This window comes from Mya arenaria, chromosome 10 (genome assembly GCF_026914265.1).
Source record: "Mya arenaria isolate MELC-2E11 chromosome 10, ASM2691426v1".
In the NCBI taxonomy this organism is placed as follows: Eukaryota; Metazoa; Mollusca; class Bivalvia; order Myida; family Myidae; genus Mya; species Mya arenaria.
The window spans coordinates 71637324-71743097 of record NC_069131.1 but is presented as its reverse complement, the minus strand read 5'-3'; the positions used below and the strand labels follow the sequence as shown (position 1 = coordinate 71743097).

At 35.3% G+C, this 105774-nt stretch overlaps 3 protein-coding genes across 4 annotated transcripts; 2 read left to right on the top strand and 1 right to left on the bottom strand.

Annotated features, from left to right (window-relative positions):
- Positions 1–24943: 24943 nt before the first annotated feature.
- LOC128204999 (receptor-type tyrosine-protein phosphatase alpha-like) lies at positions 24944–40236 on the top strand. Its single transcript, XM_052906395.1, has 22 exons — positions 24944–25223; positions 25483–25553; positions 27028–28347; positions 28819–28918; positions 29306–29367; positions 29525–29686; positions 31538–31713; positions 32109–32196; positions 32358–32422; positions 32676–32712; positions 32999–33105; positions 33358–33483; positions 34307–34455; positions 34963–35098; positions 35411–35539; positions 36012–36114; positions 36339–36415; positions 37376–37510; positions 37618–37755; positions 38023–38171; positions 38360–38495; positions 38726–40236. Exons 2-22 carry the CDS (start codon positions 25502–25504, stop codon positions 38816–38818), a joined length of 3540 nt encoding a protein of 1179 aa, XP_052762355.1. The 5' UTR covers positions 24944–25223; positions 25483–25501; the 3' UTR covers positions 38819–40236.
- A 12715-nt stretch (positions 40237–52951) lies between these two features.
- Positions 52952–80722, bottom strand: LOC128205784 (phosphatidylinositol 4-kinase beta-like). Its single transcript, XM_052907739.1, has 16 exons — positions 80635–80722; positions 73987–75954; positions 68844–68961; positions 66801–66935; positions 64636–64781; positions 63906–64072; positions 63457–63547; positions 62770–62906; positions 62022–62249; positions 61432–61590; positions 60596–60778; positions 59712–59825; positions 59055–59206; positions 58433–58568; positions 57508–57628; positions 52952–56929 (listed from the first exon to the last, which is right to left on the bottom strand). Exons 2-16 carry the CDS (start codon positions 74798–74800, stop codon positions 56745–56747), a joined length of 2886 nt encoding a protein of 961 aa, XP_052763699.1. The 5' UTR covers positions 74801–75954; positions 80635–80722; the 3' UTR covers positions 52952–56744.
- Positions 80723–82791: 2069 nt separating this feature from the next.
- Positions 82792–96627, top strand: LOC128206551 (epidermal retinol dehydrogenase 2-like). 2 transcript variants are annotated; one of them, XM_052909108.1, is made up of 8 exons: positions 82792–83004; positions 84576–84729; positions 85795–85979; positions 87160–87291; positions 87822–87912; positions 88611–88764; positions 89035–89160; positions 91245–92994. In XM_052909108.1, exons 2-8 carry the CDS (start codon positions 84576–84578, stop codon positions 91339–91341), a joined length of 939 nt encoding a protein of 312 aa, XP_052765068.1. In that variant the 5' UTR covers positions 82792–83004; the 3' UTR covers positions 91342–92994. The 2 variants fall into 2 exon arrangements, with proteins under 2 accessions (XP_052765068.1, XP_052765069.1); XM_052909109.1 differs by lacking the exon at positions 91245–92994 and adding an exon at positions 96348–96627 and having other exon boundaries at positions 82797–83004.
- Positions 96628–105774: the final 9147 nt, after the last annotated feature.

Here is a 105774-nt window from a genome sequence, read left to right as displayed (position 1 = left end):
TGTGAACATTGATGACAATGGTAATATCTTAATCAAATAAGATAACAAATGTGTTGACGTAAGGACGCGTTAAACGAAATATTTTACCTGTATTGAAATTAACTGTGTTGAAAGAGATAGTAGACTACTTTTTAACAAAAGAAAACGTATTTAGAGTCAGATCCGTCAATATTAAAGTTTATTACATAACAAAAATATGCACATTTAATTCCGATACATTTCTATTGTTTACAACTTCCAATATCATTTGATATCGGTATGGACGTTTGTAGGACAGCTTTCATTGGTCCGTGGAACGTCTTTGACATTTCCATCGAACTTTATTCTAAACAAATGCCGCATTTTTCATGATGCAACGGAAGTGTCGACACGTCAGTGTCTATATACAATCGGTTCACGTGAATGACCTTACACGGACGTATCAACAGGATTTAATTTAAAAGTTTGAAATTTATGTTTATGTTCCATGTTTATTGCGAAAACCTTTTTTAAAATTCTAAAAACCGTCTACCTTTAATTATATATTGTATACCATTACGCAAAAAAGCACAGAGATTCATTGCGGAATTTCTTGATATGGTTCTATATAAACCCTTTTTCTGTTTTGTTTTGTTTTGAACAGGAAGTACCGGCATTTATGCCTTAATTATGTTTTTGATACAGAGTAAAACACATGTGAGAACCCTTCTGCACATTAAAGGCTGTGCTGTATTTTTGTTTATAAACTTGAAATCCTGAAATTCAAGCAAAATTGAGAATCAGATTTGTGGGGATAGAATACTAACTTTTTGCGCAAAATACCAAAAAAAGGTTAAGTCACTTATTTTTAAATGTCACTCTTTTGTGTCGACCATTAGGAACTTTTAGGTGAAATTTTGAGAGGTGAAACACCTTAGTTATTGAATAGTATCCACTTTGGTATACCTTGAATCTACTTTTTATTTGTCAAATCTTTGGCTTTAACAGTTAAAGACATTATATACATACAAGCTACTATAACACACATATTTCAGTTGCAACCCGTGTATTTGATTTAAAATTATTCAATATTGTTAATGACATCCAAAACACTATATATTACTCTTCATTGAATTAAAATGTATTACTGCCTTTTTTGAACGATGACAATTTGCAATTTAGTGATTGTATATATTATGTATGTGACATGAACTAAATGGAGCTATATTTTGAAATTGAGCTGCAGTGAATTTTAAGAAACAAATGAACAATTATGTATTGCGTACATCTTAGCAATTGGAGCACCTCGGTCTTTTTCCTTCTAAAACAACCTCTGATGTATATGGACAGTTTGAAATGTCGGAATTCTTTACATTTATCTGCAAGTAGATCGCGTAGTAATTTCAATTTAGCAGTTAAGCCTAAGGACTTTACTCTTAGGAATCTAAAGGATTTCTGCAATGTAACACTTTACTGGGAACCAATTTGAACTAAGTGATAACAATTACACTTTTAAACACTTCAATTAATTAATAATATTATTATCAATTTTACGATCTACTTTTACTACTTCACCGGGATGCATCCGAGGCTGGTCAAATGGCGGAGATGTCCGAAGTGTTCCGATATACATCTTAAATACAATGTTAAATTTAAACTTTTCTTTATAATATTTCTAACGACTTCCGCATCAAAGTGCATAAGGATTATTTTTATAGACATGCATGTTCACTTGTATTAGACAAAGATAATCGATTAAAGTGTTTAAAACCAAAATGAGTGTGTTTGCTTCGAAATAAAACATCAAATCGCAGATCATACGAGTGATCTTGCTTTCATACCATAGCAACAAAGTCTCGTGAAATTATTCGAAACTCTTTCGACCATGCATTGAATGGCATACTATATATCGTTCCTCCTCTCATACCATAGCACCAAGTCTGGTGCAATAATCCCAAACGTCACCATCAGCAGATAGTTTAGAATTATGTGGCCCAGTAAATGAATCATAAAAACGACTCGTTAGTCAATTCAGTTCAGTTCAATACTTTATTGCCTCCAATAATGAAGATATGTACATAGGCAAATACAGGGAATAAGGAAAACACATAAAAAGTAATTGTTCAATAAGCATCCATATATAGATACGGTTTATATAAACTATTGTAAAATGATTAAATGTGAAACAAAAATTAAATATGAAGCAAATATGCAAGGTAATTAATGTGATAAATACCTTAAAGAAACGGAAAGAATTTGGAATGAAAACAGGATGAATTATGTTTACAATAGAAAGAAAACACTATATAACAATTGTGCAATATGTACAGATTGCACGATTTCTGTGAATAGTCAATATACAGTATACATAATTGAGTCAAGTAATTATAGGTTGCTTAAACGACATGAACATATACAACAATGGTGTATCGAACAACAGCAACCAATGGTACATGTACCTAGACATTATTCATACTTCTACTAAGAGAAGTAAGCTTTCATGCAATTAACAATGGAATAGTAGGAAGCGATAATGAAAGCATTTTCATCAGAGCTATCAAGTGATGGCGGCAAAGAAGCGCCAAGACGACGGAGACAGAAACCAATGGAATCAAGGCTAACAAGTTCGACCACATTGTCATTTGAACAAATTGAAAATACAAGCACTAAAACTCATATAATATGTGTTCAGTGTTGGCGCATTCAGTAATTACATGCGACAATTATTATTGGTAAGTACAAATACATTTTACACAGTACATGCTCCTTAAGACTTGTCAACTTCACACCACGCCGATAAACAATAAGGCTACGCCTACAGTTTCACGTGACCCTTAGTAAGGGCCCTCCGACATGAGCACAGAAGCAGACGATAATTATACAGATTTTATACTTGACAATCAGATAAAAAAAATGCATGGAACATGGTAAAACATAGCAATAAAAGCAAGTATAACATTAAATTAGTTAATTATTATTATGAATTAAATTCAATATTTGATTCAGGTAGAAATAATTTTATGTCTAAACATTAAAATAATTAATTCTAAATAACATCTGAATTTTGTTACAATATAAAGGCAGTCTCTATTGTAAAACTCAACTTTAGGGAAACAAAACATGTGTTAATTTCTTTTACGAAAGTCAACAATAAACGACGTTTGTTTAGATCGAATGGAGTTCGCTGTTTTTCTTCCTTTTCCATTAAAAATACTATATATACATGTTTAGTGAATTATTATTATTGATATAACTACCGTAATGTTTCTCTCAAAGAATTAATATCTGTAATAAATAAAATGCAAAATTGTTCTAACAAGCAACAAACATGTAGGCGTTAGAAATGATCAAAGTCATTATAAATACACAGGTTTATACATTGATTTGCGTCATTTGCGAAATGATTTTGTTTTATCTACACTTTCTGTGACCTTAAGCTATATGTTTAATATATTGTATCTTGTATCTGAATTCAATAAAACAAATGTAACTCAAGTTAACTGAATTGTTTTTTTCACTTACAGTATCAACAAACAATCTTAAAAGCATGTACGGTCACATTAACAATTTGGAGGGTTGAAATATTCTACTGAAAGGTAACTTTGTTATCAAACAAATGCCAAAAGAGCATAATTTGAGCAGCAATAAGGGAAAATGTCAGTAGTATGCATTTCCTTAATTGTCTTTACTATCTCTCAGTTATAAGAAACATATTTTGTTTTAAATATATAGAAAACAGAGTAATTATACTACTGTTGATTAGTGCAGATTGTCGGAGGTCATGGCGGATAGCAACTCGCAACTGATAAGCACCGCTAATCTGGACGCTGTTTAATCAGTCGGGTATCGTCCGGCCAGTTTGACTGACAGTCCGCGTCATGTTAGTTAGGCAGCTGTTTACAAAGCGCTATGCTCCTCCCACTTATTTCTCTCATTAGCATATAGTGAGTGAGTGGTCGAGTTCGTGATTTCCTATACATTTCTGTTTAAAAACTCGGGGTTTTATCAAGTATAATCTGAGACTCTATCAAAAGGCATTTCTGTTGGAAATAAAAATGGTTTAATATTGGTTTCACGAAGTGTGTATTTGTTGTGATAGTTTCAAATAGAATGAAACATAGTTTTCTCGAGAAAAACATCAAGGCGGACTGCGATCCGACACATATGTTGAAACATAATATTTAAAGTTGGCAAACGACCATCTGTGGTATCATGGTTTTGAAGAGATTTAGAAATAATGGCTACATGCAGAAGTTCAATAATGGTGTTGAAGCTGTACAAAAATACATGCATTTGCTACTTCAAGCAAAACCTTTGTAATAGGTGTTTAAACCGCCCAAACCCTCAAAACCAAAACTGAAACTAGTTTGGTATCAACAAAAACGCCTCTAGTTATATACGTACTTTTTTCTCTCTATTTATTTAACTACAAAAGAAACAGGGCTTATATAATACCTAAACCCTTTTTATTCTTAATATTACTAGGAACTGATTTAGTTTGGCGTGCACTAGACTTTATAAATGACAATTATAACAATCTGGATTATTGCTAGCTCGCATATGGAATTTCTTACGGTAGATTTTATACAAAATTTGCTTCAATCTACGAAATGACTTAAACCTGTTACGCACTGCTTTTTATGTAGCAAAATCCTGGTTATTATTTGTGTACCTAAAACGACCTAACAGTGAAAACTTGTTGCGCTTCAATTCATCGCACCTATGATAGCAAACGTAAATTCTTGATTTGAGCGCATATTAAAAGCAGACGATTTATAAACATGACACATAAGCGCGACGCCTCGTTCTTGTTTTGGTCAATAGCAGTTCCAATGCATTCGATGCCTATAAAAATAAGATTTATGCCAAGTAAGTTAAACAGCTCAATTATCACATCTTGTCTCCATTTATAAATATCGTAGGTTATATTCGTTTGCTGTGCATGATTTATCTAAGCACAGTAGGGAACATCGCTTCGTGCATAGCGGTACCTTTTATGACAAAGTGATTGTATAGCAGCATAAAATAAGGACGAAGATATAAGTTGTCATTTAAACCTTTTCATGAAATAAAAACAAAATTAAACCAAAGCGAATAGTCGAAGATACAACCTTTAAATTCGATAGTCCTTAATAAGAATTATATTTTTATTCTTCAAACATAAAACATGTTTAATCGTAATAAGATCAATGCGCTTAATAATTGGCATAGGCATACATAGCAAAAAAATGTTATGAATGTCAATCATAACACTGCACTGATTGTGGGGATATGCTTATCAACGTGAATAAGTTAACTATACTTTTAACCATAAAGAAGAAGACTAAGTATAATATTATTTTTTTCTTTTGAATAATAAAAATCGCCACAATATTATGCTTGGTTAGCACTGAATGAATTAAAATCATGGCATTAATTAGATATAAATACGTTATGTACGATTATAAATGAAATATAAAGTAAAATTAAGCACAAGGCTTCAACACCTATTGCAGGTCCTGCTCGTTCCGAAGAGTTAGAACAAGATGAGCATCAATCCCACTACTTTTTCCACCACTTGGAAATGCAACGGTATTCGGGTGAGACTTACAAGAGAAACGGCCATTCTTGATCGAACTGGGATAGAACTGAGAGCAATGAATGTTTACTTCAGTGTCATAATAGAAGTGTTATGCAACAGGTTCGGCAAATAAAATATAATCATTCCGTTCAGTGTCTTTGAGAGCTAATCTTATCATAAAAGCAAATTGATTGGACAGCAGTAATGTCGGATAGATATTGACCAATCAATGAACCTTTGTATATACTTTTTATTTTCCACTTTTCAGTGATTCTACATACTCATATCAATACAGTTATATACAAATATGTAACACAAGCAAATACTGTTTAAATTAATGAAAAATAATGTTTTATCTTTTAATAAGCGTTACTAACAGTTTAAGTACAATGCATAAAACATCATTTTTTAAACCTAAATATATAAAAATCTGCGCTCTAATTTTTGTCAGCAGTCTTATATAACTGTTTTTCATGCATTTTTGCAAAGAAATGGCTCGTTCCAAGATAAAAATAAAATAAAAAGTTGTCAAAACGTTTAACCTGTGAGAGTGCAGCTTTAAATGTAAACTGTGATATAATAGAAGAAAACTGAATTGAGTTCAGTTAAGTTGTAAACTCGTGGTTACGTAAAACTGAGAAGTTGGAACATCTAATAAAAATACTTATTTGGAATTCATTTCAGCACAAGCAATTCATCAATTTGTAACTACTGTATAACGTGTTATGAATTGGCACTCTGAAGTAATCAAATAGTCGAGCTTAATTTACAATGTTCTATATTCTTATCAGTGTTAACAAGACCGATGCGTCATATCAATCATAACGAGAAAGGAAAACTATGATTTTCTGTTACAAGGATTGAAAGAAGTTTGATCAGCGTTAATATTTAATCGTATGTTAACATTTAAAATCAGTTCTCGATTTGTAGATTTACGCAAATAAGTGAGCGACAGGAATCTATTTTTACCTAGCGCTATACACTTTTTTTTAAATGCTGAAGTCATGCGGTTGTTATTGTTTTCCGTTGTCTTATTCATAAACTGGAAACGGCAGAAACGCTACGAAGGAAAATTCACATGTTTTCATCGAATTCGGAAAGTTAATGATTAAAATCACCAATAAAGTTAAACGTGCGATATAGTGGATACAAAATACTGACAGGAATACTAGTATACAGTAAACAAGAAAAAGAGAAATGACCAAAATACTACGAATGAATATAACAGATATGTCTCTACAAGCGCCTAACCAGGAAGTAAAGGCCGCAGTGGTTGTAGGGATAGACTTTGGGACCACAACCAGTGGCTATGCTTTCATGTTTACAAGTGATCCGACCTCCATCTTCACAGCAATGGGAGAAGAGAGGGAACCCACATGTGTGCTCCTTTACCCAGATAAGACATTCAATGCCTTTGGTAAAAAGGCTTTAGAGAAGTATGCAGAGTTAGAACCAGAGGAACATCAGTCACACTATTTTTTCCACCTCTTCAAGATGAAACTGTATGAGAGTAAGAAACTCACAAGGGAAACGTTCATCCTTGATCAGACCGGAAAAGATATGAAAGCTGTGGATGTTTACAGCATTGTTTTGCAATACTTCAATAGAGCAGTTATGCAACAAGTTGGGCAGGTGAAAAATGATCAACCCGTCCAGGGGTTTTCTTCAAAACACATTCTATGGATGCTATCAATGCCGGCCATTTGGACAGAATATGCTAGGAAGTTCATGCGAGAAGCTGCAACAAATGCCGGACTGGAAAATTTCACACTGGTGTTGGAACCGGAGGCTGGTGCTTTGTTTGCCATTGACAAACCACTTTACATGAGAGAGGTCAAGTCTGCAGAGAAGTTTCCAGTTGGACACAAGTACATCTTGGCTGACCTTGGTGGAGGAACAGTTGACATTTGTGTTCATGAAATTGTTAAAGGTAGAAATCTCTGCGAACTCTACAGAGCAACGGGAGACTATGCTGGGGGCTCCAGAGTCAATCTTGAATTTGAACAGTTCTTTGTGAGATTGTTTGGGGCTCCAGCACTTGAAAATTTCAGAAGGAATTGTACACATTCGTATCAGGAATTTATCCAGAATATAGAAAGAAAAAAATGCACGTTTACACAAAACACAGAAAAAGTTACTTTAATACTGGATTCTGACTATGTGGCATTAGTGGAAAATGATAATGGCGAAACAATAGAGGACATGATATCAGGCTCAAGGTATAGAGATCGTGTTCACTACAAGAAAGCAGGACGCCGTCTTATTGTATACCGTGATGTTGTGAAAGAGTTCTTTGACAGCTCTGTCGACGTTATTATTGCAAACCTGAAAGAGATTATGTCTGCTTGTCACGAGGACATTATGACCAGTCTACTGCTAGTTGGAGGCTACTCTGAGTCACCGTATGTGATAGAAAGAATACAACGTGAATTTTGTCAACTTCAAACTGTGATAGTAAAAGATGGGAGACTGGCCGTGATGAAAGGAGCTGTGATGATGGGACTGGAGTCAAGATGTATCATCCAGAGAAGGGCTAGATTCACATACGGGTTTAGGAAAACCGAGCTTTTTATAGAAGGGGAGCACCTGGAACAGTTTAAGTACAATCACGTTGGAAAGACCTGGTGTATCGGTATGTTTGACAAGGTGATAGGGAAGGGTCAACTCCTGCAACACAAGCAAGAGTTTTCAAGGAATTTTTGTAACGTTTTTAAACGACCAGATAGAAAACAGCAAGTACAGTTTACATCACTGTGGCGGTCTCCTAAGCGTGACCCCATGTATTGCTTACTTAAAGAGGACCAATGCGAGAGAGTGGGAGTGATCAACATGCCACCTCCTACTGGGGTCTGGCCTGAAGTAGTACATTGGGTAGAGAAATTGATTGTTGGGGAGACAGAGTTCACCATGAAAGTGCTTATTGAGGAGACTGGTGAGGAATTCGAAGCAAACATTGACATTTTGTGAATAATGATGTCAGCGATATCGTAAAATGGAAATTACATATTTCTGATTTATGATGATGTGTTTATGGTTTAATCTTAGCATATAATGTTGTTTTTTGTAGACAGTGTGGTGGGCCTTTATAGTTTAGACTGATAAGGAACTTTAGAGTTTTAACTTTCAGGCATACATACAATATGCAAATAATGGTAAATAAATGTAATACTAATTACAGATGTAGCACAACAAATATAAATTGTTTAACCAGGCTGAATGTGGGTTGTAAGTTTCTGAGAAATTAACATTTATTAACTTTGTTACACCATTCTCGCTAAAATAGATTTAAAACCGATATAATTTCTGATATTATAAGGAAATAAAATGTTTCTTTTGTTTCTAAAATGGGGACACCTTCAAAGTAATGCATTTACAATTTCGTTTAGATTACAAACGTTGCATTCACGATCGTTTTTTTTTTCATTAGTACATAAACCCTTTTCAAGAGGTTAAGGATTGCTGTATACATGAGTGTGGTCATATATACTACACATTAAGACGAAGTTCTGACCACACAAATAATGTTTACCATGACTGTCCTACATATGAGTACTGGCTGGCTCCTGTCGGCGCAGCTTCGGCGCAGGGACGAGCTTGTCTTTAACTATGACTGCCTTATTGTCACCTCTCCGGAACTGACCCATCACAGGATATTAAGTGTTATTAGTCTCCTTAATATTTAAAAATGAGAAATGGACATTAAATTTATTCATCTATTTTTGTCAATCATATACATGTATGTTTATTGTAGGAATATATGGAAATGCATTTATTTTCTACCCGAAATGCCAACGTTGAATACAAATTATTATTTTTCGTATTTCCCACATAACCATTAGTTTCTGAACTTCTGTATATCGCATACCGAAATATTCAAATCACGTTTTTGATTATTTTCAAAATCATAGTTTTTAAATGCAAGATATGAGCAAATGCCAACGTTTCTTGAAGGTTGCAAGGTGTTAATAAATTAATTTGCCGTATTTGAATAAAAAATGAGAGAAAAAAGATCTGAAAAACTAAAATTTTGTGTGAACGAGTCCCTTTAAAGAACATTTAAAGAGGGTTCAAACTTTGAGATCAGAAGTAGGATCATTGTGTGACATTCAATTTAATATTGTTTGTTTGTTTGTTTGTAACTTACATTTCTTATAAAAATGACCAAAAGCACCGGATTATACACTCTGTTATTAGCTCTTTATGTTCTTTTCTAACTAGTTGAGGTGTTTGCTTAAATAATAAAAAAAGTATCCGTCAATTCAACAACTATGGTTTTGAAATAATGTTCATTTTACTTCGCACAAATGATGAGAAGCCAATTGTATAAAAGTGGATAAGTTATCCTCATGTTATCTTTTGATTGGACAACAATAATGTCGGAGACATATTTACCAATCAATAAATATTTCTATAAACTCCTTAATAAATATTTGGACAAACAGTAAAGAAATGGTTATATACATATTAATTAAGAGATTTGTTATATTCTTTACAAGAATGATTGCTTTAAAGTCTTGCTGATTTTATGAATGCGATATATGATGCACTTGTCTATCACATTACAACCCCACGACATTTTGATCCTAACATATTTATTTGCTTGTGTAACTTATTTTTACCAACTGTATAGGATGACCGGAGGTTGAAATTGTCGTGGAGTTGTGATGTGGTCGAGTTCATGATTCCGTTGTTATTTCCCATACATTTCTGTTTAATAAAACATCATGTGAGCCTCAAAGTTCTATCAGACATTATCTGATACTCTATCATAGTGATATTCGCACTTTTATTTTCTTTCTCTAAATATTTAACCCTAGGAGAAACTGGTGTGTGTGTAATACCTTAACCACTTTTTATTCTCAATACATGTATTACCAGGAACTGATTTAGTTTGGCGTGACTTTAATATTGACAAAATAATTATTGCTAGCTCGTAGACTTTCTTATGGAAGATTGTAAACAAAATTTGCCTAAATCTGCAAAATGATTTAAACCTGCTACGCAGTTCTTTTTATGTAGCCAAATCCTGATCATTATTTGTGTATCTAAAGCGACCTAACAGTGAAGACATGTCGCGCTTCAATTCATCGCACCTGTTATAGTAGTCGTAAATTCTTGACTTGAGCACATATTATAAGTATACGATTTATATACATGAAATATAAGCGCGACCGCCTTTTTGTCTGGTCAATAGCAGTTCGAATACGTTCGATGCTTAAAAAATTCAAGATTTATGCCAAATAAGTTAAACAACTCAATCAACACATTTTGTCTCCATTCATAAGTATCGCAGAATATATTCTTTTGCTGTGCTTTATTTATCTGAGCACGGTAGGAAACCTCGCTTCGTGCATCGCGGTACCTTTTATGAGAAACGAGAGGGAAGTGATCTCTAATCATGACGTTAAAATAGTAAATATACGACAACAATATGATAGTCTACAAAGCTTTGTCCTTCATTAGCTATAAATGTTATTTCCCCTGAAATATCATCATATAACCTACTATTTAACAAATTTACATTATGAATACAACTTAGATCAATTAATGAACTACATATTCTTAACTCGACCAAGGTTTATCATTACGCGGTTGTTTAAACGTATCACCAAACATATTATCCAAGTTATTTCCATAAAAATAGTTCCGCAAATCATTAGTCATTGCGTCAAATTCGCACTCTAAATAAGTGATGATCAATTGATTATATCCTATTCTCCAGTATTAACGTGGCATTTTCTCAAAATATATATTTTAAATTGGTGCACTTTCTGGCTAATCATAAACACTGTAAAGAATTACGTTTTTCATTAAATCAAACGTGTTTGATTTTATACAGATAACTACACTGTTTTCAAAATCACTACATATTTGTCGATTTACAGACGATTTAACAAAAACACTAACAGTTTCACTAATCTGGAAAACGATTAAATTGATTGTTTAGCAGCATAAAATAGATAATTATACGTTGTCAATTAAATCTTATCATGAAAAAAACAAAACAAAATTAAACCAAAGCGAATAGTCGAAGATACAACCTTTAAATTTGATAGTCCTAAATTAGAATTATAGTTTTATTCATCAAATATAAAACATGTGCAATCATAATTATATCAGTGCGCTTAATAATTGGCATAGGCACACAAAGCAAAAGTGTTAAGAATGTCATTCATAACATTGCACTGATTGTGGGGATATGCTTATTAACGTGAATTAGTTAGCTATATTATTAATCACAAAGAGGAAGACTTAGTAAATATTGTTTGTTTCTTTCCTTGTGAATGATAAAAATCGCCACATTATTAACCGTTGTTACTTGTTAGCACTGAACGAATTTAAAAACATGACATTAACTATTATAAATATGTTTTGTATGTTTATAACTGATATATAAAGTAAAATTAACCACAAGGCTTCAACACATGTTGCAGGTATGTCTCGTTCCAAGCCTGTTTAGGAGGTACAGGCTGCAGTTATTGCTGAGATAGATTACGAGACCACATATACAGGATATGCCTTCATGTTCACAAGTGGCCTGCCCTCCATCTTCAAAGCCACATGTGTGCTCCTCATCCCAGACAGGCTTTTGAGAAGTATGAAGAATAAGAACCACTACTTTTCCCACCACTTCAAAATGAACTTGTATGAGACTGAGAGACTTACAAGAGAAACGGTCATTATTGATCAAACAGGGAAAGAATTGAAAGGAATTGAAAGAAATGGATGATTACGTCATTGTCATAATAGAGGAGTTATGCAACAGGTTCGGCAAGTCAAAAATAACCAAACCGTTGAGGGCTTTTGAGGGCTAATCTTCCCATAAAAGCAATTTGATTGGACAACAGTAATGTCGGATAAATATTGACTAATCAATAAAACTTTCTATAAACTCTTTATTTTCCACTTTTCAGTGATTACAACATACTCGTATCAATACACAATATACAAATATTTAACGCAAGCAAATACACATGTAAGGATGAAAATGTCCAGGAGTTATATACAGTGAGTAAGTAATGTGGTACACAAGTGCATCAAATATCAAATAAAAATCAGTAATAATTTAAAGCAATCGTTCTTATGTTTAAACTTTTGGCTACTTAGCTTGTTTCTGTAGTTTTTCATATAAATATTGATATTTACAGCAGTTTTGTGAGTGCCGTGTGGAAGCTGAAAAAAGTCGCCCCGCACTTACATTTAATGATGTCATAATTTCCAGTTTTACAGAGACTGAGAACGGTAGTCTTTAGTTTGGTCTAAGTCTTTGGCGTTTACCAAGTGGCATTAAACGGGGTTTATGTTTAAACTTTTGGCTTCTGAGCTTGTTTCTGTAGTTTTTCACATAAGTGTATATAACAAATAACTTAATTAAAATTTATATAACCATTTATTTACTGTTTGTCAACACAAAACATAAGCTATATTACAGGTATTTATAGAATAGGGATAATTTCCTCGCATCCTTACACTTAAGTAGTGTTTTATAAAATACTCAGAGACACTATTTAATATGGATTCGTTACAATATTCATTACATATAAACAGTCACAAAAAATAAATTTTAATGATCTATTCAGGAAAAAAACTGTTGTAGGTCTGTATCAAAATGGAATGGATACAGTGACTTTTCTTCAAAGAGAAAGAGAAAGAAGATTTCATGATTTACTGTTCCTACATAATTTGCAATATCCGGATATAATATAATGCCGGCTAAAACTGTTCTTTAAGGAAATTTTGTGGTATAACAATTAACAATCAAATGCCAGTTCAGAAACAGTGGCATTTCGGAGTTTGCACTTGTTCAGTTGAAATATTCTTGGCACTTTTTTACAGAGCTACTTTAATTGTTTAAGGGCATGATTCTGTCGTGAACAGCTAAAAATCTTGATTAATCCTCATTCGTTTGCGTTCGTAGAATTCATATATTTGTATAAAACTGTTTGAGTGAGAATTTATAATAATTCTCTTCCAACAATATTTGCCAAGAAATATTGATTTTCTGACATAAACTAATAAGTAGTTGAATAAGCCGTACTTTGTTAAGAGATGTAAACCAATTGGGCTGAATCCACCATGCTGCTTCTACCCTTTTAAACCATATAGGTAAAGTCTGTTGTTAAAAATCAGTCTTGGTAGATGTCCACTTGGAAGAGAGCATAACTTTGTCAAAACGTTTTCATTGATCTATTTCAAACTTCAGTGGAAACCAGCCTAGTAGGTTCAGGGCTAAGTGCATATCTGTTCTGGTTCTGGTCCATGTAAGGAGGTGGTATGCAAACCTTTTTGACAAGTAGGCAAAGTGTAAGTGGATTTACGTCGCCTGTAATCTTTTCCATGGACAACATATAATGATGCGCGTCCTCTTCGGATTCGTTGGACTAACGTTTAAGAACATTTACTTACACTTTCAAGTATGATCCCTACATGTTTTGATGATCCAGTGCTGATCGTTCGAATTCGTTGCCGAATTAAACCTTGATTGCAGAACTGTGTTTGTTTGAACTGAAAACCATGGCTTTACTTTTGTTAACATTTAATTTATGATCCCCATTGTGTTAGCAAGGTTTATCATACCTTCCCTCCCTTCCCTGCACCGCACCTAATCTCACCTCAACTCGCCTACCTCACCTCACCTCATCTCCATTCATCTCACCTCACCTCACCTCTACTCACCTCCACTCACCTCACCTCACCTCACCTCACCTCACCTCACCTCACCTACCTCACCTAACCTCACCTCAACTCCACTCACCTCACTTCACCTCCACTCACCTCACCTCACCTCCACGCACATCACATCACATCCACTCACCTCACATCACATCCACTCACCTCACCTCATCTCACCTACCTCACCTCACCTCACCTTACCTCACCTCCGCTCACCTCATCCCCAATCCACTCACCTCACCTACCTCACCTCACCTACCTCACCTCACCTACCTCACCTACCTCACCTCATCTCCACTCACCTCACCTCACCTCACCTCCACTCACCTCACCTCACCTCACCTACCTCACCTAACCTTACCTCAACTCCACTCACATTACCTCACCTCACCTCCACTCACCTCACTTCACCTCCACTCACCTCACCTCACCATACCTCACCTACCTCACTTCACCTCACCTACCTCACTTCACCTAACCTCACCTCACCTCACCCCACCTCACCTCGCCTCTCCTCACCTCACCTCACTTCACCTCAACTCACCTCACCTCGACCCACCTCACCTCACCAAACCTCACATACTTCACCTCACCTCGCCTCACCTCACCTCACCTCACCTACCTCACCTCATCTCACCTCCACTCGCCTTACCTCGCCTCACCTCACTTCACCTCCACTCACCTCACCTACCTCACCTACCTCACCTCACCTCACCTCACTATGCTCATGTTTAAACAATTGATGCACTTCTCTTCCAACAGAGTGGCGCATATCAGGACCTTTACTTCGCTCATTTTTAAACAAATTAATGCAAGATTAAAAATTAATGCAACGTCTGGCTTTACACCATTCAGTGCAGCAACTGATTGGCTTTTTACAGTGGGTCCTACTGCTCAGCCATTACCTTTTATGAGTTCATTATTCTGCCCATGTGCATGTTTAAGTGCAATAGCAGAGAAGAGACGTTGAGTTTAGTCTACAGCAAATTTACCTTGTGCAAAATGATGAGCAACGTCTGGGGTTCTCTGTTCTAGAGCAACCATATCATGAACATGTACAGGCACTTTACGAGCATAATTTTGATGGTAGGGAGCAAAAACTGACCGAGACAACAAACACAATGCTTACCCAGACAGCATGACAGTACTTTCAAACATCAGCGTCATCGACGGAATTGAACAAGAAACACTTTCTAATCTTTTTCATATTTCGGTATACTTTAAGAACTTGTTCGGTTTACTTTAGAGGGCGTCGGTGTATTGCCTTCAGTACTATGGTTAGGGGAATGCAATCTTTTTTCAATTAATTTTAGTTAACTAAATTTGTTTCTACATAATAAGTGTCATTTAGCTTTATGTTTTAGAAATGTTCCTTCTCTATCATCGGAACAATTTTATATCAAATGGCATATGTATGTTTCTTGCAAATGACATATTTATAACAAGGGTAGATTCATGATTTATTTCTACTTGCTTTGCCACAGACGATGACTGCAGTCAGAGATAAAATGAAGATTCGGATAATGCAAGCTTTACTGATGTAAGGGTTTGCTTGATGCAAGGAATGAAACTAATTGTCCAGGTTCAGAAAATTGCTAATATGTACTGAAGAAAATAGTTTGTATATTTGAAGCTATTTTGATAGCGAGCGTTGTCATATTCATTACATTTCTTCCGGTTCTTTAAAGGTTTGAACAAACATTTTATGTCAAATTTACGACAAATTAAAATCACCTTCTCCGATTCGTTTATATTACTTTTTTAAATTACAAATGCTAATATAAGTGTTATAGTTGCATGCTATATAAACATGTTATAACTTACATGTTGATATTTGTTAATGCAATGACAAAAATTGCTAGATTACTTATATTTATAATTTCCTATGTTGATTATATGAATTTATCTTATATTTTAAAAATGGTGAAAGTTGAGCCTAAGATTAACACAATGTATTTTCAGGGAGTTCAGTGATTCCCGTAAATTAATGTAACATGTATCTAATGAGCGAACATCTGTCATTGAGGATGTATTATAATGTATCTAATGAGAGCACGTCTATCACTGAGGATGCATTATCATGTATCTAATGAGCGAACATCTGTCACTGAGGATGTATTATCATGTATCTAATGAGCGAACATCTGTCACTGAGGATGTATTATCATGTATCTAATGAGCGAACATCTGTCACTGAGGATGCATTATCATGTATCTAATGAGCGAACATCTGTCACTGGGGATGATTTATCATCTATCTAATGAGCAAACGTCTGTCACTGGGGATAGATTATCATGTATCTAATGAGAGCACGTCTGTCACTGGGGATGCATTATCATGTATCTAATGAGCGAACGTCTGTCACTGGTGATACATTACCATGTATCTAATGAGAGCACGTCTGTCACGGGGGATACATTATCATGTATCTAATGAGCGAACATATGTCACTGAGGATGTATTATCATGTACCTAATGAGCGAACGTCTGTCACTGGTGATACATTACCATGTATCTAATGAGCGAACGTCTGTCACTGGTGATACATTACCATGTATCTAATGAGCGAACGTCTGTCACTGGGGATACATTATCATGTATCTAATGAGCGAACGTCTGTCACTGGGGATACATTATCATGTATCTAATGAGCGCACGTCTGTCACTGGGGATACATTATCATGTATCTAATGAGAGCACGTCTGTCACTGGTGATACATTACCATGTATCTAATGAGAGCACGTCTGTCACAGGGGATACATTATCATGTATCTAATGAGCGAACATATGTCACTGAGGATGTATTATCATGTACCTAATGAGCGAACATCTGTCACTGGGGATACATTATCATGTATCTAATGAGCGCACGTCTGTCACTGGGGATACATTATCATGTATCTAATGAGCGAACGTCTGTCACTGGTGATACATTACCATGTATCTAATGAGAGCACGTCTGTCACAGGGGATACATTATCATGTATCTAATGAGCGAACATATGTCACTGAGGATGTATTATCATGTACCTAATGAGCGAACGTCTGTCACTGGGGATACATTACCATGTATCTAATGAGCGCACGTCTGTCACTGGGGATACATTATCATGTATCTAATGAGCGAACATCTGTCACTGGTGATACATTACCATGTATCTAATGAGAGCACGTCTGTCACTGGTGATACATTACCATGTATCTAATGAGAGCACGTCTGTCACTGGTGATACATTACCATGTATCTAATGAGCGCACGTCTGTCACTGGGGATACATTATCATGTATCTAATGAGAGCACGTCTGTCACTGGTGATACATTACCATGTATCTAATGAGCGAACATCTGTCACTGGTGATACATTACCATGTATCTAATGAGAGCACGTCTGTCACTGGGGATACATTATCATGTACCTAATGAGCGAACATCTGTCACTGGTGATACATTACCATGTATCTAATGAGAGCACGTCTGTCACTGGGGATACATTATCATGTATCAAATGAGCGAACATATGTCACTGAGGATGTATTATCATGTACCTAATGAGCGAACGTCTGTCACTGGGGATACATTATCATGTATCTAATGAGCGCACGTCTGTCACTGGGGATACATTATCATGTATCTAATGAGCGAACGTCTGTCACTGGGGATAGATTATCATGTATCTAATGAGAGCACGTCTGTCACTGGGGATGCATTATCATGTATCTAATGAGCGAACGTCTGTCACTGGGGATGCATTATCATGTATCTAATGAGCGAACGTCTGTCACTGGGGATACATTATCATGTATCTAATGAGCGAACGTCTGTCACTGGTGATACATTACCATGTATCTAATGAGAGCACGTCTGTCACAGGGGATACATTATCATGTATCTAATGAGCGAACATATGTCACTGAGGATGTATTATCATGTACCTAATGAGCGAACGTCTGTCACTGGGGATACATTACCATGTATCTAATGAGCGCACGTCTGTCACTGGGGATACATTATCATGTATCTAATGAGCGAACATCTGTCACTGGTGATACATTACCATGTATCTAATGAGAGCACGTCTGTCACTGGTGATACATTACCATGTATCTAATGAGAGCACGTCTGTCACTGGTGATACATTACCATGTATCTAATGAGCGCACGTCTGTCACTGGGGATACATTATCATGTATCTAATGAGAGCACGTCTGTCACTGGTGATACATTACCATGTATCTAATGAGCGAACATCTGTCACTGGTGATACATTACCATGTATCTAATGAGAGCACGTCTGTCACTGGGGATACATTATCATGTATCTAATGAGCGAACGTCTGTCACTGGTGATACATTACCATGTATCTAATGAGAGCACGTCTGTCACTGGGGATACATTATCATGTATCAAATGAGCGAACATATGTCACTGAGGATGTATTATCATGTACCTAATGAGCGAACGTCTGTCACTGGGGATACATTATCATGTATCTAATGAGCGCACGTCTGTCACTGGGGATACATTATCATGTATCTAATGAGCGAACGTCTGTCACTGGGGATAGATTATCATGTATCTAATGAGAGCACGTCTGTCACTGGGGATGCATTATCATGTATCTAATGAGCGAACGTCTGTCACTGGTGATACATTACCATGTATCTAATGAGAGCACGTCTGTCACAGGGGATACATTATCATGTATCTAATGAGCGAACATATGTCACTGAGGATGTATTATCATGTACCTAATGAGCGAACGTCTGTCACTGGGGATACATTACCATGTATCTAATGAGCGCACGTCTGTCACTGGGGATACATTATCATGTATCTAATGAGCGAACGTCTGTCACTGGGGATAGATTAACATGTATCTAATGAGCGAACGTCTGTCACTGGGGATACATTATCATGTATCTAATGAGCACACGTCTGTCACTGAGGATGTATTATCATGTACCTAATGAGCGAACGTCTGTCACTGGGGATACATTATCATGTATCTAATGAGCGCACGTCTGTCACTGGGGATACATTATCATGTATCTAATGAGCTAACGTCTGTCACTGGTGATACATTACCATGCATCTAATGAGAGCACGTCTGTCACTGGGGATACATTATCATGTATCTAATGAGCGAACGTCTGTCACTGGGGATGATTTATCATGTATCTAATGAGCGAACGTCTGTCACTGGGGATGATTTATCATGTACCTAATGAGCGAACGTCTGTCACTGGGGATACATTATCATGTATCTAATGAGAGCACGTCTGTCACTGGTGATACATTATCATGTATCTAATGAGCGAACATATGTCACTGAGGATGTATTATCATGTACCTAATGAGCGAACGTCTGTCACTGGGGATACATTATCATGTATCTAATGAGAGCACGTCTGTCACTGGGGATACATTATCATGTATCTAATGAGCGAACGTCTGTCACTGGGGATACATTATCATGTATCTAATGAGAGCACGTCTGTCACTGGGGATGCATTATCATGTATCTAATGAGCGAACGTCTGTCACTGGGGATACATTATCATGTATCTAATGAGAGCACGTCTGTCACTGGGGATGATTTATCATGTATCTAATGAGCGAACGTCTGTCACTGGGGATACATTATCATGTATCTAATGAGCACACGTCTGTCACTGGGGATACATTATCATGTATCTAATGAGCGAACGTCTGTCACTGGGGATGATTTATCATGTATCTAATGAGCGAACGTCTGTCACTGGGGATGCATTATCATGTATCTAATGAGCGAACGTCTGTCACTGGGGATACATTATCATGTATCTAATGAGCGAACGTCTGTCACTGGGGATGATTTATCATGTATCTAATGAGCGAACGTCTGTCACTGGGGATACATTATCATGTATCTAATGGGAGCACGTCTGTCACTAAGGATGTATTATCATGTATCTAATGAGCGAACGTCTGTCACTGGGGATACATTATCATGTATCTAATGAGAGCACGTCTGTCACTGGGGATGATTTATCCTGTATCTTATGAGCGAACGTCTGTCACTGGGGATACATTATCATGTTTCTAATGAGCGAACATCTGTCACTGGGGATACATTATCATGTATCTAATGAGAGCACGTCTGTCACTGAGGATGTATTATCATGTATCTAATGAGCGAACGTCTGTCACTGGGGATACATTATCATGTATCTAATGAGAGCACGTCTGTCACGGGGGATACATTATCATGTATCTAATGAGAGCACGTCTGTCACTGAGGATGTATTATCATGTATCTAATGAGCGAACGTCTGTCACTGGGGATACATTATCATGTATCTAATGAGCGAACGTCTGTCACTGGGGATACATTATCATGTATCTAATGAGCGAACGTCTGTCACTGAGGCTGTATTATCATGTATCTAATGAGCGAACGTCTGTCACTGGGGATGTATTAGCATGTATCTAATGAGCGAACGTCTGTCACAGATGATGTATTATCATATATCTTATGAGCGAACATCTATCACTGAGGATGCATTATCATGTATCTAATGAGCGAACATCTGTCACTGAGGCTGTATTATCAAGTATCTAATGAGCGAACGTCTGTCACTGAGGCTGTATTATCATGTTTCTAATGAGCGAACGTCTGTCACTGGGGATAGATTATCATGTATCTAATGAGAGCACGTCTGTCACTGAGGCTGTATTATCATGTATCTAATGAGCGAACATCTGCCACTGACGCTGTATTATCATGTATCTAATGAGCGAACGTCTGTCACTGGGGATAGATTATCATGTATCTAATGAGAGCACGTCTGTCACTGGGGATACATTATCATGTATCTAATGAGCGAACGTCTGTCACTGGTGATACATTATTATGAATCTAATGAGAGCACGTCTGTCACTGAGGATACATTATCATGTATCTAATGAGCGAACATCTGTCACTGAGGCTGTATTATCATGTATCTAATGAGCGAACATCTGTCACAAAGGATGTATTATCATGTATCTAATGAGAGCACATCTGTCACTGAGGATGTATTATCATGTATCTAATGAGCGCACGTCTGTCACTGGGGATACATTATCACGTATCTAATGAGAGCACGTCTGTCACTGGGGATACATTATCATGTATCTAATGAGCGAACGTCTGTCACTGGGGATACATTATCATGTATCTAATGAGAGCACGTCTGTCACTGGGGATGATTTATCATGTATCTAATGAGCGAACGTCTGTCACTGGGGATACATTATCATGTATCTAATGGGAGCACGTCTGTCACTAAGGATGTATTATCATGTATCTAATGAGCGAACGTCTGTCACTGGGGATACATTATCATGTATCTAATGAGAGCACGTCTGTCACTGGGGATGATTTATCATGTATCTAATGAGCGAACGTCTGTCACTGGGGATACATTATCATGTATCTAATGAGCGAACGTCTGTCACTGGGGATACATTATCATGTATCTAATGAGAGCACGTCTGTCACTGAGGATGTATTATCATGTATCTAATGAGCGAACGTCTGTCACTGGGGATACATTATCATGTATCTAATGAGAGCACGTCTGTCACGGGGGATACATTATCATGTATCTAATGAGAGCACGTCTGTCACTGAGGATGTATTATCATGTATCTAATGAGCGAACGTCTGTCACTGGGGATACATTATCATGTATCTAATGAGCGAACGTCTGTCACTGAGGCTGTATTATCATGTATCTAATGAGCGAACGTCTGTCACTGGGGATGTATTAGCATGTATCTAATGAGCGAACGTCAGTCACAGATGATGTATTATCATATATCTTATGAGCGAACATCTATCACTGAGGATGCATTATCATGTATCTAATGAGCGATCATCTGTCACTGAGGCTGTATTATCAAGTATCTAATGAGCGAACGTCTGTCACTGAGGCTGTATTATCATGTATCTAATGAGCGAACGTCTGTCACAGGGGATAGATTATCATGTATCTAATGAGAGCACGTCTGTCACTGAGGCTGTATTATCATGTATCTAATGAGCGAACGTCTGTCACTGAGGCTGTATTATCATGTATCTAATGAGCGAACGTCTGTCACTGGGGATAGATTATCATGTATCTAATGAGAGCACGTCTGTTACTGGGGATACATTATCATGTATCTAATGAGCGAACGTCTGTCACTGGTGATACATTATTATGAATCTAATGAGAGCACGTCTGTCACTGAGGATACAGTATCATGTATCTAATGAGCGAACATCTGTCACTGAGGATGTATTATCATGTATCTAATGAGCGAACATCTGTCACAAAGGATGTATTATCATGTATCTAATGAGAGCACATCTGTCACTGAGGATGTATTATCATGTATCTAATGAGCGCACGTCTGTCACTGGGGATAAATTATCACGTATCTAATGAGAGCACGTCTGTCACTGGGGATACATTATCATGTATCTAATGAGCCATCTGTCACAGAGGTTGTATTATCATGTATCTAATGAGCGAATATTATCATGTATCGAATGAGCATGTTCCTAATAAGAGCACGTCTGTCGTTGAGAATGTTTATCCATTTCCGTCTGCAATGAATTGCGTCAAATTGACCTGTTCATAACAAATAGCATTAATATCGTTAAAAAGAGTTTTTGTTACTTATGAACATTAGTTCGTCGGAATAAATATCTTCTCAAAGATATATTTGCTGGCTGTATGACGTCGTTTTTTTATTTCTGCAGGGTTATAAAAAGAGGAAAGAGTACATCGCCACCCAAGCAAAATCTCTCAATTTCACGTTATGATTTCAGGGATGTTTAAGGATATTGTTAGATATGAAGCAAACTGTTGTCTATGTAGTTTCCATTGTATTATTAAGATGAGGAAATATTTGCCCACTTGAAGTCTGATTATCTGACTATACAGTTATAATAATCTAATCAAATCAAATTGGCTTCGCCCGTTCATGGACTAAATGTGTTTTTTATGAAATCAGGGTTCAAATTGTGTATATCGTCACCTTAGTGCAAGAACTCAATATCTGCTTCTATTTCTATATGCAGTTAATGAGTTATTGAACTGAGGTGACGATATGATAGTGCAAACTGATCGAAATAACAATTTGACATGCTATCTTTTAGGGCCAATGTCACAGCAAGTGAGAGACGAATTCAAACCCTTCTGGTGGATGTTGTGGCAGCAGAAGGTCGAGAAGATTGTCATGGCCACGAACCTGATTGAGAATGCAGTATTTAAGTGCATAACACGTTATCTAACTATAAACACTAAAGCCCTTATATCACCTTAAGTTACACACTTTTGAACTCAAAATAATTCACTGTCATGAGTAATATCGGGTCATGTTATATCCAAGGAGAGGAGATCGAACGCATACATTTGAAGTTTTTAAAACGAATGCTCGATGCAAAATTATCGTGTAGTAATGCCGCTATTTATGGAAATTGCAACGATATCCATTGTTTATAAATAGATTTTTAAGAATTAAAAAGTATTAGTTAAAGTGGTTGAGAGTTAAAAGATGTGTTATAAATGCAATGTATAATAGTTTGTTACGAGACTTTATCGATGGTAATTCTAATTGGGTATCAAAAGTAAAAGCATTGTTATGCAGATATGGCCTCGCATACGTGTGGTACAATCAACAATCTATTAATTTAAATTATTTATTTGTGCAATTTAAGCAAACAATGATCAACAATTTCATGCAGGAATGGCATAGGGGTTTAGAAAACAACATCGTACTAGCCTTATCATATAAATAACATATCAGTAAGAACAATATTTGGATGTTATTAGAAGTGCAGAAAAGAGAGATTTTGATGAGAAATTCTACATATCGGTTAAGAATAGATACCGAAAGATACGGACAAAACCGTATTCAAAGACATGAACGATTATGCCAAGTGTGACTCGAATGACATTGAAGATGAGTTCCTTTTTTTTTTAATGTGCACTTTTATATGTAGAACTTAGACAAAGACATATTAAAACGTTTTATTGGAGAAAACCAAGTGTTTTCAAGATGATTTAACTGCTTAATTCTAAAAAAGAAACGAGTTTAATAATTCTTGCCACCAATATAAGAGATGCATATAGAATAAAGAAAAACGTATTAAACATTTTTGTACGATTTTTCTCCTTGCGTAATATATCCGTGATGTGATGAGATATTAGTATTTGTTATGTTGTTTTTATATCGATGAACTCACGCATTGCTTAATATTGAAGTTTCATTTTGTTTATGTTTCATATAAAGCAGCTCATAATCGTGTATTGCTTATTGTTTAACAAGTGTATTTATCTAGTATGTATATCTTTATGATGAGAAACCGTAATGGTTCCAGTCGAATAAACTCTGATCTGTTCTGTTACTATTCAAGTTTATATTGGCTCTAAACCGATCGAAACTCGGCATAGTCTGTCTGAGCTGTATGTAATTATTTATAAAAATAGATCTACTTTTTTTAAAAGCGCACCTAGTACCATGATTAAATATATCCCATAATAACTCTCATACTCATTTAAAATCAAAGTGAATACGAAAATTCATAAATCTTGCATACATCTTCCAAATGTGAACATTGCGGTGTCATGTTTCAATGTTCTTTTCATATCATTGCAATCGGCTAAATACCGCTGGCTTAATTGTGCTACCTACAATGGTTGCGATATTTTGTTCCTGTTTGGGAATTATAAATATGATATGACTGTCGTGTCTGTGTGTAATTATGATTTAGACTGCGTTCCTCTTTACTGGGATTTACATTAATGCAAATATTAAGTTATTAGCCAAACGATGTTAAACCAGTAGTGTAATAAATGAATGAACACATTTAATTATCAGTTTTTAATTGACGTTTTAATCATAGATCGGTGTATAACATAGTTTAAACCTAAAACGTTTAACAGTCTTTGCACACACACCTTCTAATGCAATACCTGGAATATGGTGTTATATGGATTACATTCACTATTAAAGGTAAGAATTATAACTGTTCCTTATGATCACCTAAATATTTATACACAAAAAAACTACCATTTCATTTTTTATTTTTATTTTTTGAATTGAGTCTGAATAAAGTTAAATGGTTATCTTTCAGTATATTTTTCATTGCAATCTGGCGTAAATCATATTTATAGCTACTTAATCAAAATACAGACGTCGTTAATGATTATAATACATGCAGCAAAAGTCATTAAACGAAGTTTAACCAATTGAATATGTTTTTCCGTTACAGAAAACGCAGCCAAAACAGGATGATATTTCGAATATTCGCTCTTCTTTGCGTCGCTCAATCATGTTTAGCAGGTAGGTTATTCTCAATTATGACATGCAATGTAGTATTAACAAAACAAGTCATCAGACGGCTCGTTTAAATATCAATATTTGCATAACATATTAATTATAACTGCTTTTACATTAACCAGTACAAGCAGCTTGAAAGAGCCGCAGAAACGAGGCTAACTAAAAGATTTCAATTATGTGGTGATTATTTTGCTGTGCACGTGTTCACATATTAATTGATTTTGCATGTGTAATTACCACGTTTATCTCTTTAACTATGCTTAACGTTATATATATTTAAAATGATTTTTGAAATACATGTTTGTTCAAACCAACACAAATAATTGCCTATCTGACACAAGCGTAAATGAATTATTTCGGGAATAATTAAAACAAATGATATGAATTTATATTTTATTTTGGCCGAAAAAAAGGCTGCATAATTATGACACACATATGATACAGAACAATAGCAGCCAAATCACCCTTAAATCGGGGAAATATTAATTAAAACACAATACATTTAATTACAAATAAAAGATAAAATTACAATATAATACAGTGCATGAAGGGCGAGAGGGAGGGTAAAAATATTCGACGACCTTTCCCGCAACTTAAATTCTAACAATGAATGTGAGCGCCAAATTAAGGAAATCAAGCGAATAATTACCGAAAAGGAATTAAAGGTACTAGAGGTACAAGAGTTATCTCCCTTATAAGTAAGATTTTTGAAGCAAAAATTGCACATTTATTTTTAAAATGAATGACCTTACCTGGTCTTACATTATGTGCAATTCTGTTTAATATACATTATCAGCATTAAACCACATTTGATATGGGCACGAATTAGGCGTCAACAGTCACAAAAATAAATCAACGATAAATCAGAGGGGACTAAGTTACTGGCTGTTTGTCGTTTCATTCTTGATTCAAACTGAAAGTCACGAAGAAACCGTTCATTTCCACGCGCATTTTGTATGAATATGTTTATTTAGCAACGGGCCATTACGTCGTAATTAACTAACAGTATTGTTAATGACCGTATTTTCTGAGAACCTAAGAGCTTACATCGATGACATGAATGCAATGGTTGGTGCGCCGTCATTCTTCTTAATAACTTTCGGTGATTGTTTCTGTGAACTCATTAAGTCTTGATATTTTTTTAACCATTAGCACAAGTAACGCGTACTTAAAATTGCTATTTTGTGCCTATTAATGTCTTACCCCGTGTGATTTAGATGAACAGAACATAATGTATTTTCCAATACATGTATATCATTTCCTATTATAAAGCGGAGAAGCTTGGTATGAATTTTCTTTCATGTGCTTTACTCCGAAAACAATCGAACATTACAATAAACACATATTGTTCAGTTTGATACCATGTTGCAATACATTCTCGTCATTTATATATATATAATACAAAATAATAAATTATCATAATAACGAAGAAAAAAAGTTAAATAATATAACGATTTTAACAAACGAATATATTTAGTGACGGTGATAATCAACGAGATTGAGGTGGACTGCAGTGGACATTGTGCTTGCTGTGAAGGAGGAGAGGATGAATGTGAATATAGCAATGGACAAGCTGATTATTGTATTAAAGGCTGTGTGAACACAATATATGGACACAGATGCAAAAACTCATGTTCTGTCAACTGTTTTACTTGCGAAAGAAATTCAGGCAGGCCGTGTATCACTTGCAAGGACTCGTTTTACGATATAAATAGTGATTGTAGCAAGAGTTGTCCTCTTGGGTGTGATGGTCCTTGTAATAATGACGGAACATGTATTACATGTATATCCAACTTTGAAGGAGCTAGATGCGATGCATGCATACAAGGGAAATACGGTGAAGATTGTTCTATGAACTGCCATTATCAGAACTGCCATTGTACAGAATTGAATGGATGTGATTTATGTAAAACAGGATTTGATGGTGATTTTTGCATGAAATGTGTAGTTGGAAAATATGGAGAAAACTGCACCATTAGTTGTCCTAATGTATGCAAGGGTGGAAATTGTACGAGAGGCGGAGTATGCATTGAATGCAACACTGGATATTACGGCGAACAATGCAAGGATATGTGTTCTAAGGGTTGCAATAATGAAGATTGTAATAGAAATGGGACATGTGCATGTAATGATAATTTTACAGGTACAAAATGCAACGAATGTGTTGAAGATAAATATGGGGACAATTGCCAACATCAATGCAGTGTCGGTTGTTCTACATTGTCCTGTGGCAAAGAAGACGGATCATGCCTTCGTGGATGTAAAGATGGATTCTATGGCATGAATTGTTCTCAGAAATGTACCGATATTGAAAATGGGTGTTTGAAATGTAGCCAGCTTAATGGGACGTGTTTGATGTGTAACACAGGATTTTACTCGAATGAAAATGGAGATTGCACTACTTGCAATAGTAACTGTAATAGTGGACAGTGTAATCCAGAAACAGGCAGATGTATAAAAGGCTGTAGAGAAGGCTTCTGGGGAGACAAGTGTGACGTCAATTGTAGTTCTAATTGTGAAACATGTGAGCAAGGCTCAGGCTTCTGTGATTCATGTCGAGACCAAACAGTTCATGGACTTTATTGTAACGAATCATGCATCTCATCTTGCTACGAAAGAAAATGTGATCAAGGTAATGGTCATTGTTCGAATGGATGTAATGGGGATTTTTTCGGCAATATGTGTCAGTTTAATTGCCCTGTAAATTGTCAGCAACGTGGAGCCGACACGAGATGTACAGCTGATGGTATATGCAAATATAGCTGCGTCGATGGCTATGAAGGCGATGACTGCTCAAGTAAGAATATGATAAATGTCTTTCCAACTACTATTCGAATAAATAACCAAGTTAAATATACGTTAGCATTTTTTCACTGTTAATAATTCATACACATTTGATTTCATTTTCGGTTTATGTGGAGTTGTGGAGTTTTGTGCTGTTGTTCCATGTTTCTTGTTTGAGATTTTTTGGTGTTCTATGTCTTTGGCGTTTACCCTGTGACATTAAACGCATTTTATGTTTAAACTTTAGGCTACTAATCTTGTTTCTGTATTTTTTCGCATAAATATTATGTCCATAATTTATACCTATCATGATGATAAAAGTATGCCGTATGTTTTATATCAACCTGTCCATAAAATGATAACATACTGCATCAACAACACCATTTTAGCACGAGTGGTTGTTGATACATACATGTAAGCTGAACAATGTGTTATTCGTATGATGTAATCAGATGATCAAACGTATAATGTATTTGTTTAAAAGATGCTGTAAAATCACAAGGAGCAGCTATTGCTGGAGGAGTTAGTGGTGGTGTTGTAGTCATTATTGGCGTCCTCGTTGCGTTATTCTTCTTTCGACGAAGGTATAACGTATAAGTACTCCGTGTTTGTATTGAAAACTGTATTATATTATAGCGCAATTGTATTAGGTCATACTAAAGCAACAAAACAAGTAGTAAAATCGAAACATGTCATTTTATAAATATATGAAAATAAATCATTTTTCTCATCAAATATTACTCCAACTTATAGTTATTTTGTAAAATTAACGCCAAAATTGTGAGCAGTTTTCTTAAATTGTGGAAATACCCCAAAACCGAGTAGGTGCTTACCGATAGCGAACAACCTGAAAGATGATGGTATGATTTTCGTGCAGGCAGCTATAAAATATGCTAATGCTGTTTAAGAAAATTGAAATATGTAACCCAAAACGTTTGATTTATTTGATCCACGCGCCTTTCTGCTTCTAGCAAAAACAAGCCAAATGGTAATACAACGTTCCAGGCTTACACAACTGAAGAGAACAAAGAAGGTAAGTCTACCTTACCGATAAGTTATCCATTTTTGTTACTGGGTCTTTAAAAAGAATATTTAAGCCTGAACTTAAGACATGTCATATTCCCTTATCTTAAAAAAGATAACCGACGTTAATACAAAACAATTAATCTTCATTGTCTTGACGGTATTAGCGAACAAACGAACACACTATAATGAAGGACAGCTCAAGAGAGAATCTACAAATTCAAATCCAGCAGGTACTAGATCGCCAGCAAACAAACCCACTTCTCAAGAGCTACACACATCGGCGTATATGGTAACCGCATCTGAACACGAGATTGACTTAGAAATAGGTAAGTTGTGAGATACTTGGTCTGATCTTTAGCTTATTTTAGTGTATAATTTAGACCGTTGGCGCCGATTGTTAATGAATCAAAAAAACAATGAAGAATCGTACAATATTGTATACTCATTTAAATGACTTGAAGTGAACATTCAGAATTGTTACAAAGAATAGTTTGAAGCGTTAAAAGCTATTAATTCGGAAAGCGGGGAGCAATGGGTAATTGTTTTGTTTATATCTAAGTTCTGAAACAAGGACAAGACCTGAATTTTAAACTTACAATGTATATTGATTAACAATTGGGTGATAATACGTTTCTCGTTTGTTGTTTTTAAATAAGACAACTTTTGAAGCATAAAACGGATTTCCAAATGTTCATTATTTATGTTAGTACATATTTGATGAATGTTAAGTCTTGATTTTTTTTATAGTTATTGAATTCATTAAAATAATGTTACGTTAAACAGTTTGTTAGATCAGACAAGAACAATAAATAGGCTACATTTTAAGCTTAAGTGATCTTGCGACTCGATCAAATCTATTCTACGGAATCGTTGGGAGCCCAGGTGTAATGATTCTTTATGTCAGTAGTTCTGTATCACCGCTTCTGGGTAGACCAAGTGTATTTGGCACTTATGTTTACTCTAATAGTGGACATGCTAAGCGGTGATGGCTGAAAATCAAAAGCATACCCAATGGTTAAACATCATACTTTGTTTTGAATTAAGTATAAAAAAACTGGTTCGTTTTTGTCAATATCCTTCCACATCAAGGACAATTCAGAAAGCATGTTTCAGTCAAACAATTGTGTTGTTTTGGTGTTACTTGTCGATTCGATTCGAGTCATGAATTTTAGTTACATTGTACACCTCGTTTAGACGCTATGCAGAGTGCACTTTTTAATTTGATATAAGGTATAAGACAAATGTCAAATGGCTTTTCTTTCGCCTTATATGTATTCTTTAAATTAGCATTTTGATTGGTACAGTACTTCATATTTAGGTTGAAACTTACTTAAACTTTTAAAGCATATGCAAAGGTCATCGCCGTGTTGTTGAATATGAAGGAAACATATATGACAGCATGTAACTTGAAAGTTCCTTTTTATTGTATACATCTCAGTCTCACTACTTTCCATTTCTAGTAAATTTGAGAGCACACATTGTTGTGCAATACACATAAATGAGACATTGCAAAATTGGTTTATAAATGCCTGTACGGCAAACAAACATAATTATAGTGTTCAACAACCGAAAAGCAACCGAATCTCATCAACGAAGTCTACGATAGTCAGCTTGCACATCTTCGTCGCTAAGCCAAATAGCATCGTCATACAAAAAAACTAGAAATCTGTAACATAATGTCTGTTTAAGGAATGAATTGCGGGCTTGATGTCATTATTTGGGTATGAACGCAATTGGGCTGGTCAAAGAGTGTGAAGTCCGAACGCGGGAAAAGATCGACCATTTGAAATCACTGATAAACGTAAAACTGAAACACTTATGGCAACTAAACATTTAAAATTTAATAAATTAACGCTTTCTTAAATGTTGATTTATATTTTTCGGGACCTGCTGATACACTACAAACACTAACAAGATCAACATTTTTCATGTATATTGATATGCGACGAATTGCGGTCCGAACATATCCAAAGATGTTGCGTTCATCGGATGATAAACGCAATTGCCGGAAGGCAGTTCATTTAGGGAATGGAAATTGAGGTGTAAATATATGCTAAATGCCATTTTCCTTTTTTAAGTATTTAACTATGAAAGATACCAAGATCTCATCTAACAGCCGATGTATCCTTAGTTTTAACATAAGTTGCAAACATCTTGATGTGACATCTGCTCAATAGCTGTCTGTATCGGAAATGAATTTATGGTTATTTCAGATGCCAATCACGATGAAGAAAACACTACGGGTGTATATTGCAATAACTCGGTCGCTTTGCAAAACTCTAAAATTTCTGTTAACGTCCTTGTGCAATTTATTGATTCATTGACAGAAGATGATACAAGAGCTGTATTTGAGGTAAGTGTTTTGACACTATATGCATGCCACTAATATGCTTTAATAGCAGGCAGGAATAATCATAGATAAATATATCAAAGTATGACTGTCTATCACAGCATATCCATTTAATAAACTACCAAATGTTCCCAACAAACCGGAATAAAGAACTAAAATGGGGGTGGGGGTTAAAATCTAATAAACGAAGCATGTTCTAAATAATTTATTTTATCAAATCTTAATAGCATTCATAATTTCTATTTATCATGAATGAAATTGTTAATCTTGAAGCAAATTTGTTTACAGGTACTTTCAAACACACCAACAATAATTTCCCACTGTAAGAATGTAGGGGGTTTTCGGAAACATTTTGATACTTTGATTTACTTATATAATGCTCTAATTGTATTTACTAGAAATTTCCGCAAGGACTCATTAAGCCGTATGTTCACTCCCAAAGAAGTGAAAACATGCCAAGGAACAGATACAAGGGAATTTATCCATGTATGTACAATATGTATTTCCTCTGCATACAATCTTCATTTATAACGAAAACAAATCTATAACTTAAGGGTATGCAATTGTACGTTATGAATGTTCATTTTGTTTTTATTTGTTTGGAATGTGTTTTAACTAACTCATAGTAACATTGTGCTTTTCAACAGATGATGACAGCAGAGTTAAGTTTCAAGATGGACATTCCGACTACATCAATGCAAGCTATATTGATGTAAGGGCTTGCTTACGTACATACATACAACAAAATGGCACGTTTGTAAATGTATTAACATGTATCTAATGAGCCTACGTCTGTCGCTGGGGACGTTAATCCATTTCCGTCTGAACTGGAGTTTGTCAGATTAAACAATCACCATTATCATCGTTAGTAGAAGTTTTGGGAACAGTTGTGCATATCTCTGGTTGGAGTAAATCCCGAATCAAAGATGTATTTATAAATGCATTGTTTGTTTCTTTTTCTGCAGGGTTACAAAAGGAGGAAAGAGTACATCGCTACCTTAGGTAAAACTAGCACACTCTCATACTAAAAGATAACTAAAAAGTTTAATATACACGTGATTACCAAGGGTTATATCAGAGTAGGGTTTGTCTAAAAGTTTATGGTAAGAACATATGTCAACTTGTAGTTTATGAAATTTTCTGATAATACCGAATACTTACATTCTTATCAATTTAAGCAGCCGAAACGTTTTTGCTTCGTACGTTCTCGGTCTTAAAATACGGGCTCCAATTGTGTAGTTTACAGTGAAAACTGTTTAAGCATACAGTTTGATACGATGTCTTTTAGGGCCCATGTCGCAACAACTGGGAGATGAATTCGAACCTTTCTGGCGGATGGTGTGGCAACAGAAAGTCGAGAAGATTGTCATGGTCACGAACTTGATTGAAAATGCGGTATTATATTTGCTTTAATATAATTAGTATACTTTGTGTGAGTACATTATACTATTTCATGAACATGATATTGTTCAATGCAACGCGATGTAAATCAAATACGAAAACAATCATACAAATTAAAGACTTGCATTGAGTCACTTTGTAAAATAATAAACATTAATATACCCAGACCATTACACTTGTGAAATCCTTTAACTATGGCTGATTGTTTGAACTAGTTTTAAGCTATATGTGTTAATTGAATTTTAGTCGCCTAAATGCGAACAGTATTGGCCAAACGTTGGTACTAGCAAGATGTATGGAGAGTTCAAAATCACGTGTCATTCGGAGGACATGTATGCGGAGTTTACAAGAAGAGCTCTTACAGTTAAAAGGGTATTAATGTGCATTTTCATTGTTGTTTTTTGACATTCCTCTTATGATCTTAAATGATATGCAAATTGTTAAATTCAGCTGTTTTTCGTGATACATATAGAGGTCCATTGTTTGTTTCAGTGTAAGATCGTATTATACTTCACCTGGTGAACAAAAGCTATATTCACTGTTGATGTTCACGAGGTGAAATGTATTGCGAACTAATACTGAAAGTTATCTTTAATTACATGCCAAAAATTATAAAATGACAGTGTATTGTAGGTTTTTGAAGAAAAGCGCGCCAAATTATATGCGAATGCAACGTTATATCGGAAATGACGTCGTTTAAATTGTGTCACAGCCCTAAAATTTCAAAGCAGTCTCGAGAATACACTGATAAATCTCTATTTACCATCGAAAAGCATATTATAAACCGGAATCATGTTTGACATGAAACCACTTAAACAGTCAGTGTAACAAAGTTTACGGAAGTATATTACATATTTTCACAAATGCATTTGATTTCCTTGTAAAGGTGTTCGCCACTAATGCTCTTTTTACTCTAAAACGCAATAGGAACTGCTAAAGAAATTTTTAAATGTACAATTCAGTAATGTGAAATTGTATAATGCCGTTGCTGCATATTGCACGTACACAATGCGAACACTGGAAATTCAAAGACAATATTTAAGTCAATCATAGAAAATATTATTAATCATGTTTTCATGAATGTGTCGTAAACTAAACCGTCTTTAATCTTTCTCATTAAAAAATAAGAGTTCGTTACTATTAGACGTATAAGTGATATCTTGCTAAAAAACAACAAATATGTTTTCATTTAAAGTTCTCTGAAGAAAGAACCCTGTACCATCTGCATTTCACTTGTTGGCCGGACAAAGGCATTCCAGACGATGTCACAGCAATCATTGAGTTCAGACAAAGAGTACTAAATACTCCTATTTCATATAAAGGACCTACGGTAGTCCATTGCAGGTATAGTTTTGTGATGCTGTTGTGTCTACCAGTCTCAGTAAATTTGAAAATTGTCCGCATAAAAGCTATGTCTTCGATGCTTTTTTGCCATTTCAATTATTGTATTTTAACAGATGATTGCTTATTTGAAGGTCTTTACGGAAATTAATCTTTCAAACTTAGATTTGATCAAATATTTATCACACGCTATTATAATATATATAGATTTGTGACAAATAAGTTCGTGCTTTCAAAGTGGCGCGTAGCATTGATGCAAAATTTCTAATTTTAACTAAAACACCATATTTACAATAAATTTAGTGCATCCTGCATTCTATCAATAGAACCTTCATTACAGGATCTACTTGACACATTTTCTCCAATGAACAATGTTATTCATTTTAATCAGATCTTCAAAATGTATCGTTTACTGGCTAATTTAAGTGTCAGACCTTGTTTAAAGAAATAACCGTTTTAGTTTAGGATAAAGAGAGATATATCCATTTTATCTAATATAGTTCGTTGCAGTGCTGGTGTAGGACGAACGGGCACATACATTGCTCTGGACATCCTGACGAGGGAGGGTGAAGCTGAACAAGCGGTTGATATCCCTGGATGCGTGGTCAACATGCGGCAGAATAGGCCGAACATGATACAGACTTGTGTATAATACATTTGTTTCGCCGTAACTATGTTCAAGCACATATGCACATATAAATGATAGCTAGTATTCTTCTTGGCGTTTTAAAGCTGACAGAGATTATATTTCATATGGTGTGTTTAATTCATTTTCATTTTCTGTCCTGTCATTGTCATAGATTTTTATGAAATAAAATAGTGTCCTGCTGTGAATGTTTTCATGCATCAGCAATATAGAAAGGAAGTTTTAATCATTTAGTTGTTACGCCTTGTCATGGGTTATACTATCACATTCATGAATACATGTTTTAGTTTCTGTATTACCATATTTTTGTAGGAGCAGTATCAATATCTCCAAAAGGCCGTTGTGTATTCCCTGACTTTCAATTGTACACCGATCAAGGCCGAACACTTTCAGCAGTACATGAAGACAACAAAAAGAACTGACCTAAACAGGCAATTTCAGGTAAGTAGATATAAAATAGAAGCTTAACTTAATCCTTATAGGTCATCGTACAGGGACGGGCTAGAGGGGGCGTTACTTAGGGGTACAACCTTTTGACATGTGTACCGCTCTAAGAACCGACAATATATGTCGTAAACTATTTGGATGTGTGTTTGGTGTTACTTCCTCAAGACCAATTGTAACAATTTGTAGTCAAATATGGTGCATTTTGAGCATGTTATATTACTTATCTTCTGCCATATTGAAAAAAAAATGAAAATTTGGACGATTTGGTGCGCCCCACCCCCTCTAAAACCGCTAGTGTCGTATTTAATCAACGTTTGTAATTATATCATCCTACAATGGCTTTTTACATGTTAGACGATATAACATTTCACATTTTAACTACCGTTTATGAATCCAGATAGTATCATGTTTACCATGTCTTTAAATTTATGTTTGCTAAACAATGACGAGTTCAAATACTTTACAGCAACTTCAGCACACCGTTGAACAGCGATCGGAACAGGAAGCAAACGCAGTCGTAAGAAACAAACAGCACTTGGCTAAAAACCGGGCTAATGCAGATATACCGGGTGAATATTTCCTTCTTCCTTTTAGTTATCAATAGTATTTACCTAGATTATTTACATGATAGCAGCATAAATAACAAATATATGCATTGAAATCTGCGTCCGAATATCGTCACTATTATCTTTAAACGTAAATCTAGACAAACACTGTTGCACGTAATATAATAACACAAGACAAAGTACATTCAGTGGCCTACAATAAAGCTCATACATACTTTTGATTTAAGGTGATGAAAACCGACCAAGACTCCACTTAGGGTTGGCAACAGGATCTTCTGATTACATCAATGCTGTGTACATACATGTAGGTGAAGATTTGTTAATCCCCACGGAGTGGGGGAGGGGATTATAGGAATGCACTTCGTCCGTCTGTCGGTCTGTCCGTATGTCCATCTGTCTGTCTGTCTGTCCGTAACATTTCGCGTCCGGGGTATAACTTACTTTTGCATTGATGGATTACCATATTATTTGGTACAAATGTTGTCCTTATTGAAACGATATGCAGTGACCTTAACCCGGGTCCATACATCAAAGGTCAAGGTCACACGAGACATTTAAAGGTCAGAGTACACATGCTCATGTCCGCGCTATAACTTAATTATGCATTGATGGATTACCATATAACTTGGTACGAATGTTGTCCTCATAGAGATGATGTGCAGTGACCTTGACTCGGGTATCCAAGAATATTTAGGTTACCTATCAAACAACTTGTATTTCCTATATTCCTACTCTTGGTTGTGTACAATTTTAGTCAGATTGCCAGCAGGTTGCCAGAAAAACAAAATGTGACACTCGTGTGGCTTCGAATCAAATATATGTCAGAAAAAAGATGCGTTTAGCTTGGGGATCGAACCCGGAACACGCTCTACCAATATCTTAAAATCAAACGCTCTACATACAGAGCGAAAAACTCACGTAGTCTCGGACACATAAAAGTGAAGTGTTCACATATAATTGCAATTCAAATCAATTTCTTTGCTTGATATTTATATTTTTAAAATATTAGCTGATGAACAGTTTTCTGATGGTTTTAAGCAGCCATGACAATCATAGAAAATAACAAATATTGTTTACATTACAGTAAAAGAGATTCAAATAAGACCGACGAGATCCAGAATATTAATTATAATTATAACTCAATTTATGTCTTATTGTCTTATTTCAATGTAGTTATTGGGGTTTTCACTTTTTAAGTATTATGATATGCTTTTGTCTTAAATGCAAAGTAAGGAAAGTGATGTTTATGTTTTCCCTCCTTCAGAGTTTCAAAGAAAAACGCCGATTTCTGGTTGCACAGACCCCATTGCCAGAGACCGTTACTGACTTTCTGACATTGGTTGTCCAAGAAAACTGTTCCTGTATTGTCAGCTTGGAACCAGACATGGACAAACAACGGGTAAATGCTTCACACATTATGTGCTTGTGACTTAAAATTTTGAAACCAACCCAAGATGTTGACATTTGCCTTTAAAAGTAAATGATGGTATATGACTTTTTTTACAGAATGTTGGAATTTACTACCCAGCGGAAAATATGCAGGCGCTACAGAAGGGGTCATTTGAAGTCAGCTCCTCACGTGAAACGAGGAAACCACATTATGCAATGAGAAACCTTACGATACGACATAAGAGAGCGACAGGGGTAATATAAGTAACAAAGAAGTATTATTATCATCGTTATCTTTTCATCATTAAGTATTAATGTATATTAAATGTTGGAGAACATTTTTGCTTGCGACAAAAACACAAACATTAAATACTATTTAAAATATGTTGCGTAAGACAACAAACGAGCCGCTTTCCTTTGTTCAAAATTACAGTTTAGCGCATATTAAGAAACGCAATATATGCCTGAAATAACGAGGATTGAACAATAACTGTTTTCATAGAAACTTTAACTGTATTTCAGCGCCCTTCTGAGAAAACTCTGTCGCATATGCAGTTCACTGAGTGGGATGAAGTGAAGAATATCCCTCGTTCTATTGAACACTTCCTGACCTTTCTAAATGACGTGGAGGAAAAAGGAAACAAAGATGGACCGATACTTCTTCATTGTTTGTAAGGCTTTATTAGCTTTGTTTTACTTGTACACAAAACTTGAACTCTACGACGTATATATCAGCTTATCTTCTCAATCGGGCTAAAATGACATACAAGTGTATTATTTCAAATAAGCTCCATATTTATCAATCAAACATTTGTTTAACTAAATTGATTTTTTTATATGTAATAATTGTTGATAACAGTGATGGGGCAGGTAGAACGGGTCTGTTCTGTGTGGTGGCACTCCTGCTGCAGAAAATGGCAATAGAACACGAAGTTAGTGTTCTTAATGCTGTCAGGAAAGTCAAGGCCATGCGACGACTAGCCATTCCAAATTTGGTAACTGTCTTTCGTTATAAGATTTTATGTGAGACGCCCTCGCTTACACGCGTTGTTAAAATCGATATTCTTTATTTTCAATGTTGCGCCTTGCTCTTATTTTAAGCAATACACTCATTAAAATTTGTGTTTAAAATGTGTATAATTAAATATCATTTTAAACATTTACATATCATTTGCTGTATGCTTTAAATAAAGCCGTAAAACAACATGCATTTGTCTGTTTTCAGGACCAATTCATCTTCTGCCATGAGAGCGTCCTCGAATATTTGCGAGCCTTTGACAAGGATGTGTATTCTAACTTCGCTTGTTCGAACGTGTAGAGATCATGGCTTATAAATACATCGATAACAAAAACTGTTTATGAACGCTATTTTCATACAAGAAAATACGTATTTGCATTTGTTTTTTCGTCTTCTTACTTATATAGACTCGCTCATGTTTTTTATTTAAAGTGCATTTTTGTATGACGAAATGCTTTTCTAATGCTTATGCTTTTTCAGATTCTAAGATAAAGACAAGCTTTTACAACACTTTTACGCCACTTAGACTGTGATCATTTGTTATACATTCAGTGATGTATTTGACATTTTGTTGTAGATATATTATACTTTCATGTTCATATGCTTAAGCAATGTACAACTTTCTACGTTGTGTGTTTTGTTTGAGTAACAATCATAAGAACACTCAATACATAATTAAGGGAAATCAAACAGCTGACATATTTTTAAGAATGCCTGACTTCTAAAGAAAGCCTTTTTGAAAGATTACTAACAGAAGTGTCGAGAAAACTTTAAGGTTACAAGAGTGCCAGAGCTTTCCTTAGGGTATATGTGAACGTTTAAAGGAACCCTGAATGTTATTCAAGAGGTGTTTAACTATTTTGATCTTTATTTATTGTGTTGAGTATAATTTGCTTAAGGATCACCTAGTTTTCTTCTGACATTTTACCGAATGCCATATGGAAACTGACCATCATAATAAGCGTATTAAAACTGGTAGTTGACCGTTCGTGCGAGTAACGCAAACTTCTTGAAGATCCACATTTGACTGAAAATATAATTCATACTAACCTCGTGTATTCAGTGTTGGGAACTAAAACAAAAGAGGAGAAAGGTTTTATATACGCTAATGGTTTCATACACAACCATGAATTTAAATTTGTAAAACAGTATATTAACCAGATTCAATGTGAAGCTGTCGCATAGAAACAATGCAAATAACCCAGTAACAATACGTTTGTTTTGAAATGTGTTAAGATCATCTTTTTTCTACTGTGTAAAATTTATTTAAGATGACATCCGCATACTCCAAGATTGGCCTTATGAAGGATTGACAAATACCCTCCAGAGGCGCCTATAAAGTTGATAGCGTAGACGTTTCATGATGTTAACTCTAGACGAAGCTTTGTCTTTGATATAATTAGTTTAAACATATTTTATTGCATGACAATACATTTACACATTATATGATGATGATAACAACAACGAAACAGAAACAGTGCAATGTAACAAAGCTTGCGTTCATATAAAAAGGACATGCAAAGGGATTGGGCCACGAGTTTTTCCAACATCAGTTACGGTCCTTTCCCAAAATGGCATATGAAAATGATAACGTTGTCACATAAACTATGAAACCAAATGTAATATTTCATGCATTTATGTATTGTTCATATACATAGGAATTAGAATAATGTGTTAAATAACTACGATAAAAAAGATTTCTAATTGATAAATCGTGTAATGCAATAAATGATAATAGATAAAGTAGAAGTTTTGCTAAGTGTAAGAAATAAGATTGAAGAGAGAGAGAGAGCTAGAGATATCAAGAGAGAAAAAGTGAAAGATGGGAGAGGTGGAGTGCTCCTTGTGCTTACTGTGGAGTGTCTAAGAAGCGACTACTGTACTTTATATAGTGGTGCACTTCCGTAAATATTACAATATTATCATCATTAGAGGGGTTAGAAGATCCGAAAAGTAGTTTGTTAGTGCTCAGAGGATGAAATTGTCTAGTGTTAGGAAAACGTCTCTGCCTTTCGACTATAAATAGTGAGCAGTTAAAGAAGTAATGTTCGACATTTTCTTCGGTATTACAGTGACCACATAACGGAGAGTCTCTTAGGTGATTATTAAACAAGTCTGAATTGAGATCACTGCAGTTATTTCTTATGCGTGCATGATAAACCGACCAGCGGCGTTCTCCAAAGACAAATAAAGATGGAACATCAAGCCCTTTAAACCTTTGTTGTAAATTGCGCTTGAAAGACGAGTGTCTTGTGTCTACATCGAGTTTATTCCACAATGAAATGGTAGAAGGAATTGTTGAACGACTGTAGATTTCTAATCTCCTATTAAGTGTCGCTAAATTTTTACTGTTTCGTAGATGAACAAGGTTAGAATCGTTTACTGTCACTGGGAAGAGCTGCGATAGATAAGATGGTAGTTTTCCACTTTTATATTTATAGACTAGGATGAGTTTTTGCATTGTTCTTCTATCCGATAAGGAAATTCAACCAATTTCTTTAATCAAGTTTGCAATTGACACAGACCGTGTAAGACCTGTAACAATTCTAGCTGCCTCATATTGAAGATTCTCGAGTGTTTCTTTTTCATATTCAGTACAATTATCCCATACTACTGAAGCATATTCAAGGATTGGTCTTAAGTAGGAAAGATAAATTGATAGAATTAATAAGATTATGCCAATTGCCTTCATCAGAATGAAAAAATATCCAGGCCCCAATTTCTCGAAACTTCTTAAGTCCCTTATAACAGGATTAAGCTAATCTCACTATTTTTGTTGTTCTATAAAATGTGTTATATTGACTTTTTCAAGAATTTTTAGAAATTATGTAGGAATAATCTGTATTATTATCAGAATAAACCATTTTTCATGAATCAAAATCCATTTTCAGTATGTATTTTGGCTAATTGAAATAAGCGACTTAAGACTGTTAAGCTTAAGAAGTTTCGAGAAATTGGGGCCAGGTGTTTGTGAGATTCAATAAACGAGATAGCAGTGTCAAACAGGTACACTCGTGGATGAATGGGTTTGTTTTTTCGCTTTATGTCAAAAAAGGGATAAACTCCGAATAAGCACTCTCAGTACATGACTTCATTATATCATATTGCTTGAGCTATAAATAACTAATTTGTAAAAATAGATCATTTCTATCAAGATTCCAACATATTCAACAGATCAGATCTTACCGGATCCAGTAAAACGTTTTCTCTACTACGAGTCTTGTTTGACTTGTTGTAAATTATGGATATTACTTCTCCCTGATTTCAAATGTACGAGTGTCACGCATATTTCCTCATGAATAAGGAATTTTCTGCCATCATCCAGTATAACGTTTCCTACTAGTCCGAGCCATAGATTGGCATTATATAAATATTATATGGCAGCATGTGAAACATTGATATTGTCAACCCGACAGCAGAATGTCACCCAAGGCGTTAGCCGTTGTGACATTCTGTTTCGAGGGTAATGTACTGTAAACAAAAGCTCTGGGGATTCCCCCTCTCACACCCACCACCTTACGCCGCAACCAAAAACAGTTTCGTTCCTACGCGCTACCGGAATGATGGACAGACATAGGGTAAATATAAACAGCTTCGTGTTTTACTAGTTTGCGACCAAATATCTATGAAGATAATATCAATACTTTCACGGAAAACTTCCTTCATTTGTTGAGAAAATTTAGTTTGGGACAGGTTATCACGTATACAATTGTAAAATGAAAATATCAGATTTGCATTTTGATTTTTGTCCGTATTAGCTCCGGAGGTGCGCATTATAACCAATCACAGCCCGCAGTAAGACTCTGTGGGGCATACGAATCAATACTTATGTGAAAAGCTACAGAAACAAGCTCAGTAACCAAAAGTGTAAATATAAACGCCGTTTAATGGCACTGGGTAAACGCCATAGACATAGAACACCAAAACAAAAATTCACAAACAAGTAACATGGAACAACAGCACAAAACTTCACAAACAACAGTGCATATATACGATATAAAACAAACTAGGTATGTTTATCTAGGAGTGTAAGGTACCACCTTGGAACGGTCAGTGAAATGTAAATTTACTGGGGGTTTAAACCAATTTACGTGCACAAACCTCACTCTTAACGCAACAATCCTGAATAAGGTTAAAAAAGAGTAAAAGGTAAATCTTATCAAAGTATACATTAACTTGAGGAAACTTAATAATGAAATAGATAATGAAAAACTAATAGGTAAACCCAAAGTACTTCAATGATTAGAGATCCCAACTATATCTGCAGAAGGAGGAAAACAATTCAATGTATCAAGGGTACCTGATCAAACGTACGTAAAGCAGTTTAACGTCAATATCATTCACATCCAATTTCAACTACTGTCCTGTTGTTTGACATTTTAGTAACAAGACTAACACAAAAAATAGAGCTTTAATTCAGAGCTTTAAATATTGTTTTATCTTTTAAATGTTTAAATGATTAGGCCATTTTATAATAAATTGGTTAACGGATTTTTTTTAAAAACCGTTGGACGGGTGGTGCAAAGAAAAAAAGGAATCCAGACAAGTTACTCATTTTTTACAATACAGTCAAACCTGTATTAAATGGCCACCTTTGGTAAAAGGTAAAAGTGGCTGCTTACTACAGGTGGCCAGGTTGGACTTTCCTGACACTTTGGCTTTGTTCAAACAAAGGTCGATTATGTATCTTCAGTACCACCTCACACCACATTCAGTATCATCAGTACTATTAAAGAAAGTTGAATACTAAATATAAATGTTGAAAAAAACATTATTGCAAATTTACAAATAGAATGCAATAAATAAAAATTAATACATAGCATTTAAACAAAAACACCTAAAATGAGTCCACACAACTAAATTTAAAGTGCATTTCATTGAGCCGACATAATCATGCCAATCATGTCACTCTGTGAGTCAAAAACCATGAATACACAAGTTAATTGAGTCGTCGTTTCCTGTAATTTTCCTCTGTCTTTTAGAGTTTGGATTTTAATTGTTAGCATAAGCAAGAAATTGATTTGAGTCCATCCACCGTTCATCTCGCAGTTGGACCATTTTCTAATAATTTAATACACGCGACAGGTTCTTTTAGCGTCAAACACTTTGTTTTATTGTCAGCCATAATCAAAATTCAAAAGAAGATATCACGAACAATGCAATGTAAATATCCGTTCGTAGAAGTATAATGCCGTACACTTTAAAAGTAATACGGAAGTGAACACACATCGTAACTCGTTTCACACCATCAAATAACAGCGCAAACTGTAAATTCATAATTATTATAACCGGCGTTCTTTGTCGGTATTTGACAATAAACTTCGTAATTATTAACGCCAATTATTAAAATATCTTTACTCAGTGTGTCAATTCTGATCGAAACATTCGCCGACGTGTTATAAACATGGTTTCTCGATAAGTAAACAAGCATGGTAATCGTGTGATGTTATATGCATTTTCATTGGACGACGGAAATATCCGAGGTTGTCGTTCTTTTCCGTCAATTTCAGTATCAATTAAAGCTGTGGATTGGCAAAATTACTTCCGGAAGTGTCAGTGACAAGGGATTAGTGGCCGCTAATTAGTGTTTTTATGGCTTCACGGGGACAAATATTAGTGGCCGTGTATATGTATTTTTCATAGTATTTAGTGGCAACACTCAAATATCAAAATATGAACAAACAGAAAAGACATGTCCATAGACACATGAATGACATAAGAAAATAAAGAAAAGCTATGTTTTAATTTCTATGCAACACAATGTCTGCAATGTTCAAATGCTCACTGTGTCATACACATATGTTTGGCTTTACAGTCCAATGTTCTCTCCTACCATTTTTACATTTGAATTAATGTAATCATGATATAAGCATTTTATACACTTCACCTTAAAATAATGTCCCATAATGTCAATATTATTACAAACTCTCAGTTTTAGTGTCACTTTTTGCTGTTGGTTTTTGAAGCGCATCCTGACTGCAAGAGTTTTCCTATTTGCAACATTATTTCCACATATCGGCAATACAATAAAATATGCCTGTGTCTGACAAGCAATTGGTTACTTCTTCTTTTCAACAGAAAAAGCTCACTGTGGCAAATTTCACTGACACACCTGCAGTGTAAAAAATATCATGAATAAACTTTAAACATTACTCCAAGACTCAATTATTTTTTAAATGGAATAAGGAAATGTAAATAAAAAAAATGAATTTATATTCAGCAATGCATTTTTGATGTTAAGATATTTTTCTGCAGTTTAGCAAAATTTATGTTATCCAAGATTTTGATTACTTGAATAGTAGATGGTCTCCATATATGTTTACAATTAATGCCCCCTCGGACAAACACAGTGTTGTGGCGGGCTTGGGTCTGGGAATTGGGTAGCTCCACAGGATTAGGTTAATTTGTCTTCAACACCAACCAGAGTCTTGGGTGTTTCATGTCAAGATGATGCTGACAATAAACAACAGTCTTTTCATATAGTTTGAACAGAAAGTGAAGCTTTGAGCCTGGGCTACAAATTAAAGAACAGATTTATAAATAGAAAGTAGTAATAAAGTGCCACTTAATTGCCACAATACTTTAAAAAAACATTTAAAGTCATTTACAGTTGTTGCCAGTCTATACAGGGTCTACATTGGCTACACAACCAGCACATTCCTCGGCTTCAAACAGTGACTGTAGCCAGAAGACTACAAGTTAGAACCAGTGACCTTTGAATTGGTATACTAACATTTTACCAACTGTGCTTACCGGGCCAGCTTAGAACTGATAGAGTTAATATATATATATTCCGATTTTTTTTCTCTTTTTTTTTGGAGTTTTCGAAATAATTGGGCGGCGGATCCGTTAATTTTCGAAAATCTTCTTCATAGAGATAAATTGCCCACATTATATCTGAGCAGGGTAAGATACATCGCTATTGAAACCTACAAATGTATGTGCGGTATCTTTTGAAGGTCGATTCGCACCTGGACAGGTCCCCGTTGTAAATGCTCAATGTGCTAATAAACGTTTATAAATTAAAAAATAAGAATAAATTGAAAATTTTTAAGTGTTTCACCAAATATATTTTAGACTTTGTCTCAACCGAAAGAATAAGTTTTGTTTTCAGTGGGATGACCTCCACCCACTGAACAAGCAATGGCATTCAAACACAGGAAAACAATTCAGCGTGAATTTTGACTCTGAAGAAGAAACAATTAAATTAAATAACAAGAGCTTATATCTAATTATGATTGTTTCAAATCTATATAGCATCTGTTCGAAAAAAAAACTACTTGTGTGTGTTTTCGGCAAGTATTTGTTAAAGTGTTACGATTTGGCATTTTCATTTAACATTCTTACTCAGTGGAAGGTGCTGGTATTGTCAGGACGGTGGTCCGGCAGAGATTTGGATGGTTACCTGTCGGGATTGACCCAATAATTGAAACAACAATGCCTTTTGACGCTATTGTTTCTGATGATATCAGCAACATTTAGTAGTATTTAAACAAAATGATTAATTTGATACCTCACCTCCTCTTAGCAATACTTCCAAAGTTTTTTTTTCTAGCACGCTAGATTAATTATAACATTTTTACCAACTATAGATCACTGTACCATGCTGTAATACTCATGTATATAATGATACTTACAATTTTGTTGTTTAAAATGTATACGATTATTCTTTTTCACTCTTGAAAGAACCATTATACAGTGGAATGTCAGTTATTGGAACCGCGCGCTTGTGGACTGGCCTTAGAGCCGGGAAAGCTAGTTGATGTTATCACTGTCTTCTTTGAATTTTAAAGTTTCAAAATATTAAATATTTGGATCAACGTAAGTTCATGTATGCAATATTCACACTAAATGACATAAATGTAAACCTTAGTTCTTAAGATAATTCATACGAAGCTTTGATAACTTGCACACAAGCTAAAATCACCAAGAAATATCTAGGTTATCAGCTAGATTTATGATCAATGCTTTATGCTAGCAACTGAACAAGAGTTGATCTTTATATTACATGTATAAGGAGATTCACATATTACGCCAACTATATGCTTGTTTAGTTAAAATACTATCAATTATTATAGTTATAATGGGAACATGGCTTCAGGGGAGGTTGGGGTATTTCTTTTGGTCAGATCCAAAGAAAACGGAGGGACATGTATCTAGTAGCCAGGAAGCTGTAGGAATTGTAGGGATAGACTTTGGGACCACAAACAGTGGCTATGCCTTCACATTCACCAGTGATCCTACCTCCATCTATGCAGCTATGGGAGAGGAGAGGGAATCAACCTGCGTGCTCCTTAATCCAGGTAGAATAATCAGCGCCTTCGGCATGGAGGCAATTGAGAAGTATGCAGAGTTTGAACCAGAGGAACAAAAGTCCCACTACTTTTTCCACCACTTCAAGATGAAACTGTATGAGTGTAAGAAACTTACAAGAAAAACGTCCATCCTTGATCAAAAAGGGAAAAAATGAAAGCAATGGATGTTTACAGTAATGTTTTGCGGTATTTTAGAAGAAGATTTATGCAACATGTTGGCCAAGTGAAAAATGACCAACCAGGGAAGGATTATCTTCAAAACACATTCTTTGGATGAAATCAATACCTGCTATTTGGCCAGATTCTGCAAGACAGCTTGTGCGAGATGCTGCCAAAAATGCTGGACTGGAAAATGTCCGATTAGTTTTGGAACCGGAGGCTGGTGCTTTGTTTGCCATTGACAAACCGCTAAATCTGAGAGAGGACAAGTCAACAGAGAAGATTCCAATTGGACACAAGTACATCTTAGCCGACCTTGGCGGAGGAACAATTGACATTTGTGTTCATGAAATCCTTGAAGGTAGAAGACTCTGTGAACTCCATAGAACTACAGGGGCCTATGCCGGAGGCTCCAGAGTGAACCAGGAATTTGATACGTTCTTTGTGAGATTGTTCGGGGCTCATTCATTTGATGATTTCAGAAAGAAATTTACATACTCAGGAATTTAATCAGCATATTGAAAGAAGTGCAAGTTTTCACAAAACACAGACAAAGTTACTTTAATACTAGATTTCGATTATGTGTCATTAGTCGAAAATGATAATGGCGAAACTATAAAGGAAATGATATCAGGCTCAATGTATAAAGATCTTGTGCAGTACCACAAGGTATGCCACCGTCTAACTCTGAGCAATGCTGTTGTGAAAGAGTTTTTTGACAGCTCTGTGGATGTTCTCATTGCAAAAATCAAAGAAATTCAATCTGCCTGTCGTTATGACAATATAGCCAGTCTACTTTAGTTGGAGGTTATTCTGGGTCACCTTATGTGAGGGAAAGAATTCAGCAAGAATTTCCTCAACTTACAACTGTGATAGTAGAAAATGGGAGACTGGCAGTGATGAAAGGGGCTGTCATGATGGGACTGAAGCCCAGGAACATCATTCAGAGAAGGGCAAGATTCACATATGGGTTTAGAAAAACGATTCCCTTTATAGAAGGTGAGCACCTGGAACAGTTTAAGTATACTCGAGATGGAAAGACCTGTTGTGACGGTATGTTTGACAAGCTGATAGAGCGTGGTCAGCTCCTGCAACACGAGCAAGAGTACTCAAGGAGATTCTCTTTGATCTGCAAAGAACCAGATTCAAAACATAAGACTGCGTGTACAGTCCTACCCAGTTACTCCAATTCTCAGAATTTCCCCTCAGATCTGAGCCTAATGGGCTAACGGTTAAGAGATGTTATCAGGTCAGTGTGAAGAAATGTTCACCCTTGGAGGCCATAAATCTAAGGGTTTAGTTGGCCTCTCTGAGATAAGAAATGCTGATACATGAATGCATGTCCACTTTACATTTTAGAGTTTCACATCTAAAATTAGAAAGGCAAACTGAATCTACAAAAATCACATAACTATTTGATATTTTTAATAAGTGTAAATGTTAAAATGTATGAACACAATTTACAGCAATAAACTGATCAACTGCCCATGTATTAGTTTCTGTGAACAGCAAAATATAATTGAAAATACATGGTAAAAAAACACCTTAATCAGTTCAGCAGACACATTTTTATTAAATTTTGTAAATCGTATTGCAAAACAGTTTGTTAAATTGTTTTACTGTATATATTTTAACTCACTAAGCTGAAATATATAAGTTAAAGTATATAAGTTTCATCAAATTGACAGCAATTTTATGGTCAGGAGCAAACAGAATCTTGTGAGATGTATCTTTTGTGCTGTCAGTTTTACTCAAAACATCATCCAAAATCTCTTTCAGTTTTTGTATGTCATCGTCACGACCAATGGCAGGTGTTGGATGCCTTGACAAAAGAGGCGGCGGTTTGTAATGCTGAAAGTCCAGTTTGAGCAACATCTTGTTTTCTTTTCGAATTTGGTCTTCTTGGCGACTGACAGTGGTTTCAGTAACCATTGTGCTTTTATCTTCGTTTGCAAGACATCTCGTATCTGTATCATCTTCATTGTCACTATGTACTCTCAGAATGAGTGAATCATCAATAGTAGAATTTACTGCATCATTGTCGTCCTGATTATCACACATACTTCGCTCAAGTGGTATGGTGTCCAATCCTTCAATTTCCCTTGCTATATATGGTTCATCGGTTGCAGCCACATACATTTTAGAGATACCCTGTAAGTCCTCATCCACCTGTGGTAAGGAAGTACTTAATCAATCAAACAGGTATAATGAAAAGGAAATGTAATCATATTAAAAACACAAATAAAAGTGTTTAAACTGAGTCAAGTTTTAGAAACTTACATCTTTATCTTCAAGCTGCAATGATGCAAAAGACACATCCAACTTGTCAACATTTTGTCTGTTCGGGGAAAGGTTGTGAATATTCTCTGAAAATAGATTGAGAGGATCCTGTTATAAAATTAAAGTCTGCTTGTTTTACGAGTACTTATACCACTACCACTACCACCACTACTAATGCTACTTACTTAATCATTATATATCAGACACAGATATATTACAGCCTAGAGATCAAATCTTGAGAACATAAGACGACATTTGCATCAGAATTGCCATTTATGATTATCAATGTGTTAAACCTTCAAATACAGCGTTCCAAATGGTATTATATCCAAATGTCATCAATTTTTGGAAGTTGTCAAAATGAAGATGCTTGCTCTGTTGTCAAATGAATAAGAAGGTGGTCAATATCTTTGCTATTCAACACTTTGTCCTGCTTACATGCGCAAGTTACATCTACTGTGCCTGCACAGTCACCATCATGCCACTTTTCACATTCCAGTGCATTCTTAGGCACTCCTTTAATGGTAATTGGAAGGCTGCAAATTTGCATCGATCGGCATTCTCCTGGATCATGATCTGAGCTCTTTTTGAGTCTGACCAAATTGTCCATCATTAATATTAAGGCACAGTCTCTTATACAAACGTGATCAGTTATTTCACCAGCGCTTGTATTGCACGTCATTGAATACTTCTTTAAATATGTATTTAAATATGTCTTTTCGGTGCCCGCCATATCCTTAAGTTTTTGTTCCGCTGTTGCCAAGCTTTGGGTAAGCCCACCTTCTGATGTCACATTAAAAACTGCTGATAGAGAATGATAATTCATTGACATTTCTTGAGTGTTAAGACTTTGCAAAATTCCAACATACCTTTTGTTCAAAATGTTGAGGAAAACATCTCCACATACACATGCATCGCTTTCCCATGTGTACACGATTGCGTACAATCAGAAAACACAACACCATTCAGAAGAGATTGATCAGGTATGGCAGTGACAACTTGTGCTTCCATAAAGGACGGGCAATGCGTGTTATTCCCACTGATATATATTCTTTCATCCATATCAGAGAGTTCCTGTCGTTTCATTCGAAGCAGAATTTCATTTTTTGATTGTTGAAATATTGTGTTGAAAATGTGTTCAGCTTTTTGCATCTCTTGAGAATAAATTGACTTTTTCATGATCATTGACTGATATGTTTCAGTTCCTAAATCAAAACTTGCTTTCCTCATACAATGGGCTTCGGACAAGCAAATCTTTGCCCACTTTTCAGTTGAGAAGTCGTCCTTGTAGGATGAATTCAAGGTTGTAATTTCTCCTTCGTTTAACGGGACAGATGAGAGAATTGTGCTTGTTCAAAAAGTTAGCATTGGCTGCACGCTCATATATGTCTTTCGTGGATGTCAAGGAATCATTTCCATTCGAATTCGAAGGTGACTCAGTTATTTTTCTTTTTATATACTTGGCCACTTGTCGACATACGTCGTAGGTTTCATTGTGTGTAAAGAAGTACTGCAGGACACTTTCAAGACGAAACGCAATTTTACCAGTTATTTCTTTAGCAGAATGGTCTTTTCCTTTTAGATATCTGAAAAGGTTGCTCTTTTTAATGAGTGGTTCACTTTCACGCCTGTTGCTTTTCATGACAGTATGAAATGCTTCAAAATAAATAAATTCCGTCCCATTTTCATCAACGACAATGGAGAGATCTTTTAAAATAGGGCTATTGAATATCATCTTGACATATGTTGTTTTTGGACCTGAAAGAACAATAAACATTATATAAATATAGACCACTATTCTATTTGATGATGATGATGACATGATGATGATGATGATGATGATGATGATTATGATGATGATGATGATTCCTTAAATTAAATTCTATAAAGACACATTTACAATTTTATTTAAAGGCCAAATGTGCTCTTAAAGTACTAGATAATATTACATGTATTGTAATAAGGTATTACATGTATTGTAATATATATAAATAAAACAATGATTACATACCTTTTTATCCTGTTTCCAAAATGAAAATAAAATCACATTTGCTTACACACTTAATTTGACTGTTCACTTTCTAGAATTCTGAATAAATTGCCATTTATTGTTGAGGTGCTTCAATTTGTACAAGAGATCTGGGAGAGAGATAACAAGCTGCTATGTTTACTTTGAGCTGTGGTCAGCCTAGCAGGGGAGGGTGATTTATGACCACAGTACTGTTAACTATGATTAGCCACGCTGATAAGCACCAGCTCATTCTGAGCACATTTTGGAGTAACTGAGGTACACTGTGTATATCACTTTGGCGATCCCCCATACTTGACCCCATTGCTTGCTTAAAGAGCACCAGTGTGAGAGAGTGGGAGTGATCAACATGCCACCTCCTACTGGGGGCTGGCCTGAAGTAATGCATTGGGTAGAAAAATTGATTGTTGGGTAGGCTGAGTTCACCATGAAAATGGTTATAGCGGAGACTGGTGAGGAATTTGAAGCAAACTTTGACATTCTATGAAAAGGGATGACATCGAGAAGAATCGAAATTAGATGTGATTTTGAAATGTTGAAAATGAAGCTGCTGACTCATCGAACACCGTTTCGATGCTGTTTCTTATAATTTCATTTCATCAAAAAACATTCTTTCGAAAATCAACGTTTTTGACGTTTAAAAAATGATAACTACCTTTTTCATAACCATTGTACTAGCTGAAATGGACTCCTAGATATCTGTTTTAAGTACTCTTTACTAATTAAAATGTAAGCTACTAGTATGCATCTACAGGTTAATAATGATATATATTATATCGTTATGTTTATAACTTTATCGTTATGTTTATAACTTTATATACATTTATCTGACTTATCTTAAATATATATTGCATCATTATCAAATAATATAGTTTTATAATAATAATTGTTTCGCTATCGAAATTGGACTTCCGTATTTTACATGAAATACTTTGAAACTTCTGATAAAATGTTAAGAGGCACTTGTCTTAGCATATATATATATTAAATATAACCCAAGCTCTTTGTGGCGAATATAGGAATATGCCTTCCGTCTGCCTTTCCTAAACTGCTCTACTCCGCTCCATGTATCCTATGTTCATGGGCGTATCTTTATAAAACTTGGGTCACATGTTTTTTCCCATCCAGGAAAAGTGTAAAACTCATGTTAGAGCTGCGTTGTTTCTATGTCACTGCACACGGTCAAGGATTTGAGCCTTTCATTTCAGACTTATTCTTCATTAAAGCTGCACTGTCAAGATTGTACGTTTTGACAATTTTTTTATGTTTTGTCTTGGAGCGAGCCGACTTTTGAGAAAATGCATGGAAACCAGTAATATAAGACTGCTGACAAAAAATTAGATCGCAGTTTTTTATATTCAAGTTCAAAAATTGATGTTTTATGCATTTTTCTTAAACCATTAGTAATTTTTCGAACGGAAATATGAAAATCTACGATCTGATCTTTTGTCAGCAGTCTTTTATCATTGGTTTGCAGACATTTAGGCAAAACCTTACGATGAAGTGTAAGTTCAAGTCACATTCCTTCTTGATCAATGTCAAGATTATATCAATAATATCACAGAAATCTTTCGTTATTATATTTAGTTTGGAACAGTTGATAATGTTTACAATTGGGATGGAATTAGCAAAACATGTGTAGATTTGTATTTTAATTTTTCACAGATTCTGCTCAATACATAAAATAATAGTGACTTTATCCACAGAGATGTTTAAAATTTAACACAGAAAGGCAAGTGATCACTAAAACAATGAGAGAGCATGATTCTATACACAGTGATCATGCGCTTACAAACAATTTGACGGTGATATAATGGGGTGGGAAACTAGTCTAGTGTCAACCACCGAAATGAGGGTTTTCTTCAACAACTCGGAATATATTTTAATTTTCTGTGTTCTATCGGTTCCATCAAGTGCTTCCCTATGAGATCTCCAAAATAAAGATACTGAATGAAATGATTTTGTTTTTTGTTATTTTCTACAAGAGGTTATATGATAGAATGGTATTCAGGGAAACTGTATGTTCCGTGTTAAAAAATATAACCAAACACAAATTTAAAACCTGGCGTTCAAGGGTTTCGATAAGGAAGGTGAAGTGTGACTCGTGTCAATATTGGTAAATCTGACAGAAAAATGCAGAGACAGTCATAATAAAGCGAACTAGGCAACTGTTGATTACAAATCATTTGAATTAAGGGGATATTTTTCATTAAGCTTTTCTAATTTGACACTATTGTAATGTTAAGTAGTAGATATAATTTTCAGTAATATACAGTATGTGCATTTATGATAGTGTCACCCGTCTGAATTAAGGGCCAGCCGGTCAGAACAATGATCAATGAACATCTTTACTCCTAAAAACTATCTGTCAGTAAGGCTATCGGCACCCATTATTTAATGATCTGCTAGGTCTGCAACCAGCCATATCAGAACAGGCACCTAATGTGACTCAAACGTTTGACCTGCTGCTCTGTAGGTGGACGCAAACGAGAGCACAGAGGTGTTATATGTGTACAGAACAATGAGCGATATTGGTGTATGGATTTTGTTATGCATTATACTTGGGAAAAGCACCATCAAATACCCAGATTGACCCATTCTGTAACATCTGAATGATGGTGGGTAACAGAAGATGGGGAAATAGTTTCAAAACATGAACAAAAAGCAACACAAAAGTTTGTTCAGACATCTAGCAAATATTTTACTTACATATATATATTTTAGAATACATTTGAATAAAACAGCAGTTGCATTGATTAAATTGCAATATGACATAATGTATATAAAAGATGAATACTGAATGTTTGATAAAATGCCTCTATGAATTATGATTTACAATCAATAAATTAAACCGCTAAGTGCCATTCATACTTATCAACATACAACACATTTCATTTCATACCTAATTTTTGTATGAGTTTCTTTTGGACTTCAGGGATTCAATTTTCAACAGAGGCGCTGTTCTATTGATTATTCTCCAAGGTAGGTAGGAGATGTGCCAGGCAGGCCATTGCTACTCAGTGCTTCCATCTAAGGAAATTCAGAAGTATATTATTTCCCTAAAAGAATGCTAAAACATCCAAAATAGAGTCCTTGTAAGTACAAAAAAATCCATAATGTTTAAGAAAACTTTCAAAGGTGAAGGCTTGGAATCCTTAAATATCAAACCTGGTGTCAATGTTACTTTTATGGTCACATATTTTATCAGCCTTGAAGTAAAATGAATAAGTATATACTTGTGGCGTTGCTAAATACTTAATATCTTTGTATTTTTATCTATTAATATCTTAACACTTTTCGAGTTATGGCCAAGGTTGAAGTTTTTGAGCAAAACAGTTGCTGCCATCAACATGCCACAGCTAGCATAATCTCACATCTATTATAAAATGAAACACAGAGGAGCTAATAAAAACATCCACTCAAACAAATTTAATTTCACATTTGCTCTAAAGAGGAAAATCTTTCAGATTGCGATAACCGTACAGGCTACCATACAGCTGTTCATCAGTTTTTCAAGCCAGGTGCCAGTTCATTCTTGTTAAAACATACACACAATGAAAAATGGCTGATAATAATCAAAAATGGACAAAAACAGTTATTTGACACACAAAATATATTATATATAAACAAAAATCATCAATGCATTGAGTTTGCTTATAGCACTGGTTGGTTTTTCACCAACAACTTCCTGAAACACGATTCTGACTTTGTTAGTATAAATAAGGTAAAACAATTTTGTTTAAAACAAAAACAGCCCAACAGCAATCTCATTAAAATCCAATTGTGAATTGTGAATTGCTTTATTTCATTCGAGTGTGTACACTAGTTTAGCTTTATAAATATGATTTTAATGATACTGAAAAACAGCAATGATTTGGTTTAAATAAACGCCTGAAACACTATGAATATAAACAATGACTTATCCAAGATAATGACTTATGTCCCCTTGACATTTTCCGCTTTACAACTGTTAGCAAATAGACTTGGAAAAGTTTACTTGTCAATAGATCACAATAGCATTTTGTGACAAAGAGGCAGTCATTGTAATTACCCAAACAAAGCTCGAACAGTAAGTTTTCGACACTTCAAAGAGTTTAGGTTGTGATCATGCTATTTTTAAAAGCTATTCATCAAACAGCTTGAAATGCTAAGTTCATATGAAACCAGTAGCGTTTATGCTATGGCAAAAAGGATAAAATCTTTTAAATTCTCATGCGAAATTGTGACAGTTTTAAAAGACAGGTGGGTTGATTTTGTTAATTTATGTCCTTTAATTAAAATTTATGGGAAGTTTAAAGTCTGGCACTGTTTTTCCAAATTTTGAACTGGTGACCAAGGTAAAAATATAATTAAAATTGAATAAAAAGCTTGTTATAGGAGGCTTTTATAATTGATTTGGTATGATAATGAGAATAAAATACTAAATAAAATTGCATGGAAAACTTGCTTCATTTCATTCATTAACAGCTCAAGTAAAACAACCCAGGCTGGGTACAAAACGTTGCATTGATGTGCCATTTTAAAAATTGATATACGGTACAACAATTAATTACAATGCAAATAAACACCATCAAGCATGGTAAATCCACTTGTCCAACATGCTAATATATTTTGGGAACCTCTTATAAATAACGTATCATACTGTATGATCACTTTTCTGAATTGGTAATCTAAACAAGTAATATGATTTATTTCGTAACATATTATTTCATTGGTAATTTAATTGTGACCAGCAATCTTAACTACATCTTGATCTTATGACAATTTGTGGTATGCTAGCTGATAAGCCAGCCCCATTGTGGATATCACTGTAAGTGATTGCAACTTGGGTCCCTTTTAATCAATAATTCAACATGATGATCAGCAGTATTCATTCTTTCTTTTCAAAAAGACGTCCCTTTTCTTCTCATCATGCATCACAACAAATTATGAGTCGAAGTCATGGGTTTCACATCCTGTGTATACAAGTTTCAGAAGGTGACACATCATCTCTTTCCACCATCACTGCCAATTCCCCAATATAGGTCTACAGTTAATCTCATCCAGCACGATAATGTTTGTTCCATACCATGTTTACATTGAAAAATTATCCATCCAGTAGTATCTATGCCAGTCTTTACACAATGTATCCATGATTAGGTTCAAATTCACTCAATTCAGTCATATACTCTTCTCAATGCTGTTCAGAGGTTACAGTCCACTAAAATCTAGCACTCCACCATGTAAGGATTTGTATCTCGCTTGTTTACCATCACATGATCAATTCCCATACAACATATGACCAATATCAACAACACTGGGTCTACAGTCCACCACATTTCCAATACTGAGGCTACATTCCACTAAATCTCAATCAAACCCATTCACTGCTTGAATCTGACTTCTAAACCATCACAAGATAAAATGGTTATTTCGTCATACTACTACTTAACCTAAGCACTGATCATAAAATACCATTGGTCAAGTATTGGAATCCATCATAAAGTTTGGTGGTTAAAGAGTTAAGGCTAGATTCCACCATATTGTCCACTAGAAGCTGTAGTTGTTCCTCGGTAAGATTAAGGTGGAATCTTTCCTTCAGGGCTCGTATCGTGCTAACACCCTTGCTGAAACACTGCAGCTGTGAACCTGCAATAAAACAAGGAGAGTCAAGTTATACTTATGTCAATCAAATAAACAGGTAAGGTTTAATTATCAGCTAAGCAAATTTGGTAAAATTAACTAACAGCTCACACATTTGGAAAAATTTCACTACAGTTCAACACATTTGGTAAAGTTTAACTTACAGTTCAACAAATTTGGTAAAGTTTAACTAACAGCTCAACAAATTTGGTAAAGTTTAACTAACAGCTCAGCAAATTTGGTAAAGTTTAACTAACAGCTCAGCAAATTTGGTAAAGTTTAACTAACAGCTCAGCAAATTTGGTAAAGCTTAATTAACAGCTCAACAAATTTGGTAAAGTTTAACTAACAGCTCAGCAAATTTGGTAAAGTTTAACGGACAGCTCAACAAAATTGGATATCCTTAACACAGTCAAGAAATGTCTGCAAACAGCATATATATGGCGCTGTTTGGAGTGCCAATTGTTTCAAATGAGAATTTGGTAAAAGTTAGACACTTCAATGTCCATATCTCTGAAGTTAAAAATGCAAACTGGCTGTAGATCAAACTCATTGTACAACAATGTAACCAAGCTAGAACAAACCTGTCTGCATGATCTCCACCAGGGGGATGATCTTGTCCATGTGTTTACGCGAGGCTACAAGGCCTTGGAGAATGAGTATCTTGAAGTATTCAAACATGTCACTACCTTCTCCTCCCATCACCTGCAGAAATGTGTAATATCACAGTGAATAATTTATCACATACAGTAACAGGTACGGTGTCAGATACGGTGTCAGATACAGTATCAGATACAGTAGCATACACAATAGCACATACAGTATCAGATACAGAACCCAATACAATATCACATACAGTAGCATACACAATAGCACATACAGTATCAGATACAGAACCCAATACAATATCACATACAGAACCAGTTACAATATCACATACAGTATCAGATACAATATCACCTACAGTACCAGATACAATATCACATACAGTACCCGATACAATATCACATACAGTATCAGATACAATATCACATACAGTATCAGATACAATATCACATACAGTAGCATACACAATAGCACATACAGTAGCATACACAATAGCACATACAGTATCAGATACAGAACCCAATACAATATCACATACAGAACCAGTTACAATATCACATACAGTATCAGATACAATATCACCTACAGTACCAGATACAATATCACATACAGTACCAGATACAATATCACCTACAGTACCCGATACAATATCACATACAGTATCAGATACAATATCACATACAGTATCAGATACAATATCACATAAAAAATGTACTTGTCTACAGCTATTGGTAGTTCTACGGACTGCAGTGTGTTAAGACTTTTGCAACATAGGTTGAAATCAACAAGCCTTTGATTATTAATTAACTTACAAAAATCATTAAAACGAAACATTATTTCGGTCAATTATCCCATGGAACTTGTGATGTGTACAGTGGTTGATGACAAAGCTTATATTCTTACCTCAGCAAACTCATGTGTAAGTTTGAAGGCTGAGTTTTCAAATCCAAGGTTTTTGCCGGGTGAGGTGGAGAGGATGAAGCCAAAGTCAATATGGATGATATGGCCCTCAGAATCCAGCAGGATATTACCATTGTGTCTGAAAAGGACGTGAAGAAATGGTGATATCACTGTTCACGGTTGAACAGTTTACTTGATATTGAAAACAGTCTGTTGGCTCAATATCCAAGGGACCTGCCAATACTCTTCGAGCCTCGTGAATATCGAGCAAAGCGGGAATGCTTACATAAAGACTTAGAGTAAAAAGGATAAGTTTTATACATCCAGCTCAAGCCAACAGGAATCGAGACAAGCGATATCAAGCCAACAGTTTTCCACTGTATCTCTCTATCTCTAATGCCTTCAAGCCAATATTATCTAACAGATATTTAAATTTCAACAGGGAGCATTTTTTCAAAATAGTTAACTCTTAATCCGCACATAAAGCCTATAATTGAGATGTGGTTTCCAATATCATTCTCATACTGCTATTCATGGTTCAAGTAGTATCTGAGCCTTCTAGGTACTGACCTTAATGTCAAAAATTACCTATTTGTTAAAGTTTGTAAGTGAGAAAATACCTTACCTGTCTTTAACCTGCATGAGGTAGCAGACAAGGCAATAGCCCGCGCAGCTCTGGACAAAGTTCTTCTGAGCGGTGAGAAATTCCTCACTGTTTTGTGGCCCAAATTCATGTTCAAAGTACTGCAGCAGTGTCATCTTACTGTGCTTCTTGATCTAGAGGTTACATTAAACCAATAGTAAACATTCCATGGACATACAGTATTTTTCATGAAAGAAGGTAAAACTAAATCTTGTAGACTCGTTAACTTTACTGTATACACAGTCATACTTTATTTATTAAAGGATTTATCACATTTTTTCTTTCATTTATGCTACATAAATGCAAAAGTGCATGCCAGGAAATTCCATGAAGCGCACTAATGCTTCTTGGTAATTCACTTGCTTGATGATGATGATGATGATGATGATGATGACAATGATGATGATTATGATGGTGAAAAGGACAACATCTAAATGATTAGAATGATGAGGATGAGGAATACAGTGATACTGAAATCATGATACCAGGACAATTATAATAATGATAACAACAATGAAAATGAGAATGATGATGATGATGAGGAGGAAGAGGATAATGAAAAAATGCTGATGAATACAATGCCAATGATGGTGATGATAATGATGGCAATGATTGTGATGATAATGATGAAATATTTACCTGATGAAGGGAGACAGCGTTGAGGACAGGTTCTATCATGCCGCTGTTGTTGGACGTGACAACGATGTTGTATGGCCTGATCCACAGTGGGACATGCTCCTGGTTCCAGAATGCCTGAAGAATTGAACATGAATTTATTTTATAAACCTTATTCAAGATGATTTCTTGAAAAAAAAGCCTTTTAAGAGTGTGGCCATTTTGCTTATCAATGAGTGTTTCATGAAATTGTTTATTAAAATCCTTCTTTTTAGTTGAAACGAGATCATTTCAAACAAATAGTTATGCTAAAAGGTGATATCTGAACAATGACCAACCATTTGGTTTCAGCAGATTCCATGAAGTCCATGAGCTCTTGAAACATTATTTTTTTCCCTTCCTTTTCCATTTATGTTATTACCTCCCTTTTCTACAACCATTCTCCCTTATTCACCCCCAAAATAAAAAGACCTTGAGCTACTGCTATATTATTTTCTCTTCATTCCTCTTAATTATCTCCCTTCCTTACATACATTCCGCTTTATCAGACATAAATCCATCACCCCTTCTCCCAGAAAGACCTTGACCTCCTACCCTATTGGTTTTTCTCTTCCTTTTTCTATTTATTCTCTCCCTTCCCTACACATGTTTCCCTATTACACCCCTAAATCCACCTCACCTGCTCCCAGAAAGACCATGAGCTCATGCCCTATTGTTTTTTCCATTTCTTATTCTTTCTTTTATCTCTCTTTCACATTCCCCTTTCTGGCCCCTAAATCCATCTCCCCCTCTCCTAGAAAGACAATGAGCTGCTGCCATGTTGTTTTCTTTCCCTTCCTTATCCATATCCCATATCCAAATTTCTTAAAACACATTACCCACCCCCATTTATCCACCTCAGCCCTCACCTGCAGCTGTTTGAGAACCTGGTAGACCATCAGTTCCTGTCGGAGATCGTCCCCGCACTTGACAATGACAGACATGAGTCTCCAGTTCGGCAGGTGCCCATATGGTGATGATTCTCGTATACGTCGCACCTTTTCCTCCCAGGGTTCCTTCATAGCAGCTGCTGACGGGTCCTCTGGGTCACGCTAGGAATCAAAATGTGACATGAGAATTACAGCATTTCCAAAATTTATAGATAGATAGCATGCAGTTATTCTCCAAGTATTAAACGTTTTTACCCAATTTGTCTCACTAGTTTTTCTTACATATTATCTACAGTAAAATTCAGTCATCAAAATAAGTAAAAATACTTTTGGATGAACCAGCCCAAATTCTTGTACTACTGCTTGGCATCAAGTTTTTTAACAAGCCCTGCTATATAAAAATCAGAATTTGAGCAAGCCCGGAAGACATTTTACCAGTGCAGGACTTAATAGTGCTAATTTCATCCACTGGTATCAGGATGATAAATATGCGACAAAGATATATGTGATTAATCATGTTTTTAAGTTATCAGCTAAATTAATTTCCTCAGTATACCACAAATTTCCCCTTAAGAACACACAATTCTTCCTCATAGATGTATACATATGTGCCCAAAGTACCTTACATTTCTCTTGGAGAAACTATATTAAAATCCTGCTTTGGAAGCAAAGATATTGTCAGAGAGGCTGGTGCAGTCCCAAGTCATAATACCAAATGACTTGATGTATACAAATTTAACCTTTATGTATATCTAGATATATACCCGGTACATATATAAATATAAAATTATTCCCAGCCCTAGGTATATAATTACCTCAAATTTCCCCTTCGGAGCGCTGATGTTCTCAGAGAGCCTCCTGCGAATGTCTCCAGCGGCGATGTAGACCGGGTCCTTGCTGTCACCACTGGTGGAACTCTCTATCGAGAACTGGGAGATTGTGTCACTTGACTTGCTTCTCATCGACATCTGAATCTGTAGGAACGATAGGGAAATGAACACTCTATGACATGGGACAGAATATTTGTAGACATGACAAGTTGCCATACTTCATTTATATTTATAGGGCTGAAGCCATATCGGTGGTGTTTCTGTTGTTTAAGAAACACCAAACTTAAATAAGTCTGCTATGCTATTCTGATAATAAAATCTAAAGAAAATTCACTTCAACTAGTTTTTTATTTTTTATTTTTGCAAGCAGACATTAATTTACACATTTATGCAAAATATACCCGCTATGAATAGCAAGAAACAGAATAACTGCATTTTCAATTACATGCTGAGATTGCTTTATTTCTTAAGTTAGAAAATGGTTTTGACAGAATTTCTTTTTCAAGTGTGATATATAGTTCCACTATTGAAAACAGAAAAATTAAAGTGTGAACATGATTTTTTTGAAAAAGTACCTGCAGAATTTCATCATCTTCCTGTGACCAGCAATCCGCATCATCGAAGTCGTTCAGGTTGCCATAGACACTGAAATCCCTCGGTGACGTGTTCCCATGGTGATAGAAGGTGACCAAATCCTCCTCTGATCTTGTGTATCGAAGAGTATTTTCGAGTATCTTGTTTGGCACTTGGCTCGTCAACGTGTTTTCACATTCCAATACTTCTACGTAGACCAAGTATGGTGCCTGGAAACCAACAATGATATACAAATAGGAGCCGCTTGTCACAGTTTATTTAGAATTTAGAAGAGTTTTGCATGGCCCAATCATGGCAAACAGAAAATCTTAGGCATCGGGATCGAACACTTGCACGACATTAGATAAACCTGTAAATAAGGCCAGACAGACAGCTTGATGGGTGGACAGACAAGATGAACAAGTTTGTGGCACATAGATGAATTAAGTATCTCTAGTCTACGTAAAATATATTTCCGAAACAACAATTTTCTTCATTCATTAAAATTAGACTATCAAATGAGAAAGCCTAAATTCTTACACTAGTGTTTGGCATCAACAATGTTTATCAAGCTCTGCTTTCTATAAAACTCAGATTTTGACGAAGTCCAGAAAGTCCAAAGTCTTTAACCAGTGCAGAACGTCGAAGGACAACATGATATTTCTGCCATTCTACACAGGCAACATAAAAAAATCAAGGATTGATAAACCAAAATTCTAATTTTCTCAGTAATACGGCAAAATGACTTACCTTCTCTTTTGAGTTGAGGACAACACTCTGTGTGTGCGGTATACGGACAACGTGATGGTCAAACTGTATGGTGGGTAGCCACACACGAGCCGGTAGGTTGAGGTTCATCATGGCTAGCTCAGCCATCAGTCGGGAACCTGCAGTATATTCAATGTATTATTTAATATGATAAGAAAGTTTTTCTTTTGAGCTGGCAAATTTACAGCTGTAATACATAGCTATCATGCTTTACATTACTAAGAGACTGATCCATGCAATTAAAAAAATAAAATTAACACTGGGTTCTCACTTTAACTTCCAAGAAAGATAGCATGAATACAGTCTTTTATGTACATTTTTCCAAAAAAGATGAATTTAGCCTCCTAGGTTTATGATAAAATTCTCAAAAAGTGTGAGTCCCAAAGCAAAAGTGCGAGACCAAAAACAAAAATGTATGTCCCAAAGGAAAGGTGTGTTTTCCATGACTGCAAATAATGAGAACAGAATGTGAATATTTTTAAAATGCTGAAAGACTATGTAATGAATACTAATAACTGTTATTTAAACCAATGGAGATATTTACTAGTCACATGAACAACCTGGGCAAACAAATAGATGGGGACTTGAATTCCACAAGAAAGTTACTTAAAGTAATTTTAGAGGGCTGTTATAATGAGAAATAGGATCCTATCAAATGTGGTCATATACCTCGGAGTTCTTTGGTGGGTAGCTGCTGTAGTCTGGAGCCTATACTCATCAACACCTTCACAAACTCCACCTGTGGGGCCAGTCTGGCTGCCTGAAATGTGCACGATATATTTCATAGTCATAGACAAGTGCACCGCAGAGTAAACACTAATGAACATCTCTTTTTTCAGTAAAAAAAGGGGCATTTCTTCCCAAGTCAAGAGTTATGGGCCGTGCTTTCCATATATATATATATATGCATATCATCACTAGCAACATGGTTTCCAAGTTAAGGCCAAGGATAAAACATGTGAATAATGTCAAGAATGACACACAAAGGCTATGAAAATAATTCATTATTTCAAGAAACTTTAAAATAGGTCTTGAAAAACTGTGTAAAGGCAGAGAAATACTAGCAGATGGAGGAAATGAGCATCTATTAGTTTATTTCTGTTCTCGTTTATACTCACCCCACAATTGCAGATGACCTTTTTCCCTGTGAGGTCATTTCTCACGCCCTCTGTACTTTGGTGACAAATGCAACCATTATCGAACGCTCGGCCCGTCGCCAGGTCCCCGCACGCCATTGTATGTAAAGTGTTCGTCGACTGGCTGTTGCTCTGCTTTACATAAATACCTGAATAATGGGAACAAAATGTTAATGGACAATAACGAAAAAAAGGAAAATTTGAATGCAAATTAATTATATGCTGTTTAGCTTTAACTATAAGGAGATGACAAAGTAAAAATGATTACTAGATTTTCAAGCAGTTTATTTTTACCAGTGTAAGTAACCAGACCTCTTTATAAGGTCTTAACACACTTTCAGGTTTTATTGTGTCAAAAATGAAAGAATAAATTTAATGTGAACGATTGTCTTTGTTCATTAAACTTTACCATAAAATTTTAGAAGCTGTTTTTTTATCATTTTATTTTGCTGAGAGCAACAAATTTACATAAAACGTTAGGTTTGAATTTCAATTCAAATAATAATCTATCAGTTACTGCTGGTTTTTGTTCATAATTATACATGAAATACCTAAATTTGAACAGACATTGAATCCTAAGAAAGTCCCTTAATAACTTCTTGAATGTTCAATAGGTTATGTGTAAGTGGAAGGGGAAAAAGTGTTTTATCTGGCTTATTATTTAATGTCACTTAGAGCCTTATTGATCTTACCACTAGCATTTTAGTGTTACCTGTAGCATCAGATCTAGAACGGGTGTGGGTCTTCTTGCCAGGAGTTGGTGGGTGGTGAGATCCTGCTGGGGAGTGTTTAGGTGTGGCAGGGGGTGGGGCATGGAGCAACATATTTCTATGGTGACCATGCTTGTGAATATGGTGGCTGAAAAAGACGAAACCATTGTTAGTATTTACACTTTGTTATAAGTTATAGGTAGAGTATATAATTTTGTTCATGCACATGCATGCATTTGCAGCCCTCCATCAATGCCCGCAAGGGCCCTGCTTATCAGAAAACAGCGATGTGATTTACCTGGCAGCTACAGGGCTGAAATCATTTTAGCGAAAAATGTGGAGGCAAAGAAAGTTCAATAAGATCAATCAGAATATCCATTTTTAAGGCCCTAGAACCTCTCAGTATTTCCAGGAATTGACTTTGTGTGTGGCTATACGTAAGACAAGCGCTTAAGGCTGCACTCTCACAGATTGAACGTTTTGGCAACTTGTTTATTTTTTGTCTTGGAACGAGCCAATTTATGCGAAAATGCATGTGAACCAGTCATATAATACTGCTGACAAAAATTAGATCGCAGATTTTTATATTTAAGTTAAAAAATTGATGTTTTATGCATTTTTCTTAAACAGTTAAGTAAAGCTTTTAGCCATAAAAATTAATTTTCTAACGGAAATATGAAAATCTGCGATCTGATCTTTTGTCAGCAGTCTTTTATTACTGGTTTGCAGATATTTACACAAAAATTTGCTCATTCGAAGACAAAAAATAAAAAAGTTGTAAAAACGGTAAATCTGTAAAATACAGAATTTCAGGTGCACATATCTCTTAATCTCTTAAACAACACAATGTTTAACAAAGATCCGATACATCAAGTGGTGTGTTGAAATGCATTCTTACACCTGTGCATGTTAATATACCAGATACAACCAGATGAGAGAATGTGCAGCAATAAAACTACAGCATTAATCTAGTAGCAACAAAAAACAACACTTTTGAGAACAAAGTCTGCAAGAATATATATATTTCAATGGCATTGTTAAAGTTTAAATCTTGCTGAGGTTGTTTTTTTTTGGTGAAAATATTGAGAAGGGGAGCAGGGACTTTCTGTTCGAAAAAAAAGAGTCTAAAAAATTTTAAAATTCCAGTTTTGTCTAGAAATGATCAAGAATGCTTGAAAAAAGATTTCAAAAGGTGATAAAGTTTATTTCTTTAAAAATTATTTTATTTTAACATGCATTTTGGTCCCATATTGGTCAGAAAATAACAACTATGTCTTCTTCATCAATTAGAGATGAGAAGAAAACTACACTGCACCCAAAAAAATCAATTTAATTAATTGCTATGAAATAGTTGGTTTAATTTTTTTGCCTTCTTGGCAATTAAATCAGCAGGCTGGATGCAAACTTGATTGCTTCGAATACAAAAACCAAATGTTAATTTTCTTTTGTGTAATGATCGCAAAATACCTCTAAACTAGCCAGCGGGCATGTGTGGGCTGCGTAATAACCCACTTAGCGCTTGTAATCTGGATTTTTAAATGTCAGAGCTATTCTGAATTACTAAATGTGAATCTGGCTGGCGCACATATTGTCAAAGGCCTGAATCTAAAGTCCATATCTTTAGCAATTCAGAGATTTCAGAAAAACAACCGACTGTACCAGCATGTCAGCAGATAGCTACAGATTTCATTTACATAATTAGAAATACAGTCAAAACTTGCAATGTTGAAGTTGGGACCTCATGAAATACTTCCCAGATAACAAACATTAATTAATACAAAAAGTATTATAACTAGACCCAACACATTAAAAAAATGTTTGACATAAACAGAACTCTGAAATATACTCTAAATATAATTTTGACTGTTCTGCAATGCTGAGTCTACAAACAGCAGACAAGAGCACAGCATTTAGTTGCCAACACTCGTCTCTCGTTTTATTTTCTTAAGTATTAAAGACAGAGTTATGGTCCTTGTTGAACAAGTGTATTGAAGGTGGTGCAAGATTTGTATTTAGTTTTGTGTGAATATTTTAAACAAATGGTGACAAAGGTCTATCACAATACCTCTTATTTTACTTATAAACAAAAGAAAGACAAGCTAGAAATACTATACACAAGTTGGAGATGCAGAATTTGAATGCAGTATTTGTGTCCATTAAGACATACCTGAGTTCTTCATTAACTATGAGGTTTCGGAGCTTGATCCCCTGTGAGGTCCGCCACGTTGGTTTGAGAACATCTGCCGAGAACGCTCCCAACAGCCAAACACATTTCATACTGAATTCTACACTTTTACGACACCTGCAGAAAAAATTCATTTGATAATTTCACTTACAAGAGCGTCGCAGAGCAACTGCTAACAGTTGTACAAGAACTCTGTCAAGCAAATGCCAACACTTGTCTGTTTTCTTTTCTTCTCTACCATGTTTGATAGAACAATGCTACATTGAAGGTCTCTACCATGTTTGATAGATCAATGCTTCATTGAAGGTCTCTACCAAATTTTATAGATCAATGCTACATTGAAGGTCTCTACCATGTTTGATAGATCAATGCTTCATTGAAGCTCTCTACCAAGATTGATAGATCAATGCTACATTGAAGCTCTCTACCATGTTTGATAGATCAATGCTACATTGAAGGTCTCTACCATGTTTGATAGATCAATGCTTCATTGAAGGTCTCTACCAAGTTTGATAGATCAATGCTACATTGAAGGTCTCTACCAAGATTGATAGAACAATGCTACATTGAAGGTCTCTACCATGTTTGATAGAACAATGCTACATTGAAGGTCTCTACCAAGATTGATAGAACAATGCTACATTGAAGGTCTCTACCAAGATTGATAGAACAATGCTACATTGAAGGTCTCTACCAAGATTGATAGATCAATGCTACATTGAAGCTCTCTACCAAGATTGATAGAACAATGCTACACTGAAGCTCTCTACCATGTTTGATAGATCAATGCTACACTGAAGGTCTCTACCATGTTTGATAGATCAATGCTTCATTGAAGCTCTCTACCAAGTTTGATAGATCAATGCTACATTGAAGGTCTCTACCAAGATTGATAGAACAATGCTACATTGAAGGTCTCTACCATGTTTGATAGATCAATGCTTCATTGAAGGTCTCTACCAAGTTTGATAGATCAATGCTACATTGAAGGTCTCTACCAAGATTGATAGAACAATGCTTCATTGAAGCTCTCTACCAAGATTGATAGAACAATGCTTCATTGAAGCTCTCTACCATGTTTGATAGATCAATGCTTCATTGAAGCTCTCTACCATGTTTGATAGATCAATGCTACATTGAAGCTCTCTACCATGTTTGATAGATCAATGCTTCATTGAAGCTCTCTACCATGTTTGATAGATCAATGCTTCATTGAAGCTCTCTACCATGTTTGATAGATCAATGCTTCATTGAAGCTCTCTACCAAGTTTGATAGATTAATGCTACATTGAAGGTCTCTACCATGTTTGATAGATCAATGCTTCATTGAAGCTCTCTACCAAGTTTGATAGATCAATGCTACATTGAAGGTCTCTACCAAGATTGATAGATCAATGCTTCATTGAAGCTCTCTACCAAATACAAGGGGCATAACTTAAGTTATAAGTATTTATTAAAGTCTGAGTTAAGTGCCTTGTTTTACATGCGCATTTATATGGTCCCTGGCAACATCAGTTCATTACAACCTCTTGAATGGTTTTTGAGCTATGGCCTTGGATAAGTTTTTTGCACAATCTTATCACATGCCCAGACTTATTTGCTTTGAAAAACGAAAAAGCTAAAAATTCATAATTAAAACCGGTCATTTATATAAAAAAAAATTATTACCAATTTTAATATCCTTTCATCCGTTAAGAGTAATGGCTTTGACACAACCACACAAAACATTGCTATCGGACCTTTTTATACCGCAGCAATCCCTAAATGTGGATTTTGCATCAAACTTTTTATCAAAAAATGAAATAAACCTTTCATTTGCAGATATGAATCTGTCATATGATAGAAAGAATCTTACATTCATTTCCATTCAAATTCAAATTGCCATTTTATACAAACATATCTGAAACTCAAAATGGTATGAAAAGGCTTGCTTTATAACCTTTTTTAAACTTGTTTCATTTTTTTTTTTTTTTATCAAATTGAAACTGAAGTCTCCTATAGATCAAAGATAGAGGTTAGACGAACCTGTGAATAAGGTACGGGTGAACGGCCTCCGCGACATCGTGCATGTGGATGTACATGTTAAGAAGCTGCGGCAGGTAGAAATCCACATCTCGGTCCACAAAACTGAACATCTTGTTGGCTGAAATAGTTATAATTATGTTTATGGTACACTAAACAAGGTCGAAATCCACATCTCGGTCCACAAAACTGAACATCTTGTTGGCTGAAATAGTTATAATTATGTTTATGGTACACTAAACAAGGTCGAAATCCACATCTCGGTCCACAAAACTGAACATCTTGTTGGCTGAAATAGTTATAATTATGTTTATGGTACACTAAACAAGGTCGAAATCCACATCTCGGTCCACAAAACTGAACATCTTGTTGGCTGAAATAGCTATAATTATGTTTATGGTACACTAAACAAGGTCGAAATCCACATCTCGGTCCACAAAACTGAACATCTTGTTGGCTGAAATAGTTATAATTATGTTTATGGTACACTAAACAAGGTCGAAATCCACATCTCGGTCCACAAAACTGAACATCTTGTTGGCTGAAATAGTTATAATTATGTTTATGGTACACTAAACAAGAGGTCGAAATCCACATCTCGGTCCACAAAACTGAACATCTTGTTGGCTGAAATAGTTATAATTATGTTTATGGTACACTAAACAAGGTCGAAATCCACATCTCGGTCCACAAAACTGAACATCTTGTTGGCTGAAATAGTTATAATTATGTTTATGGTACACTAAACAAGGTCGAAATCCACATCTCGGTCCACAAAACTGAACATCTTGTTGGCTGAAATAGTTATAATTATGTTTATGGTACACTAAACAAGGTCGAAATCCACATCTCGGTCCACAAAACTGAACATCTTGTTGGCTGAAATAGTTATAATTATGTTTATGGTACACTAAACAAGGTCGAAATCCACATCTCGGTCCACAAAACTGAACATCTTGTTGGCTGAAATAGTTATAATTATGTTTATGGTACGCTAAACAAGAGGTAGAAATCTACATCTCGGTCCACAAAACTGAACATTTTGTTGGTTGAAATAGTAATAATTATGTTTACGGTATGCTAAACAAGTTTGATTAGAGGTAATTTCAATAATTAAAGGGCGATAACTTTCAATTGACTAAAAAAGCGAATGGCTGGTTATCAAACTTGTCTGATATCTTATACCCGTCATTCTGACCAAATTATGTGACGATTTGGTATTTATATATAAGCTGTACATCAGAGTCAGAATTCAATTAACAGTCTGCTTTGTCTACCATACAGTAGTTTTTATGAAGAAAAATGCAGGACAACATTTTTTAACTGTTTTTGCAGTTAAATAATCACAAGTTTCCTATTGAATAGTTTGTACTTATGTGTCAGAGAATCATGTCAAATAAATTGTTACATCGATACTTTTAAAATTGACAGTTTTTAAAATGAATGCACCATGACACTCCTCATCTTTATTTAAATGCTCAAAATGTAACTGTATCCTTGCCTGCTAATTAGTAAGGACATTTTAAGGACAGTTGACATGTAAGTATGGCCATTTAGCCCCGAGCCAGCATATCTGTCTATTCTAAGGTATGTAGGTGTTTGTTAATGACTCACATCCAAATGTTTAAACCCCCACTCGTTATTTTGTGTGGCAATGGGGAATATCTACATACTACGATGTTAAGGCATGTGCTTCAAGTCACAAGACAATGACTACCGAGGTTAAACTTCACAAATTTCCCTGTGTGTCAAAACGTAAAGACCCAACATAGTCTTGTGATGGAAATAATAAAATACAGTTAATTAAACTACATAGTATACATGAAAAATATTTAATATATTATCCACTGATTTTTTTCTGACCAATCTTCTTTAAGATTTTTTTAATTCATAAATCAATTTAGACCCCAAATAGTTTTATATATATATGGAAGAGTTGGTGTATTCCTGAAGTGATACTCATATCTATAATCAATATAACAACCATAAATTTCGAGTGATAAAACTTTACCTACTTTCTAAAGAATGCATTTACAGAAAATATTAATAACTGATAACAAGATTGTAGCTTTGTATCTGATAGCTGAAATTGCACAAATATTAAATGACCACTAAAAGATTTACAGTGATCAACAATCATCTCATAAGGTAGAAATACCATGTTTTCATAACATTTTTTTCAAATTAAACACCGTATCCTTCACAAGAACCATTGTTTTCAATATCTATTCATCCTTTTTGGTAAATTAAAACAATTGCATTTATTGTGGTATTGCTTATTTGGGAGTAAGTCAGGCATCTCTAAAGAAAAACCTTACCACATTCTTTAACCTTTTCTGTCTCCATGTTTATTTCTACGCAAAATTGGAATCCCCTTTTTCTAAATGAGAAGGCTGGGCCCTACCCAAAATGGTGTGAAAGAACACTGGGTATTCAGTAATGATTTGAGACTGAGGAAAGCAATATTGCAATTTTGTTGTAAAAATGCTATTACAGGAGCAGAAATTGCTCAATCTGTAACAAACAGTTGATTCTACAATCAGGGAGACATCAGATGTCAAAATAACTTCTATTATAGAAAGAATTAGATATATTGAAATGTATTTAAGATTTCAGTTTTCTGAGCCTGAGTCCAAATCTGAGACCCAAGGAGTTAGTGGGTTAGGGTTAGGGTTAGGGTGAATACCTCGATCACTTAGGAGATTTCTTATCAAAGAGCATATTGATTTTTTTGAAACTTTTAATATTGGGTTTTACATGATATATATACATACATAAAAACAAATATGTTAAAGGAAAAGATTGAAATATATTAGGTTTATTTGAATGTGAAAATTTATTCAACTTCTGATACTTAGACAAGTATTTCGAATAATCTTGGTTTTGGTCATACATGTACGTCTGTTTTCATGATGTAAATATTTCACTGCTAAATAAATGTGAGATCGAAGCTTTTTTTAACCACTTACAACGCTTTGTTTTGAACCACTTACAACGCTTTGTTTTGAACCACTTAATACGTCATTCTCACCACTATAGCACACTTGAGTCGGGCAAAATGTTACAAACTCTTGAGAGACAATGGTTAATAGGATAATTGCTGTCAAATCTAAATACACTAAAGTAAACAATGTTTTTTTCTCCTTATTTTGGCCTTTACGGTTGAAAAAAATGGGGGATTTTGACTTATATTGGAAATTTCAATTTTTACCTAGAATTATTAGCAAGAATACTACAAAAACAGACAAAAAAAAATAGATTGTGATAAAGTTTGTTTCCTGTTTAGCATTGGAAACATTAAGCAGAATTTGTGGAGAAAAAAACTACTGAATTTCATAGACGGTTTCTTGTTTTGTTTCAAAGTTTTCAAACAGCCTTGAATGAATATGGTAGCAAAGATATGAAGAAAGTCAGTTGAAATTTACTTTTCAACAGTTTAGGTAAAAAATCACCTAAAGAATCACATTTTAAGCATGTCAGCATCGTTTGTCACCATTGTTATCAATCTACTTGTATAATTAGGAGCAGGGCTTCCTGAATTTGAAACTGGAAGTATGAACTTCCTTAACATCAACACTGGGAGTTATCACCTGAAATACATTGTATGGAAGTTTATGCCTCTATTGTCAAACTAGATACTTAATATATTTAATAATACTACAGAATTTGTAACTATAACTTCACAATATTGTATAAAAATAATTCATTTTACTTCCAGACTGATTGAAAATATGGCCATAAGGTGACATTGACACCACATTAACTGTTTTGATATTCTGAACATCCAAGCCTTCACTTTTGGAAGTTTTCTTAGTCTTTGTGTAGTTAATGGACATTTTGGCATTATTTAAGGGAGAAATATATACTTCCAAACTTCCATGAGGCCTAAAAAAATGGTTTGGTTAGGGTTACATCCTTTTCAAAAATAGGTAGGGTAGGTAGGCTTTTTTTTATTTTTTTTTATTAGGCTTTTATATAAGAATGTCATTTTCATCATTGGAGAATGGTGTTAAAGTTATCTTCTATATAAGCAATTCAGATTTTAAACTACATATTGAAAAGCAAAAAGAAACTTTTTTTTTTTTTTTCAAACTGACTATAAAAACGGTAGGGTTGGCGCCTATTCCGTAGGTAGGGTCGGGTAACCCGCACCAAATGTTGTTGTTTTTTAGGCCTGAGCCCTGTATGAGGTCATCTAACAACACTTGGAACTTTGAAATATCATCTGACCCTTGTGACCCATGCTATAGGTCCAACACTAGCCCTCAGCAATTTGTATGAAGTAATATATATATCCATTACATTAACTGATAATGATCTGTTACCTAGGGATAACAACACTATCATCAGTAGAGCTGTAAAAATAGACCTGATATACATCAAGATACAAATGTACAGGTCAATATAAAGCTAATATCACCTTGTTATCTGATAATTAATACATCAATGTTGTTAGTCACCACCATGCTCATTTATCTGATGAAAGTTCATCTCTTTTTTCCACAGTGTTATTTAAAAGTAAGGTAATGGTGTTACTTAGGATGTCAACATTTATATCTACGAGAGTACAGTATGAACACTGGAAAAAATCAGTCATCAAACTTAGTCTTTTGGATGAACAAGCCCGAATTCATTTACCACGTACTACATGGCATTACTTTTTTTACCAAACCATGCTGTATAAAACCCAGAACTTCAGCAAGCCCAAAAAGCATTTTACCAGTGCAGTGCTTGCGGGCTTGTGTTAATTTTGACCACTGAAAAATGTGATAAATTCGTCAATTGTTACACTTATATTTTCAATTATTATTCACCACAATAAAAAATCAGAAAAAAACCTTCGGCATCTGTAAATTTATTGTTTAAGAAAAGTTATTGAAGCATGTTTGTATTTATTTATAAGCAAAAAACAGTAGTTGTAACGTTGTCTACCATTGGGAAAATGATCCAATCCGGGGTCGTTATTGAAAAAAATATTCAAGTCACAGACCCTTGCTTGTTTTATATATGAATCACATTTTTTCCTACACTTGGGTGCATATAAATTTTTATACAAATATTATTACTGTTGAAAATAGAATTAAGACTTAGTTAAATCAAGAAATATACCATTTATGAATACAGTTTACCACATAGATTTACTTACCTAAGTAAGATTGCACGCCAGGTTCTTTCGAGTTGAAAAGGTAGGAGATTGCTATGGACATGTCAAACATCTTCGACTCGAACAACCTCAGAAGCCATGACTGTTTCCCTGACGGCCGGTGCTTGGATTTCCCGTTGGGTAATGGAGGTTTTCCTGTGGGGACTAGTTTAGGCGGGGATATCGATGGACTTGATCTACTATGAGAGATGGAGCACCTTTGTTGAAAGAGTTCGTCACATTTGTCACTACAGTGTTCACTACCACAATTGGAACAGTCATTGCTCAGAGGTATTTCTGTCAAAATGTCCCCCTCGTGTTCATTCTCAAAGTGTTCCGCAACCTCTTGTATCGGGCTTGTTGACAAACGACTATCAAGAGAGCCAAGAGAATAAGTATCGTAACCACGGGAACTGTAAACAATATCCGGGCTAAACAAATCCTGGGTATTGTCACTGAGGTCATTAGTCCGCTCGATGGCTGAGTATGACAAACTACGACCCAAATTCACTGTTAAAATAGAAGGTTCGTGGTTAAGCTCAGTTTCACTACACGTTTTTATCATGTTGCCTTGGTCGTCAAAATCGGCAAAGCTCACTCGAGACCCTGTTTTTAAAGAGCTTGACTTTAGGTTATACATGTCAGATCCTGAACACCCTACTTTACCACTGTCATGGTAACCCTCTCCAATTCCTGCCCCCGCGACTTCACGTCCCTTTCCCATATCTCCTGTAGAAAGGGAGAAAATAACGCTGCCCTTTAAAGAACTTGGTTGCTTGGTAACGAGGTCTCCCTCACTGCCGTAATTTTTGGCCATTTCTCACATTTTTAGATCTACTAGTAATAATCCATAGAAGCAAACGTTCATATTGTTATTCATAAATTTGATTATTATTTCAATATGTCTATATCTCAAAAAGTTTACACAATGACAACTTAAATCTCCTCATTTATAAATATATATTAGCACCTGTGTATCATATACTAACTTCAAACACACTGTTAGTGACAATATATTTTTTACCCACCAGATTAAGCATCAACTCAGCAATTTCTTAATCCTTTAATGCACATCCCACACTTAACAATAATGCCAACATGAATCTGCACTCAAAAACCCACTTAAAACTGTGTTTCATTTGACACTGGGCACTTTCAACATGATTTAACGATGTGATATGCAATCAATGTATTTGCCTACACTATATAACTCGGTCATACATACATGAACAACATTATTACACACCATTACACTGACATGTATTCCGTCCCTAGTTTCAATCTGACAAGCTTAACTTTCACCAGTTCAAAAATGTCATTATTATGTCATAACCACACCTGAGATATTATCTATCCATATAAATATGATGATGCATTCACTTTTATCTTTCTCAGTATAATAAACAGCCTAGAGAGTCTGGCTTTCTGGTTTTCACATCAATAAGTTACAAGCTCCAATTTTTTACCAGGCATCAGTTGATCGCCTTACAACAAATGATGTAGATCATACACATCGTATGTATTGATGCAGGTAATGTTATTCTAATTTTCCTTTCCACTACATGAATTTTATAACTTAAATTTCATTCATAAACTAGGAGATTTATTTAATATCCCTCTATTTATATTTCATTTTTTCATTGTATTTTCTTTCTTTCATCTAGCTAAATACCTTCTCATCTTAAAAACCATCAATGAATAATGAACGACTTATACACTGTCCTGATACATCATCCCTTAACAGGCTTTTTTTACATTGCTTTTCTCAGGTTAAGTTATTTCTTCAACACAATTATTTAAACAACTAACACCTCCTTTCTCTATTAGAAAAAGATATTAAACAATTTAATCCTCTTCTGTGTCCATTTTCCCACCGAGCTATTAGGTTTTCTGCTATCTTGTGTGATGTCAGTCCGCTAAACAATGGCTGGTGAAAGTCCTGATATCTTACGACTGCTGATGGTGTTGACCCTGGAGAGATAAAATATAAACGCTCGGTGATTTGCCTCTTTATAAACATGGTTGGAATTCTCAGACTAGTTATTCATTCAAGCAACACTTCAATATTCATGTCTCTAAGAAAAATCTTACATATCAAAACAGTTCATAGAAACCTAATTTTTTAACAGTTTTTGCCAAAAGACCAGGAAAAAGAAAAATAGCCAAAAGGCAAGTTAACAATTCAGTCACCTTGCCTAAATGCTTAAAAATAATTTAAATATTTAATAGATTTGTTGTGACTATAACTTGCAAACTTCACATTTTTTTATACTTTTTTTATTTACTTCAACACTGAAAATATGGCCATAAAGTAACATTGACACCAGGTTTTGATATTCTGAACAGCCTCCACTTTAGGAAGTTTTCTCAAAAATAGTGTAAAAAGTTTTTGTACCGTCCAATTTCAGAAGTTTTTAGGGAGTAATATACTTCCAAACAGAGGCCCTGAATTGCGTCTTAATTATGTTCACACAATAAAGCATCAGTTTGATCTGGATACATTCAAGAGACTCGCTACTTATTTGGAACCTATTTTTCTTCCCATATAAATATGCATCTGAACACACTTATATTATATACCTTTTTACTCTTCAATACCAAAACACCAGAAAAAATACACTTAAAATATAAGTCAATGAAAAAATTGACAACAAAACCACACGCCCACAAGGACTCATACACAAACATAAGGATAACTTAACCTTTAAGCCTTTAGTTGAACCAAGATACTAACACTTTTCAAATTCGTGGAGTTCAGAGACAATATTTGAGTAAATATCAACATTCGAAACAAGAAAACGATAACATCACGGAATCACACGGAGCCTTAATCCCTGCTGAGAAAGTTCAGACTTCTTTATAAGATAGTTTATGACAGTAATTATTTGAGAAAATGGCAGTGACTGGTCTGATAAAGATCCGTCTATTAAGACTTAAAGCAGACTCACACAAATCAAGGGCTCATAGGATGACTGACTTAACTCCGTCTATTTGTATTTGGTGTTTCATCCATCTTGCTTTGTAATGTCACCACCACAAAACAGGGCAAGTCAATATTCAACAAGAATGCAGTCATAGAAAATAAGAGATTCTAAAACTGGTTTTGTCCTCCTAATTTTAAAAGAGAAAAAATATGTTTTCTCAGAAGTAACATCTGGTAATATACTGGTAAGGCCAAAAAAAAAAATTGTTTGTTTAGGATAACCTTCCCAAAATTTCTAGGTAGGGTAGGTAGGGATTTAAAAAAAAAAAATAAAATCAAAATCTGTAGCAAGTTCAGAGTGTTTTCTTGCACATGGCAGTCTTTCCTACATAACTCTTATTGCCTGACTTTGTTTTATCATATAAACAATAATTCTGATTAAAATCTCAGTTATCCGCCCTTCTTAACTCTCTATTCGCAAACGAATATTTTTTTTGCTCAGAAACGGAAAAAAATAGTTAGGGTCGGCGCATTTTTATAGGTAGGGTCGGGTTACCCGAAACGGACATTTTTTTTTTAGGCCTTAAAACTGGCATTGCTTTTACAAACATTTTCAAAAGAGTTTGATTTACTATCCGTCTTTTAAAACATTTTCAAAGATCACAACCTGGGTAAAACAATTTTGTCCTCTTTAACCGAATTATATGATTTTCCAGTATAACACTGCTTAGTTTTATTTGATACCCAGTAACTCTCATGCTGGGTTCTCAGTAAGAACTGCTACTGGCCAAAACCAAAGTTCAAATGATTTTAAGGTTGGTTCATGTTTTCCAAATATTTTTTTTTCTCAAACAGACGGTTTCCCCTAGATGGTCGGATATACATGTATCTATCTATGGGACAGTTCAACCAAACAATGATCTTTATTGAGAATGCACATACGCTCATGTCATTTTGTGCTTAGTTATAAATGTTGTGATGTGATATCAACAATGCATTATAGGTTGATTTTGTTGTTGTTCTTATTTCATCCCGAATATTTCATCTATTTGTAATCCTGAAAATAATGATAATAACACATTTACGGTACTATTCAGCATGTGACCAGTCAAACTATACAATGTATGCAAACGTGACCTTAATCTAACCTTGTCAGATAAAACTATGCAGCTGAAACCACTTAATAATTGTGAATGGTAAACCCCTCACATTGTAATAAACATTGCCTATTAAATCATTGAATCTGACATTTACTGTGCACAATGTATAATGTGCACCATTTATCAGAAAGAACCTGTCTATGGCCATTTGGTAAATTTCGGGCAAGCTCTTTACTGGCTAAATTCCTCCCAGCCTGGCTCAAATTCTAATATTTACATGGCAGGCCTAATTAAAAATGTTGATGCTAAGAACTTTGTGTGAGAATTCAGGCTTAATAATTTTAAATTCTAATAAATTTGCTTATTAAAATAAGAATCTGAATCAAACAAGAGCCACGCAGAGCAAAGGCTGATGCTCACCTGTTGTTGTTGTTTTTTAAAACGGAACATAACTTTACAATCAGTAAAGCCAGAGTTATGGGGATTGCCATACATCTGTGCCTAACAATTACATGTGTACCAAGTTTAATTTGAATATCTTGAATGTGTTTTGAACAATGGCAAATTTAAATAAATGCATGCCAAAACCAGCCAGTGCTTTTTCCACCTTTTTGTGATTGGGGCAGGACAGAGACCTTAGAATAATAATGTGGGAACTTTAATTGTATATATATATAAAATTTATACCAAATACAAAAATAATGTGATTATTTTGATCCTATCATAAGTGACTTTTGGCCCTAAAAAGACATACAGAAACTCCTTATACAACTGTAAGAGGTTAAGGGCACCATACTCTGACATGGAGCTGTGCTAAGATTTTCAGATGAAGGGCTTTCACCTGATATCCTTTCTAGGTAATGCTAATATAAACTCAAATATTTGGAGAGCTCTTCAATTAATTCGAAAACTCTTCAAATAATTAGACTTCTTCTAATAAGCTAGCAACAATTCAATTGTTGCTCTCACTAATTGAAAAATCAATTGGAAAGAGCTATACTTGTATTAATTACCTCTTTAATTTAAAATTTGAGTGCAATAATTTGGCTAAATTTGAAACAGCACTATATTTAACAATGATTTGGAGATATCTCCGATTGAATAAGAGAGGTCTCTAATTGATTTGGAGATAACTCTATTTTGGGGGGAACTCCCTCATTAAAATTTTAGCAATTTCTTGTCCCAAATGGTGCACTTTAAGCGTACATTATTACTTTTTCTGTCCTGTATTGAGAGGCCGTGTGCCCAATGCAACCCCCTGGATCTGCTAGTGGCGGCTGTCAAATGTAGTAGTTTGGCCTACATACAACCTGTTTTCGACCATGACCTTTAACTTTACTTCACCATTAAAGGTTTGTGCACATTTGTTGTTGTTGTTAATTTGTATTTATAACTTGTTTAAGCAGTTTAAAGTAACTTTTCGTTAAAACGTATTTACATATTGCCATGCAGTTGCGTTATAGCTACTGATCACTAAAAAAGGGGCACAGAATGAATCACCCCTTCTAATGGTTTTAATGCCCCCATTATGAACACTGGTAGCAATTGCCCCCCCGCTCTATGATCCTCTTTTGATCTGCCTTGGCTGGGATATGTATTACATAATGATAATTGAGAGTCCAATTTAATTGCAATTAAGTAGTCTTAGCTTAATTTTATGAACATTAGTATAAGCAATATATACCCTATTTTGAGGTGCTTTTTGTGTTGTGCAGAATACTAATAAAACAGCAGGGCATATGTTTTTGGCACTGGTAGATATATGTAAATACTAACAGACGAAAACAAAACAATTTTTGACAAGTATTTTTCATGTGGAATCATTTTAAATCAGTGGGATAATTTGGTATTAATTAAAAATGCAAAAATAAAAATGACTGTTTGGTGTTGTTTCAGGAAAAAAAAATCCATTTTCTAAACATGAACTTTCTTGACAGTTCTGCTGTTATGGTAAACAATCTGAGTGTGTTTAACCGGGTTTACCGCACAATCAAGAGTTTTTTTTACATATTTTCCAGGTACATTCGAAAACAGGTTGTGTAGTGATAGATTTGGCATTCCATGCCTTTCTGTGGAAAGCACATTCGATAAGCTTTGTGGTATCGGCCGATGGAAATCGGGAAGTTTTGTTTGCTAAAACATGTGACAGGTGAAAGGGTAGTTTTTTGCCTGACCTTGCTCCTGCCAGACGACTTCAAGCAACACAGCAGGACAGATGTGTGTTATCTGAGTACACTACTGGCGTGGACTAGGACCTGTAAAGACTTAGATAGATATTCCCCAAGCCCCCAATTTGCAAAAAGAGCTAGTCTAATTAAACTTTAATTTAAAGCCCAGAGATACCACACTCCACAGCTTAAAACTGTAAAAAAATGACATTACATTCTCTTTCAGAACATAGATTCAATGCACCAAACAATGCTATTGCTTGGAAAACTGTCGATGCTCAAAATGTCTAATCATGTTGTTACAAATTCCTTCTATTTCTGACTAAGTGACATATTTCAACTGATCAACATCAACCAGAAGTTCGTGAATGCGGCGCATATGTGGTAAATCACGTTTTATTTTAAACAAGAAGGAATGTCTTCTGATGAAACAGTCAGTCTTTTGTTAAGGAACACTTACCTGTGGACAAATTAAGCCAATTTTCGATGCTCATTCATCAGCGACATGATAAAACTCCATTTTTTGACAGCCTCGTCTTGACATAAACTACTGCCGCATTGTATAGCCAGTCAAAACGGCAAAAGTCCTTAGATGTGATGGGTACTTGACAAAATAACTCATACCACATTCACGTATTGCAGTATTAATTTTAGGCACTTCAAATACGCCACAGGGATATTATGTGTATGAATTTGAGCAAAATATGTATTTAATTATCACATTATAGTATGAATATCACAGTATGTACTACTAATAAAATGCGAGCTTAAGTTAAAATAATTCCTATTCTGAAATTCTTTGAATAACTAAATGCAAAAAAATAAGATAATATATATGATCAATTCTTACATAAAAACACCGACAATTCTTTATTTAAACCCTAACCTTTCAATACAATAAATAATTATTCTAAATTGCCTCAAAAAATGATTATTTACTAGCGATTTAAAAACAGGTAATGTCTCACGTCTGTGCTATGTTAGAAGGCAAATTGGTTCATAGGGAAATACAAGAAATGAAAAAGGACTCAAAACCTTTCAAATTCGGAACAGCAAAAGCCCCTTACTGACTTAACCTTGTACTATGTGTGTGTACAGTGTCTTGGGGGATGAAATTTTCTCCCATGTAGTCCGGGGCTATGCCATTTTAATTATATTAAAGACATGAAGTATATACCTAGACAAATCTGGTATACACGTGCGTTTGTTGACAGGTAACCAGTTGAGTGATTTAAATTATTTTGGCCCAATGTGCGACCTTGCATTAAGATCCAAACCAAACCTCATTAATTTATTTTGTGTGATTTGGAGCTTGGTTTAAGTAACTTGGTCAGACCATATTACCACATAGAATAGGCATAATCGAAATGGCTTTGAATTAAGGCCATGAGAAGGAGTTTCTTGGTGTGTTTTGTAAGGTAACCTTTCTTCAGATATAGATATTTTATTATTTGCGTTAGCCTTTTTTAATATGGAACGAGCCATAGAATCAAAAGGTAGTGTCTGACCAAAAGTTGCGTCAAGATATTCAATAGCATAAGTAGTTTTAAAGTTGTTAATAATTATGACGTGAGCTTATCTATACGTTGATCTAATTGGCTTTAAAACTCCAAAAGTAATTGTAGAACATCGTGAAGTCATTAAGAAATTACCATGAATTAAAGCTGCACTCTCACAGATTTACCATTTTTACAACTTTTTTTGTCTTGGAAAGAGCAATTTTTAGCGTAAATATCTTCAAACCAGTGATAAAAGATTGCTGTCAAAAAATCAGATCGTAGATTTTCATATTTCCATTCGAAAAATAATGTTTTATGGCCTAAATCGTTACTAACGATCACCAAGCCGAGCCCCCCCCCCCCCCCCTCCCCGGGTGTTCCCGTCATCCCAACTACTCAACATATACTCTATAGTAACATCGTGCCAACAAGAGTAATACATATATGTAATGTTGTAATAACTTGTTCCAAAATTGCTGTGTAATTAAATAATGAAACTAAATTAAACTAAACGTAGATGATCTCTTTGAGGAAAATTAATGCTTGTTAAGACATAGGATACACAGTATCGTTGAACAAGAGCATGGATATCTGAAGGAGAATACGTTAATGTTTGTGAACATATTACCTAGACTTGCAAATAAATAAATACTGACTTTCAAGGTGGAAAAAAATCCAATGCTTTATCAAAGAATGATTGTATTAGATAAGGAACGAACAGCAACATTTACAATCTTTGACTCGAATTTCATATCAACGTTTGCAATGTGAATACAATTTTTTTATAAACTCATAGGATATAGCTCATTATACAAGATCACTTTTTTATTACAGTGACAGTAAGGTAATAGTACCTTAGTCTTTTTCATAATGATGCTCAATAAATAATGGTATGCCCTTCAAATGTGTTAATTAAAATGTTAAGAATATTGAATACCGGTTGATGGAAAGACGTTTTGACTAAATACTAATTAAAACAACTCTCATTCGGAGTTTCTCGGCCATTTTACTTGTTTTCGAGAAAAATAGCCGAGATATTCCAAATCAATAACTCTAGACTGGTACCCTTGTTCTCTTTTCGCCAACACAAAAATATTTTTACCAAAAAGTAACGTAGGGTACTAGTCTAAAGAATTCGGCCATCTCCGGCAAGCTTCGAGATCTATGGAGAATTCTGTTTGATACTGGCCGAGGTGTTCCGATTGCCCACAACAGCAACAGTCCTAAGTTGTCTGGTTCCCTAATTACCCGATAACAATACAGTACAGTAGTGTAAAGGGGAAGGCACTCCAGACTACAGACTACAGTCCTCAGCAGTTCACAACAAAAAGGTAAGAATTTATCATTTATTTTGTTTATTTTCTAAGTAAAAGGTTGTCAAGCATTTTGAAGTTTTTATGTGCATTAATTATTTACTTTATTTACTTGATGCACGTACATTTATAGTACATTGTAAAGATTTACCTAATAATTGATAATAAATTGTTAGGGTACAAAGTCCGCTATTATGGAAGTAATGGTAATTTTATGTTTGTTCATTTTTTCACGCAGACAGTCACATTTTATTTGTCTTTTTTTCTCAACTTTTATGCGAATTAATTACCAACCGAGAATCTGCTTTAAGTTTTTGTTTGAAGTAACTTTATTAAAAGGGGAATTAAATTTTAATTAAAGAAATATATATAGTGTTCACTGTACATGTATACCAGGTTACACAGGTACAGTAGAGATAAACTTTACATTGCAATAGATGATCAACGAAGGAAACCTATTTCACAATTTTGTAATGAAGTATACCAGGTATGCATCATTGAGTCATAAACAATTGATCAGTAGTATAATAGTAGAGAAATTCTGGAACAATTAAAAAAAAAATGTTTAGGCCTAAAAAAAAAATACATTTGGTTCGGGTTACCCGACCCTACCTACGGAATAGGCGCCGACCCTACCATTTTTATAGTCAGTTTGAGAAAAAAAAATGAAAAACTAAAAAAATAAATAAAAAAATAAAAAAAAATTCGTTTTTTTTTTTTTAAATTGCTTTTCAATATGTAGTTTAAACCTTAAATGCTTATACAGAAGATAGCTTTAACACAATTCTCCAATGATGAAAATGATATTTTTTATATAAAGCCTAATAAAAAAATAAAAAAATAAATAAAAAAAGCCTACCTACCCTACCTATTTTTGAGAAGGATGTAACCCTAACCAAACAAATTTTTTTTAGGCCTTACTAGTCCAGTATGATTATCACACCCATGTTTATTTCAAAATGGAAGAATTCTGAGAATAAAGTAATAATATACGCTCAAAATGCACAATTTCCGACTACAAATTGTTTAAATTTTTTGTAAGGGAGAAACCCAGGGGCGTACCTGAAGCATTTTGAATTGTACGCCCGTACACTTTAGAGCGGTGAAAAAGTAAAGGTTTTTCTATATTCTGGTCCCAATATGATATATGGGTTTGGAGCCTGACCGATATCCCCTAATGTGGGACTTTTTTACTTGCCATTTCGCGGGAACCTTAATTCATTTGTACGCCTGGGCGTACTTCACGCCCCTGAAACCCCAAACCCCCATGCAAACAGTACATTCCAAAGACGTTACACTTGTATATATAACATGGCTTGCAAACATATGGAAAATGTAAATTATTTTTGTTCACTAGGTCCTCTACCATCGAAGTTGCACATTATAGAACATGTTATTTTTGCAACTTAGGTCCTCCACTAGTCTAAAACAATAGATGTTCAATACAGATTATGAAAAATTTGCCATATCAAAAATCGTACAAGAATTTGTCCATGTACAAATATTTGGTCCTCTACCAGTGGTGATAATCTGTACTTTATGGTGTTTTTTTAATTTAAGATGTTCATGTATTTTTGTCACTATTGCAGATGGCTCACACAGTCATGGAACATGTGAGGGACGTGTTGGTTATGCTAGCACAGGTCCTGTACTACTGGCTGGTGGCGATTGTCCGTGCAATTCTTCCCGCCAGCATCCAGGGCAAGGACATCTCAGGAGAGACTGTGCTCATCACTGGTGCTGGTATGTTGTGTTGGTATTAAGCAGGGCCCATTAATTGCCCTTTTTAGGGTCAAATTTTGGACCCATTCTTTTCTAAAAGACTCACCTTCAGAACCTTAAAATATTCTTAAAATACTTTCTATTATGCGCTTTATTTTTATGGCTTTAAAGCTGCTCTCTCACAGATTGAACGTCTTGAAACTTTATTTTTTGGCTTGGAACGAGCATATTTTTTTGCGAAAATGCATGGAAACCAGTTATATAAGACTGCTGATAAAAATTAAATTTTTTTATTTAAGTTTAAAAATTGATGTTTTATGCATTTTTCTTAAACCCTTAGTAACAGTTTAAGCCATAAAACATTAATTTTTTGAATGGAAATATGAAAATCTGTGATCTGATCTTTTGTCTAAGTTGTTTATTTTGTCACGGGAGGTTAAATTAATCTCTGGTTATTTAAAATGGTCAACTGATATCATTACATCATTATTGATGTTTTATTTATCTTTTCATAACTTATTATCATATTAATGTTTGGCTAGCCCCAATTTCCGGAAACTTCTTGACAGAGAGGTTTACAGTGCCAGATCTATGGAACTGTTACAAGCCATAAAAAAAAATTGAAATAGGAAAAAAAGATAAAAACTAGAATTCGTAACAACATAATTATGGTTATCAGCCATGTTAAAGCTGCACTCTCACAGATTTACCGTTTTGACAACTTTTTTTTGTCTTGGAATGAGCCAATTTTTGCGCAAATATCTTCAAACCAGTGATATAAGAGTGCTGACAAAAGATCAGTTTACAGATTTCCATATCTGGGTTCGAAAAATAATGTTTTATGGCTAAAAACTTTACTAACGGTTGAAAAATGCATAAAACATAATTATTGAACTTAAATATGAAAATCTGATCTTTTGTCAGTAGTCTTATATCACTGGTTTCCATGCATTTTCTCATAAATTGGCTCGTTCCAAGACAAAAAATAAAAAGAAGTTGTCAAAACGTTCAATCTGTGAGAGTGCAGCTTTAAATGGTTTGTAAAGGACACAATGTTATTATGGTATAATCATTATTTCATTGCAGGAAGTGGCATCGGTCGTCTGATGGCGGAGAGATTTGCCAAGCTGAAATGCCGCCTTGTCTTGTGGGACGTGAATGATAAGGGAAATGAAGAGACTGCCTCCATTTGTAAGGGATATGGTGTCAGTGTTGATACATACACCATCAACCTGTGTGACCGGGAGGCGATTTACAAGCTTGCAGACAAGGTGAGATTTGAAATACTAGCTAGGGCCTAAAATGAATGGCATTTAATTTATCCGTATATCAGTATTTATCAGTATAAACACAGACAAAAAGAAACACATTTAAATTCTTCTTTTTTACCAACTGACTATAAAAATGGTAGGGTCGGCACCTATTTCATAGATATGGTCAGGTAACCTGAAAAGTATTTGTTTTTTAGGCCTAGGTAGATGATGTTCTTCAGTAATCACTGAATGTATCACTTCTGAAGGGATATTATCTTAACATCTTGCATTACTTGTATCAGGGCAGCATTTTTTAGAATGGAGCCTTAAATGGGCCCTTAAAATTGTGAATAAAAAATGTGTATTAACCATGCATGATATATTTCATCCAAAGAAACAAAGCAATCCCCCTATAAGATGATGGATTAAAAGAATTTTAAGAGAATAAGACTGCATTTAAACATATCTATTCTAGTTTTACTTTCAAAGTATTGACATTTTTTTCTTTTAGTTTAGGACTGTGAATTTTAAGTTTCAAACTTGTGAAAATAATTTTCGGGATTGTGAATGGGGCTATTTTTGGTTGGAAAACACTGAAGAGGCAGTCAATAGACTTAACTATCACTATCTTCTGTGCCTATAGAAATTTCAGTGCAACAGAATTTTACTGTGGAAATTCCCTATGTTAGGTTGTATGCTGGAGGAAAATAGTGAGTAAAATTAGACTAAAACTCACGTGTTGAATCACATTCTGTGGAATTATTCTGCATGCTACCTACATTAAAATTTGGTCTTTCAAGTTTCCTTATGCCTACAAATTTCATTATTTTAAAAGCCCAAAATGCCTTTGCTTCAAAAATATTTCTCACAGATTGATGAACACATGTATGGCTTTTTGATAATCATTATCTAGGTAAAGACAGACGTCTGCCAGACAGACATTTTGGTGAACAATGTGATTATTGTGATGCTCAAGAGGCTTCTGAAGTACCATAGATGGGAAAAAAATAATGTACACAGTGGTTGAAAATATCACAAGCCCTGCACTGGTAAAACGTTTGTGGGCTTGCTCAAATTCTGGATTTTGTACTGCAAGGCTTGATAAGAATGTTGATGCCAAGCAATAGTTTGTTCACCCAAAGTCTAATTTTGATGACTGTGTACACCTATGATAAATGACATCATTTTTTAAATCCAGGTGAAGACAGACGTGGGCAAGATAGACATTCTTGTTAACAACGCTGGTATCGTGACGGGCAAGAAGTTCCTTGACTGCCCTGACAAAATGATCGACCTCACCATGCAGGTCAACATCATGGCTCACTTCTGGGTATGTGGAATGTTGACAATTGGCTTTAATGGGAATTATTTTGTTGCTTTCATGAGCAGTAACATACAATTTTAAGCCTAAAGTAGCATTTGCCCTTCTTGTTTTATTTGACTTTTCCATAAATTGATATGATGAGAGTGCTAAAAGATGATAAGATTTATTTTATTTTAATATCTTTAAGTGTGTAAGAAACTTATTTATAGCCATGTCAATTTATTGCACATTAAGGTTGCTAAATTTGAAATCACACACATGACCTCATAATAATGTTGAAATGGTTTAACCAGTAGGTATCAATATTCCAACTGACTTTCAATTATTGAAGATTTTATCCAAACAGGTTATCCTTATAATTAATCATAAATAATTATTTTATGGATAAGAATTATGTCCATAGGCCAATAATTGGACATGATGGCTCATTCATTATAAGTCAGTAAGGAAATATATTGTTTCGATTACACAATCATCAATGTATTTCTTTTTCACACCATAAATTGAGTAATGTAAATTATACAATTCATTTTCAGACTGTGAAAGCTTTCTTGCCGGACATGATGACCAGAAACCACGGCCACATTGTTAACATTGCCAGCTCGGCAGGACTAATAGGCGTTACAGGTATGTTAACATTGCCAGCTCGGCAGGACTAATAGGTGTTACAGGTACGAAAAGCACTAGTAGGGGTCACATTTAGGTCATTCTTAAAGAATTTGTTTGCAGTAGCTCAATTGACGTACCACATTAATTTTACTGATTTTTCTTTTTTCCTATGGAGTAGGGAAAACATTCTGATAGCAATTTGTTATTCCAGATATCCAAGCACAAATATCTGTCACAAAGAAACCAATTTATATAAATAAATAAACACTATTTTACATACTGAAAGCATGATTTGAATGATAATTAAGATATAAGGCCACTCCAAATTGATGTTTCATTGGACAGAGACACTGCATATGTTTTCAGAAAATACAAACATGTGTTTTTTTTATTTTTTAAGTAACTGCTTCCATCTTCACCAATTTCTTTTTGGAATGATGTCAAGCCAAAGCTCTCTTCAAGGCTTTTGAAATAACTTATATATAACAATATTCACGAGACGATGTGCAGAGTGCATGTTACAACTAGTTCGGCTTAAGGTCAAGGTCACAATTAGAAGTCAATGGTCATATGATTACATTTTGTGTCTTGTCTATATCTCTTGAAGGATTTGGAATAACTTGAATATTGATACGCTGTGCAGAGGGGGAAACATCAGTTTTTACTTACAAAAGCAACCATCTAGTTTAACTTCTATTCATCACTATACAATACAGGTCTTGCTGATTACTGTGCCAGCAAGTTTGCAGCGGTTGGTTTTGACGAGTCCCTGCGCTTTGAGTTAATGGCCCAGGGGAAAACAGGAATCAACACGACAGTTGTCTGCCCTTTCTTCATCAACACGGGGATGTTTGAGGGTGCTAAAACTAGGTATAAGATCATTTTATACAAATATGTATATGAAAAATCTTGAAGTTTGAAATTTTGATTAAATTACATTAAAGCATTTCTTCCAGAGTGACATTAAAGTCACTTACTAGTAGATGCATAATATAATGTAATCTATTATTGGATAAATATAAAAGACTACATATAGTTCCATGAAAGTTCCATGAAACCATCTATATTACTAGTGTTACATATATATATATATATAATTCATCATACAAGTGTGTTTTAGGGTTTTCTTTTCTGTTACAGGTTTCCATTTCTCCTTCCAATCTTGGAGCCGGCTTATGTAGCTGACAAAATTGTTGAGGCTGTGCTTTGCAATCAGACGTTATTGGCCCTACCCAGGATCCTCTATGTTTTCTTTGCCATTAAAGGGTAGGTACATATACAGGCAATATGCCATGCACCGAATTTTACGGATAATATTATGCAGTTATTCTTTAGAGAATATTTTTTAATTATTCCCTGCATTTTCAATTTTTGAGAAAATTTAAGGGATATTGGCGAAAACAGGGCGGGCGGCCATTAAAAAAATTGATGTTAAAGTTTTCATAAAAAATGTCAGTAAGAACTATGAGACTACGTCAAATATTGGACAAAAAATGTGTTAAAGTTTCCTATTCCTTTCAACAGTGTTTATCCAATGCTCAGGAAACTCAGCATGATATTTAGGACCATATTAAATATGGGTCGTCTTGTGTCAAAAACTAGGTCACTAGGTCAAATTAAGAAATTTGATGCAAAAATCCAGCTTTAATGGGATTTCTGCATTATCCTCTGGTTTCCAGGCTGATTCCATAAAGATAATCCCCCCCACCTGCTTATTATCTATGGTAAAATATATTGCTTGCTTGCACACCATTTGACCTCCACTTTATGACACGCATGTGCCCTCATCTTCTAGACACATATTTTCTTGATTTGTAGCTGGACTTTACATCGAACAATTATGGGTTAAAGAATGGTGAAAAATAGATGGTTGGGTGTTTGTACAGGCGGTTGTTAACAATTCTTCATTTTAGTTTGTATTCCATGTCATAAAGTCAATAGTTTTTATCCAATTTTTATGAACTTTGTTAGAACGCTTGTTTATGTTGTCTTGTTCATTTGTGAATATGGGTCACCTCAGGTCAAAAACTAGGCAACTAGGTCAAATCTTAGGAACTATTTTCCCATGTCATCAATTCAATTTTTTCATGAAACTTTTACAGTTTTTTTTCTCCAGAATATATATCTAACAAAAAAATCTCCATATCTATGACATTTCATCTTTGAATATACATGCGCGCACGCACGCACACACGCACGCAATGACCCATCAGCACCACAGTCTATGATTGTGTTTTCAGGATCTTTATATTTTGCTTCTTTGGAGTCTAAAAAGACACGCGCTTTTGTGATTTGCAATATGCTTTTAGGATACATACAGTGTTTGTGCCAGAAATTTCAGACTACACTCAACTCTGGTGTATATGGATGGTAAAACCTGTCATTAGGTAAAATGTTTGGAAACTTCTTTCCCTGTTCTAGACTAAAATTTCAGTTAACTTTAAAAAAAAAATTGTTTGCATGAAATCTTAGATTATAAGTGTGTCATATGGGATCAAACACTAGGTATGTGGGACTTATATTTTAGGAAAAGCTGATGTATTTATATAATATATATTATAAAATATTCATTTTTCCTCATACAAATTGTTAACTTTTGTTCATTTCATGAAATTCAATCAGGTTATTTGTATGAAAGGTATCTCTAACAAGTAAAAATATGGGTCTTCTTGGTTAAAAATCTAGGCCACTAACTCAATTCTTAGGTTTGCAAAATTGCATCATCAATTAAAAAATCTGGCTTTAATGCGGCATTGCCACATTCGTGTCATGTTTTATTAAATAAAGTGACAATTGTTTGTGTTTTTGAACCTGGTTTAAAGGCATTTTCATTCCAATATCATTAGGTGTATATAAAACAAACAATTTAAAATCGGGATAAAAAAATCATGAAAAATTGTAAAAAAAGGGAATAAAAATGAACATTTCTAATCACACAGTGCATGCAGTATAATTATATAACATCCACCTCTATGACTTGTGTAATCTTGCACTGGGAAATGCACTTGGAGATGTGAAATCATTTTAAGTGGTAATGTAATTGAATTCCAAACAAATTGGTGGTATTGGTCTTATAGTACACAGCTAGTTTAAATGCTTATATGAAACTTGTAATTAACTTAGTAAATGTAAGATAATCTTAATTAAAAATCTTGATATTACGATATTGTCAAACTCTTGTTGTAGATCGTTGATAAAATGGCCATAAAGCAATCATCGAAATAAGCCAGCTCTCATTCTAAGTTCATTAAATAAAGCTTTTGGTACTAACTAGGTGAATTATATTGACATCTAAACACTGAAGCACACAGTTAGATACTGAAATGATTTCACACCTTTTTGTGTTTCAGATTTCTTCCCCATAGCGTTGCACAAGTTTTAAATGATCACCTCGGCGTTAGTCACTGTATGGACAATTTCAAGGGAAGGCAACTCAAGGCGGATTAATTATCTCCCTTGCAACTCCTCAAGAAGTGATTTTCGAATTTGTCAACCCTCGGACATTTTTAAATTATGCCATATATTATGGTTGTTGATGAAAAAATCATTTTAAAAACAAAGACTTCATGTGAAATCCAAAGAATACCCTTTCAAGACTGTGATATAATTGACTTGTTCTACATATGGAAAATTTAACATGACTTTTATGCTTTTAAGAAAATTCATGTTTGCTTGACCTTTGATGTTGTTGTTTCAAAGCTGCACTCTCACAGATTGATTGTATTTGTCTTGGAATGAGCCTTTTTTGTGTAAATGTCTGGCAACCAGTAATATAAGACTGCTAACAAATTTTAAAGATGGCAGGTTTTCATATTATATTCAAAAATATGTTTTCATATTTAATGGAATTACAAAAATCTGCAATCTGATCTTTTGTCAGCAGTCTTATATCCTGGTTGTTTATGTTAAAGAAAAAGTTTATCGTCTATGACTATTTTCATAATCTTGAGGGCATTGTTGTCAACCTTAGCTTTGGTTGTAACTGAAACAACGTTCTCTTAAAACTGTGTTCACATGTTACAAGTGACAACAGAGACCTTTGTAGTAAGGCCCATAACTCTGGCCTTAATAACTGTAAAGTTATGCCCCTTGATGTTATAAAAAGTCATGCAAGCATTAATATAACTTGGCTATAACTCAATAACCATTCAAGGTATTAATATGAAACTTGGTACATCTTTTATTTGGCACATATAAAGCAAAACTCGTAACTATATAATTATTTATAATTGTCCAGCTGTTCTATAGGGCTGGTATGTCATTTCTTATTGTAAGTGGACTTCCTGTAATTTTCATAGTCAAAAGAAAAAGAGAAAGTATCAACAAAATATCTATTTTCAAAAAAAGGAATGGAAACAAAGTACTTTATAAATGATTAAGTTACAGTATTGTATGACCAGTGGGATTAATTATCTTGAGGTAAAACAGGAAAATGACTTAATGTGACACTCTTATTCAAAATCAATACATACACATGCATAACAAACATAATTTTTGAGTGATAAACCTTTGACTACTTTATACTAAGTATTGCATTTAAGGAAAATATTTATTACGGATAACAAGATTGTAACCGCGTATTTAATAGCTGAAAAAAATTAAAAAATTAAATGATTGGTGAGTGCTAAAAATATTTACTGTGATCTACTATAGTCTCATTAAGTAGAAATTCTATGTTTTCTGCACATTTCTTTAAAATTGAACTCGGTATCCTTCATAGGAACCATTGTTTTCAACATTTATTCATCCTATTTGGTATATTAAACAATTGGATAAATTGTATTTGGGAGTAAGAGTGCATCTTTAAAATCTTTTTATATATCTTTAATTTTTATCTTTTGCATATGTTTATATGTTAATGATTAATTCATATGTTATCCCCGTGAGTTATATTTATCACTCTATGTTATGTTATCCGAATATGTGGTTTACAAGTTGACAGTATTTCACACACATTTAACATCATGACACACCAGTGGTGTTCAGTAAGATCTTTGGGGTATTTTATAATAGAATTACATCATATACAATCATGTTATTGGCTAGTCATAGGTTATATGTACATTTTTATTGAATGATAAATAAAGTAAAAAAAAGTGTGTACTTCAATAATTTAATTTAATAATTAAGGCTATGTCGGATTGATTCTATGTAAAAGATTAACCATAAAATCTTTACAATTTAGAAGGATTGAGGGAGCAAAGTTAGCGAGCCTTTATTAGTCATTATAACTTCTCCTCATATATTTTTATGCCCCCCAAAGGTGGGCATATTAAAATCGCACCGTCCATCCGTGTTTCCGGCTCAATAACTCATGTCCGGTCTGTAACTTTCTCTTGTATGTACATATTTTATAATAACTTGCTATATGTGTTCAACATACCAAGACAACATGTTGTGTGCAAGACCCGTGTCCCTACCTCTAAGGTCAAGGTCCCACTTAGTGTTTATTCACAATGGAATGCTGCATATAAGGACATGGAGTATAGGTTTTTGTGTCGCCTGAAAAGACGACATATAAGGGTTACTTTTGTCGGCGGCGGCGTCCGCGTCCCATTTTCGCTTGTCTGGGGTATATCTCCTAAACTATTAGTGGTATCAACTTGAAACTTCATATGTACATAGATCTAATTGAGGGCAAGTGCAGTGCACAAGAACTGTTACTCTTGCTTCCATATTTTTAGAGTTTTGCCCTTTGTTATTTTTCATGCTTAAAGTTTTGTCCAGGGCATATCTTGTAGAATATAAGAGTTATCAACTTGAAACTTCATATGTAGATAGATCTCATGGAGGGCAAGTGCAGTGCACAATAACAGTAACTCTTGCTTTCTTAGTTTTAAAATTATTGCCCTTTGTTAATTTTCATGCTTAAAGTTTTGTCCGGGGCATATCTTGAAGAATATAAGAGGTATCAACTTGAAACTTCATAGCTAGACAGATCTCATTGAGGGCAAGTGCAGTGCACAATAACAGTAACTCTTGCTTTCTTAGTTTTAAAGTTATTGCCCTTTGTTAATTTTCATGCTTAAAGTTTTGTCCGGGGCATATCTTGAAGAATGTAAGAGGTATCAACTTGAAACTTCATAGCTAGATATATCTCATTGAGGGCAAGTGCAGCGCACAATAACAGTAACTCTTTCTTTCTTAGTTTTAAAGTTATTGCCCTTTGTTAATTTTCATGCTTAGTTTTGTCCGGGGCATATCTTGAAGAATATAAGAGGTATCAACTTGAAACTTCATAGCTAGATAGATCTCATTGAGGGCAAGTGCAGTGCACAAGAACCGTTACTCTTGCTGCCATATTTTTAGAGTTATTGCCCTTTGTTAATTTTCTTGCTTAGGTTTTGTCCGTGGCATATCTCGTAAACTATAGGAGGTTTCAACCTGAAACTTATTCCGTAGGTATATCTGATTGAGGGTTCAAATGCCACCTACACTTGAAAGTTAAATGGCAACATCATTGTCTATAAATGAATAAAATGCCAATCTAACAGCTATAATGTCGACAGTGAATAATAAGTCAGGCGACACATCCGACTCGCGGAGTTCTAGTTGTGTTTGGGCTGTAACTTTCTCTTGTATGGACAGATTTTAAAATAACTTGCCACATGTGTTCAACGTATCAATACGATGTGTCGCATGCAAGACCCGTGTCCCTACCTCTAAGGTCAAGGTCACACTTAGTGTTTACTCACAATGGAATGCTGCATATAAGGACATAGAGTATAGGTTGTCGTGTCCAGGCTGTTACTTTCTCCTGTATGGACAGATTTTAAAATGACTTGCCACATGTGTTTGACATACCAAGACAACGTGTCGCTTGCAAGACTTGGTTCCCCATCTCTTAGGTCTAGGTCACACTTAGTGTTTATTCACAATGGAATGCTGCATATAATGACATAGAGTATAGGTTTTCGTGTCGGGACTGTAACTTTCCCTAGTATGTACAGATTTTAAAATAACTTGCCACATGTGTTCGACATATCAAGACGACCTGTCACGTGCAAGACCCATGTCCCTACCTCTAAGGTCAAGGTCAGACTTAGTGTTATTCACAATGGAATGCTGCATATATAAGGACATAGGTTGTCGTGTCCAAGCTGTTATTAATGTCTTCGATTGTAACCTGTTTTCAGCAGGCCAAGAACCACATTATGATGTCTTGCCTGCTAAGTTGTTAAACTACAAATCTTATATGCTTAAGTATGGTTCCTTTTGAGACTAATGGGCAATTTCATTGGCTGTAAAAAATAATGTAGGTTGTCATTTAAGTTAAGCCTTATCTGTTGGGAAGGTTTTCAGCATTAAAAAAGAAATAAACCAATCTTTAAAAGCAAAGAAAAAAATATTTTTCTAGAGCTTAATAAACCCAAGAGGGCCGAAAATGCCTTAGATCGCTCACCTGATATATGAATCTCTGTCATAGCATTTCTATTGTGTTTGTGAGATATTTCTATGATTTGAACTTGTGTCTTTCTTTTTTCACCTGACAAAACATTTTCCATTATGGGTGTAAAAATTCTGATCAAATGCGGAAGTAAAGAAAATAGTTTAGCTATTTAAATTGAAGTTCATCCATATTCAATTGTTATGGAATATACATTCTCTTTAAGTGCAACAAAAATGTTTAAAGAAACAAATTTGCTAGAGTGAGGTGTCGTGTCACGCACTAAACTCATACACAGGTCTGTACCTCAAAGATTAAGGTCACATTTAGAGGCTTAATGTCAAATTAGTACTCTTGATAGAACTGGTCTGGATTGAGTTGTATCCAGGCTGTTTCTTCACCATGCATTATAGGATCAAAAAACTTGCCATGGAGGTTTCACCATGCTTTGGCCAGTTTCCTAAGTACACAGTTTGTGCAACTTCGATGAGCATTACATCTGTGTCAAAGACTTTTAACAGGGTTGACATGTTGCCAATTGGCATCTAATTGGAATCAACAACTTAATCCAATAACTGGATTCCCTTCATTCCCCCTCGTACAGACACGTAATAGATACAGTACGAGCCGTTTCATTAGAACGAACACCAATTTTGTCCCAAGTAAAAGGATAAAATTCGTGTTCATCCTAGCGAAATTGTTTCTTAAGTCTGTAAGAGAACACTTTTGAAGAAAAAACGAGAAACTGTATCAGACTTATACGACGATAAGTGTATTGCATATATTAGTAAGCAAATAAATGCATTAATATGTAAATAAATACAGATTTATAAAAAGATAAATAGAAATATTTTTCTGAAAGATAAACATTACATTATTATCATGGCCTTTCTAAATACAATGTATCAGCTAGTGGAATTACTTGATATTCTCGTGCACGGTCCACTTACAACTGTTAGAAGACACTTTTTCAATAGCTCTGCTGGGGGTATTGTCATATAATAATAGATGGCCATTGTTCAAAATGTCCTCAACAAGCTTTACATATTTGTTTATTTTATTTCAGGTTTATCCCTTCCACATCTGGCTACCTGCTCAGCAAGTATCTCGGAGCCCACAACTTGATGGACGAATTTAAAGGCCGTCAGAAGGCTGAGTGAACCAAATAACATTGACAATTGACATAGTTCGCTTCACATTTTGTGGTGAACATGAGAGGATGTTATTTTCCGGTGAACTGGGGATGCACATTATAGTGAAGCAGCGAGAATAATTAGCTTCTGACAAATTAAATAAAAGCAGTATTATGACACTATTTTGTGGTAGTAATAAATGATTTTTCAATACACATTTTTCTTTAGCATAACATTGTTGCTATCAGTTGAAGAAAGAAGATAGATCAGAAAGCCATTTTTCATCCAAGAGGCGATTTATATTATAGTTAAACAGTTATAATATAGTTATTATTAATTTTATATGGTAAAATATAGGTCAATTGATATGTATAAGACAATTTTTGACAGCGACAGACAGCCACTGAAACAGATTTGGTAAGATTCTGACATTTCAAGGGTCACAACTCCGGCCTGTCTGAAGCATTACTTCCTGATATTGAACTCATCTCAAGGGCAACAACTCCGGAGTGTCTGAAGCAGTACTTCTTGTTATTGAATTCATCTCAAGGGCAACAACTCTGGAGTGTCTGAAGCAATACTTCTTATTTTACTAATCTCAAGGTCCACAACTCTGGACTGTCTGAAGCAATCCTTCTTATTTTACTAATCTCAAGGTCCACAACTCTGGACTGTCTGAAGCAATCCTTCTTATTTTACTAATCTCAAGGTCCACAACTCTGGACTGTCTGAAGCAATCCTTCTTATTTTACTAATCTCAAGGTCCACAACTCTGGACTGTCTGAAGCAACCTTCTTATTTTACTAATCTCAAGGTCCACAACTCTGGAGTGTCTCTGAAGCAATACTTCTTATTTTACTAATCTCAAGGTCCGAAACTCTGGAGTGTTTGAAGCAATTCTTCTTATTTTACTAATCTCAAGGTCTGCAACTCTGGAGTGTTTGAAGCAATACTTCTTATTTTACTAATCTCAAGGTCCACAACTCTGGACTGTCTGAAGCAATACTTCTTATTTTACTAATCTCAAGGTCCACAACTCTGGAGTGTCTGAAGCAACCTTCTTATTTTACTAATCTCAAGGTCCACAACTCTGGAGTGTCTCTGAAGCAATACTTCTTATTTTACTAATCTCAAGGTCCGAAACTCTGGAGTGTTTGAAGCAATTCTTCTTATTTTACTTATCTCAAGGTCTGCAACTCTGGAGTGTTTGAAGCAATACTTCTTATTTTACTAATCTCAAGGGCCACAACTCTAAAGTGTCTGAAGCAATATTTGTTGTTATTTAACTCATCTCTAGGGCAACAACTCCGGATTGTATAAAGCAATACTTCTTGTTATTGAACTCATCTCAAAGGCCACAACTCTGAAGTGTCTGAAGCAATACTTCTTATTTTACTAATCTCAAGGTCCACAACTCTGGAGTGTCTGAAGCAATACTTCTTATTTTACTAATCTCAAGGTCCGCAACTCTGGAGTGTTTAAGGCAATACTTCTTATTTTACTAATCTCAAGGTCCGCAACTCTGGAGTGTTTGAAGCAATACTTCTTATTTTACTAATCTCAAGGTCCACAACTCTGTGTCTCTGAAGCAATCCTTCTTATTTTACTAATCTCAAGGTCCACAACTCTGGAGTGTCTGAAGCAATACTTCTTATTTTACTAATCTCAAGGTCCACAACTCTGGAGTGTTTGAAGCAATTCTTCTTATTTTACTAATCTCAAGGTCCGCAACTCTGGAGTGTTTGAAGCAATACTTCTTATTTTACTAATCTCAAGGTCCACAACTCTGTGTCTCTGAAGCAATCCTTCTTATTTTACTAATCTCAAGGTCCACAACTCTGGAGTGTCTGAAGCAATACTTCTTATTTTACTAATCTCAAGGTCCGCAACTCTGGAGTGTTTAAGGCAATACTTCTTATTTTACTAATCTCAAGGTCCACAACTCTGGAGTGTCTGAAGCAATACTTCTTATTTTACTAATCTCAAGGTCCGCAACTCTGGAGTGTTTGAAGCAATACTTCTTATTTTACTAATCTCAAGGTCCACAACTCTGTGTCTCTGAAGCAATCCTTCTTATTTTACTAATCTCAAGGTCCACAACTCTGGAGTGTCTGAAGCAATACTTCTTATTTTACTAATCTCAAGGTCCACAACTCTGGAGTGTGTGAAGCAATTCTTCTTATTTTACTAATCTCAAGGTCCGCAACTCTGGAGTGTTTGAAGCAATACTTCTTATTTTACTAATCTCAAGGTCCACAACTCTGTGTCTCTGAAGCAATCCTTCTTATTTTACTAATCTCAAGGTCCACAACTGTGGAGTGTCTGAAGCAATACTTCTTATTTTACTAATCTCAAGGTCCGCAACTCTGGAGTGTTTGAAGCAATACTTCTTATTTTACTAATCTCAAGGTCCACAACTCTGGAGTGTCTGAAGCAATACTTCTTATTTTACTAATCTCAAGGTCCGCAACTCTGGAGTGTTTGAAGCAATACTTCTTATTTTACTAATCTCAAGGTCCACAACTCTGGAGTGTCTGAAGCAATACTTCTTATTTTACTAATCTCAAGGTCCGCAACTCTGGAGTGTTTGAAGCAATACTTCTTATTTTACTAATCTCAAGGTCCACAACTCTGGAGTGTCTGAAGCAATACTTCTTATTTTACTAATCTCAAGATCCACAACTCTGGAGTGTTTGAAGCAATACGTTTTATTTTACTAATCTCAAGGTCCACAACTCTGGAGTGTCTGAAGCAATACTTCTTATTTTACTAATCTCAAGGTCCACAACTCTGGAATGTTTGAAGCAATACTTCTTATTTTACTAATCTCAAGGTCCGCAACTCTGGAGTGTTTGAAGCAATACTTCTTATTTTACTAATCTCAAGGTCCGCAACTCTGGAGTGTTTGAAGCAATACTTCTTATTTTACTAATCTCAAGGTCCACAACTCTGGAGTGTCTGAAGCAGTACTTCTTGTTATTGAATTCATCTCAAGGGCCATAACTCTGGAGTGTCTGAAGCAGTACTTCTTGTTATTGAATTCATCTCAAGGGCAACAACTCCGGAGTGTCTGAAGCAGTACTTCTTGTTATTGAATTCATCTCAAGGGCCATAACTCCAGAGTGTCTGAAGCAGTACTTCTTGTTATTGAATTCATCTCAAGGGCCATAACTCCGGAGTGTCTGAAGCAGTACTTCTTGTTATTGAATTCATCTCAAGGGCCATAACTCCGGAGTGTCTGAAGCAGTACTTGTTGTTATTGAATTCATCTCAAGGGCAACAACTCCGGAGTGTCTGAAGCAGTACTTCTTGTTATTGAATTCATCTCAAGGGCCATAACTCCAGAGTGTCTGAAGCATATTTCTTGTTATTGAATTCATCTCAAGGGCCATAACTCCAGAGTGTCTGAAGCAGTACTTCTTGTTATTGAATTCATCTCAAGGGCCATAACTCCGGAGTGTCTGAAGCAGTACTTCTTGTTATTGAATTCATCTCAAGGGCCATAACTCCGGAGTGTCTGAAGCAGTACTTCTTGTTATTGAATTCATCTCAAGGGCAACAACTCCGGAGTGTCTGAAGCAGTACTTCTTGTTATTGAATTCATCTCAAGGGCCATAACTCCAGAGTGTCTGAAGCAGTACTTCTTGTTATTGAATTCATCTCAAGGGCCATAACTCCAGAGTGTCTGAAGCAGTACTTCTTGTTATTGAATTCATCTCAAGGGCCATAACTCCGGAGTGTCTGAAGCATATTTCTTGTTATTGAATTGATCTCAAGGGCCATAACTCCGGAGTGTCTGAAGCAGTACTTCTTGTTATTGAATTCATCTCAAGGTCCACAACTCTGGAGTGTCTGAAGCAGTACTTCTTGTTATTTAATTCATCTCAAGGGCCATAACTCCGGAGTGTCTGAAGCGGTACTTCTTGTTATTGAATTCATCTCAAGGGCAACAACTCCGGAGTGTCTGAAGCAGTACTTCTTGTTATTGAATTCATCTCAAGGGCAACAACTCCGGAGTGTCTGAAGCAGTACTTCTTGTTATTGAATTCATCTCAAGGGCCATAACTCCGGAGTGTCTGAAGCAGTACTTCTTGTTATTGAATTCATCTCAAGGGCCATAACTCCGGAGTGTCTGAAGCAATACTTCTTGTTATTTAACTCATCTCAAGGGCCATAACTCCAGAGTGTCTGAAGCAGTACTTCTTGTTATTGAATTCATCTCAAGGGCCATAACTCCGGAGTGTCTGAAGCAATACTTCTTGTTATTTAACTCATCTCAAGGGCCATAACTCTGGAGTGTCTAAAGCAGTACTTCTTGTTATTGAACTCATCTCAAAGGCCATAACTCTGGAGTGTCTGAAGCAGTACTTCTTGTTATTTAACTCATCTCAAAGGCCATAACTCTGGAGTGTCTGAAGCAGTACTTCTTGTTATTGAATTCATCTCAAGGTCCACAACTCTGGAGTGTCTGAAGCAGTACTTCTTGTTATTGAATTCATCTCAAGGGCAATAACTCTGGAGTGTCTGAAGCAGTACTTCTTGTTATTGAATTGATCTCAAGGGCCATAACTCCGGAGTGTCTGAAGCATATTTCTTGTTATTGAATTCATCTCAAGGGCAACAACTCCGGAGTGTCTGAAGCAGTACTTCTTGTTATTGAATTCATCTCAAGGGCAACAACTCTGGAGTGTCTGAAGCAGTACTTCTTGTTATTGAATTGATCTCAAGGGCCATAACTCCGGAGTGTCTGAAGCGGTACTTCTTGTTATTGAATTCATCTCAAGGGCAACAACTCCGGAGTGTCTGAAGCATATTTCTTGTTATTGAATTCATCTCAAGGGCAACAACTCCGGAGTGTCTGAAGCAGTACTTCTTGTTATTGAATTCATCTCAAGGTCCACAACTCTGGAGTGTTTGAAGCAATACTTCTTATTTTACTAATCTCAAGGTCCACAACTCTGGAGTGTTTGAAGCAATACTTCTTATTTTACTAATCTCAAGGTCCACAACTCTGTGTCTCTGAAGCAATCCTTCTTATTTTACTAATCTCAAGGTCCACAACTCTGGAGTGTCTGAAGCAATACTTCTTATTTTACTAATCTCAAGGTCCGCAACTCTGGAGTGTTTAAGGCAATACTTCTTATTTTACTAATCTCAAGGTCCACAACTCTGGAGTGTCTGAAGCAATACTTCTTATTTTACTAATCTCAAGGTCCGCAACTCTGGAGTGTTTGAAGCAATACTTCTTATTTTACTAATCTCAAGGTCCACAACTCTGTGTCTCTGAAGCAATCCTTCTTATTTTACTAATCTCAAGGTCCACAACTCTGGAGTGTCTGAAGCAATACTTCTTATTTTACTAATCTCAAGGTCCACAACTCTGGAGTGTGTGAAGCAATTCTTCTTATTTTACTAATCTCAAGGTCCGCAACTCTGGAGTGTTTGAAGCAATACTTCTTATTTTACTAATCTCAAGGTCCACAACTCTGTGTCTCTGAAGCAATCCTTCTTATTTTACTAATCTCAAGGTCCACAACTCTGGAGTGTCTGAAGCAATACTTCTTATTTTACTAATCTCAAGGTCCGCAACTCTGGAGTGTTTGAAGCAATACTTCTTATTTTACTAATCTCAAGGTCCACAACTCTGGAGTGTCTGAAGCAATACTTCTTATTTTACTAATCTCAAGGTCCGCAACTCTGGAGTGTTTGAAGCAATACTTCTTATTTTACTAATCTCAAGGTCCACAACTCTGGAGTGTCTGAAGCAATACTTCTTATTTTACTAATCTCAAGGTCCACAACTCTGGAGTGTTTGAAGCAATACGTTTTATTTTACTAATCTCAAGGTCCACAACTCTGGAGTGTCTGAAGCAATACTTCTTATTTTACTAATCTCAAGGTCCACAACTCTGGAATGTTTGAAGCAATACTTCTTATTTTACTAATCTCAAGGTCCGCAACTCTGGAGTGTTTGAAGCAATACTTCTTATTTTACTAATCTCAAGGTCCGCAACTCTGGAGTGTTTGAAGCAATACTTCTTATTTTACTAATCTCAAGGTCCACAACTCTGGAGTGTCTGAAGCAGTACTTCTTGTTATTGAATTCATCTCAAGGGCCATAACTCTGGAGTGTCTGAAGCAGTACTTCTTGTTATTGAATTCATCTCAAGGGCAACAACTCCGGAGTGTCTGAAGCAGTACTTCTTGTTATTGAATTCATCTCAAGGGCCATAACTCCAGAGTGTCTGAAGCAGTACTTCTTGTTATTGAATTCATCTCAAGGGCCATAACTCCGGAGTGTCTGAAGCAGTACTTCTTGTTATTGAATTCATCTCAAGGGCCATAACTCCGGAGTGTCTGAAGCAGTACTTGTTGTTATTGAATTCATCTCAAGGGCAATAACTCCGGAGTGTCTGAAGCAGTACTTCTTGTTATTGAATTCATCTCAAGGGCCATAACTCCAGAGTGTCTGAAGCATATTTCTTGTTATTGAATTCATCTCAAGGGCCATAACTCCAGAGTGTCTGAAGCAGTACTTCTTGTTATTGAATTCATCTCAAGGGCCATAACTCCGGAGTGTCTGAAGCAGTACTTCTTGTTATTGAATTCATCTCAAGGGCCATAACTCCGGAGTGTCTGAAGCAGTACTTCTTGTTATTGAATTCATCTCAAGGGCAACAACTCCGGAGTGTCTGAAGCAGTACTTCTTGTTATTGAATTCATCTCAAGGGCCATAACTCCAGAGTGTCTGAAGCAGTACTTCTTGTTATTGAATTCATCTCAAGGGCCATAACTCCAGAGTGTCTGAAGCAGTACTTCTTGTTATTGAATTCATCTCAAGGGCCATAACTCCGGAGTGTCTGAAGCATATTTCTTGTTATTGAATTGATCTCAAGGGCCATAACTCCGGAGTGTCTGAAGCAGTACTTCTTGTTATTGAATTCATCTCAAGGTCCACAACTCTGGAGTGTCTGAAGCAGTACTTCTTGTTATTGAATTCATCTCAAGGGCCATAACTCCGGAGTGTCTGAAGCAGTACTTCTTGTTATTGAATTCATCTCAAGGGCAACAACTCCGGAGTGTCTGAAGCAGTACTTCTTATTATTGAATTCATCTCAAGGGCAACAACTCCGGAGTGTCTGAAGCAGTACTTCTTGTTATTGAATTCATCTCAAGGGCCATAACTCCGGAGTGTCTGAAGCAGTACTTCTTGTTATTGAATTCATCTCAAGGGCCATAACTCCGGAGTGTCTGAAGCAGTACTTCTTGTTATTTAACTCATCTCAAGGGCCATAACTCCAGAGTGTCTGAAGCAGTACTTCTTGTTATTGAATTCATCTCAAGGGCCATAACTCCGGAGTGTCTGAAGCAATACTTCTTGTTATTTAACTCATCTCAAGGGCCATAACTCTGGAGTGTCTAAAGCAGTACTTCTTGTTATTGAACTCATCTCAAAGGCCATAACTCTGGAGTGTCTGAAGCAGTACTTCTTGTTATTTAACTCATCTCAAGGGCCATAACTCTGGAGTGTCTGAAGCAGTACTTCTTGTTATTGAATTCATCTCAAGGGCCATAACTCCAGAGTGTCTGAAGCAGTACTTCTTGTTATTTAACTCATCTCAAAGGCCATAACTCTGGAGTGTCTGAAGCAGTACTTCTTGTTATTGAATTCATCTCAAGGTCCACAACTCTGGAGTGTCTGAAGCAGTACTTCTTGTTATTGAATTCATCTCAAGGGCAATAACTCTGGAGTGTCTGAAGCAGTACTTCTTGTTATTGAATTGATCTCAAGGGCCATAACTCCGGAGTGTCTGAAGCATATTTCTTGTTATTGAATTCATCTCAAGGGCAACAACTCCGGAGTGTCTGAAGCAGTACTTCTTGTTATTGAATTCATCTCAAGGGCAACAACTCTGGAGTGTCTGAAGCAGTACTTCTTGTTATTGAATTGATCTCAAGGGCCATAACTCCGGAGTGTCTGAAGCGGTACTTCTTGTTATTGAATTCATCTCAAGGGCAACAACTCCGGAGTGTCTGAAGCATATTTCTTGTTATTGAATTCATCTCAAGGGCAACAACTCCGGAGTGTCTGAAGCAGTACTTCTTGTTATTGAATTCATCTCAAGGGCAACAACTCTGGAGTGTCTGAAGCAGTACTTCTTGTTATTGAATTCATCTCAAGGGCAACAACTCCGGAGTGTCTGAAGCAGTACTTCTTGTTATTGAATTCATCTCAAGGGCAACAACTCTGGAGTGTCTGAAGCAGTACTTCTTGTTATTGAATTGATCTCAAGGGCCATAACTCCGGAGTGTCTGAAGCGGTACTTCTTGTTATTGAATTCATCTCAAGGGCCATAACTCCGGAGTGTCTGAAGCATATTTCTTGTTATTGAATTCATCTCAAGGGCAACAACTCTGGAGTGTCTGAAGCAGTACTTCTTGTTATTGAATTGATCTCAAGGGCCATAACTCCGGAGTGTCTGAAGCGGTACTTCTTGTTATTGAATTCATCTCAAGGGCCATAACTCCGGAGTGTCTGAAGCATATTTCTTGTTATTGAATTCATCTCAAGGGCAACAACTCTGGAGTGTCTGAAGCAGTACTTCTTGTTATTGAATTCATCTCAAGGGCCATAACTCCGGAGTGTCTGAAGCGGTACTTCTTGTTATTGAATTCATCTCAAGGGCCATAACTCCGGAGTGTCTGAAGCATATTTCTTGTTATTGAATTCATCTCAAGGGCAACAACTCCGGAGTGTCTGAAGCAGTACTTCTTGTTATTGAATTCAACTCAAGGGCCATAACTCCGGAGTGTCTGAAGCAGTATTTCTTGTTATTGAATTCATCTCAAGGGCAACAACTCCGGAGTGTCTGAAGCAATACTTCTTGTTATTGAATTCATCTCAAGGGCAACAACTCCGGAGTGTCTGAAGCAGTACTTCTTGTTATTGAATTCATCTCAAGGGCAACAACTCCGGAGTGTCTGAAGCAGTACTTCTTGTTATTGAATTGATCTCAAGGGCCATAACTCCGGAGTGTCTGAAGCAGTACTTCTTGTTATTGAATTCATCTCAAGGGCAACAACTCCGGAGTGTCTGAAGCAGTACTTCTTGTTATTGAATTCATCTCAAGGGCCATAACTCCGGAGTGTCTGAAGCATATTTCTTGTTATTGAATTCATCTCAAGGGCAACAACTCCAGAGTGTCTGAAGCAGTACTTCTTGTTATTGAATTGATCTCAAGGGCCATAACTCCAGAGTGTCTGAAGCAGTACTTCTTGTTATTGAATTCATCTCAAGGGCAACAACTCCGGAGTGTCTGAAGCAGTACTTCTTGTTATTGAATTCATCTCAAGGGCCAT

Bases quoted from the DNA above. Each gene is read 5' to 3' on its own strand.
- LOC128204999 (XM_052906395.1), top strand. From the start codon at position 25,502: ATGATATTTCGAATATTCGCTCTTCTTTGCGTCGCTCAATCATGTTTA. The intron at 35,099-35,410 runs GTATAATACATT...ATATTTTTGTAG, and splicing joins CGAACATGATACAGACTTGT to GAGCAGTATCAATATCTCCA. The intron at 36,416-37,375 runs GTAGGTGAAGAT...TCCCTCCTTCAG, and splicing joins TCAATGCTGTGTACATACAT to AGTTTCAAAGAAAAACGCCG.
- LOC128205784 (XM_052907739.1), bottom strand. From the start codon at position 74,800: ATGGCCAAAAATTACGGCAGTGAGGGAGACCTCGTTACCAAGCAACCA. The intron at 59,207-59,711 runs GTAAATATTTCA...TGTAACCTCTAG, and splicing joins ACGCTGTCTCCCTTCATCAG to ATCAAGAAGCACAGTAAGAT. The intron at 58,569-59,054 runs GTAAGGTATTTT...CGTCCTTTTCAG, and splicing joins CTCATGCAGGTTAAAGACAG to ACACAATGGTAATATCCTGC.
- LOC128206551 (XM_052909108.1), top strand. From the start codon at position 84,576: ATGGCTCACACAGTCATGGAACATGTGAGGGACGTGTTGGTTATGCTA. The intron at 85,980-87,159 runs GTGAGATTTGAA...TTTTAAATCCAG, and splicing joins TTTACAAGCTTGCAGACAAG to GTGAAGACAGACGTGGGCAA. The intron at 88,765-89,034 runs GTATAAGATCAT...TTTCTGTTACAG, and splicing joins TTTGAGGGTGCTAAAACTAG to GTTTCCATTTCTCCTTCCAA.